Genomic DNA, 144,179 nt, shown 5'->3' on the forward strand with positions numbered 1-144,179 from the left:
ATGATTGTTAAATTACTTTAAAATGGGTTAAAATCTGCAACGTTGGTAGGTAAAAAAAATTAGATTTGGGTGGGGGGGTAAGACATTATTATTTAAGGATGAAATGTTTTAAATTGTTGCAGTTTATAACTGTTGTTTGCTGTCCTGAGCCCTTCTGTGGCAGTAGATGGGATATAAATGAAAAGAATACATACATACATACATACATACATACATATATACATACATACATAATATTAGTTTAACATCATTTCTCCACCTGAAGAAAGGTTTTCGGTTTCTTCAAAACAAGAACTTCTGCAAGAAAAAGCTATAAGAATCGCTCTTTAGCAAACATTATCTTCTTCTAAAGTAAAATTTGATTATATAGATTATAGGATCTTGTGTGCTTGATAGAAACTCCAACTGAAGCATCCTGTAAACCCTTTTTGACAGGTTTCTGCTAGCTTTTTAGTCACACTATTGCCATCCAAGTCAGAAGGTCACAGAAGCTTTTAATCTCAATATATGACAGAGATATATAAAGTCAGATCTACCTTGTACAACGTTTAGGTCTTCCTGGAAGGTATATAGTTAAAAAAAATCACAGTATAACAAAAGGCCTAACATGAAAGGCATTTTTCTAATTACTAGTTCTAGGGTTGCTCCAAAGCGGCAGGGAATGCCCCTTTTTTATTTTGGCAAGATACTCCTTTTAGGTGGCGTATCCCTCATGCAACCATATGAAGGGTTGCACAGATTTTTTTCCTGCCACAAGGAGGTTTCAGCCCCAGTGGGAGCCGTGCTGCATCCTATGACCAGCGCAGCCATTCCGCTCAGGAATGCCCTGAAAAGGTTACTTTGATCATAGAAGCTTTCCAGTTTCATGTGGCATAGGCATCTCATTTGACCGAATGGAGATGATCCGGTCATGAACTGTGTCTATGGTTGTTCTTCTAAAGCAATGGCTTCTACAATTTCTTTTAAAATCTAGCAGTGATTTATGGGATAAAATGCTTTGGTGCTCTGAAAATGAGGAGCATACCAACAAAAAAAGGTCTTTTAAAATGTATTTGACACAATGCTGATGATAACATTTTGCAAAAATCAACACACATGGCAAGTACGCATGCATTGGCTCACTACCATGAATATGGTGAGATGCATGTTTTAAACCTAGCCTTATTTAATATCTATCGCATGCAACACAAGACTGTGCACATAGGATTCCTGGGAGGTCTCCAATCCAAGCACTGATCAGACCCAGACCTGCTTAGTCGCAGGCATGATGGATGCCTCATGTGCCGTATCATGGGCCTAGAAAAGATAGACTGGGATAATGATTTATTTGTTTACTTCATTTATACTGTACATATCTTGCTCAGATTCAGATTACACAATTGAAACAATGCAATAAGAATAGCATAAAACATACAGCCAGCAGTGATCAGTCTGGATTACAAAATTGGCCCTGGCTCTGGCCTGGTGGAATGCTCTTCCTGGTAAAATCAGGGCCCTGCGGGACCTTAAAGAGATCTGCAGGGCCTGCAGGACAGAACTATTCCACCAGGCCTATAATTGAGGGAAGCCGCAGGTGTCATCCATGTTGGCCTCCCTACCCCCTTCTTTTATGTTCTTAATTTTTGTATAGATCTGAAGGGGCTGCCTGCCTTTCTTTTGCCCCAGTGACTGCTATAATAACTATGTGCCATTTATGGGTTTTTATAAATTCTGGATAATTTTATTATCGTTTTAAATGTTTTATTGGTATCCGTTGTGTGATGTACAGATTTTAGTGTTGTTACCTGCCCTGTGCCTCGTTTCTGCTGGGAAGGGCAGGCTAGTTATTGAAAAAAAATAAATAAATCCCCCCCGGTAGAGGAGTGGTGTATCTCCATTCTCCCAGCTTCATCCATGCCTGGTTAGCAGCTAGAGGATGGCAGGGGAGGAGAAGCGGGAGCTACTGCTGCTGTGTGAGCCTCAGCAGCAGCAGTGATGCAAGTGGGTGAGTGAGCAGGGGAGGAATGGGAGCCACCACTGCCCCTGCTGCCATGTGAGCTGTGGAAGAGCAGTAATGCCAATGGGTTGGGCAGGAAGGAGCTGCCACCGCTGCTCCCTCCTTGAGCAGTGGAGGGGTGGCAATGGAGGCAGGCAGATGGGTGGTGGAGCTGAAACCACTGCCGCTGCCACCATGTTAGCTGCGGAGGCAGCGTTGATGCAGACAGACCAGCGAGTGAGCCATATGGGGTGGCAATGCAGGTGGGTAAGAACATAAGAATATAAGAAAGGCCCTGCTGGATCAGGCCAAGGCCCATCAAGTCCAGCAGTCTGTTAACACAGGGGCCAACCAGGTGTCTCTAGGAAGCCCCCAAACAAGACGACTGCAGCAGCACCATAGGGAAGGAAGGAGGCACCACTGCTGTCCTGTCCCCGCCACTGCCATGTGAAGAGGCAGTGATGTTGACTGGTTGTCAAACAAGAGAGTGAGAGTCAGAGAGTGGGCAACCCAATAATCCCCCCCAGCAAGTCTTGTGGGTCCCCGTTTGTAATACATATTATGTAACAGTGCATACAACAAACTAGGCATCAAACTATATTGCAAAAAATAAATAAATAGAAGAATGCAAAAAAAGGTACTATATGCAAGAAACAAAGCAACAAAAAATACCAAAAAGACACAGATAAAATATAACCTTGTTCCTTTTATAAAATGCCTTCCTGAACATTTTACCCATTCTGTGTAACAATAGAAGATATAAATGCTGGAAGACCATGAATAAAAACAATCAGGTGATTCTAAGGTGAAATATGCTGTATACAGAAATGTAATTGCCTACCTGAGAAGCATGTGCATTTGGAATGTGTTTATTACTTATTTAAAAGATTTTTTAAAATAAAACTTTTTACCACATGTAGCCCTCACGATGAAAAAAGCATCAACACATACAGATGTAATTAACAGATGTTTTATGTCCGCCAATGAAGGACGAATGTCGCACAATGTGTAGACCCCCCCACCATTAATTAAACAAACATAAGTCAAGGACCAAACTTCAAAAATCTCTGAAAGGAACTTGCAGGTCCAATTTACAATTTCAACATCCTCTTACTAATCTTGTCTACATATATAATTTACAATTTCTGAATTGTACTTGAAAGTTATATATTGTTCTTAAGAAAAGGTCTGCCCCGAATATGTTTGTATCTTTATCTTGTCAGATGAATGTCCTATGATTTATTAAACCAAGCAAACTCATTTTACATTTAAATTATCCTGCAAGGAGGAGTATTTGGCTCTAGAGATTTAGAAGAAGTAATAGTGGTGCAGAGAACAAACAAAAGCTCTTTGCAGCAAAGGTTTCATTTCAGATGTCACAAAGGGTGGGGTCAATGCCCCTTCTTAGATACATTCAATACACTCTTTCTTCCACAAGCAGAGAAGAAATTAGCATGTTCTCTCAAGCTTATTCGGAAGTGTTCTACATAAGAATATTAGATTATTTATTACAATATTTGACCCTAAGCTTTTGAGGTGGCTTACAAATAAAAGTGCAATTCCATGAGTGCAAAACTAGAATAAGCCAAATAATAACACATGAAAAAAGCAGTGAATGGAGCCACTTCACAGCAGAGGTGTTGTGTGGGGGGAGTGTAGGGTTGCCAGGTCCCTCTTAGCAACCGGCAGAAGGTTTTGGGGGTGGAGCCTGAGGAGGGCAGAGTTTGGGGAGGGGAGGGTTGCCAACCTCTAGGTAATAGCAGAAGATCTCCTGCTATTACAACTGATCTCCAGCCGATAGAGATCAGTTCACCTGGAGAAAATGGATGCTTTGGCCATTGGACTCTATGGCATTTAAGTCCCTCCCCTCCCAAACCCCGCCCTCCTCAGGCTCCGCCCCCAAATCTCTCACCGATACTGAAGAGGGACCTGGCAACCCTAAGGGAGGGACTTCAATGCCATAGAGTCCAATGGCCAAAGCAGCCATTTTCTCCAGGCGAACTGATCTCTATCTGCTGGAGATCAGTTGTAATAGCAGGAGATCTCCAGCTAGAACCTGGAGGTTGGCAGCCCTGGGGGGAGATTAATTTGGATGTAAAAACAGGCTTCTACCTAAAATTTAAAATAATAGCTGCCAGGTTAACAGGTGTAGAGAGAATATTCTCTAATAGGCTTATCAGCACAGAAAAGGCCCTTTGCCTAGTGGTTGCTTACCTGATGATCGGGCACCCAAAGCAGACCCTTTGAAGATGACATTTATTCTCAGTGAGGTTCACATGGGAACAGGCAGTTGTGTGGATCAAGCAGTTTAGGGTTTTAAAAACCATGATCAGCATTTTAAAGAGTGCCTGGAAGCAGACAGGAAACAAGTAAAGGACTTTAAAGGCTATTAAGATATGTCCTAAAGTTATTCCACTCATTGTTATTCAACTAACTAATTGCTAGGAGATGATCTCTTCGTTGCTCTGCTTTCTTCCAGCTGGCAAGAGCAGTGCAAATAGGGTTGCCAACTCTGAGCTGGAAAATTCCTGGAGGTTTGGAATGGTAGCATGTCTTCATCTGCTCTTTCTCTTGAAACAAGACGTAGATTTGCAGGAGTGCCTATTTTCGTTCACTGTATTCTCTCTTTGCATATTTGTAATTAAAGCAGATGTTGCGAAGACAAACTCAGCTAGGACTACTCTGAAACATCTTACCATTTTGGAAAGAGTTCAGAAAGTAGTAATAGGTAGATCTGTGCATTTGGTAAAACCTGGACCAAAATCCCTGAAAAAATGCTATTTCGGCTTTTTCGGGTTTTACCGGATGCAAAAAAGGAGGGAAAACAGCCTAGCCAAATGGGCGATTCACGGATAAGCCAAAAATATATTTGGCTCTTCCGGGTTCAGCTATTTCCCTCCCTTGCAAGGAGAAAGCTCTCCTTGCTTCAGGCAGGCGGGGGAAGCTTCACTTAGACCCACTCTGCCAGGTTTGGCAGGGTGGATCTTAACAAAGAACCTGCCCGCCCACCTTGCCGGGAGTCCCGGCAAGGTGGGTGGGAGGGGAGCTTCATTAAGATCCTCCCTGCCACATCTGGCAGCGTGGATCTTACAAAGCACTCCCCACCCACTTTTCTGGGAGTCCCAGGGAGGCAGGCAGTGGAAGCTTCAGTCAGAAGCTTCCCCCACTAGATCCACGCTGCCTTTTTCAGTATTTTTTGGGTTTGGGTTTATTAATCCGAACTTGTTTGAAAAATCCGGGGTTTCTGTTTTTTTTTTTTTTAAATTCAGGTTCAATAAACCTGAACCTGAAAAATACCAGAAAAAAATCCGTGCACAGCCCTAGTAATAGGTTTATGCATGAGATGCAGCATTGCCAGTGGTTGATTCTGTACAAGTTCTGGGGTTGAGTTGGGTCTTACCACTGGTACAAGAAAATAGATGGCCCTACTACACATGGAGGGAGGGAAGGCAGCAGGGTATCGCCCGATCTCATCAGATTTTGGAAGCTAACTAGGGTTGGTACTTGGAAGGGGACCACCGCAGAAGACTCTGCGGAGGAAGGCAATGGCAAAACACCTTTGCTTCTCACTTGCCCAAAAAGCCCCTTGCAGGGGTCACCATAAGTCAGCTGTGAGATGCCAGCACTTTACATACACTGCACAATGCTTGATCCCTGATAACTAATTTTATGAAGAGCTATGATGGCATAGTAGATTATATAATTGGGTCAATAGTGAAAGTTTGAACTATTAGGTATGATTTTGACAGAAAAAAAACCCAATCCATTCTATACGGTTACTTTGTTTTCTCATGGGGGTGAAAAATAACTTGTTTTCATGCAGGTACAGGTGTTTGTTCGTGGTTTTTTGTTTTTTGGTAAAAACCACTTTAAGATGTAACTTTCATTTATTATCTAGGGTTTCATAGTGCTTGTTCAAGGGAATCTATACAATATTACATCTGGAAAATTAGTGCAGTTTAGGGCTTGACTCAGCTGAAGTCTTTCAAGGATTTAAACTGAATAAAATGAAAAAACTTTACCTAATTTCAGCAATTATGTACTAAACTAAGAAAAGCTATTTCAAGTAACAGTGTTGCACCACTTAATGCACATGGCAGAAATTCTATATATCACGGTACCTTGTTCCCCCTTTCATCAAGGATTTTCCTCTTCTCATGATGTTTTAAAAAGTTGTCTAAGTTTCAGTTTAAAGTCAAAATCAATAGCAACATTCATTCTCCTTTTGACACATCATTAATAAAATATACGTCTTATGACAGATGCCTGATGCTTACAGAAAATAAAGACTACCATAAAAAGCAGAGAGCTACTAAATAGAACCCTGGGGGCTATTTTGTTTTCAAACATTTATGTGCCATTCTCTGCTTCCTCCCACCCACCCCTGTCAACATATGTCAAAGTTATGCCTAGTCTGCAGTTTGCTAAACAGATCATACTGATCAGAGTGACAGCTAAGTCATGTGATGATGCTGGTCTGATCCAGTTTGTACAGCCAGGAATGGGGATTTCCAGAATGACTCATCTCAGGTGAACTGTGATTGGTCATGAATGTGTATATAAGTCTGTATAGTGAATGTAAGTTACCTCTTGCTGAAATATATATGCTGGCGGAGCATGCTGTTGCTCAGAGCTGTGAATGTTAACAGCCAAAGGACTCTGTGTAGATATTGTAAATAAACTGTACATAGCAGAACTGCGTGGTGTGAAGTTGCTACCAGGTAAACTCCTGAAGTCCAGACAAGCTGTGCGTGACACCCCCTTCACTCACAATCTGTGATGCTAAGTGACATAGTTGAGCTTGGGCAACAAAATGTTCCCTTCATCTGTCCTCCCGCCTCTCATTTTTAATTGTGTCTGTGTACTGTATAGACATTTTACAATACATTTTACCAGACATTTGTCCCTGGAGGAATGATGTAGCCAACCAAGGTAACCAAATATAGGAAAGCTGAGTTCACCCCAAGATAGCCTGGTCAGTGATATGGGCTCACATGTTAGTTCAGGAGGACCAACATACACTACTTCAAGCCTTCCCTAACACATGCTCAAAAAACTTAGCACCAAAAACAGTCACCATACCACTTTGTTTTGTTGTTATTCTTAGAAGCTCAATCAGATGTGGATTTACTCTCAGTTAAGTGTCACTAGGTTTGGTGGAGAGAGCCAGCATGTTGTAGTGGTTAAGAGTGGTAGGTGCTAATCTGGAAAACTGGGTCCAATTCCCCACTCCTCCACATGAAGCCTGCTGGGTGACTTTGGACCAATCACAGTTCTCTCAAAACCCTCTCAGCCTCCATGGAGGCAGGCAATGGCAAACCACCTCTGAACGTCTCTTGCCTTGAAAACTCTATTGGGTTTCCGTAAGTCAGCTGTGATTTGACAACACTTTTCACCATCACCAGGTTTGGTGGACTCATAAACAAGTTTACATAGGAATGCAGCCTTGCTCATTTTACACAGTGCTGTGTGGAACTCTGTGTGTCTTTTTAACTGAATAACTGTCTTCAATTTTTTCAGAGGCTAATGATTAGCACAGATATTAGTTAATATTCTTCAGCACATGCCTAAAATGAATGAATATAGTAAGCTTGCTAAGAAGGAGCTATTGGGCATAATGCATCATGCTGCTCCTGTTTGACTCCATGCCACCTTTGGAATCCTCAAACTGAACAACAGAAGATGAACTTTTAGAAAGGAATTAGTCAATAAGCCAGCCTGGTCTGGATACAGGGAACTTACTTAAAGAACATTTAGATAACAAAATGGGTGAACAACAAACGGGCCATATTAGTGATATGAAAGAGTTAACACCTCAATGGAGTATAAGCTGTGAAAACTATGAAGTAGACCTGTGTACAATAAGTAGTGCATATCCTGGTATTAAACTTCCAGGATTTGCAAATGCCAAATCCTTGGCACAAGAAATCTTAGCGATCGGTGACCAGGAAATCATTTTACTAGCATTGCCTACTCAGCAAGAATAGCCGCATTGCCAAATGCAAAACTTGTCTATACCTGATGAATATTCCCCAGAAGATTGTACAAGATTCTGCTTCTTTATTAAATCAGACACAGACAGGGCAATTAAAGAGAAAAGATACATTAATTGAAAGTACTGATTATAACGGAACTTTAATGACAAATGAGGGAGTCCAAGAAGAACCCTCTTTAGAAAGTCTGTCATCCTCTCTAATATAAACCCAATGAGGTATGAAGGGGGAGTATAAAGATAGTATAGGAGGAGCAGATCAAAAAAAGAGGAGTAGAATCCAACAGAAACCCCCTGAATCGGAATACACAAACCCACTGATGCCGTGCATGCACATTAGGGTTGCCAGCTCCTGATCAGGAAGTACCTGGAGATTTTAGGGGTGGAGCCTGAGGAGGGCGAGGTTTGGGGAGAGGAGGGACTTCAGTGGGGTATAATGCCATAGAAAGTAGCCATTTTCTCCAGGTCATTTTCTCTGTCACCTGGAGATCAGTTGTAATAGCAGGAGATCTCCAGCCATCACGTGGAGGTCTTTCTTACCCAATCACGTTGAGGTTGGCAATCCTAATGCACACATGAACACCAATACTCCTTCAACATTCTCTGCCAACAAGTCACCACTCCACTTATGCAAGCAATATGAAAAGGCAGAGGCGATCCAGCAGGCAGAAGCTCCATCCCCTCAGCAGCAAATGCCTGTGTGGGAGGGGATATAGCTCCTCTATACAGCTACTTGCCCCCCTCCCCCTTGTGCCTTTTTTGAAAGGAGGGGCCAAAGCAAATGAATCTGCGGCACTAATGCCATGAATGACCCTTTGCACCACAAGCTCACATTTTAATTGATTCAGCTGCTTTCAACTAAGCTGATAAAATACAACCAGTATAGACCAACTAGCATTAAGCAATTGGCATAAAGCCTTAAATTTAAAGCAAAAGCCCTTACAAAAACAGGTTTTGAGAAATATGGGGGTGGGCCAAGCCTTCTGCACTGCTTTTGGAAGCTCATTTGTCAAGGGGGCAGCAATGATGGAAAACACTCTTGTGTGAACAGTAGCAGAATATAGTACCATCAGTGAAGGTAGGCTGAACCAACTTGGGTATCTAGGTTTTTATTTGTATTTCTAATATTTGCATTTATGCTTTAAAAAAAATCTGGAAAGAGGAGGTTTCAATGTATTGTTGATTTGCTGGACTTCCATGGAATGCAAACCACGGCTGTTGCAATAATCAGTAAACAAACAATGGTGCAATGGGGAAAAGGACAGTTTTATTCATTATACTACCCTACCATGTTTTGCATTTGCTTCTTCAAGGGAATCTGTAAGAATACAAATAAAAAGATGGATAAGTATATGTCACTTAGAAATGATTTAAGAACATGGTAAAAGACAGTGTACACTAAGCATGAATGCATACAGAACCAAACATTATATAGGTGCAATACACAGTTGGAAAAACAATTCTTAAAACAAAATTTGTAAGCAACACTCCAAAACTTTCACAAGTTAGAACAAATTACATAAAAAGGGAACTGACCTGTATAATAGTCTCTAGCAGGCCCTACGGCAACATAATTTCTGGAAGAGAAGTACACCACAATGGTCAATAAACCAGCTGTCTTTTTAAAAGTGTTACAATGTTAGACATTAAAATGAAATTAAAGCGAGGACACTAATTTATTTCCCTGCATAGAAAGGTTTTTGAGGAGAACTTGAAAACATGCTTAATTTTGACTGAATCCTCTTCAGTCTTTTTGAATCATGTGTAGTAGAATTTGAGAGCTGGGTTTATAGTGAAGTGTTCAGATGACCTCTTCACTATTACCACAAAAGGCTCCACAGATGGCGAATAAGCCTTAAAAAAGATTATGCAATGGGGGTTATACAGAGATACCAGTTTAAATTAGCATTATTATAGAGGACAAAATATTTCCTTCCTTGAAAAATATAGTACTAATTTTCTTACATTCGGTGATGAACTGAGGCTCTTCTGCAGAACAGCCACATATGGAGGCAAATAAATTTCCATCTGCTTAAAGGACTGTAATACTTTACAGTGCATATTGTGATTGTGCCCATAAAAAAGGCAAATCTCCCTTTAATTATTCATACAGTCAGTGAACAAAACACTTAGAAAAAGTACTGCCTTTTAAAGATCCTAGAGGAAACAGATTAACGAGATATACTTAATAACTGTCTTCCAAGCTAATTCTCAAGAATATGGCAAGGAAGACAAGGGAACGGTGACTGAATTGGCTAGAATCCATGAGATAATTGGTGTGTGTGTGTGTGTGTGTGTGTGTGTGTGTGTGTGTGTGTGTATATATATATATACACACACACACACACACACACACACACACACAGAGAGAGAGAGAGGGGGGGGAGAGAGAGGGGGCGGAGAGAGAGAGTTGGGGTGATGAAATAGGGATGCAGCTGAAGATGACAGCCTTATACTGAGATAGTGAAGATGTCTGGAGTTGTGGTTGTGTTCCTCTGACAGAGCATGTTATAGAGCCCACTTGAAGGCCTGTAAGGTGGTGGGGATAGTGATGAAGAAGGTTTACTTCTCTGCTACCATTGCAACTGCTGGGTCATATCCAGCAACATTATTTAGGGTGGTTTGGTATCTTATGACTCCAGGGTACAGTTCCAAACAAATAATCAATTAGCTGTGGAAATTTCATTCATTTCTTCACTGATAAAGTATCTTAGTTTGATTTACAGGTAGATCAGGTAGCAGAGGTGCCCAAAATACAACTGAGTCCTCATTTTAGGGATTCCTTCCTCATTTGATTTTCTTAAACGTGTAAAACAGACAACGAAGCAGTTGTCTCCATGCTAAGATGTGTCTCGAAGTCATGATTAAGTAGCACATGCTGAAACCTATAGGATGGAAGTGATGTCAGTTAGGAAGACTAAGATTTTGGATGGAATTGTGCTCACCCCCTTGGATGGTGTCAATTTATCATTAGCAGACTCAGTTAAGTGCTTGGGTGTTCTGTGGGGCCCAGCAATTCTGTTGGAACAACAGGTAAACCATGGACAGTACTTTTTTTCAACTTTTAATGGCTTGATCCAAGGTCTTCAAGAGTAAATTTGGAATAAAATTAGTAATTTTTGAACCAGCTGACTTCATTGCTGGAAAGAAAGACTTGGCATATAAACCTTGTTTGCAATTTGTTGTAGTAATTCTGTCCATACGTAAATACTGCTTTTGTATACATGTCTGAATCTAAAATAGATACATGAATTCATTTCATCCAAAGAAAATGACTTTTTAACCACCTTGGCAACTTCTGTTTTTCTGTTAACATACATTGCATGGAAAAATGGACATTGGTAAAAAACTAATTCTGAAAATGATGTTTGAAAAAAATAGACCTGCAGACTTAAGTCTATGGCATACAAGGAAAATTGCAAAATTCCACAGGTGGTGTTAAGGATAGAGGAAAATGAAAAGGGGGAATGGGGCCATTTCAGTTTTATAATTGAACTCCAACCCATAATATGTGACCTGTAGCTATTCTGTAACTCTCTACTCTGAGATCTTATCAGGCTTCACAAAGTAAGCTGAGTCATCTTTGGTCACTAGCTGAATAGATTTTTTTGTGAAAAACCAAACTCTCCTTTGGAAGAGGTGTCTCGGTACCTGAGTCCTTGACATCATGCAGTGAGAAGACCAAACATAAATGGCTTGCCACCAGAAAGGACTCTCCTATGGAGTCAAAAGTAATTTCTATTGAACAATTGAAACATGGTCTATAAAAAGGACTGATTTACAATATGTTCTCTGGGTAAAGATACTTTTTTTTTCATAGACTGTACTTGTAGTTTTTCACAGATGCATCAAGTTAACTCAGTGGATTAAAAATAATAAAATGGGATGACTGCAGCTGCAAGGGTAAGGACAAGACGACCACCTGTTTGGACGAAGGACTATGTTATGGGTTAAGAAAGGGGAAAATGTGGTATAGGCATGTGTATGTCTCTTTAAGAGAATTGTAAGATAACTGTATATAAAAATATGTAGAATGTGGGAGAGGAGCGCAGCAGTTTGGATGTGTTTTTAGGTTGCTTATCAGACTGAAATAAAGAGACTTGGAACTTAAGTGTGGCGGCGTTATTCAACAGACATAACACTAGCCTTGGTAGGAACACTTCCACTCCCACCCTGGATTTTCAGGTGTTTGCTCAGTGGAGCAGTGGGACAAAAACAAAGGGAGGAAAACAATATCACATGATGTGGTGATGTCATTTTGGGTGTTGCACACTGCTCCCCTTCTCCATGTCCCATACCAAAAAGCTCCCAGGATTGTCAGGCACAGGACTGGCAACCCAAATTCCTTATAGGGTTTCCCCAGACTCTTGTGAGATTCCTTCCTCTCATGAGAGGTTGGTCATCATTTGACTTCCTGTAGTAATTACTTTGGTTGCTTAGGCAACCACCATGATGTCTGTACTCTTGCAAGAGGGAAGAATCTTATAAGACTTCAAGAAACCATATCCAGCATGTGTAGCTTCCTGTGCTGTTTTTAAAAAGGTCTGCAAAGAAAGGGCAAGAGGATTAGATGCTCCAACTTCCAACTGGTGGCGGCAGCAGAATGTGGTTGAGAGGGGAAACTGGCCGATAGGAAGGGTGGAAGACAGCTGCATTACCAAATGTACTACCTAAGGCAACTGTCTCAGGTGGCATAATAGTAGCACCAACCCTGATCACTATTCTAAGTCTTAGCTCTCCATTGTAGAGAATGTGCTGCTCCTATGCGCTGCACTATGGGCATGGTCCCAGCTTACTTAGCATGGGAGGACAGAAGCAGCCATACATTTAGCTACATTAAAATTTTAAAAGACTATGACTTGCCTGGTATGAAAAGCACAATGAGCAAGTCCTGGGGCAGATATCAGGAGCACAACAAGCAGTTATGACTGTTCCTGCACATGAATGCTGCAGTGCACAAGGGATATGGTGGTATGATCTGGTGCAGAAGCTAGCCTCAAATACCCTGTATCCATTAAGGGACAAATCCAAACCTCTGGCTTTTTAGAAGCATCTTTTTAGGCATGCAGAACTTGTTCTGTGACTCACAGAATGTGGCAGGCATCAAGTTTTTTTAAAGCACAATAGGAAATAAAACACTGATCAAATACATTGTAAAATATAATGAATTCTTTTTTTTGGATGGGGGTTGTAGCACAATTAATGCAGTGATTATTTGGCCTGAGACAGGAATGAGGAATGTGTAAGGAAGGAACAACACATAAATGGCAGTTCTCTCAACAGATTCCATAAATTACTCATTACAGATCAATAAATCTCAACAATATTTCCATATTTACTAGGGACATTAAATAACTACTTGCAGACAGAAATGGCCCTGGCAATGCTCACTAAAATGTTTATTGTGCAGATTTCAGAACTTTCCATTTCCCCTTAAGGCACCTGACCTGCAGTAGGGAAGTGCGTGCAGAGGGAGGATAACTCTGTTCTAATAAAGTGACTGTTAAATCTAGGAACATCTCTGCTTTGATGAGCCCTGTGCCGCACTCCATCCATGTGGGGGGATGCATGAGGAAAGTGCCCTTAGCAGTTGAGCAAGGCCAAAGGAAATTAGGGCAGGGTCATTCCATCTGCCTAGGTGAAGAAAAGCTTTGCCCCCAATGGAATAAAACATCTTTGTTTGCCAGGCTTTAGTTGCTGGGTGACACATGTCAAGATCTCTGTGCCTCTGGCCAAATCCTTTAAAAGGTAGTAGCTGGAGTTAGAGAGCTGGGGAAAAGGTCTTATTACATATGTTCTTTAATGGAAGTCAGTGCTTTAAAGCTATTTTATTTAATATCTCAGGGTGGGTTTTTTTGTTATTATAAACCACCTTGAAATCCAGTTATCAGGAAAAAGAAAAGAGCTATATAAATACTTCAGATAGATAGATACATGATAGACAGATAGATAAATGTTATGTATCATCTAGGAAGCAACTACTCCACCATTCTGGGAACATATGGATCTGGGTCATGTGGGAAAGGTGGAAGGGGTTTAATCCTCTGTTATGAGTGTTGCTAGTTATTATTATTAGGGTTGCCAACTTCCAGGTAGCAGCTGGAGATCTCCTGCTATTACAACTGATCTCCAGCCAATAGAGATCAGTTCACCTGGAGAAAATGGCTGCTTTGGCAACTGGACTGTAGGTATGTCCTAAGCAATCCTGAAATCAAGCCTTTTTACCCCATCACTCTAGTATAGGGTTGCCAACCTCCAGGTGCTAGCTGGAGATCTCCTGCTATTACAACTGATCTCCAGCCAATTGAGATCAGTTCACCTGGAGAAAATGGCAGCTTTGGCAATTGGACTCTATGGCATTGAAGTCCCTCCCCTCTCCAAACCCTGCCCTCCTCAGGCTCCACCCAAAAAACCTCCCACGGGAGGGGAAGAGGGACCTGGCCACCCTAATTATTATAAAAGTTGCCTTTAGTAGCTTTTCAGTTCAGCAGAATCTCTGTGTTGTTTTTTTAAAAGACTGATGTATTGCTGCAACAGCTCTCTGATTAGCTGTTCAAACATGCCTCCTTAGGTCTTCCTTCTTTTCTGTGATGGCAGTAATGGAATATACTAAATGCACAGCCTCAGGAGACTCTATCCACTGCAGTGAAGCACCACTGCAGCAGTTTATTGAACTTAACTCTTATTCTAGCAGCATTCTCCTGAGGCACACACACACACACACACACACACACACACACACACAAATCACTATATTTTCCCCCTTCCGTCAACACTTTCCCTAGCAATATCACTACATGTCTTCTGGTGTTGTTACGAAAAAAATTTCTGATGATTTTATGCTATCATCTGGGTTTCAACAGAGGGGAAACACCCCCCCCCCCAGGATGCAGCCTTTATTATACAGTCCATTATGGAGCTACACAGCAGGCTGCTACACCAATACATCATTGGGCATTGTACTATTGCTGTGCTAGAGCAATTATCTGCAGCTGGATTTCGCCACGTGGACAAGATAGTCCGTTTGCAAATGAATGCCACAATGCAATGACAGTGCAGTATCCAACAAAGTGTAGATGTAGCCATTGCCCCAGCCCCTTGTACAATTCAAATAAAGCGCAGGACTTGATCGGTTAGTGCAATCAGTTGCCAGCATATAGGGAAGGCTATGGAGAAGCCATGAAAGGAACTTCCTGCTTTTCCCATGCATGTGTTTGCTTCATGTTGCTGAACCACCCTCTCTCCCTGGTTTCAGCATGGGTCCAGGCAGGAATTTTGGAGTATCCTGTGATCTGCATTTTAAGGGACATGTGCCTGCTACATGTTACAGGAGTAGGGTTGCCAGGCCCCTCTTTGCCACCAGTGGGAAGTTTTTGGGGCAGAGCCTGAGGAGGGCGGATTTTGGAGAGGGGAGGGACTTCAATGCCATAGGGTCCAATTGCCAAAGCGGCCATTTTCTCCAGGTGAACTGATCTCTATCGGCTGGAGATCAGTTGTACTAGCAGGAGCTAGAATCTGAAGGTTGGCAACCCTATACAGGAGTAAAAAGGCTTGATTTCAGGACTGCTTAGGGCATAACTATGTTGGGTAGAATAGAGTTGGTTTAGGATTGTCAGATCCCTACCAGGGATGGGGGATGCCCTGCATTGGGATCCCTTCTTCCAGCATCATTTAGCCAGCTGGCAGGGGGACTTATTAAAAACAAACTAAGGCCTAAGCCTCTGTCGGTGGTGATGTGTCAAGTTCCGACACTCACTGGAAGTGACATCATCATGTTGCTGGGGATGTGGGGATGCTCTGGTATTTGGGCAAAAATGGTAAAAATGGCTTTTGCAATAGAGTTTTTGCCCAAATACCAGAGCATCCTGAACATGAAAAAGGCGAAATGTGAATGAATCACAGTGTAGCCATGTCAGTGAAGGTCAAGTAAAGAACTGAGGGGAACTTTTGACCTAGTGCTGATCCAGCACTATTACCTATGCTTTCAGTTTAAGTCTTCAAAAATCTACATTCCTTGTCTCATAGGGCAAACTAACCTTTAACACATATCATGTTTTCTTAAACATAGCAGTCAGCGATTCTTCTTTTGCTAGTACTATGAGATAGATAAGGTAGTAGTATTCTTAAAAGTATGTTACGAAGGAAGTATATATTGCTTTTGGTTACAGTTTGGTGCAGTATTGAGCTGTCATTGTACAATTGGTGTAAAACCTCTGCAAGATCTTGATGTCAATTTGCCTCTATGTGCTTATGCTTTTGCGTGTAAAGCTGCCAGCCTCTTGAACTTTCATAGGAATAGATGCTCACTTTGGTCATGATCAATGAAAAAAAAGAGAGGAGTTTCTACTTCCGTTGTTAGTAGTGATTTGGACCCTTCTTTGAACCCAGTTAAAACTTGTAATTTCCAGTTTGCACGGGAAGTTACATTGATGTGTCACCAGTGACAGAGGCTCAAGCCTCAGTTTGCTGTTAGTAAGTTCTCCGTCCCCACCCCTGCCAGGGGTGGGTTAGTTCATATAAATAGGGTGATAGGGCATCAAGCAAAAATGATTCTGGCAATGTGCATTATGCACTGCACGTTGCATGGTTTGCAAGGGAATGGCCTTGGGGCTATGTAGCATCAACCAAACCCTTAATTGTCTGTGTGGCATGTTGAGGAAGGCCCTGACCTGGATGGCCCAGGCTAACCTGATATCATCAGATCTCAGAAGCTAAGCAGGGTTAGCCCTTAGATGGGAGCCCTGGTTAGCCCTTAGATGGACAATTGTGCATTCCCATTGCAATGATTCATGGGAGACTGAATTTTCAAGCAGGTGGCCATTGTGTGTGTGAAGTGCCGTCAAGTCACAGCCTTTTGGGGTTTTCATGGCAAAAGACTAACAGAGGTGGTTTGCCAGTGCCTTCCTCTGTACAGCAACCCTGGACTTCCTTGGTGGTCTCCCATCCAAATACTAACCAGGGCTGACCCTGCTTAGCTTCCGAGATCTGACCAGATCAGGCTAGACTGGGCCATCCAGGTCAGAGGCAGCCATTACTGACTGTGAAAAGGTAAGTAATTTTAAAATTCTCCTGGAAGGGGGGATTTTTTGAAATAGTCACCAAATTTGCAGTGGAGCTGTAATGGGCTCCCCTTGCATTAATCCCAAAGTTTGGTAAAATTTGGGACTGGGGGTCCGATTTTATGGGGTCTGGAAGGGGTAGACCCCATTCCCCATAGAAAAACATTGTAAACTTTACCATGCATGGAGGAGGGAGGTGACCCCTTCCAAACCCCATAAAATTGGATCCCCTGACCCAATCTTTGCAAAACTTTGAAGTTTATGCAAGGAGAGTCCCTTGAAGCTACTCTGAAAATTTGGGAACTCTACCTCCAAAAATGGTCCCACAGGAGAAAATAATCCCCATAGATTATAATGGACCTAATTTTTTCGGTAAACCCAGAAATAAAGCCAAAATTTGTATTCCCCTTATTCTGGGTTTACGGGGGGTGGGGGGAATCAGGCCTAATAAACCCAGACCCAAAATTTACCAATATATTTTTTTTTTGGCACAAGTTTAGGTGGGGGAATCAAACCCCGTTCTCTAGATTAGAGTCTGCTACTCTTACCCACCACACTTGCACTTCTCAGCACAGAGCCTGAGAAGTGCTTCATTAAGTTATGAGGAAATTTTAAGCGGAAAGCAAGGACGCCTGAAGCCATCAGGCAGAAGTTCCTGGGAGGAGACAGACATCTTTCCCGTGTCGTGAAATATATCTTTTTTTGCAACATAATTGTTTCTGCTCAGATTTTGCAAGTTTTGCAAACATTATATAACTTCACAAACCTGTCAATTGAGATGACAGTGAAATGAGTATTAATGCCATCTGGAAAAAAAATTGTCTACAATCCAAATTATTTCCAGAAGACTTTAAGATGGTCCCCTAAATAGATTTGCAATTCTGCCAGTACCTTCACTATTCCCTGTTCATCATATTACTTCTTCCCCTAAAATAAAACTCTTTCAACTGCCTTGCTGTCTAGTACAGGAGAAAAAAAAACCCAAACAGGATAGTGGAAGAGATGCCTAGTGCCTTTTTAAAAACTCTCTTTACAGCAGGGTCCTAAATACTTCCTGGAATGCCTTCCCTGCATTCCAGACACGTTATTTTTGGCATCCCCAATAGTTTTTGATATGAAAAGCATCCATTTCTTTATTGGGCTTCTAAAAGTGTGCAATTACAACATGTTTCATAACTTCTAGACAGGTTTTGTCACTGTGCTCTTGAGAATGACTAAAACAGATTTTCACGCAGAGTCTAAATTGCTACATCTGGTGAGCTGACAAGTACAGGTATATATATCCTAATGAAATCACTTTAAGGAATCTGGCAGGGCCAAAAGATGTGACAGTCTATAGCACTACATGTTGTCTGAAAGGCAGATTATTGTTGCTATATGTCATTTTGCTAGGTTAAACAAGTATTTAAAGTTTTTTCTTGGGAAAACTGATGCTTTTTTCCTTTGCACAAACATATGCTACAATTGCAATGGGAATTTCACTCACTTTTTCTTCCTTTGACAGAAAATCCCCCCTGAAAAGTGTGTGTTTTTTAAAATATAATGGCAGGCTTCAGACTTGATTTTTAATTCCTTGTCATAAAGGCAATAGAGACTTCCAATAATTTGATAACAGATCCAGAAGTGGTCTCCATCTGCTAGACTGTCACACAGGATATTATTCTTCAAAAGCTGAGCACCTCTTGAGGGCTAGCAAAGCAATCTTGGGAACCAAAAGGGAAATTCAGACGTCAACTGCTAGATGGCATGAAGTCCTGAGTACATCTCTGCCATAGTTTGGAATACTGGGCAAATTCACCAAGGTAACTGCCAGGGAAAAACTCAGAAAGATTCCCAAGCTGATAAGCATTTGTTTACAACAAAATATGTCATGATCTCAGCAGAGATGCTATGAAATTGACTCTGAAGCTACTGAACTGTCACATAGTATATTTGTTGAGACAGATGTATCAGCCAACTCTTTATTTCCAATTAATAACAGGTATTTGGCCTATTCGGCCTTCGCCTTTCCAAAGGCTTTTCTCTTTGGGAATGTTTTTTGAGGAGCTCCTGTGGGGGCATTTATAGAGCTAGAGTTACCAAATTTTCAGGGTTGCTGCAAGGGACTGTCCTTGAATGAATCCTGAAGTTTGGTAAAGTTTGAGTCAGGGGTCTGATTTTATGGACCCCCGAAGGGGTCACCCTCTTCTCGATAGAAAAACATTGTGAACCCCCTGACCCAAACTTTACCAAACTTCAGGATTTATGCAAGGAGAGTCCCTTGCAGCTACCCCAAAATTTTTTTGGTAACTCTACCTCTAAAAATGCCTCCACAGGAGCTTCAAATAAAACTCCCATAGGCTAAAATGGACCCAATTTTTTTTTTGGGGGGGGGGGACCTAAAAAAAGTTGCAATACCCATTTACCAGTAGGGGTATAAATCAGATCCAAGAAACCTGAACCCAAAATGTATTTTTTTTTTTTTTACACAGCCATAGCAGGCATATGTCACCCAGAACTTACTTTCTATCCATTTGTGAATTTAACACTTTCCCCACCTTGGCACTTTCACACATGCTGAATAATGCACTTTCAATCCACTTTCAATGCACTTTAACAACAGCTTGCAAGTGGATTTTGCCATTTCGCACAGTAAAATCCAGCTGCAAGGTGCACTGAAAGTGGATTGAAAGTGCATTATTTGGCATGTGTGAAAGCACATGGACAGCAGAGTTCTCTCCTTGGATTTTTTGTTTTGTTTTGAATGACAACTCCAAACAGTAATGCATACAAAACAAAGAAAGTGCTGTGAAGTTCCTGAAACCTATTCCAGATCTAACCAGCACGGTGGCATCTAGGACTATTTAATTTTTTAAAAAGTAAGGAGCCTGTCATGGGTCAGCCTGCTGAAGCTTCTGCCAGAGATCAGTCTGCTGAGGCTTCCTCAGGAGTAGAAGAGCTGGAAACTGCTGCCAGTGACAGGGAGGAACCACAGCAGGCAGAGAAGGTGCAGGCAGATGAGTGTGATCCATGCCTGCTATTACCCAGTGCAGAGGACTCACCTGGACCCTGCAGCAGTCCCCCACCACCGCTACAGCAGTGATGCCAAAGGGGTAGAACCCTCCTTCTCCAGCATAGGAGAAGTGCGAGATTGCAAGCTCTAAGGAGAACCATGCCAGCTGACAGCGATGAGGAGGATGAGCTCCCTCAGGCAAGGACTGCTGAACCAGAGGAATCAGCAACAGCTGGGTCCTCTTAGGCTATTTAAACAAACCTTAGCAGCCAGGCTGATATGGGAACAACTTGGGTTTTTACTTCGTATTTCCTGTGAGTTACCTGCTTGGGCTCCTGTGTGTATCTTGGACTTTTGACTGGACTTTGACTATTCTTTGGCACTCTGTTTACCTGCTTCTGACCCTTGGCTTACCTATGAACTTGGACTGGACTGGGACCCCGCTCTTGGATTACCTTTTGTCTATTTGTACCTGGACTCTCTTGATACCTCGGCTTTGAACTCAGACTGCTATTGAGTATGGTCCTCTGGCCCTAGGACCTGACAGAGCCGATGATGCTGTAGTGACAAGTACGCCGTAGGATAAATTTGGACCAGAAATTGTTACTTGGAGTTCCAAATAAAGGCACTTGTTTGGATGTTCCTTAGAATCAATTTACTTGATACGTTTTTGTGATGGGACTGGTAATGCAATTGGGTAGTGGAACGTACTAGACGTTTGGTAGTGAGGTGAAAGCCGCTGGTGCGCACAGCTTTGCTCATCCGTTTCACATATTTTGTGTTGAACTAAATTAAATGAGTCGCTTTTTGGTGCCGTACTAGTCCTCTGAGAAAACAAGTGCAATTTCCAAAGAATGCCCGCTTGATGTATGATATCACCTAATTGACAGTCACACAGTTCTTTGTGACAGGATTGTTTCTCTTCAGTGCTTATATTGATAGAATGTCAAAAGGGGATTCATTCTAGGAGCCTTTCCACCTCCTACCATTTGCTTCATATTTGTCGTATGTCCAAATGACTAAATAAATTGATTTTTAACCTGAAAAATTCCTTGTATCTCCCCCACTCTTTAATGGTATGCTTCATGTATTTCTTTAAGTGCTATTGAAGGACTATCAGTCTCTGCAAACAGTTTTCATCATGTCGAAGATAGTGATACCTTCATCTATTTCTAAATGAAAATATGAGAATCCGTACACAGTTATGGTCCGAGGAAGAAACAAAGATGTTTATAGAAATTTGACAGACTGTTGCAGAAAAAGAACTTGACAAAATTTACAGAATTGTCAATTTCTTTTTTAAATGGATTTCTGATTAAGTGCAAACCCATGGTCATTCTACAGGCATTAAAGAATAAAAGGAAAGGAATAGTAAGTCTGAGACTGATCTGATTTGTTATGTCCTTTTTGGGTATGTTGAATCAGTTCATCAGGTATAAGTAAGATGTAAGTTCCACTGTCTATCCTCCCCCCCCCCCATTGTAAGACAGCTGCAGGTAAAGAACATGTGAGGCCATTCAACAACATGTAACAGTAGTTTATGGCTTACAATCCTTGTTTAAATGACATTAAAAAGCCAATTGCTCTATACCTTTAAATCAACAGTACAATGTTGATTTGCAAGAAGCAAAGGGCAATTAAACAAAATGATGTTACAGGAATAAGGAAATTACTTTAGGGCAGTATTCAAGCTCATGAATATTTACAGAGATTTCTGCTGAGCTCTTATTCTTCATGTGCTGAATCCTATCACTCTGTCCAGCTAAGTGTGAAGCCTTCTACCAGGGCAAGGATCCCTTCTTCTAGAAGAAAAACCTTCTCCACTGGAAGAAGGCTCCACTTAGCTGTGGGCACTTAGCAGAGTGGAGTGGTAGGATCCACCCCCATTTCTGAAAGCAGCTAAAAAACAGGGAGGTGGAATCACACTCTCTTTCTGTAAGTCAGGGGTGGGGAACCTTTTTTCTGCCAAGGGCCATTTGGATATTTATAACATTGTTCACGGGCCATACAAAATTATCAACTTAAAAATTAGCCACCAAGCCCCAAGCACCACACGCTGGAGTTGCTCCTGCTCTGCACGGTCAGGGTCAGATTCTACAGACGGCTCCTGCTACCTCCGCCTGTAGGGATGAAATGAGGACACACTGGCTAAGAACTCCCCCCCATACATTCTGGCCCTGCCCCCTTTAACCCCTCCATTGTCACCACCTTCGTCCCCAGCCCTCTTGTAGTATAGAGGGAATACATTTCTCTACAGCCCAGGTGGAAAAGGGTTAATTCAGTTTCTTGGGCGGTCCTAGTAGCTCCATAGCTAATGACTCTTCTGAAAGGGGGGAAAAGATTCCTTTTCTCAGTAAAACAAACATCTGCCTTGAATAGAGACTACTCCTGTCCATGGGAGGGGGCAGATCACCACTCTTAGATCCTTCTGAGCTACAGACCTGCTAGGACCCACAAAGGGCCAGACCAAATGATTTCACAGGCCTTAAATGGCCCCCGGGCCTGACGTTCCCCACCCCTGCTGTAAGTGGAAGGGCACTTCAGACACACAACAGGAGGCAAAGTGATTTCTACCATTTCCCTCTTTCCACTACAGATCTTGTAGCATTCCATGCCATTCACGTGGGGCCCCTGACTCTCAAGAGCAACTTCTCTGAGATGCATTCCACTTGTGTTCTCTAAACATCCAGAACATCTCAGGAACCCACAAAGAAATGTACCGGAAGGCTCTTCTTCTACATCTTTGTCAATGATGTATTCCACATTCCCCCACTCTTCCCACCTTTTGCTTGCAGCCACTGCAGGGACCTCATTGCCAGTCAGGGATCTAGATCTAGAACCATTCTGAATGAATTTTTCTCTCCCCTCCTCCACCTATAGACGACAGCCAACATTCCTTCAAAGGAAGGCAACAAAGGGTGAGGCTGCAGGCATCCAAGGGTATGTTTTGGACAGAAGTCCACAGGATGTGCTTGATGAGCTAGAAAATTATATCCCACTTCCTTCTTCAAGGAAGGAATAAGCTATCTGAGTATGTAGTAGTGTTATTCCAGGAAAGTGCTGGATGTGCCAGTTGCTGCTGCTGGACTTGAATGAGCTTATCAACTCACTACTCCACCATCATTGGCACTTAACTTCCATGATGAGCCAATCTGGAAGGTTTAGTGGACTATGACATTGCTCAGTGGCTATCCATGATGCGGTTATAGCTGCCAGCTAATAGTAACTCTGCAGCCGGCATTAGTCTTTTGTCTAGGGTGCCTTCTAGTTCTGCTATCAGCAGTAGTGAAATTTGAAATTAGTTAGAGTTTTGGCCATTCGTTTCAGAAATGACTTGATAATCAGGACGTACACTGTAAGTATTCTTTGTGTTGGTCACTTGGATCCAGGAAGCATTACATTAGGGAAAAGTGGTAGTTTTGTGAGGCAGTTTGCTGAGCTTATAAATGCCTTTGGCAGATGTTACTGAGAATTTGTCAGAAGGTAACAACTATTGTGTGGGTATGAAAGCCTGACAATGAAGAAAGCTGAGAGGAAGAAAGTGGGTTCTAGATAAACAGAAAAGTGGGTTCTAGATCAAATCAAGCCAGAACTGTCCTTGGAAGGTAAAATGACTAAACTGAGGCTATTGTACTTTGGTCACATTGTGAGAAGACAAGAGTCACTGGAAAAGACAATAATGCTAAGAAAAGTCGAAAGCAGCAGGAAAAGAAGACCCAGCATGAGATGGGTTGACTCTATAGAGATGGATTGACTCTATAAAGGAAGCCACAGTCCTCAGTTTGCAAGACGTGAACAACAACAGGATGTTTTGGAGGACATTGATTCAAAGGCAGGGTTGCCAGCTCTGGAGATGTTTTGGGTCAGAGCCTGAGCAGGGTGGGGTTTGGAGAGGGGAGGGACTTCAATGCCTTAGAGTCCAATTGCCAAAGCGGTCATTTTCTCCAGGCGAACTGATCTCTATTGGCTGGAGATCAGTTGTAATAGCAGGAGATCTCCAGCTAGTACTTGGAGGCTGGCAGCCCTATACAGGAGTGATGGGGTAAAAAGACTTGATTTCAGGACTGCTTAGGGCAAACCTATGTTGGGTAGAATAGAGTGGGTTTAGGATTGCCAGATCTCCACCAGGGACAAGGGATGCCGTGCTTGGGACCCCTTCTTCCTGCACCATTCAGCCAGCTGGCAGGGGGACTTATTAACAGCAAACTAAAGCCTAGGCCTCTGTTGCTGGTGATGCGTCGACTTCTGACACTCACTGGAAGTGACATCATCTAGAGTACTCACTGGAAGTGACATCATGTAGAGTACTGTGTTCAGTTTTGGGCACCACAATTTAAGAAAGATGTAGAGAAGCTGGAATGTGTCCAGAGGAGGGCAACAAAGATGGTGAGGGGTCCAGCAGTACCTGGAGGTTGGCAACCCTGTTCATAGGGTTACCATGAGTAACTTGGTAAGTAAGTAACTTGATGGCACTCAACACACAACAACAGAGATGTAACTTGGTATCAGAAAGTCTCCATGAATCATAAATACTATAAACTGCTGAACCAAACAGTCCCTACCCGGATTAAAATGTTTTACATAAAGAGCTTAGAAAATTAACATGCAAATGCAGTAGAGATAGAGGGGGGAAGGAGTTGTTGGAAGATTTAGCAACGCATATGTGGCAAAAGATAAAGGCTCTTTTAAAATTCAGACTTTTTCTATTGCCTTAGGTTTCTGTAATGTAAGAGATCTGTGGCTAGATTTCAAGTATATTAAAATGGAAGGAGGGAGGTTCACACTTGGACGGTACAGTCAAAATATTGTGTTGTTATTTTTTTTAAGGCCTTCCCACCAATAAATGCTTTGATTTAAAACACTCAACTCACTTCTCTCAGAACTGGAAGGACCAATAATATTTGCTGTATTTCCATATTTAGAAGCAGAATCCATTGGAAGTAAACAAACAATCCGATAGCAGGCAGCAAATCCTTTTATTCCTGCATCAGATTCATATAGAGCAGGTATTATTCTATCTTCCGAAGGCAGCGTCCCACTTCAGCTATGTTTGTGGTGCTCTTTTCTTTCTCCATCTCAACTCAATCTGCCCAGGGTCTTCTTTTTTCACATGCTCACCTTACAGAGAAGTGGTCTTGTGCTCCACCCCACTACTGAACTGCATTTTCAGGATATTATCCACATATACAGAGAGCTATTAACACGTTAGTCTTTGGGAATTTCAGGCTCTTGGAGACAACTGACAGCCTTTCTCCTAGGTGTTCCCTGCCACCCTCTTGTAGTGACCCAGTTCCCTAAGTTTACTAGAGAGCTGGGGGACCTGAAAGGTATTGGAAGGAGTGTGGGGAAACTCACAATGAGTTTGACAAACTTGCTTTAAAAATTATGTGAGAGGAGAGTGATAGCAGGGAATTGTTTTTCCTCCACTACCATTACAGCAGCCAGATCATGTCCTGAGCAATTGACTCCTATGAGACCGTTACAGAGTGATAGGAGTATGGCCATAAGTAGTGGTGAGGTGGTACCCTTCTTTGGTGATAAAGTCTCTTTCTGATTTGAAGAAGGTGAAGAAGAAGAGTTGGTTTTTATATGCCAACTTTCTTTACCACTTAAGGAAGACTCAAACCGGCTTATAATCATCTTCCCTTCCCCTCCCCACAACAGACACCCTGTGAGGTAGGTGGGGCTGAGAGAGCTATAAGAGAGCTGTGAGTAGCCCAAGGTCACCCAGCCCAGGTCACCCAGCCGGCTTCATGTGTAGGAGTGGGAAACCAACCCTGTTCACCAGATTAGCATCCATCACTCCTTTGGAGGAGTGGGGAATCAAACCCGGTTCTGCAGATTAGAGTCCACCTCTTCAAAGTACTGCTCTTAACCACTACACCATGCTGGGTCTCTATACCATGCTGACTTGGACACCATTCTAGAGGCAAATCAGATAGCAGAAATGTCAGAAGCCCATTCTAGTTAATATTATAGGGACTGGTATCCTTGAACAGTGTTGATAGGAGCACCCTGCGATTTGAGAAGACTGCCACTTAATTTAGACTGCTGTCCTACATCATTAATTAAACTTTATAGAGACAAAGTAAAGGTTCCATTCTTTCAAATGATCAGCTCCTCATTATGGAAAGGTAAGCTTCCAAAAACCTTTAAACCTTAAACGAAGCAACAATTCATCCTCTCCTGACAGAGAGATTGTGACCAAATATTGGCCTGTGATAAATGTACAGTGCTTGGGCAAAACCTTAGAGAGAGCAAATTCACTGTTTCCAGAATGAGTCATCTGCCCTTGACTCATTGGCACTGGGATTAGGATTGAGTTTGCTCTTGTTGCACTGGTAGGTGATCTCTGAATAAAGCTGGAAAAGGGAAAAAAATCGCTTTTGATTTTGTTAGCTCTTTGTGCCATGCTTGAAACTGCAGACCACTCAAAATTTCTAGAACATCATGAGAAGAAAGTTGGGTTGAGAGGAAGGGCATTAAAATGGTTTCAGTCTTTTCTATCTGGTTGGGAACATAGAATCTATCCTGCAGGGTTCCACGATGTTCTATCCTTTCGCCATGTTATCTCATTCATAGGCAGGGCATTTGAATAAGATTGTCCAGAACTTCAGGGCTGGGTGTCGGGTAGAGCAATCCTGAAAGGGAGGGGTGAAAGGAGCCAGTGTGACCCCTGCACTGGCATTAGTGCCACTTGCACTGGCTAATGTGATACTAACGCTGGCACAGGGCCACTTAACACCACTCTTGGGAGCTGTGGGACAGCTCCATGCATGGGCATCAGCGCAGCCACTGTGACAGCATTTCCCCTGCACCAGGGCTCATGCCAAAGGGGGTGTTCCCAGGGGTGGGGGTTGAGTTTAGTCACCCCCTGAGCCCTTTTGCCTGGGAATGTCCCCTTTTGCCAGCATGAACTTGCACTGGCAAAAAGGGTGGTATAGCCCCATGAAACCCATGGAGGAGTTTCACAGGGTTTTTTAAAAAACAAAATTACTTGTATGGCTTGTGATTTATGGCCAGCAAGCCACTTAGGAGGCGGCGCAGATGCGCCTTCCACATAAGCCTCACAACAACCTCCCCCCCTTAGGATTGCACTCATTGGCATGTACATAAAACCCAGCTTTATATTTATTTCAGCAAGCAACCAGAGAAAATGATCTCCATTGTTGGCTGTGGTCAGGTAACGGAGAACAAACTAAAGCGAAATCCAGGCAAGGCAGATGTGATGCTGGTCAATAAAATGGAGACTTTGGCAGGGATTGCCCTACCCACTTTGGATGACAGTTGCAGTATACTACATCTGTAAAAAGCTTATTGGACCCTGCACTTCAATCAGAAAATCAGGCAAATGTAGTGGCTAAGATTACTTTCTCTCCATGCTTACCAACAGAAGAAATGCTTGCTATTTTGTTGGGATGGCTATGACAAGGAAGGACCCAATTCAAAGTTGAGAAACACTGTTAAAACATAAAGCTAGAGTTTGGAACTCTACATTGAGGAGATATTGACTGGGTCTAGAAACTGACTGGATCATGTAGCTCTCTGAAGCTGCCAGAAATCCTTTTGAACCAATGAACCTGGAACCTTCTACATGAAAGGCATTCATGCTACCACTGATCCCCTTTTCTATAACTCTGTTTCACAACAAAACTGTGGGGGTTCAGGTAACAGGTTATCTAAAACCACTGCCTGCACTGCGAATTTAGGTGCAAGGTAATGTAATAATATGGCTTCCCCATATGGGAAGAGGATTTCTGAAAATGTCTCGACTGGAAAGATCTGCAGGTGCTGTACCACTATGTCCATCTTCTTTTGGAAATGATACCGTGACCCTTTCTTGTGCAAAAATTCCCCCATCACGGAAAATGAAATTAAATTCCATTAGTAATGAAATTTATTATACCCACAAAATACATTGAGAGATAGTCTGCCTTTGGACTTTATTATAGATGCTATTTCTGGATTGTTTGTAAAAATCCATGCCTCTCTTCAATTTCTAATCTTTTGTTAGTTCTCAGGAGTTAGTATATCGGGTACAATAAAATCTGGATGGAGAATTCATACTAAGAAGAAATGGTCAACTGCTTCAGAGAAAACCCAAGAGGCTTCTTCAATTTGCATTTCTATGTTAAACCACTCTCCGTTCAACATCTTGGAGCACGTTATCATTAATATCCTCCCTCTGTCTTTTCAAGACTTCTCTGCACCATTCTCTGAAAAACAAGGGTGATTTGAGAGGTGCTTTCCCTCCCCCCCTTTTTTTGGTAATTACAAAGCTTATGGCTGGCATGAAGCCAAAAAGTTTTGATTGGAGGTAAATTCTTAGTAATTTGACTACTGCGCTATTCCCTGTTACCTCTGTGTGTGTCCGCCAGAGGTGTAATTGCTTTTTTCTGAAACATTATATTTAGTTGCTCATTTCAGGCTGCAGGAGGCTGAATATGAAAAATCACTCCCTTTTAGTGCTTTAAGTTTAATAAAAAAAATTTTTTTTCTTTGTTCCAACAATGAGAACTATTGATTAAACTGAGTGGCTAGCAATCTTTTGACTCCATCTAAACTGAGTTAAGATCATTCAAAAGCTGTTTAAGAGATAGAAAATAAAGCGTATAAAAAGAATGGTAAAAGAACCTATTTCCATTCACCGGAGGGAGAAATTTCAAAGTCCAGGTTGAAGCACAGGCATTAACATTGAGCTGCATTGCTTGACTTCTCAGGAACAGGAATTGAGTTCTAAGTTCTGAAGTCAATGGGCCTGAGCGTACTTAACTCTCCAGTGGATTTAGGGCAGTGTTTTCTATTTCATGGTAAACGTTCATGTCAGAGAACCCTACTGTTATTCATTTATTATTCCCCTATGGAGCTGTTTTTAATTTTTGTTTTGTTTTCTTCCATCATGTTCAGATTCCCAGATGGATTTATGACAAAAACTAAAACAATAAAAATACAAAAGATTAAAAATATCAGAAAAGTCAGTGGTATCAGAACAGTCATAGGACATGAACAATAATCACCAGCAACCTCCGAGGTATGTATGCTCACACTTCAGATTCTACCTCACACTTTTAAGGATCCCTCATCAAAAGCCAACAGAATTCTAAAGATCGGGGCAAGGACCTCTAGATGTCCCTTGGCAGGGATTTTAAAGTCATGACACCATCTTCTGCAGTAGTCCTCCATACCACATTTAGGTGTCGGTATAATGATGAAATAAGATAAAATACTATCCACCAGCTTAAATCTTGGTCCCCTTAGTATTGCTATGATCAAGGAGTTGGAATTTCTTCTATACAAGGAATGGTTAAGCAGTCTAAGCCTTTTTAGTTTAGAAAAGATAACTGAAGGGTGCAGACACCAAGGGGGAGACATGGGGAGCAGGAGGAAGGGTCTAGGGCACAGCTGCAATCACCCTGCTAGGATTAAATCAGCAGCCCGGGTGCGGCCCAAAGGTCATTGTCTTGGGCACAGCTGGGTGAATAAGTCAGCTGCAGCCCTGACCAGGGAAGGTATCCCATTGGGCTGATGAGGGTGGCAGAGTGGAGGCGCTCAGAAAACTCCTGGTTCCCAGGGCAATGACAATTACTGGGGCAGGACTTAAGGGCAGCTGTGGAGAGCAGCTGGTGGAACACATGAGAAGCAAGTAGGGTTGCCAGGTCCCACTTCACCACTGGCAAGAGGTTTTTGGGGCAGAGCCTGATGAGGGCGGGGTTTGGGGAGGGCAGGGACATCAGTGCCATAGAGTCCTATTGCCAAAGCGGCCATTTTCTCCAGGTGAACTGATCTCTATTGGCTGGAGATCAATTGCAATAGCAGGAGATTTCCAGATGGTACCTGGAGGTTGGCAACCCTAGAAGCAAGCTTTGAGGGTATGGGGAAGAATAGCGAACAGGCAGACATAGCAAGGAGTGAGGCAACACTCCTGCATGAGAGACTCTGGTGGAATGTTTCCAATAAATGTGAGTTGCAAGTTAACCTTGTGTCTGTGCGTTTGTGAAGGAAGGCTGACCCCATCCCAGTCTCTTGTGCAACCCCACCCTTCCTCTTGCTGGGCAAGGGCAGAAAAGAACCCTGGGACTACTGGGACATGCTAAAGAGTTATACAATTATGTCTGGTGTGGAGAGAGTGGATAGTGAGAATACTCTCTGTCTCTCTGCATTTGTGGGTACCCAGTGAGGCTGAGGGGCAGCAGAGCCGGGACACAAAAGGAAGTACTTCTTCAATCAACAATGTAATTAGCTTTTGAAATTCACTGCCACAATAGATGGTTTTTAGAACTGTATTAGACACATCCATAAAGTCTATCAGTAGCTATTAGCTACAGTGAAACATCTATATTCAGAGATGGAAACTCACTGAAATACTAGTGCTAGAAGGCAGCAACAGGAAGAGGCTCTGGCCAGAGTGCCTTGTCTTCTGTGGGAAACAGGATGCTTGACTAGATGGACCATCACTCTGATCCAATATGGGTGTTCTAATACAAATCTCTCATAATGGTGAGAAGTCCAGAAGTAGAGCTACAGGGTTTAGTTTCCTTTGGATGCAAAAGACCACTGGAGACATATGGTATCTCTGTGATATCTGTCTTACCGTATTTTATATGAATTCAAACAGGACCTGCTGTTCACCAGCACCCTCCTAAAAGTAGGCGGTAGAAACTCTGGTTTTGCATTGGGTTCTGCAAAAGAGGGGATGCGCTCCCACATTCATTATCTTAACTTTCAGCCAACTTACAGCTTCCTCCTCTCACTCTTTAAAAACAGCAACTATTTCTAGCAATATATCTGTTACCTATCCCAGACTCCAGTGGATGCCACATTATCAAAGCTAAAGATTTATTTCAGGCCATTAAAAACCATCTATCTACTTTTTCTAAAGCCTTGGTGACCCATCAGTTTGTCAAACAAAACTACAGGGCAGGTTCCCTTCATGCTTATTAACAAAGCTGAATATGTAATAGTAATATTTTACTGCAATGCTATTTCCCCTCAGCTTCTGCTCAGAAAAAAAAAAAAAACTTCAGTAATGTTTCAGAAGCCAGAATTACATGGACAGGACCAATTGGGTAGGTCCTTCCCATCCAGTGTGTCTATACTCTTTCTCAGGCAGAAAATCCAGAGATTTAGGATATGGTTCCCTTCGTTACTGAGTCCCAAACGATTGTTACTAGAATACTATTTTTTGCTGTGTTCAATTTCACTGAACGAGTTCAAGGGAATGGTGGGGAGGGGACTCGCACATTAGGAGAACATGCTCAGAATACTGAGGGATGTTTTTAAAAAAATCAAAACCTCCCTCTGTGCAAACATAACTTTAAGTACAGTTTTGTTCCAAAATCAGATATTCTGAAGAACATTTTCAAATCTGATTAAAGTGTGCTCCCAATCACAGAGGCCAACAAAGCAACATAAATCTTTTGACCTCGTTCTAATGATACTTAAACTAACCTTATTTGTGGTTGTGGCTGTGGTTGTTAACACCACATCTATTATTTAGATCAATATTAACAGAAACACCCAACTCCTATATTTCCATACCATCAGGCTGCAGTCCTGCCTAATAAAAAGGGGGGATAGGGTGGGGTTCGGAGAAAAATCAAAGCAGAAGAAATGAGCCAGATGTATGGAATGAAGCAGGGAACACAGATGCATCCCCTTTGGCACTCAGAACACATAGGGAGTACAACAAAAAAGCATTTATAGCAGACAGGCATCTTCTCAGTGGATCTGCTTTGGCTTATTTGGTATCTAAGAAGCTTCTGGGCTGGTTAACTTGTCCCTCTATAATTTCTTCCTTTGACCAGAACTTGATAGTGGTGTATAAAGTCAAATCCTTAATTGAGAACCTATAAGCTCCATTCTCAAGGCTGATTACAAGCACAAGAACTACAGTGAAAATACAGGCACACAAAATTCAATATGTGTATGCAGCAGCCCTATACTCCTGTTACAGGGTATGTACAGGTTCAACATATAGAGAGAGGAAACAGGAACTAACATGTTAACTCTGCCTTTTCCTACACATGATTCCCCAAATGTGGGCACAGCATCTATGCACATACTTGCATCCATATAAGAACCATGCCTATATCTGAGTGAAGGTAAACAGGAAGAGAAGTGCCAATATACTTGGTTGTGAGTAGGCTCAGTACACTTATTCCTGTCTCTCCCTCCCCCCAATGATATGCTGCATGTACTGGCCCAGGACTATTATTTTGCTTGCATGGGTTTGTTCCTTCCATTGCATACAAGAGACCATATTGGCTCTACATCAGATGGTCTAAGAGCTCCCCCACAAGTGACAAGTAAATGGTAGTAACTGATGAACAAACGAACCACATTTTCTTTTGTCCTCATTTCTGGAATCTTATTCAACCAGAAACCTGTTTTGGTTCCAGGAGAGTTGAATAATGACTGTCCAGTCTCAAATGTACAATTTTTTGAGCAAGGTGATAGAACAAGTGGTGGCTGGCCAACTTCAGGGATTCTTGAATGAAGTGGATTGTTTGCATCCATCCCAATCTAGTTTCAGGCCTGGTTATGGGACTGAAATGGCCTTAGTCACCCTGGTGGATGACATATGTCAAGAGATGGACAGAGGGAGTATGACCCTGTTAATTCTTCTGGACTTCTTGGTGGCTTTTGATCATGATATCCTTCTGGATTGCCTTTCAAGACTGGGATGCACAGTTCTGCTGTGGTTCTGATTCTACCTTGAGGGTAGGCTTTAGAGTGTGGTGCTGGGGGATGCCTCTGGCCTATGGGGTTTCCCATTCTGTCCCTCATACTTTTCAACATCTATGTAAAGCTGTTGGAAGAGGTCATTTGGAGATTTAGGCAGAGTTGGTATCAATATACAAAACACACTCAGCTCTATCTTCTGGTACCAGAAGATCCCAGGGAGGCTCTGGAAAATGTGAACAGGTGGCAGTTTTGGGATGGATGAGGGCTAACAAGCTGAAACGTAATCCTGACAAAACAGAGGTGCTACTGGTGGGAAAAGACCTGACCTAGGAAATGGGTTATCCCCTGTTCTGGATGGGGTTGCACTCCCCCTAAAGAAGCAGCTTTTCAGCCTTGGGTGCTCTTGGACCTGGGCTTTCTGTTGGATAAAGAGGTGGCAGCAGTGACCAGGAGTGCTTTTCATCAACTTCAGCTGGTGAGCCAGCTGCGCCCCTTCCTGGGCAGAAAAGATCTTGCCACTGTGGTACATGCCTCGGGGACACCTAGATTAGATTACTGCAGTATGTGGGACTGCCCTTGAAGACTGACAAGAAGCTGCCGTTGGTACGGAATGCTACGGCCATATTGTTGACTGAAATAGGTCATAGGGACCATATCACTCCAGTCTTTTTCCATCTACATTGGCTTCCAATTTGCTTCTGGGCTCAATTCAAGGTGCTGATATTAACATTTATAGCCCTGTATGGCCTGAGACCAACATATCTTACAGACTGCCTTCTTCCATGTGAACCTACCCATTCACTCCAGTCATCTTCAGAGGCACTCCTTTGGTTGCTCTCGCCATCTGAGGCTAGATGGGTGCCGACCAGGGTTGCCAGCCTCCAGGTGCTAGCTGGAGATCTCCTGCTATTACAACTCATCTCCAGCCGATAGAGATCAGTTCCCCTGGAGAAAATGGCTGCTTTGGCCATTGGACTCTATGGCATTGAAGTCCCTCCCCCACAAACCCTGCCCTTCTAAGGCTCCACCCTCAAAACCCATCAGTGACAAAGAGGGGCCTGGCAACCCTAGTGCCGACCCAAGAAAGGGCTTTCTTGGTTGTGGCACTAAAACTTAGGAACTCTCTCCTCAGGGAGATATTGTCAGGCTGCTATCTCGGTTTCAGTATTGTTTCTGTGTCTGTACTGTACTGTCTAGCCTCAAGGCCGACCACACATACCAAGGCCTGGGAATGCTGCTCCTGGGAAAGTGTACTCTGTTTATGTGTGCTGATGCTGTGTAATCTCCCGCCATTTACTGCCTTATATTATCGTTCAGCTAGTGAGACTCTCATAGCTGCCATAGTTCCCTGTATGCACTGTATTGCCTTTTTGACCAGTAAAAGCCATCTGCTTGGATTCTATATGACTCTGTGGTGATTTCTGGTTCGAAGGGTCAGGAGCTTACAGATATGCCTGTCTCCCTCTATCAGTGTCTTCTGCCAGTGGATGAAGGCTTTTTTTGTTTCATTTGGCATACCTCCAATAATGGCTGTTGGCCTCCTATCTGGTTCTGGTGTTGTTTATGTACATTTATTGAATTATTTTATAATTTTAAATGTTGTTTTTAATTGGTCAAGTGTTTTAATGTTTTTATGTGCTCCTCCTTGGGGACCCTTATTGGGTAGAAAGGCCACATTAAAACATTTTAAATAAATAAAATAAACAAAAATGAAAGATTTATGAACTTTTCTATGGCAAGGAAGAAATTCTTCTGTTGTGGGGACAGTCAATATGTATTTCCAAATAAGACATAAGTTCCCTTTTCACTTAAGACCCTGGACAGCTAGAAAGAATATGTATGGATTACCCATAATTCCTCTTCATGACTTCACATTATCCTGAGGATAATGTTCTCACATAAGCCAAATTCATGCCCAAGTAATTGGTGAGCAGTAACTAATTCTGTAGATGTATAATAGTTTGGAATTTGTTTCTCTTTGCATCCGATCATTTGCATACATAAACATTAATTGAGAAATTATTAGTATCTATTAATAAAATGGAATGTACTTATTCTACCACCTCTGAGAGTGAACTCATGTTTTTATATGGATGCTTATTGTCTTCATCAGTTTGGCAGAGAAAAGGGGAAGACCAAAGCTTTCCCTTGTAACTCTCATTTGGAGAAAAAGAAAGCAGAACGTAGAATATTACTGTTGATTTCCTGTGTTCAGCTTCAACATGTTTGCACAACACTCTTATTGTTCATTAGCTGCCTCAAATTCCTATTATGGGGGGGGGAACCAATTGAAAGGAAGGTAAGGAAACTATTGTCCTCTCTTGCATGAAATCACCTTTTTATACTTCTTTCAATTACAATAACAAAAACAACCCTGGAAATTTTATAACACTAATTTCAGGTTTTCATTGTGTACTTATGGGAGTATGGTCTTTAATTTCACGAGAGCACGACAAAATTCTCATATTATGTTGTCGGGGGTTCCTGTTCAAGGCCTTCCACCATTAAAATGTTGATTTTTTTAAAGTCTGATTTGGGAAAGTACTATCATTCTCAATTAAGCAGGGGTATTTTTTAAGGCCACTGTGATCTTTTCTATATTTTCTTTAACCAATTCAGTAAGGAAGCTCAGAGGTACAAATTCCTATGAAAGTATAGAATGAAGATAGACAGTAAATTGCAGGGTTTGAAAGTGCAGGCAATAAGCATTTGTGGAAACTTGACAAAGCTAAAATGCAGTGTAGTTTTATTCAATTGTCATGAGGAAGAGAGAGCTACATATTTTAAAGCACATTATGGTTGAGTTTTTAGGAAGGATGAACTTGTAAATAGCTCTATGTGACCACTGAGCCAGCGAATTAACACACACTTTAAAGCCACATGTGTTTTTTTAATGGATAGCATCGTCGTGTTCCTGAATATAAGAGCCTTATTGCAGAGGAACACATAGCAAATCATGACATGGAATAATTCTCTAAGAATTAAGACCCAGCAGCCATTCTCATTGGACACACACTGTCACCTAAAAACAAGATATGTGCACACAATGGAGGCACCATTAAAAATCAATTTGAAAAAAGAACACATATAGAGAATGTATGTGGAATGGTATAGTATAGTTCAATTTCATCAGCTCTCAGAAGTAAACTGGGTTGATATTTGTATGGGAGATCACCAAGGAAGACTTTGCAGAGGAAGGCAATGGCAAACCATCTCTGATTAATCACTTGCCTTGAAAACACTACGGGGTCGCCATAAGTTGCGTGGGACTTGATGCCATTTTACACACAGACAGAGAATGTGTGAAGATTAAATTGTATAGAACTAGGGATTGTCTTAACCTCTATTCTAAGAATCAACATCCATAAACAAAGGACAGAAAAGTAATGCCAAACTCTACAGTAATCCATACAGAATAGGCTGAATTAGCACCTTTACTCCAAAGGACAACAGAACTGTGTTTGAAGTAACACAGTGATGATTAAACATTGCTAAACCAGACATGATCATAGCAAACCATACATTTCCCATATGAGCCCTATGTACATGACCTCCCAATGTGTTGATTGAACGCACGTGGAGAGAGACCCAACATGACTGTTCTGGCCCCATCCCCCACTCTCATGTGATTGCCCAGTTGTCTGCACAGTGCAAATGTATGGATGAAGTGTCTACACAAATATTCCCTCACTGCGACTCTGCTTTCTGAATGCTGCTGATCATGGGGAGGGAGCATGTGCGTAGACACTTCCTCTGTGCCTAGGCATCGTTCTCACAAGCTGGTAATTGCATGAATGTGGGAGTGCTGGGCCAATGCTCTCTTGCTTCCTGTCCCTCCCCATGCACTCTGTCAATGTGCCATGGAGGGGTCTGTAAACTGTATTCATCTACAGACTGACTCTATTGTGTGTCTTTTTAATAAAGGAATCATCCCGTGTTATAGGGTCATTTCACAAGGAAGTAGTTTCCATGCTTCTGTGTGTCTGTCTTACTGTGCTAGGGTACTAGCTGGAGATCTGCTATGACAACTGATCTCTAGGGCTGTTGAAAAATCTTTTTGGTAAAATTCAGATCCAGCAAAATTCGGCCCTTTTTTATTTGGGAAATGCCAAGTCCGAACCCCCCCAATTCGGATTCGTAGAATTCGGCACGCAATTCTGAGTTCGCGAATAAATTCAGCCATTTAAAGCCATTAAAAACACATTTGTGCCTTTCCGTGGCTCCGGGGGGGGGCATGTTTGGAGGTAGAGGTCCCAAACTTTCAGTGTAGCTTGAGGGGACCCTTCTTGCAAGAATCCCCAAGTTTTGTAAAGATTGGGTCAGGGGGTCCCAAGATATGGGGCCCAGAAGGGGTCCCCCCAAAATTGCCCATTGGAATAAAGCCAGAAAGCACAGTTTGGGAAAGCACAGTCCCAAGCAGAGGCAATCAAGCCCACCACCCAGCAGAACAGGTAAACCCACCCCCCTTTGGCTTCCCCCCTCACACACACACACACACACACAGACAGAATCTCCCCACCACCACCACACACATACATACACACAGGAAAAAAGTTATAGACAAAAGCCCCAAAATGGGTCATACTGTGGATGTCTTCTTCTCTTCCATCAGGAGCAGGGACTGGGAGTCAGGACTCAGGAGTAATCCAATACGATTCTAGCAGACTCACACACAGAGACTCTCTCTGGCCATTTATGCATGGGAGGTTTTGTCTTGGATTTGCCGCTCTCTAGATGCACATGAAGGATCGCCTGCTCCCATTCATTCCAATGGGTGGATGGGGGGACCGCATAACTCAGGGGCCCCTGACCCAAACTTCACAAAACTTGGGGGTTCTTGCAAGAAGGGTCCCCTCAAGCTACACTGAAAGTTTGGGATCTCTACCTCCACAAATGCTCTCCCCAGAGCCATGAAAAGCCGCAAATGTGTTTTTAATGGCTTTATTCCAATGGGCAATTTGGGGGGACCCCTTCCAGGCCCCATATCTCGGGACCCCCTGACCCAATCTTTACAAAACTCGGGTTTTCTTGCAAGAAGGGTCCCCTAAAGCTACATTGAAAGTTTGGGACCTCTACCTCCAAAAATGCCCCCCCCCGGAGCCATGGAAAGCTGCGAATGTGTTTTTACTGGCTTTATTCCAATGGGCAATTTTTGGGGGACCCCTTCCGGGCCCCATATCTCAGGACCCCCTGACACAATCTTTACAAAACTTGGGGTTTTTTGCAAGAAGGGTCCCCTCAAGCAACACTGAAAGTTTGGGACCTCTACCTCCAAACATGCCCCCCCCCGGAGCCGTGGAAAGCTGCAAATGTGCACATGCACCCCCCCCCCCACGGGGATCTCTCTCTCACACAAACAGACACTCCCAGTCTCTCTTTCTCTCCCCTGGCCGCGCAGCAACTGGGGTCACGCACTCATCCACGACTGATTGGCCAGAAGAAGACACAGCTTGGCCACCGATTGGCTGCGGGAGAATGCTGCTTTGGGGGCGGCGAACTTGTACGAATTTATCTGGCATCCGCCTGAACTCGCTGAGTTCGGTTTGTCGTTTTCCCACCTTTTTTGACTTCGGTTCTATCCGAAGTAGAAACCACTGAATCAGAGAAAATTCAGCTGTTTTTCTTGTGGGATGGAACCGAATTGACAGCCCTACTGATCTCCAGCTGATAGAGATCAGTTCACCTGGAGAAAATGGCCGCTTTGGCAATTGGACTGTATGGCATTGAAGTCCTTCCTCTCCCCAAGCCCCACCCTCCTCAGGCTCCATCCCAGAAACCTTCCACCAATGATGAAGAGGGACCCTGGCAACCCTACACTGTGCTCTCTCAGAGGTCCACAGAGGCCTGGGCCACTTGCAGGTTTTGCGGCCCCTAGCTAGAATTAAAAATAAATTAAAAATGGCAACTCAATTAACTAATGTTTAAATTTGAGGGCGGGCTTTGAGCTTGAGCCCCAGGCCAATTAGTCCTGTGTGTGTTTCAGAGAGGATGTCAGCCCCATACAGTTCTACATGAGCTGAAGGCACAGGAAGTACAGGAGCGAGACTACAGATACCCTTGGACAGTTTCCCGCTACTTCCTTGGTTGTGATTTTGCTTTCTCCAGCATGATGTTTCCTAAATGTGGCGGCCCCCGAAACTACACTCAATGGCATTCTGGAAATTGCTCATAATGTATGCTGTCCAGTATCTGCTGAAAAATGGCCAACAAAAACTAGGAAAAAATGGACCAAGAAAATGGGAAATAATCCCACTGCTGCTTTGTAGTCTGTTCATTTCTGTGTCTGGTGTGCTTTGATAAGACTCCCATTTTAAAAAGATGATGCTCCCTGGAAATTTTTAAAAGATATATTCAAGGTAAGCATGTTTTATTCTTTCCCATGCCTATGTTTTATTTTGTCCATTCTTTGTTACTAGGAAAAATTTGCATCATAAAACAAAATCAACAGCAAAGATTGTTCTCTTTCTTTTCCCCATCTGTACAAAGAATCCTATGCAGACAAATGAAAGTATTGATACAGCATAATACAACATGCTTGGAGACACAGCTTCTCTTGTCAACAAAATTCTTGAAGGAGATACAATATCATCTGACCCAAATCAGTGAATAACTCTCCTGATGCATTTCAGAAACTAGCTATTAAATTGCAATTATATCTCTTTGGCTTCACTTCTTTTATTTCTTCTTTTTGTAAATGTGCACTGCAAATTAAAGATTTATGTTATTCTGTTTTTTTATTCTACCAGTCAGCCCCAAAGCAAACAAACTTGTCTTGAAATCATTATCCCACAGGTTCCACTGTATGTATTTTGTAATTCAGGGTCCTGATGGATAGTACGTTGCGTTATACCTAGAAATTTCAAAGCTTTCCTATTCAGCTACTGGATAGTATTGCATGAAGTTTGTCTGTGAACTAATTCAAATGCTACAAAGTCTACATGGTAAACATGTGGCCATCACAAGGACTTTGGGTCAGTCATGTGCCTGGAGTTCCATGTTGGGAACTCACTTCCAAGACATATATGGGTCCAGTCTGGCTTAGCATAAAAAGAAAAGAACCCAAAATCATAGAAGGTGCGCCTGTAGCTTTAAGAAGTGAATGCCCTCAGTGACCATTGCTACACAATCACACAGGATTGCCAGCCTTCAAGTCTTGCTTTCTGTCAGTCTAAGGCAGGGTGAGAGTGCAGGGCCCTTTCCAGGAATGTTTTGGTCTTTGAGGGAGAACTCATTGGGGTCAGGACTGGCATCAACCAATAGGTGATTGGCTACCACCCAAGTTGCATAACTCATCCAGGCCTGGCTGCTTGCTACTGTTCAACAGCAGTCACACAATGAAAGCCAGTGTGGTGTAGTGTTAAGATTTCAGAGTAGGATCTGAGAGACAATGGTTTGAATCCCTCCTCTGCTGTGGAAGGTTGCTACATATCCTTGGGCTAGTTACTCTCAGGCTAACCTACCTCAAAGGGGGTTGTTGTGAGGATAAAATGGAGGCGAGCCCAAGCCTTGTGCTGCCGCGTCACTCCCTGGAGCCAGCATAAGTCGCACTGTGCCAGTATCCGTGCCACTTTGTACGGTGCAAGTGGCACAGACGCCAGTGCAGGGGGCACACTTGCTCCTAAGCAGCTCTGGGCGCCCCTTCAGGATTGCATGGTTAGTGCTATATTTTGATAATTCTATTATGACAAATAAACTATAAGAATTTAAAAGAATTCAAGAATACAATCAAGAATTTAAAAATGTAACAACTATTCTCAGTGACAATTGTTGTAAATTGGCATGTGCCTTTTATCCTTCTTTATTCAAATGCTTTTGCAATCCAGGGTCTAGTTTTGGGATAGCAGAATAAGAATGGTAGTTACCAGCCATATACCAACTTCTGTTGTAGTCACTACGGCTGTCTAAGCAGCAGTGGAAGAGCATTTTTTTTAAGGCTGAGGTTATGTGTGCCACTATGTCACTACTGAATTTTCCCAGGATACAGAGTCACTCTTGGAATCTCTGGAAACTCTATGGTAAACCCTTAGAATTTCCAGTGATTCCTAGAGCTACCATACATCAATGGCTTGCCCATTGGAATAAAGCCATTAAAAAGCTACTCTATATCCTGGAAAAATTCAGTAGTGACATAGTGGCACACATAACCTCAGCCTCACTGATGAATTAGTGCACATGATATCATATACACCCATGTTGCCAATCCTGAATGAACACTCAAAAAAAAAATGTGTTTACTGAATTATTTTAAATATTATGTTATTTTAAATATTTTTTAAATGCCATTTCAGGGCTTAAATGTTTTAATGTTTTTATGTTTGCTGCCTTGGGGACCCTATTTGGGTGGAAAGGTGGCATAAAATGTTTTAATAAATATTTTTTTAAAGAAAGAAGGGGGAGGGAAGGAAATGTTGCTCTGCTTAATTTGTTAAGCAAAAAACCCATAACACTCTCTCCTGTAATATCCATGGGGTTGCAGTTGAACCATGACCAGGGCAAATTGGTTTTGAACAGGACAGGAGACAATGCATTTAAAATATATTTGCCTTCATTGATTGCTCTTCTAAGGCACCTATGGGTAGAAGAGGCTCAGCTAACACGAATGTCTTCTAAAGCAGAACATCTCATATTATTTCAGAGTCCATACCAAAGTTTAAAGGACCACATCACACTTTTAGTGATATCACTAAAAGCACAGTGAGGACCAAGTGCCTCCCCAACCATCAGGTTCATTGACTTCTCCCTACAAATCCTATCCCCGACACCCTTTTCTTTCCTCAAAAACGTATTGGTAGTGATAATATGGGCGCACGTGAACTATGTCCAAGAACACTGCTACAGTGGTTTCTTGGGAAACATAGGGTGCCTGGGCTTTTGAGTCTATAAGCAGTTATAAAAGTTAAAGGTCCCCTGTGCAAGCACTGGGTCATTCCTGACCCATGGGGTGACATCACATCCTGATGTTTACTAGGCAGTGCCTTCCCCAGTCATCTTCCCTTTACCCACAGCAAGCTGGGTACTCATTTTACCAACCTCGGAAGGATGGAAGGATGAGTCAACCTTGAGCCAGCTACCTGAAACCATCTTCCATCGGGATCAAACTCAGGTCGCGAGCAGAGCTTGGATTGCAGTACTGCAGTTTACCACTCTGCACCATGGGGCTCCTTATAAACAGATTAGCACACACTAAATAGGGCCTGAATTTCAAAGGGAGAGTGGTTTGTTCATAATGGACCTTGGAATTCTAAACTAGGGACCTTCATTTCTGAAACACTATGATGACATTTAGCACTGTCCCTGTAATAAGATATTACTTAGGAAAATGTGGCTGCACTATATTTCATGTCAGCGAGGACATTCTATCTGAAGGTTGGGCACAAGTTTCCTTCACTCTTGTTTCATTTTTTTTTTAATCACCAAATAGATCAAATGCCACGTTCACAAAAAGATCGGAAGTTAGAGTGAATGGAAACAGCCTGAAGCAAGGCTGGCTGCATGCCTTCTCTGAAATATTCTTATTCATAGGCTATTTCGTTGTGCTGCATTTCCAGATATATATACATTTGCTGATACAAATGTTCCTGATCATAATGACCTTTACTAGCCTTGCTTGGCAGATTCATCTTCCTTCTGTTGCCTCCCTACTTTCCCTGAATATAGAGTATCCTTTATTTAAAATGCTGGGATTTTTTTAATATAAAAATGAATCTTTATCATTTTAATTCTTCCATCAAACAATCCCATTATGGACTATTGAAAAGCCGCTGGCAGATGGTTATTATCTCACTGGGAAGCCATGCCCAACCTGTGGGAGTCTACAGGAAAGGGAAGGGACTCCAGGGAATTGTTTTGGCTCCGTGGTGAGGGATTCTGGCTATGGAACTAGCTGGGGAGGAGAGAAAGCTAGAGTTTCCTTCTAGACATTAGGAAGAATTTTCTAACAGTTAGAGCGGTTCCTTAGTGGAACAGGCTTCCTCGGGAGGTGGTAAGCTCTCCTTCCAAGGAGGTTTTTAAGAAGAGGTTAGATGGCCATCTGTCAGCAATGCTGATTCTGTGACCTTAGGCAGATGATGAGAGGGAGGGCATCTTGGCCATCTTCTGGTCACTAGGGGTGTGGGGGGGGGAGGTAGTTGTGAATTTCCTGCATTGTGCAGGGGGTTGGACTAGATGACCCTGGTGTACCTTCCAACTCTATGATTCTATGATTCTATAGCTTGTAGCTTTAAACTCTGAGGAGAAAGAGTAAAGCAACCTGTATACCAAATCATTAAAACATTGTTCTCTTTTAGCCTGTGGGGAACCAGAAAGTCAGTAAAGCACAGTTGCGCTCACCTGTAAGAATAATTAGTATTATTTTTTATTGCTATTACTGCAACCCTGTGGGTTTGGCTCTCTATTGGAATTTGGGGGGGTAGGTATTTTGTCTCTGAGAAGGAACTGTAGGAGAGTATGGGGGGCAGGGCTGGAGCTACGTTTTTTGAAGGGGGGCAAAAGGACAAAATGGCGCACCCCCATATAATATATTATATTTCTTTATACATACACATCTAATCAACATATATAATATGCATATATAATCAACACATCTTTAAAACAATAGAATAAATTGTGCTGACCTCTATGAATTGCTAATGAATAATTACACGTTTACGTTATCTTGTGAATCGATTATCTATGAATTCCTCCCAGAATTCCTTTTGTAGTTGGGAGCCAAGGGAGTTTGTAGCCAGCCATGTATATTAGATGTTAGGTAGACAGACTTTAATGAACTCAGGGGCATGATGAGAGTCATTCCATGGCAAGAATGCTGGAAGGGGGAGGAGTAAGTGAAGGGTAGTGTTGTGGGTCAGTCAGGACTGTATGGCAGTGAGGACTCATCAGAGGAAGAGGGGCCCTTTGTGGCCAGCCCAGAGCCAACAAAAGACAAAGGACTGGGGCTCAGACAGAGCTGGGCAAGAAAGCATACCCTCCTCCCAGTCCTGAGTCAGCAGACAAGTCACGCCCAGCCCCCAGCCCTGAGCCGGCCCTCCCAGCTCACCTACACCTTTGGAGTGACGTAGGAGGAGACTGCAAACAGAGTTGCAAGAGAGAAGGCACAGCGCTTGCCTCCAGAGCTGAAAACAGCTGTTTGCCAATAGTGGAGAAGAGTTGTTGCAGGATGCTGACTGAGGCCTTTTATGCATGGGTTGAATCTCCCTGGTTGGACCTGGGTTCATTGCACATTAATGTAACCTGATTTGGGGAAAACTGTATGCATTGGCTTGAATGATCAAGGACGGAACTGTGTGCTAATCAAGCCAATTATACAGAAAAGCAGTCTCCCAAGCTCAAATCGTCCCACCCCTTTAAATGCTGCTCTGTAATTGGCTTACTTCGCAGTGCTAACCATGAGAGAAGAATTCCTTCCCTCCAAACCCAGCATAAAAAAGCCTTTTAAGAACAAAACAAAACAAAACAAAAAGGAACAATCTGAAAGAAGGGGGGGGGGGAATCCAAGCTTCATTTTTAAAAAGGCCTTTATTTTGTTCAGAAAGAGCTCCGAGGTAGCAGGAAGCACTTGAATCCCCGCCTCTTTACACACTGCTTCGTGATTGGCTATAAGAGAAGCCAATCTTCTGTGTTTCCCTGTAATGGAGTATGCACACTTTGTGACTCCAGAACGAGCCAGGATAAATGGTTTAATTTGGGCCAGAAGAGGAATGGGAAAAGCTGGGTTCATTTTGTGTTGAAACAGCGTTGAGCTTCAAGGAATGAGATAGCATGCATACTGAAAAAATTGATCCTGGCTGAAACAGGGAATAAAGGAGGTTAAAGCGACCATGCATAAATGACCTAAATCAGTGGGAGCAAAGCATAAAAGGCTCTCGGGGGAATCTGTTGGGTGTGTCTGCAATGAGTTCAGCAAGAGCTTGCCTGACGCCAGTCTGCTGCCTGAAACTGTGACCTTAGTTGGATTAATAGTGTGTGCTGAACCTCTGGTAATTGACCTTGGACTAAAAGACTCTGACTTCTGGAAGCATTCTTGCTCTCTGCTTCCAAGACGCTGCAACCTGACTCCACCAGTAGCCTGCTAATCAGTACAGCTGGGCTCTCCTACAACTAGAGTTCTTGCAAGCTCAAGCGGTCAGTTTTCCAGTGAGATGGAACTGTGGTAGAGAATTCATTATGAACGAGGAAGTTTAAACTCCAATGAAGGAAGCCCACTACCCAAATAAAGAAAATAGAATTAAAGTCTTCATTCTAGAAAAATGACAATGTTTAATTGGTTAGCCAAGGCAAGTGCCTGACACCCAAAAGAATCCACAGCAGTTGCAAAGATTCAAAGCATTGTTTAGGCAATTATAGAAATTCTGAAATCATAGTGACATAGAGACCAGTACATTTACATAAAACCAATAACCATTAATTAAGATAATGTAATTGTATTGATACAGTCTGTTTGACCAGCCAAATGTTATGCATAAAATTAACTGACTTAATAAAACTGCACAATTAATATAAATTACAAAATTAGATACAAGTCTAATGCTATTTAAAATATAAGATTTTAACACAAATTAACATTAATTAAGATAGGCATATCCAGTGTAGTGTGCAGGGCTACGCAAAAAAAAAAAAAAAGTATAGGTATTTTTCGGGTTCATGTTAATCAAACCTGGAAATTTTTAAAAAATCTGGAAACCCTGGATTTTTTAGGGAAATTTTTGGGTTATTAAATTCGAACCAGAAAAATGAATTCCATGCCACCCCGAGTCTCTGGAGCCCAGAGAATAGGGGCCACATAGAATTACTCTAGATCTGTCAGGACAGAGCTTCCTGCCACTATCCCATTTCTCTGCCTATGCATTTGTTCTATCCCGTTGATAGACTACTGCCATTTGTGCTCGAGGCAACATGTTGGGAATCATGGAAAATATGTTTCCTGTGGTTCTTGGTGACTTAACACTGCTGCACCTATACACTTAAATCCTGGCTTGGAATCCTGGTGACTGGGAGAAAAACTTTATCTGGTTAACATCACAGATAACCATAATTCATCTGCAACCATGAGGAGTGAAGGCGGAGAAGCAAGGTGTGCATGTAAGTGCAGCAACAAGCAAGGTCTGTCCACATTTTTAAGTGTATGGTTAAGTATGATGTCGGAATTCAGCCTCGGTGATGGCAATCAACACATATCATTTTGAAAGGAATTTTTTGCTTACTTCAGAAGTACAATCCCAGTGACAGAAAGAAGTGTTGACTTCACTTATATGAGTGGCTTCTTTAAATGCTTCTTATATTTTCTAAGTAATTCACATGTATATCTCAGTAATCAAACTTCCATAACTCAGTGTGGCCTTACTCCCAGACGATATGACTAGTTCTACGTGGGGGAAAAATTGTGATCATAACAACTATTTTTCAGGGAAGGATGAAGTAAGAAAAAAGAGAGATCAAATGAAAGAAGACAGAGGAATAAAGAGACTGATCTGGTAGCTTCAATGTACATTTCAAGCACCCTGGATATATATCACTTATCTCTATTCATACTCCAGAATGTGTACATAACATCACTAAGCCTTTCCCATGTTACTAAACAGAAAAATAGGTTTGGCAGCAGTAAAAAATGTGATTTACTTGGCTCAATGAAAAAATTAAACTTGTGTGCAGTGTTTTTAGTAATGCTAAATGTACAGTGATAGGGTCTTCTTAAACTGGCAGTGACTGACCTAAAAAGCGATTTTGTGATTGTTGGGGCTAACTCAAGAAATATGTGAGCTCAATGTATAGCAGAGGTGAAACAGGCTAATTATGTACTGGGGATTATTATATGTATGTCTATCATACAGTAATATTTGGAAAACTGCACAGTTCTGGTTAATGTTTCTCAAAAAAGATATCATGTAGCTGAAAGAGATACAGAAAAGGGCAATCAAAATCATTAAGGGGTTAGAACATCTTTCCTGTGAGAAAACAGTAATGAGTCTGACGCTTTTCAGTTTAGAGGGGAAAAAGGCAACTGAGGGCTGTTATTATAGAGGCTTATAAAATTACACCTATGCAGGGAAAATGGATACATAAACTTGTAAGACACTGAAAATACTAGCAGTCCAGAGCACCCCATGAAGCTGACAGACTGCAGATTCAGACAATATAATGTACCCCTTTAAACAATCCATATTTAACTTGTAGAACCGGCACAGGGGGAGAGGCTGCAAAGCAGGGGGTCCCCAGCTCCTGGCAGTGGTCTGGGAACCCTAGTATTTCCCCTCCCAGAGCTGGCAACCCTATGTACAACAGAAGCTTATGTTTGCCAACCTCCAGGTACTAGCTGGAGATCGCCTGCTATTACAACTGATCTCCAGCCAATTGAGATCAGTTCTGAAGAAAATGTCTGCTTTGGCCATTGGACTCTGTGGCATTGAAGTCCCTCCCCTCCCCAAACCCTGCCCTCCTCAGGGTCTGCCCCAAAAACCTCCTGCCGGTGACGAAGAGGGCCCTGGCAACCCTACTTCACAAACTAGTTTCTATTTTCTCTATCAAGGCCAGTATGAGTGTAGGTGTGTAGGTTCTTGTTCCAAGTGTGTGTGGTAATAAAGAAGCCTGTTGCTGAAGCTGCCAGCCTCATGTGTGCTAACTAGATAGATAAGCTTAACCCTAACACCAGACCCCAGATAATACTACAGAATCCAACCCCTAAACTTCAAGGAAACTGGGAAAAGGAAACTGAGATGGGGAGGGAAGCTGTTTGGTAGAAGCTCATTTCTCTAGAATAGGCTTTTATTAGTTATGCCTTATTTAACCCAACATAAACCTTTGTATTTTATTCTGGGGTCCAAATAGGGTTGCCAGCCTCCAAGTACTAGCTGGAGATCTCCTGCTATTACATCTGCTATCACATCTGTCGATAGAGATTAGTTCACCTGGAGAAAACGGATGCTTTGGCAATTGGACTCTATGGCACTGAAGTCCCTTCCCTCTTCAAACCCCGCCCTCCTCAGGCTCCGCTCCGAAAACCTCCTGCTGGTAGTGAAGAAGTACCTGGCAACCCTATATCCAAACAATAATTATGCCAGTGAATAATTAAAAATGAATATATTAGCACATTTTACACACACAAAAATGAAGAAATATTTACTCCTATCTTAAAAAACTTGAACAGTGCTCTAAGTATTTGTTTTTAAGACTAACTTATTCTGGTTCTTAATATTCTCAACCGAACATCTGAGAGAAAGGTAGCTGTCTAATGAAAGATCTGTAGCTATCAGTTGCGTTTCTAATCCACTTGAATGTTCACAGTTTCAGTTAAGCACTTGAATTTTAAAAGTCCAAGAGAGCACTAGGGATCAAAGCTATAATACCACCACTAAATCTCATGTTCTTTATTTGTCTTCCAAATAATCAATAAGGAGTATTTCAGTCTTCCATTTTAATTTGTTGTTTCTTTTAAACAACAGTAAAAATTTCAAGGGTTCTCTAAGGGATAGATTTCTGTTTTGGAAATGAGCTTTCAGATTGCTTTGAAAATGTCTGTTTATATGGGGTTTTCAGAAGGAAAATCATTAGCAGGTTATTGCATTCAGTTGCAAATATATTGTATATGGTATAATTGTGAATGGCTCTGAATAATGCAACATGCTTAAAATGTGCGTGTGTGTTTCAGAACTGAGGTTCATTGAATGGATGTTAAAACTGCCAAGACATATCATGAACTGAATTGAGGCAAACTTGCACAACTTCTGTTAAAGCAAAAAATCTTGTTCTGGAAAATGGGATAAAAGAAGCTGAAACTACCCTGCTTTATTTCTTTGTTATATTTGAATCCCTTCATTTCTCCAAAGAACTCATGACTTCGACATACCATAGAAGCATCTCATTCCGCCCCCCCATGATAACTCTGCAAGGTAGATTAAGATGAGAGATAAGGGATTCAGTCCAAAGTAGCTCGAGCAAAATTCAGCAAGAGGAACAGACATTTTCTTTATTTATTATTTTAATTCATATTATTAACATGACATATTAAATGATGCAGAAATTACACAGTAGTACAGAAATTACATACATTAAAGCAACAGACTATGTACTATACACAGTAGTATAGTTCATCATCCCTATCCCTTTACCAAAGCATCTTTCTGAACCATTTTGTTACAGTACAGTCCTAAAGAAGCTCTCCTGAATAATTCAGTTTTCCATAGTTTGTAGAAAGCAAAAAGAGTAGAAGCCTTCTTGACCTCATCAAGCAGGCTATTCTATAAGGTGGGGACCAAAATAGAGAATGCACATGTATGGGCAGTTTTGATTTTTTCCCATTTGCAGGATGGCACCTGCAGGAGTCCATGCTCAGATGAGTGAAGTCATGGTGAGGCAGAGGGGCAGAGTCCGTCCTGCAGATATGAGGGACCAAGGCCATGAAGGGCTTTCTATATGATAGCTAATACCTTGAATATAATCTGGGACCAAGTGGGCAGCCAATGGAGTGACTGCAGAATGGGATGATATGCATGCTTCACCTAGCCCCTTCATAATAGCTGAATTGCGGTGTTGAACTGGCATTTCCAAGTTGTCTTCAAGGGGAGACCTACGTAGGGTGCATTACAGTAGTCGAGTCTTGTTGTTACCATGACATGCATCCAGGTGGCCAGAACAGCCATGTCAAGGTAGGGAGGGGCATCTTGTGGCCTAGACTGAGTTGTAAGAAAACATTAACTTGCTTCTCCAGCAGTGATGCTGATCCAGTGTAACCCCTAGGCCCTTAACTGAGTCAGCAAGGATCAGCTGAACCCCATCGAAAGTGCAAAGCACACTGTCCTTCTCAATCTCTGCTTTCCTAATCAGCATTACCTCTGTCTTGAAAGGGTTTAGTTTCCATTTGTTCATTAATAGCCATTTAACCACAGCAGTCAGGCAGTGATTCAGGACCTCTACTGCATCACCAGGAGATTGGATAAGGAGATACAGAGCTGGGTATCATCAGAATACTAATGACAGCCAACTCCAAAACTACGAATGATATGTCCTAAAGGCTTTACATAGAAATTGAATAGAATGGGGGATAGGACTGTGCCCCATAGAACCCCACTGGACAAGTCCCACAGCAGCAACTCTTTGAGTCCAGTCCATGAGGAATGATTTGATCCAATCCAATTCCCTGATACCTACTTCTGTCTCCAAATGCCCCAACAAGATAGTTCACTGTGTCATAGGTAGCTGGTAAATCTAGTAGGAGCAACAAAGCCTTTGTCTGCATTCAGATGGAGGTTGTCAGCTAAAGCCACCAGGGCTGTATCCATCTCATACCCCAGCTTGAAGCTGTACTGAAGACGGTCTGGTGCAGATGACTTGTCCAGGAAAAACCAGAGTTGGTCCATTACTGCTCTCTCAATCACTTTGGCAAGAAAGGGCAAATTACAGACTAGTGATAATTGGTCACATCATTTTTTTTGCTTTAGGAATGGCTTTTTAAGTAATGGATAGATAATGAACTCTTTGAGTGGCTGAAGGAAGTGTCCCTGAGTTAGTGACTGGGTACAATAGGCACTAAGGGCTCATTTATGTAGTCCTTACATGATTTCAGGAGCTAGGATGGGCAAATGAATGGCCAGTCTCATTCAGTGAGCATTATGGTCAAACAGGGATTTGAATCCAAGCCTCCCTGGGATATAATCCAACACAGTGATGATGACTACAGCACATTGACTCTCAGCTGTAGGCCTCTGCAGCTCCTATGGGATGTTCTTATGAAGTATTTCTGAAGGGGAAAAAAGAACATGGTTTAATAAGAGAAAGAGAAGATGACTAGATTTTGAGGAACTCGGAAATAGTTCTGCTGATGGAACATGGTGAGCTGAATATCACCAAAACCCTCTCGGCAATGCTTAGTACTTCATATAACTGGAGGCTTGAGATGATCAGTTTCCCTTGCAGTGGCAGATGCTACATGGGACATTATTATTTCATGGCCATCTGGTATGTGGGAGGGGTTTTTTTTGGTGTGTTTTTGTACCCTAGGTTTAACATTTTGTGATGTCGATGCATATTGAGTTGGTAATGAAAAAACTTCAAATAATTTTGTACCTTTACCACAAGTTCTCTGCTGCCTGGTATAATTCTTTTATGATAATTCCGGTAAGGATTAAGGAACTGGCAAAATGGAATACATAGCTATAGTTCCGTTTCTTTGCCACAACCACTTTTATTACTAGCAAAACAAATTGTGAGTTTGTTTTCTGTTTTCTTTGTTTTTTTACATTTCTCAGCCATCTGTCTGAAATTCATTTTTTTCTAGCAGATGTACACACACAAACACACACACTAAAAGCTTTCCCTATTGAGATCATCTGATATTGGGTCTTTTCCAGATTTAAGTATTCTGAATGTGACATACTTGTTTGCATTCAATAGCAACAGGAAATAAATAGTAACTTGGAAATAAATAGCAATGTTTTCCATTGTATTAGGACCACTCCATAGTAAGTAAAACAAAGAAATAAACAAGGTATCACTTACTGTTACAGCTGGAAATGCAGTGTCCCCACACTATATTCAGAATAGTGGTCAAAGGAGTCCAGAAATACAGTGCAATTATTGTCTTTACTTGTGTAACCCAAATCTCATTAAACTCAGTGAGCTAAATTCATCACTTTCACACAATTGGTATACATGGCCTGTACAATAACAGAATCTCTGAACTGAGGTGCTTTAGGCAGCTAGAAAAACTTCATTATGGAGCAATGAAATTACATTAGAATAGCGCCTCTCTTCTCAAGCTATATTGCCACTGGGACACCAAAAAGCCAAGGAAACAAACAAGCAGAGACTCTTGGACCATGCCCTTCAATCAGATAGGGCTCAGATTCATACATATTCAACCATCTTGCAATACATCAAACCTTTCCACCCTGCAGACTACCTTGGATTCCTGGAAGTATCCAAATATCGAAGGGCCTTTACTCTTGCACATTTCAATGCCTTACCTTCAGCTCTCCTGGAAGGCAGGTATCTCTGTACTCCCTTTCACCAACAACTGTGCCCGTGCAAAACAGAGAAAGTGGAAACAATAGAACATGTTTTGCTGCAATGTCCCTTCTACAACAACATAAGATCGCAGTAATTCTCCCCATATTGTCATCCTTTCCTGGGAGATCGGAAGAAGATAAAGTTTCCCTTCTCTTAGCAGACTCCTCTCGGGAGATAACCATTCAAGTAGCCAAATTCTGCCTCCGTCTAGTGGGATTCATAAATGGCTAATTGAAAACCTTTCCCCATAGAAGATCTTCTTCAAATCATCCCTCCCAGAATCATCAACTTTTATTATTTTATTTTATTATTTTAACCTAACTTTGATTTTTATTCAGAGCTGATATTGTATCAAAATAAAAATTGATTGATTGATATTAGAATAGTGCAAGGAAGCCACATATGTCATGGTGGATTGACTCTAGTTTCTCTGCATTACTCTGCCTGGTGGTTATAGACCTTTGAACAACATTAGGCATGGCAGGCTAACAGAGGGGTTCTGCACTTGTCTCAGAAATATTGCTCCATCCCACCAGTTAATTTCTTCTGGCTACATTTCTTGCTTTGTGTCAAGAGTGGAAAAGCTGTCTTGGTTGGTGGTTACCCTTTTGGCCTAAAATGAATGCATATATAAATACAGAGGTAATGCTTGGAGAAAGGGTCATCATCTGCCTCCTGGTAGAGTCTGGGAGGAAGGACCAGAAGCAGAGTTTGTAAGATGGCTGCTGGAGTGGTTGTAGATAGGAGCTCTGTATTCAAAGTTGTATAAAATGTAAGATATGCACATGAGTTTCCTTCATAAGAGGCTGGGATCAGTTATTTGGGGAACCTGGAAGATGGTTCCAAACTCCAATCCAGTACTTCCTTTGCTATAGAACGACAGTAAGAAAGGTAAACCCACCTCCTGCAGTAATAATAAAGCGATGATGTGTAAAATTGAATAGAATTTTTTACTGTTTTGGTACTGTGAAAATAAGTCTCTAAATAATAATACTGCCAGCTGGTCACAATACAAAAACATCAGCATCATTTGAAAAAAAATTCAAATGCGACCACTCCATATCAAGAACCATGATACTTCACAATCATAATACAAGAAAGATGATCAAAATATCCAAATATATTATTCCTCTCTGATATTTATTGAAATCAGTCTCTATCCCTCTGAAGATAACTCCACTCTATTCCAAAATTTTCTGTCTTAACTCTAGTGGGAATCTGGTCCACTGACCCATATCAACCTGTATCTACTTCAAGGAAATTAGATGTTTCATATAGCTCATTGGGAGATCCAAGCAAAACTGTTGCATGCACACACAATATTTTTATGTCCATAATAGGTGGAAGCAGCTCTCTGTAGGTATAGTAACCTTTTTGACTTCTTAACTATTTCCCTAAGATCCACAAGACGGTTTTAGATAAAAAAAAACCCTTAAGAAAAAAAAACTTCTAAAAAGACTTGAAAACAGTAAAAGGAAGGAACAATTCTCCCTCACATTGCTGAAAGCTCACACTGGAAGTCTCTGTCCTGTCACTCTGAAAGGCCCATTTCTAAAAGAAAAATAAGTCATGTATACACTTTTGGGGACAATTTTATTTCAGAACTACTCTTCTGTTTCCAGGAGAGAATACAGCAACCTAAAAAAAAAAAAAAAAAAACACTTCAAAATCAAAGCTGAGCTGAAACAGACTTCACACACCTGTTTGTGTTCTGCAAAGTTGGATCTCCCTTTCATTGCCTATCCCAAACAAGGATGTTTCTCCACTCTTCTTACACAGTGCTGCAGCCTACAGAAACATTTTAATGTTACTTTAGCATCTCAAAATGAATACACCAGCCAAATACACCAGAGTTTATTCATTACAATTGGAACTGTGCAAATAACTCCCTTCATTGTGCATGTTTCAAAAAAGCTGCCTGCTGTGTTCACCAAGGTTTGAGCAATCCCACTCTTGCTCCAAGCTTGACATGGCCATGACTTATTTTTCCTTGCCTGTACCATATTTGCGCAAAGTGATTTTCCCATCAATCCCATCCCCCCCCACCATGCAATGCAAAGGTGTTGACACCCTCCAGCCCTCTAGGACTGTGTAGCCATCAGTTGCTGGTTTAGATGCCTCCTCCCATCCTTGGGTTCCTCGGGGTGCTTGCCACTCTAATTAAGTAACCAGTTCTTCGCCTACCCAAATCCCAGGAACCCCAGTTAGGGCCTTACCAACCCCAGGATCATTTATATTTATATAATCCAACTCCACAACAACAAATGTGACACGGGCAAAAAAGGTCAATAATCCCAGCCAGTCATAGAGACTCAAAATTCTTGCTTGGCCCTAAAGCAACCAGCTATTCCCACATTGTTGTCATAGGGAGGGATGCTCCACAGTGCTCCATAGGGAGGGAGCTCCACAGTGGGGAGGGGCTGTGGTTCAATCCCCGGCCTCTCCAGTTAAAAAGACTAAGCAAGTGGGTGATGTTAAAGACCTCTACCTGAGACCCTGGAGAGCCGCTGCTGGTCCGAGTAGAGAATACTGACTTTAATGGATCAAGGGTCTGATTCAGTATAAGGCAGCTTCATGTGCTCATAAACAACAACACACAAGGGGGGGGGGACTTCTATTAGCCTTCTCAACTGCCTGACTGACTGCTCATTTTCAGCACTCCCCTTATCTGGTGACTCCAATTCTCAGAAGGTGATGGAGTACAGAATTGTTCCTGCTACTATTTAGGTAGAGTATGTGCTTGTCTAGACAATGGGGCAATTCTCCCTGTGCTTCTGTACTGGGGTTCAATGGCTCATTGTATAGAACATTCAGGCAAAAGAATAATTTCATTACCTAAGCAATACAGGGATGCTTTCCTAAGGCTGCAGTACAGGGCCAGAAGGTAGGCAAACATCTCTGAGTTACCTAGGCAACTGGGCGATACTCACTGTTTTCCAGCACACTAGGCTGAGAACCACAGAAAGACGAGAATAGCCTAGTTCTTGAGGCAATGCAAGGATGATCTCCTCTCTTCCCCAAGGAGGAGGCATTGTCCTCAGTGCAAGTGGTATGTAGCCAATTCTGCTTGCCTATGCAGCACTCATTACATGACTCTTGATCAGCTAGGAACATGCAGTGAAGGAGAATATAAAATGGTGACAAGCAGCAGCCCCCTTTGCCACAAAACCTACTGACAGCCACAAAAAAGGGAACTGAAAGAACAGCTGAAGGTTTTGATTCCACAAGTGGGGCATTTTTCTCCCAATTTTTTTATGGGTCAGCAACCTCCTGAGAAATTTACCTTACTACATTCTCTGTTATGATAGTGCTTAGGAAACAGGTTACCATTACCCTTACCTTTTGAAACTACAGCTTTATTATAATCATGAAATGAAGCATATGAGTGGAGGAGGTTGTGTTATGCTGGGGAGAAGTGGTCTCTTCCTTCCCTTGGCACAGCTTGCTCCTGGCACTTTTAATACAGGTATTATGACACACTGACAAGTTATGACTGATCCAAGCAGAGCCAGTGTATACAGCCATCCTTATCCTTGCCTCGCTGTATTTATCTTTCTTTATCCGTAACATCAGCACCGAAGGAACACGGTTCATGCTGCTTTTGAATGTCAGCATCAAGCAGGGGAGACTGAAATGCTCTGCCCTTCCTCGCTGCTTCCGCCACTGCACCCTGAGAGATCTCTTCAAACAGCCGACTCTTAGCATCTAAGCCTGGGGATGGAAAGCCACATTCAGCCTGTGCAACTCTCCTCCGTCTCCTGAGCTAAGGGATTGACAAGACTTCCCTTGGAGAGCTGCAGAATCAGGGAAACAGCATGGTACAAGCTACACATGTCTTTCTGCCCACAAGCTGGAACAGCCGCCTGATGAAACTGTGTGAGGTATCTGAAATTCTCCGGCACAGTTTACACATTATCTGAAAGGGATGGTTGCTACTTCCTCCATTGTTCTTGTTGAATGCAGGCCACACAGGTTTTAGTGACCGAAAACGCCGGCCCTACCTGAACCTGTCATCCAAAGTAGATAGATTTATGTCACTGAGATAATTTAGAAAGAACTGCGATAACAGAGAGAAAAGGGGGTTGGGCACGCCTTCTTGGACATGCCTACCCTGGTTCAAAGCTCAGCTCAACAATGCTGCCATGATTTGTTTTCCACAATGTGCCAGGGACTTCGTGGAAGATAGCAAGGCTCACTGAACAGATAGGATAAGAAGAGGGAAGTGTGCAAAGGGAAAACAGATAGGTTCAGGGAGATAATAGTTCTTTTTAAAAACACAATCAAATGGCTATCAGACAAGTTTCCTCTTACTTTGCAGAGGCTTCTGGGCCAATGGAGGCCACCAGGCCAGGGCAAGCAGATAGGGGACATTTGTACTTTACTTCAGGTGTACCTGCTTGGGAAGAAAACTCTAAAATGAGACTGTAAAACGTTTTCTACTTGTCTCTCTGCATAATAGTCTGTGGAGAACACTCTTCAGCTTCCTTACACTCTTTTACCAACTTGGTTTCCTGACAAGATGTACTGGATTAATTCAATTCCAGATGAGAAAAACTACAATCAGCACCTGCCAGAGCTTGACATTGCATGTGTGGTTCAGATTTAGCCTTTCGGTCAAAATGTGCTAAAGCCTAAATGGTTCTGTTTTATTACCAGCAGGGTGAGCAAAGGACAGACTAAAGGTGATCCTTAATTAGCGTTCAGGATAAAAATCTAATAAATAAATAAAATAACTAACTAACTCATAGCCAGGTTTTTAAATTAAGGAAACCACTTAGACTGAACTTTGGATTTATATGAAAAAGTCAATTCAGCACTGATAACATATCAGCTGAGGCCCATTCACTTCAACATGATCTAAGCCATCATATGTCGACAATGCTCTTCTACTCTTTATTTAGGCCAAGAGGTCAACCCCTACACAAAAGAATAAATGGATGCAAACCTGACATTAAAAAAATCACCATACTTGGAAGCCACTGAGGGACATTTTAATCTCCCTGTGCTTTCTGTTGTAGACCTGTAAGCCACAACTATCCAAAAACAGAATGTATAAGTGAACCTCCAATGTGAAACTGTTAGATCAGGATTTATTATGAAGTTTCACACCTCACCCCCAAGGATTTTATTCTCTTGATTAGATCTGATCTAGACCTGACCTTGTACATTGTGCCCTATACTTCTTTTATTTCATAGCCTCTAGATAGTGTTGCCAACCTCCAGATACTAGCTGGAGATCTCCCGCTATTAAAACTGATTTCCAGCCGATAGAGATCTGTTCACATGGAGAAAATGGTTGCTTTGGCAATTGGACTCTATAGAAAATGGACTCTATAGAAAATTGGACTCTATATAGAAAACGGTTGCTTTGGCAATTGGACTCTATAGTCCCTCCCCTCCCCAAACCCTGCCCTCCTCAGGCTCTGCCCCCCCCCAAAAAAAAACTCCCACCGGTGGTGAAGAGGGACCTGGCAACCCTATCTCTAGACCAGGGATGTCAAACATAAGGCCCGTGAGCCAGATCCGGCCCCTTGAGAGCTCTTATCCAGCCTGCAATCCAGCCCAGGCAGCCGCATACACCCCACTCTCAATCTGGGCTGGTGAGGCATGGCCCGGCCCAACCAAGTGACATTTATGTCGTATCCAGCCCTCATAACAATTGAGTTCAACACCCCTGTTCTAGACCCTGCTTAGGGGGGAAAAAGTATGCCAGTGAGGGTTCACTCCTAAGCATCTGAAGAAGTGGCCTAATCCATGTTTATTCAGGAACAAAACTTTAGACTTTAAATATGTCATGGGATCTCTGTTTGTTTTCAATTCAAGTTGCCTCTTGAGCCACTACAGCTCAATTTATTGGTGTTTTCTTTCCTCCCACTCCCAAATTCCCTGAGCATTGCAAAGCCATTTTTCTTTTCAGAAGGTCTCTCAAATGACAGTGGACTTTGTAAAAAGGTATATCTATGGACAAATCTCTAGATTAAAAAGGAAACAAGAGCTAGTGATGCATAGTGGTTAGAGTGGAATGCTAGGACAGTTAGGTTTGACTCCCAGTCCCCAGTCTGCCACAGAAGCTCACTGGGTGGCCTTAGGCCCATCACAATCTCTCAGCCTAGCCTGCCTAACAAAGTTGTTATTATGAGGCTAGAGGGGGATGAGGGAAGAATGATGTGATAAGCCCATTTGAGTCCCCAGAAGGGGAAAAAGTGGGAAATGAATAAGTAAAAACATAAAATAAGAATAAGAAATGCACAGCTGGAATATCAACCACAGGCAGTCAGAGTATCAAAAGAACATTAGTCTAGGTCCAAAAACATGGATAATCTTCCCTGGAGTGTCTAGTTGGCCACTGTTGGGACAAAGTGCTCATTTAGATGGCCCTTTAGTCTGATTCAAGAAATATAATTTTCTTCCATACTTTGAGCCCAAATGAGTGTTCAGTGCTCCAGCCTCAGGTTGCCAGGTCCCACCTCGCAACCAGCGGGAGATTTAGGGAGGCAGGGTTGGGGGCAGCTACCAGCATCATCTACACGACATCACTCACTATTTAAGCAGAAGTGCCTGTGTGAGGCTTCTCCTGCCCCCTCCTGTTCCTCATTCTCCAGGAAGCTGGTTTCGCTCCCCCCCCGTTGCTCAGCTGTTTGGTGGGGGTGCAGGCTTTCTCTTTCGTTCTGCCACCTAAATGGTGCAAGCCTTCTCTGCCTTTCCTCCTGGGGATAGCTGCTTGGGAAACCAGGGATGTCGGGCAGAGCAGCAGAGAAGGCTTGCACCACTGGGGCAACCAGGGAAACCGTGGAGATGAGGCAGAGCTAAAGAGAAAGCCCGCGCCGCCACCAACCAGCTGAGCGACAGTGGGAGGGAAGTGTCTCAGCTGCTCCGCCTGACGTCCCTGGTTTCCCAAGCAGCTTTCCCTGGGAGGAAAGGTAGAGAAGGCTCGCACCATTTGGGGGGCCAGGGAAGCCACAGAGATGCAGCAGAACGAAAGAGAAAGCCTGCACCCCCGTGAAACATCTGAGTGGGGGGGAGGCGAAACCGGCTGCCTGGAGACTGAGGAACAGGAGGGGGCAGGAAAAGCCTCACGCTGGCACTTCTGCTTATACGGTGAGTGATGTCATCACGTAGATGATGCCAGTCACGCCCCCTCTCTTCCCCCGCCTACTTCCACCTGCTGACCAGCTGAGAATTGGCGGGCAACAGCAGCAAGGAGCGGTAGATTGCTCACCATAACTGGGCAGTTGGGAACCCTACTCCAGCCACTTTATAATTTTTTTTTCAGATAAGTCTTTATACATTTCATAAGTTTTTTCTGATTTCGTTCTGAGTTTTATAAACCCTTTTAATGCCTCCTCTCAGTGATTTTTTTCTAAGTGACAAAGCCCAACAGCTTAAGCATTTCTTCAATAGGAATTTGCTCAGTTTCTGTAATAATTTCAATTGCTCTAGCACATACTCGCTACCATATAATTTTTTTAGGGGAATTTAGAAGAAGGAAGTCTAACTACGCACGCAGCAGGGATTTACTTAATGGCAGTATTATATATGCTATTCAATTTTTCAAACCTTGTCTTTTAATTCCTGCAATTGACTTAATCCTTTCCTAAACCAGTGGTTTCAGTAGAGTTCTACTATGACTCTCACAGTGAAATCCTATGCAGAGTAACTACAGTCTAAGCCCATTGAAATCAATGGACATTGACTGGAGTAACTCTGCAAAGGATTGTACTTCAAGGTAACTGATACTGTTACCATTGCAACAATGTTGGTTTTAGCCTGTTACTGGAGTAAGACATGACAAAGCTGCCTTTTCTTGTAGCAAGGAGCAGTTTTGTTTGTTAAAGAGCAATTTATTTAACACTCTAAAGCTCAGAAAAACAACTAGGTTGAAGTGTAATGTGTTTTTTTAATGTAATGATTTATTTGTAAGATTAATAGATTCAAAGGCAGCTGACTTTGCCTGACTTCAGGAGGCTCACCTAAAGTAACCATTCTGACAAAGGGATTTTTGTCTCTTGAAAGCTCAGACCTCGAAAACCTTGTTGGCATCTAAGGTGCTACTGGACTCGAATCTAGCTGTTCTACTGCAGATCAACACGGTTACTCTCTGAAACATTCTTTATATATTTATTTACACTCTTGGAGAGCTCAGCTTGACTGATGCTAATCTATTGATTGGTAAAAAATAGTCTTGATCCAGCCTTGCAAAATACCTCTTTGCTTGGTTGTTATGGTATGCTAATTTGCCAAGGCTACCTGGTACACCCAGCAAGGTGTTCAGGACTGGAGCTAGTGTGCAAGAATGAAACACTGCTGTATAGCCAGAGACAAACAGGGGTCTCCTGGCATCCATCTTGTTTGTGTCAAGGGTACAAAAGCTGACTGGGCAATGTTCAAACATGCTGTTTACCATGTTTTCCCCTGAAAGGAACATTGATGGTGCATGAAAGACAAAGAGACAAAAGACCTTTTAGCATTCCTATAGCTCTTCTGCAGTAGACCAGACACACCTTGTCAAATCCCATCAACTTCATTCAGATGGACACAGTAATCTCATCAAGTAGGCAGCCAAACCCTCATCCTCACCCCATCAGACCCATTCCAGCCCCATCTTCATTCCTAATTCTATAACTCTATGCTCCGGTACTCAGCAACAAGTACCCAGACATTGTTTCTGATCTGCCTTACCTCCTGGTTCTATTCTACTGCACATTCCTAATTCAATCTAGAGCAATCAAGCCTTTGTCACTGGCAATGAGCAGCCATTCCCAAAAATTGCCAGGCACAATTCAACATAGCCTCCAGCTACATTTAGGGGTATAAAATATATCCACATTCACCACAGCAATTTGCCAGCATTTTTCTTGGATCCAAGGTGGGAGCCACGATTTTATGTATATTGTTTTCCTTTCCTTGCAAGCAGTGCAGGTTGTTACTTGTCTCCATGCAGCTGCCTCTATCTGGACCCTCACTCTCTGGAAGGTAAATATAATTTCCCCTGGGCCTTCAAGCTTTGTATCCAACCCCTCAAACCTTTACTTTCTGAGTTCTGTATATCTTGGGAATTTTTGTGTGTATGTGCAAACTAATTTGACTATTTTAATAAAAACCCTTAAAATTCACAAAATGCTTCTTTATTGGGAACCTTTCCCACTCTGCTCATCTGGCATAGGAATTGGTTTAAAGATCCTCATGCCAACCTCTTCCAAAACTTTACCAGTCTCCAGCTAATTTCCCCCAATAAAAGGAGACCCCTCTGCTTGGCATAACATGGTTGCTGTGTAAACTAGGTAAAATGCATTGAGAATACTTCAGTGAAAGGAAGAAAGAAATCAAAGACAGACTCTGGCAAGGCTTCACTTTTTTTTGGTATCCCATTCACTGACAAATAAGAAAACATTATGGTAATACAGCTAAACCTAGCAGGGTTGGATTTTTTTAAGTGACTATATTTATGAGACGCAGAGCAAAAAAATATCTGGTTTGATTGACGGAAACTTTTAGTCAATAACCCTTGAGACCTCATATTTGCCCTACAACAATTTTTCATTACTAGAAAGAACCCAAGCAGGTTTTCTGAGGGCCCTCTTCAAAGTCCCTAAATGCTGTAGCAACATAATCCTGCACCAAGAAGCAGGACTATTAAAAATAGAATCCAGGGTATGGATGGCCACCATCAACTACTGGCTGAAAAGTCATCTCCAACCAACTGGTTTAATCCCCTTGTTCCTTTCATCTTATACTGTTTACTCTTGGGAAGAAAGGATAATTAGCAAATTGTGAATAATAGGATTGAGCCCTGAACACCTATTGGAGTTAGGTCTTAAAAAAAGCGAAATATTTAGTATCTCAATGCCTTACTGATATTGACTTGCAAACTGAAACAGCACTCCTTCCAAGGTTTTATAGGCCCTTAAAGTCATGGACAGGAATTTCTATTGCTCCATACTTGTCCACCATTACTTTCTCAAAGCTTAGGTGGGCCTTTTCCCATCAGCTCTACTAAAAGGAAGGTTCCAAGGGCAGCCCATGGATATGCATTCATGCTCCTGCCCTGATAAGGCTGTTGAATCAATGGAACACATTCTTTTGCACTCCGAAACCCATAGGGATGCCAGAAAGCAATTAATATTACCACTTATACTATACAAGTATAGTATATGACTGTAGGCCTAACCATGTTAATGATTCACTGGTAAAATTTCTGTTGGAAGATAGGAACTCTACTGTTTCCCTCATGGCAGCAAAGTTCTGCCATGCTGTACTCAGGAAGAAGGGAGTTTAATCACTTTATGAGAAATCAAATTAACTGCATATTATTTAAGACTGAACCTCAATTGTAGGGTGCCGATCTTGTAACAAATATCAGAATGTCTAGATTATGTAGTCTTCAAATGTTATTGAATTAATGTAATAATGCCTTGATCCTCTTTTCCCGCTTCTATTTTAATTATGGATGTATGAATTTTGTATGCTGGCCAATGGCTGTAAATAAAAGTATCTACCTATCTAGACATGTATTCATCATCTATTACTAAAGTCTAGGGGGATCAAACACTTTTATATAAAGTTGAAGAAACAGTATAGATAACATGATTACTTGCAAGTGTGCTCTACGGGGCTGCTCTTAAATACAAGTGAGAGACTTCAGTTATTACAAAGTGCTACTGCTTGCTTATGAACAGGCATGAATCATTTGGCTCATATTTTGTTTATTTTGAAAGACTGTATTGCCTTTCTCTCTATTTCTGAGCTAAATTCAAAGTGCTGGTTTAACATATAAAGCCCTTTATGCTTAGGATTCATGTATCCAGAAAGTTTTCTTGGCGGTCTGGTCAATGAGGGAGCTACGGAACTGCCTGGCAACTGGCAGGAGAATTGAGGGAAGCAGCCTGGCATGAGAATTTTAAAAAAATGCAGCCTCGTGTACTTACCAGAAATTCTTACCAGAAGTGACACAGAGTAGTTCTAGGAATTTCCAGAAACTCTATGGTAAAACCATATAGTTTCCAGTAAGAACTTCTGGTAAGAACTTTCAGTAAGTTTAGAAGGTTGATTTTTTAAAAATTCACCTGCCAATTTGCTTCCTTGAAGTGGCAGTGGACAATGGGACCTGAGGACAGGGTATCCTCTGCCCCACCCCCATTGGGAGCATGACAGCCCTATTCCAGAGTATATTTTAAAATTGTATTCATTTAAATATTGATACTCCATTTTTCTTCCCAATGTGGACCCAAAGAGGCCTACATGTTGCTCTCCTCATAGATTTTATCTTCCCAATAACCCTGTGAGTATGTGATTGGCCCAGGATAACCCAGTAAACTTCCATGGCACAGTGGGGATTTGAACTTGGATGTCCGAGATCCTACCCTGACACTCTAAAAACTTCACCTTGCTGGATCTCTTTGTGATTGTTCTGGAACAGGCTTCCATTAGAAGTATGAGATCCCCCATCCTTGTCTTTGCTTATGAAGGGCTTCAAAACACTCCCATTAAGGATAGCTTTTGAGGATATTTGCTTTTAATTCACTTGCTGTTAATGTGTTCTGTTCTTGTTGATTTGATGTTGTTTTATGAGCTATATAACATTTAACTGTAACTTCTTTGGATTTAGTTACTTTAACAAATAAATAGTAAATAAAATAATAACTCAGAGCAAAACAAATTCAGAATGTTGCATCCAGAGAGAATAGGAGGCTGAAGCTGGTTCCCAGTTCCTTATTTGTGAATCCAATGACAAGAATTTAAAAACTCTACACCCCAAAATAGGGTTTGGACCACCACACATTATACTCCCCCACATTTAGGGGACTCTGCCCTAGGCTAGTTCATGGTCCAAAGCTAGGGTTGCCAACCTCCAGGTGGTAGCTGGTGGTCTCCTGCTATTACAACTGAGCTCCAGGTGACACCAATCAGCCCCCCTGGAGAAAATGACCGTTTTGGCAATTGGACTCTATGGCATTGAAGCCCCTCCCCTCTCCAAACCTTGCCCTCCTCAGGCTCCACCCCCAAAATCTCCAGGTATTTCCCAACCCAGAACTGGCAACCCTATCCAAAGCCCAATTCTTCTGCCAGTTTCTCCAAAGTGGAGTGACCCCAAGGGGTCCAGCTTCATCCCAAACCAATCTTCAGACCACCCCACATCACACATTCCCCCCATCCCTGAGAATGACCCCTGTAAGAAGACAGACAGTGGCGTCCAGTTCAAACACTGGTTCTGGCACCACAAGCTTCTATTTGGGTTGCCACCAAGAGGCCTGTATTGCAATGCAAATTTGAATGATGAACTGGAACAGCTACCTGCCCTCTGCACCTCAAAATAAGGATTGGACCACCACACATCATAACCCTCCACATTCAGGGGACTCTGCCCTCCCATGGGACATATGCTGTTTCCTGGTCCAAAGTCCAGTTCATTAGGCAGCTGTTCCAAAGTGGGGTGCCCCCAGGACAAATCCACATACAGACACTGGGGCCCAGCTGTACCCCAAAACAATCTTTGGACCACCCAGCATCAGAATATTTTTACATGCCCCCATCCACTGCCAGGGGCCAGTCTCTAGAATGTAGGGATGGGTGATGTGGGGTGTTCAAAAGATATTTTTGGGGTGCAACCGGGCCCCAGAGTCTGCATGTGGGAGCACCCCACTTTGAAACCGCTGGCACAAGAACTGGGCTTGGAGGGCAGAGTTCCCTGAATGTGTGATGTATGATGGTCCAAGTTTTATTTTGTGCTACAGAGCTTTTAAATTGTCCTCAGGATTCAGGAACTAGAAAATACGAATAAGGGCTGGGGAATTTTAAATTCCAGGTTGAAATCATCCAGTTGGCTGTGCAATCTGTACAATTCCCAAAGGGACAATTCCTATCTTGGTCCAAAGCATTATTACCTTAGCATATGCAAAATTCATACAGATTGACATTTCTTTTACAAGCTTTCTTTTTCATCGATTTGCTCCTGATAGTTAAGAAAAGAAGAAATATGGATTCCATTAAAGAGTTCCTGAAGCAGAATTAATAACAGATGTTCACAAAGAAGCTTACCTTTAAAATGTAAAAATATTCAAATCCTGGTCTACCAACATTATGAAATAAATTTTTAGAGAAGAGTCTCTCCTCATAAGAAATCATTTGGCACATACATTGTTATCATTAAAGGTGCAAATTTCTTCTTATTTTAGTTAAATATATCTACATTTGGACAGAATGGTTTTTCATTTTTGCTTGAAGACAGGTTTGAATTTACCAGCTATTTCAATGCATTGAAAATAATTCAGAATAAGCAGTCATGACAAATGAGCAAGATACTCTTTGTATTTATATTATCATACTATTTGTGTTTTTAAATCAAATATGATTTTTTTTTATATTTTGAGTGTGATTGCATTTATTTGTCTTCTTTTTTAGTAGTTAAATTCTTTCTTGTGCTTCATTCAAAAAAATAAAGCGGCTGTAAAAGAGGGAAATCAAGCATTTATTAAAGTTTGAAGGCTTGCATATAGAAGAAGAGCTGCAGGCATCTGTGTTGTAAAGAAAAGAAAATAGGGAGAGAGAGACTCGAGGGGGCACCCCCCCCCCAGGCAGAACGGGAGAAAGCCCCCTTTGGCTTCCCCCCCGCCCACAGAAACTGCTTCCTCCCCACACACACACAGACCTGCTCCCTCCCCACACACACACAGACTCTGATTCAGTAGAAGGTAGTTTATACTGTTGCCAACCTCTTTTGAGAACCAGTGTGGTGTAGTGGTTAAAGTGTCGGACTAGGATCAGGGAAACCCAGGTTTCAATCCACTCTCTGCCATGGAAACTTTCTTGGTGAGCTTGGGCCAGTCACACACTCTCCGTCACACACCCTGACAAGCATTTGGATGGGAGACCTCCAAGGTATACCAGAGGCATGATGTCGAGGAAGGCAATGGCAAACCACCTCTGAATGTCTCTTGCCTTGAAAACCTCACCAGGGGCACCATAAACCAGTGGTGGCTTGAAAGCAAAAATAAAAGGAGGGGAGAGGGATCATGTCTGCTGATCCAGGCATCCAGCCTCAATGCATTCACCCTCATCTCTTCCCAAAGCCTACACCTGTAGAATCAGGACGTGCTTTGTTGCTGTTCCAGATGGATCTATGAAGTTAGGAGCTGGTGGGCCTAGTAGCCATGATCACTCTCCCCTTTTATTTTGGATTAATACTACTCTGCCATAACCTTTTAGAACATAACCTAAAGATAGGATTGTTCCTACTACCACCACATTGTTCACAAGGAATTTCCATTTGGAATTCTCTACAGACTGTTAAATTAGGAATGGAAACCCTAACACGAATAACTATACAGATGAAGATACAGTGCATAGGGACATTCAGCAAGATGCACTGCTTGTAGCAGCAGTTATTACATGGAGAGCTTACTACTGCATTTGTGTGCAGTATGGATGCATCATGACGGGCTAGTCAAATAGATGAGAGGTGCACCCAGAGTACAAGTTACAGATAGAAATAATCACATGGCCATGCAAGTACACAGACCAACAGACAAGCTTCAGCAACTATCTATGATGGCAGTGTTCATTAAGGTAAGCATGTATGAAATGTCACAAAGAATACTGAAGTTAAAGATGTCATAAACATATTGTAGTATAAAATGCAAAAGAAAAAGAAAAAAAAGAAAAAAAGTAATTCTAAAGAGAGGTGTGAGGGAAAATGGAACTCTATGTGCACTGATCAGAAAAAGTGTGATTGAATAGAGCCAGGGGAATCGGTTCATCCCTCGGTCCAGACAGATTGCAGTTGTAAGTTGACTGCAAAGGGTTACCATGCAAATGAAAGCAGCATGCATCCCCATATATGCAAGCATGTAGAATCTATACAAATTGGAACTGAACACATGGAATGGAGCAGAGGATTCTTTGAAGTTTCTTTTGCTGACAATACATTAATAAATGAAAAGGAAGAACTGTCTTCTTAAATTTACTAACCCATCACGCTCTGTGCATCTGCCTTCTCTTCCGTCTGACTAACTCTTCTGTTCCCAAAAGTGTTGGCTCAGCCAAGTTTGCTCTGCTTTTCAAAGGCCATTTCTTTTTGTGATTAGTAAATCATCAGGCACATATCTGAACCTTCAAATCCTGCTCAGCCAGTTTTCCTTGCTTTTTTAAAAATAGGGTACTTGTTATACAGAAATGATGATTTCTCTTCATGCAAATAAATCAGTAGCCAGTCAATTTCCTGTCCTTTCTGATATCCACTGTGCATATATATTTGAATGACTAACTATTCTCCATTCATGATTTTTCTTTCTTTCTAGGAGTTTGGAGACTTTAACCTTAATTTAACGGTGAAATTGTACTGAGAACTGCCAAAAAATAATGTTAAAACAGGAGGAAGTTCTAATCTGATCCACAATTATTGCACATATTTGCAAAGAAATGTGTTGCAAAGATCATGAAGCTTTACTGCTGTCCCCAAAATAATTCCCTACAAACTGACTTAAATATTTTTGATACCGAAAGGGGAAAATGCAGTGAACGGAGAAAAATGTCTCTAGCCACATTTCACTCTCTATCCACCTGTGCTTCAGGACCTAAACAGACAGATATCTGTGAGTGTAAAATACACAACTTTGATTTGAATAAGGACTGTACGAGTAATGGAAGAGATTATTTCACTACTTGGTTTTGCTAATCAAAACTAGGCTTTATGCAATTATTAGCCACTTAAAGGAAAATATATGCCCTCTAAAAGCTTCTTTTTTCTCTTTAATATGCAAGTAGTAGCATAGTAAGACTAGTTTCGATTAGCAAAAGTGTAGATTCAAAAGTTAAATCCTCTCTTCTCTCCCCATATGATTCCAATCTGAAACATGGCTGTATTTATGCATACTTTACATATGACTAACTAAAGGAGATTTGTGATCCTTATTAAGGCTAAAATGTCCCTGTAGTAACACTATACCACAACAGATGCACCTAGGTACTTCAAGTCTAGACTACTGTAAAATGCTTTAATTGGAGTTGCCCTTAAAGACTATTAGTGTTGCTAGGTCCCTCTTCGCCACCGATGGGAGATTTTGGAGGCAGGGCCTGAGGTGAGTGGGGTTTGGGGACAGCCCATTCTAGGGCTTTTCTGGTTGCAGTCTCAAGGTTCTGGAATGGTCTGTGGGAGCCAAGCCCTATTTCCTTCCAAGTGGTTTTTAGGAGAGTGTGCAGAGGGGTTTATTTTGAAGAACCTTTGCCTAATTTTGAATTTGAATAATGTTTCATATTGTAAGTCATACTTTTTAATAGCCTAGATATTTTAAGTGTTAAGAGCTTTAAGAGTTAACAAATTAAAATATAAATTAAATTCTCTCAATGTGTCTGTCTCTCTGCTTTCTCCTTCTGGGACACAAAATGCTATGAAGATAAACTTCAAAGGATCATGATGGTGGCCTCATTTTCTCTGAGGGGATTTCTGAGCACCATGATAATGCGGAACTATAAGATTAGAAGAAACAGAGTGAAGGCTTCACACAGCTATTGTACATGCATATTTTTTCCTTTAAAATCAAACACTTGAATAAGCCTACAGACCTAGGCAAAACACATTCAATTACTGGTCTGTTGAAAGAACAGATTGGAGCCTTTGAATAGTTGCTGCCAAATTTACTGTTAAGGAGGCAAATTTCTAATTGAAATCTAAGGGTCCCCCCCTTTTCCTTTTTTTTCCCCCTTTTAGCAACAGGCAGCTTTCTGTTATGTTAATTACAAATAATGCCATTGGGGCTGCATATCTACATTTCTGAGCCAAATAAAACTGTGTGAAAAAATATGTTCAATCATTTCTAGAGTGAGGATGCTACAGTGCTGTGGCAGGCTACTGTTTTGTTTGGTTGGAACTATATGAACAGACTGTGTACCTCTCCCTTTTCTGCCAAACAACTGTAATCAGGGCTTTAATGAGCCATGCAGTAGGACAGAATTGGGGAGGGGGGTACATTTAAGGAAGGATCTAGCCAAAGATAATGTTCTTTTAAGCCCCACAGATGTTAATGCAAAAGAACTAACTGATTATATGCTTTTTGCTGTCATGAAAGTCAATTGGACTTTAATATGCTTCACATTGCCTGGAGTGTATCCTTATTTATTTGAATGTTAAGCCCTTTTGATATATTCAATATCAGTGCTCCAACTGCATGTAATGCAATTGTGAAAAAGGAGAGAGACACCTCTATAAGAAAACACAAAGGGTACTGAGTACCAAAGGCCACAAAAAGGAAAGAAAAGGAACACTATGGTCAAAAACACATGGCTGTTTTTCTTCTGAGTCTCCCGTGAATGTAGCGAATCTCTCCAAATGCATGGTCATCTCCCTCCTGTGGCACCAACACACTTCCCTCGCAAAACTTTACCAGGTTTTTCAATCTCAGTGTTGTCCCAACTTAAAGTAATGACTTGCTTTAATAGCAAGTACTTGCTAGTGCGTTTCATCGCACAGGTAGACTCCCCTTCCTTTCTTCTTGTGCCCCATCTTCCTTGGCCCCTCGGCAGGCTCTCCACCTGCCTCTGGGACCCTTCCAAGCTGGGGGACAGCATGGAGGAGCACACTGAGCTAAAGAGGAGTTCTCTGGAATGCCAGAACGCCTCATGTGGTAGGAAGCAGCCCCGCGTCTCACTCTGGTGTCACATCTATCTGCGTCCCCCAGATTGCTCATCCACTGTCCCAATGAGGAAGCATCTCAACAGGCCAGTCACCCCCTCACAGCAGTGCGTCAGTCCATGCCAGGCACTTGCTCCCCCCTTTTGCCTGTGTGTGAGGGCTATTTTTGGGAAGGGCAGAGCCTGCGGCTCCTACTGGCACACCTCATCCCAATGCACTCAATTTATTGAACATGGGATCAAAAAGCGTGTGACAGAACAGGGACAAACAACTGATGACCTAGCTATGCATTAATGGCCCATGTAAAAATGAATTGTTATCTTATACAGTACAAACAATCTCAGTAAAGTGTAACAATTTCTGGATTTGTTTTTACACAGTTAAGTACAATTGTTATTTCATAATGCAAGTACTACACACAATCCTCCCATACAGTCACTTTCTTGTGTAAATAGGACAACATATATACTTTTCACATGCATACAACTTTGGTACACATGAACATGTTACCTCAAAAATCTGGGGCTCCATTCACATGCACCTCTGAGCTGGGTCTTTAAGCATGAGCAAAATGTTTGTAGTGAGAAGACTGTGTGCATTGTACTTATTTGGATTCTTGACTCCTGTCTCTTTGATGTGTCTTATGGAATACTGACTTCTGGCTAAACCTTGACCATGCTTTTTACATGCCTTGTGCACTTGTGGTCTATCTGACCTTCTGGCTATCTGACTTTTAGCTTGATTTTGAACTCTTCCATCCTACCTGATCAATCATCGGAGTCTGGGTCTTATATCTTGTTCCTTTACTGACCAGGGTATCAATATAAAAATACCTTGTTCACAGTGCATTGCTGACCGGAATGCCTGCACCAGGCTTAGGAGGCAACACAGTGGAGCTGCTTCCTAAGGATGTTTCAGCCCGGCCGAAACCTCTGCCCGGCACAAAAGAACTGGTGCAAAAAAATGGTGCAAAAAACATAGGTGGCATATATCGGGGGGGGGGGAGATGCATAGGTGGCATATATCGGGCGGGGGGGGGAGCTGAAAGAACAACACATGCCCCACTGCAAAGCACAGGTAGCATAGTAGCACACCAGAACCCATAGCAATCCTGGAAATACCCACCAATCAGACAATAGCAGTGACCATGTCCCTGTGAGTGACATACAAAGCCAATCATTGCCCACTGATCCGTCACTGCCCTTCAGCAGCACCTCCCCCCAGGGAGAGTCAGCAGAAAAAGAGGAAAGTCTCACTAACAGTACAATCCCAACCCATTAACACAACCTGTCACTGCCCTTCAACACCACCTCCCCTCATGGAGAGTCAACAGATAAAGAGGAAATACTCACCAACCGTACAACATAGTATGGCTGGGGCTCCTAGTTCAATACCTACAGGGGCAGAGGCAAGAGGTAGGCAAAAGCCTCAGAGCTGATGGTTCACCCCCTCAAACTACAAAATGAGGAACAGGACAGCTCAGCCAATGGGGTATCCTGGCTGGGGTTTACACAGTACTGTAGGGACTTTGATTGGGTGTGGGGGAGGGGGTTTGGCCACACAGGAGAGGGAAATGATTAATTATGGCTGTAGTTGGCCTCATACGCTCCGCTGGGTCTTTTGAGTGGGGTCATGCCTGGAGGGCACTTGGCCTTTCGGGTTGTATGGGCGTCTATGGACTATGCTGTGATTTTTGATGGCATAACATTCCTCTTAGACATATGCGGACCTAGTGCCAGTCAGCTTCCTGAGCATTTTCAGACCTCCCCCCCCCCGCACTCTAGAGGACTTTCTGTTAAACAATTTTTATTTAAATCTGTCTTACATCCTGCTCTCCTGGAGGGAGACATTCACATTTCCAGATTTGTCCAGCTTTTACTGGAAGCTCCTTTCCTTACATCCAGTTACACATTTCCCCTTATTTTTACTAGGTTTTCCTAGTAATGTCTATTTCACTAGTGAGCGACACGAACTGGCACTGGCCCATAAAAAGCTAAACACTATTTCTTCCATAACCTGAGGGCAGCTTCTCTTACTGAATTAGGAATTCTCTGCACGGACACAATATATATTACATGAAACACCAACCTTAACATAGCAGCTCCTTTAAAATAGACATATGTTGTTTGTCTTGATAAAACTAAAACTCAGCATTCCCATTTCTAGGAGACTTCATTAAAACCTATCCTTATCTATTTAATTAAAAGCAAGCTTCACTACAGAGAGACAAACAAATTAACATAATATACTTCAGAATCTCATGGGGAAAGAAAAAGTACTTATCTTTCCTACACTAATTGCCACAGTTACGATTTTGTTCAAAACCAATTAATACTTGCAAAAAGTACAGATGTGACAGATGCAAAGAGAAGGATAAATAGAACCAGCACTTCGATATGCAGATGAAGTGTCCTATTTAAAATAAATTGCACTGTTATTCTAATGAAGAGAAAATATTCATTTTACATATTAATCCAATAGTGTGGAATTATTTGCGGAATTCTGTTGATTTAATAATATAGTTAATTACAAATGGGTTTTCTAAAGACATTCCCTCCTAAAGAATTGTTGCAACAATAGGAAGGATTAGTTCCTTGCCTGCATTAATAAGATAAAATTCATGACATACTGTTCATCCACTGGCATGATAAAGGGGCTTAACCTGAATGATTCCTAGCTATTTGTCAATGCCCCTGTCGATTTAGCGGTATGGTAAGACAATATGGAGTTTTGATGACCAATTGCTAGCTTACAGCTCTTACCAAGCAAGGTAGGAACATGACAGCATGCATTGGAGGCCATTATATCATCATCATATATTTGTATCAACGTCCTCTATTGTGAACAGCAGATTCCAGACCAGTAGCATCTTAGAGACCAAGATTTGGGGTATAAATTTTTGAGAGACAAAGCTCCTTCGTCAGATATGTATCTAACAAAGTGAGCTTTGACTCTCAAAAGCTCTTCTACTGAAGACCGGCATGGCTACCCTCTGAATAGGGCTGTTGATTTGGTTCGGCCCAAACTGAAAAACAGCCGAATTTCCCCTGATTCGGTGGTTTTGAGTTTGGGAGGAACCGAACTCAAAAATGGAGGGCAATCGGGGGGGCCAAATTCAGCGAGTTCGGGAGTTCACGAATAAATCCGGCAAATTCGGCCGTCAGTAAGCAGCATAACCGTCAGTAAGCAGCATTCTCCTCCCCCGGCCAATCGGTGGCCAAGCTGGGTCTTCTTCTGGCCAATCAGTCAGGATTGAGTACTGGAGGAATCAGCTGATGTGCGGCCCGGCCGGGGAGAGAGAGAGAGAGAGAGAGGGAAATCTTTGTGTGTGGGGGGGGGTGCTTGTGCACATTCGCTCCTTTCTGTGGCTGCAGGGGGCGTATTTTTTGGGGTACAGACACAAAACTTTCAGCAGAGATTCAGACAAGCCTTCTTAAGAGACCACCCAAGTTTTGTAAACATTGGGTCAGGGGGTCCCGAGATATGGGCTCCCCCCTTTTTTCTTTCCATGGCTGCAGGGGGTGCATTTTTGGGGGTACAGACCCCAAACTTTCAGTGGAGCTTCAGATGAGCCTTCTTAAGATACCCCCCAAGTTTTGTAAACATTGGGTCAGGGGGTCTCGAGATATGGGCTCCACCCCTTTTCCCTCCCCCCTTTTTTCATTTCCATGGCTGCAGGGGGCGCTTTTTTGGGGAGACAGCCCCCAAACTTTCAGCATAACTTCAGACAATCCTTCTTAAGATACCACCCAAGTTTTGTAAATATGGGTTCAGTGGGGGCAGAAATATTGGTTCCCCCTTTTCTCTTTCCGGGGCTGCAGGGGGCTCATTTTTGGGGGTGCTGATCCCAAACTTTGAGCAGAGCTTTAGACAAGCCTTCTTAAGAGACCACCCAAGTTTTGTAAACATTGGGTCAGGGGGTCCCAAGATATGGGCTTTCCCCTTTCCCCTTTCCCCTATTGGGATGAATGGATCAGCTGATCCTGTGCATCTCCAGAGCAAAACGTCCCGTGCCTAATTGGAATCGTCTTGGATTACAAGTCCTCCCCAGGCCCTCCTGATGGAACAGAAGACAGCCACAGTAAGACCCCTTTGGGGACTTTAATCTATAATTTTTCTCCTCTGTGTGTGTGTGTGTGTGGGGAAGCAGAGTCTGTGTGTGTGGGGGGGGAGGGAGCAGTTTCTGTGGGTGGGGGGAAGCCAAAGGGGGCTTTTGCCGGTTCTGCCTGGGGGTGTGTTCCCCCTCGAGTCTCTCTCTCCCTGGTTTGAGGGGGGGTTTCAGTTGTGTGTCTTCAGGTTTTCCCTCATTCATAAGAGCGGTTAGGTCTATTTGGATGCTTGCTCAAAACTGGTTTTCAAATGGTGACTTAAAGAATGCATTTGGAGTCCCATGCAAAAGGGGAAATTCCACCCCTGCTCATTATGCATAGCTAGTTGCCTCTGTCTCTTTCCATGCTTTGCAAACTCCCAGGTGTCAGGTGTTGCTTTGCACAGTTGCAAAGGTGTTGCTTACAAGGTTGTGTTGCTTTTGCAGTCGTGTTGGTTGCAGTTGTGTTGCAATGCTTTGCAAACTTATCAGCTGTTTGTCGGGGCTGGGAGCTTTGTGCGTGGGAGGCAAGCTCTGCTCAGAGATGCACATTAAGGGTGGGGGGACCCCTTTCAGGGCCCATATCTCAGCCCCCCCTGACCCAATCTTTACAAAACTTGGGGGGTCTTTCAAGAAGCGTCCTTTGAAGCTCCGCTCAAAGTTTGGGACCTCTACCCCCAAAAATGCCCCCCCAGAGCCGCGGAAAGGCGCGGTTGTATTTTTAATAGCTTTATTCGGCCGAATTTTTTCCCTGAACTTTGAATTCCCGCCGAATTGCACGTACCCGAAGCGGGGGAGTTCAGACTTCGGCATATCCTGAATCTAAACAGTCCGAATTCAGCCGAATCCAAACTATACCGAATTTTTTTTAATTCAACAGCCCTACCTCTGAATCCTCCTTTATTGTGATATTGGTCGGCCTGAGCAAAGCAGTTCCTCAGGTGACTTCTCTCTGGAATTGTGTGAACCAAGCCAAAAGTTGTATGAGAGAAAATGATGCATCTCTTCCATTTCAATTGGCAAATCCCTCTTCTTATAGAACTGGGACAACACTCTAGAGGACTTTCTGTGCGCACAGAGACCTGGTTTCTGGAGCTTCATAAGAATAACATATTCTTTGGAGAAATGCATTTTTCTTTGGTGGTTTGAACTGAGGAAAACCTTCACCTGGAGTTTTTAAAGATTTTTCTCTCTTAGCAGAGAACAGGGGGGAAAGTCCATTCGATTGCTTTCCAGCCTCACCTCAGCCACCCTTTTAGAAAAACTAATAGCTAGAGACAATGGGATGGTCCAGTCTCTCTCTCCCCACCACCCCGCAGCTAGACTGGTGATACAGGGAACAGAGTTTTAGAGGAATTAAGTGCTAGAAAGACTCCTAGAGTGCTAGAAAGTCTCCTAGAGACTTCAGGAAAAGCTTTCTTGACCTGACCTGGTCAGTGAGAGGAGAAAGAGAGATGATAAAAATCCTTGGAGCATGGAAGAAACTGAAGTCTGGAGGAGGCAGCTATTCCCATATTCTGACATGAACAACTGGAAGAGGCTTCAAGGTATTGGAAATCCTGTAGAACATCTGTAATTGTCTAAGCTAAGGAGCCTGCCTTATATTTAACATCTGCTTGGAAATCTATAGAGGGAATAAGACTCTTAACCCGTGCGGATGAGCAATCTACTTCCCAAGAGCTGCCTTCGTCATGACTTTGGCTGGCTCCGATATCACCCCCCCCCGAAAACCTACTGTCAAACTGAAGGTCACCCCGAGTAGAAGCTTTGTTTCTGCACAGCATGCCATCTCTTGGAATTAGATTTTTGATGACTATAATAAAGGACTGTTCACAGGATGTCATTTGGCACCAAAAGAAATGTTTTCCATGGCTTATTTTTCTTGCATTTAGGCCATTTTCCTCAGTTTGGAAACTAATTTGCATGGACATCATACTATGTGCCCCAGATATGAAGGGAGCCCCCAGACTTTGAGGTGCAAGCCTGCCAATTGGCTCTTTCCGCCAGTTCTTATCAGTTCTGAACTTCTGAACCTGCTTGGCTCGTAAATGCTAGTAGGATGGGGGTGATCGCTTTGCGAGCCCATAAAATTGGACCCCCTGTCCCAAGTTCACCAAACTTTAGTGACCATCTAAGGTGAGAATCCCTTGCAGCCACACTGCAAATTTGGTGACTCTACCTCCAAAAACGCTCCCCCAGGAGCTTTGAAAAAAAAATCCCCACAGACTACAATGGACCTGAATTTTCGGCAAACCTGGAAATAAAGCCAAAATACTGCTTTACCAGTATGGTTATTCGGCTTATTCCAGGTTTACTGGAAAAAATTGGGCCCAATAAACCCAAACCTGAAATTTACCAAATTTTTTTGCGCAACCCTATTCTTAATCCTACTTATTCAGTAGCATTGCCCCAAGGTAAAGAGTCACACCTGCTGCAGAATGACAAAAAAGACTTGCTAGTTCACTGTAGTAAGATTAGATTGACAGCACACAAAGTAAAAGTTCTGAACAGACTGATTTAAATTGTCTGCTGCACTTTTCATGGTCAGCTCAAGGAACCATAGTTTAAGTTAATTCTGTTAACTGTGACATCTGAATGGCAGCCATGGTGAGCTTTATGTGAGAAGTACAAGCAACAATGTTGATGTGGTCTTGTCCTTTGCCACATCATGAATTCTTTTGGAGGAGGAACATGGCTCTAACTGAAAGCAACAGAAGGTCCTGTGCAGCTATTTTTTGTTTAGGTTTGCCCAAGGGAGCCAGGTGCAACAACCAATCCCAGCACACCATTGTTGCAACACATGCTCAGAAACAAAAAAAATGGGCCAATGGGGGGAGCATCTGCAACATCCCAAACGTCACACTCCACCCCAGAACATATTGTTCTTTCTTTGAAAAGTGCAGACAGGAAAAAAGGATTAGGTAGCCATATGCAGTAATGAAAGAAGCAAAATGCAGACAGAAATGTTGAAAACGCAGCCAAATCTCACAGATCGACCATGGAGATAATATGCAGTAAGTGAATGGTGCCGTAATGGCCATAGTTTCAATCCATGTGGAAAAAAAGATCTGGGATATGAAATTCCTGAAGAAAAGTAGAAATATATTTTTACACGTGGTTAAACTTTTTCAATTGCCCTTGGATTTAGAGAAAAATGGATAAAAATGTTATATCAATGGCACTTGTCTAACTAAAATCTACAGAGATGCACATGATGTATGTTGGTACTATACATTGCCTAACACTGAATACTTACATATGTGTTGCAGAGCAAAAATCTATTGGTCCCCTGTCATAGATTACTTGAATAAGGTTTTGTTATAGGCTTTCCTTTTTCAGATAAAGTAATTTTACTAAGCTACGCTGCTATGTATCCTAAAGACAAGCAAAATTTAATTTCACATATACTAACAGCTGCTAGATTAGTATTTGCATGCTGCTGGAAATCAGATTCAAGCCCCACAATTGATGAATGGATTCTGAAATGTAAGGAAACCTTTCTCCTAATCAATCTGACAAATTTAAAGAGAGGACCTAATGTATCACAACAGCAAAAAACATTGGCAATTGTTTCTTGTACAAACTTTATAATGCATAACTTTATAGTGAAAATGGTATGTTTAAGCTCTAATAAACTTTTTTCCTAAAAATAATAATAATAACTGACTGATATCTTGTATTTCAGAAGTAGTTATCACTTTTCCTTTATTTCCAAGGCCTAATATTGCAAAAATCACCAATGTTCAAAGAAGCCATCATACTTTGATAGAACCAACATTTCTGTTGATGAGTCTGGTCACTATATTTATCACTTGCATTCACTTGTTAGAAATAAATATGAAGATCTAGCTCCCATTGTTAATCATGCATGTTTTTTTCCGCTTTTAAATTTTACTCATGGGAAAAAGGAATTGTCATTTGTGTCAAAAAGCACCAAAACCTTGGTAACACGATTCACTTGAAGACAGATGGTAATGAAATTGCCTTTCTTTTACAAGATGATTTAAAATACAATAGTAGTACATGCAGGTCGTCACAGAAATCAATATGCCTCTTTACACAGTTTTTCATTAGACTGTATTAATGATACACAATGCTCAAGGTCAGCAGTTGTGGGTTTACGATTTATTTGATGAGACAGGTGGATATTAAATGATTACAAAACTGAAATCATTGTGAGAGAAAAATGCATGCAATAGTAAGTTTAAAAGGACTGTCACGGTCATTTTAAATGTTACATATATTTCCTGGCTACAAAGTCTTTTCATGTAGGAATAAACCTAAATCCCATCTTTGACTAGCCACAGTGCATATAATCTGTTCCAATTCATTTGTTTCTGTCCCTGTTTTACTGTGTACACATCTGCAGGGAAATTATTGCAAGTACAGCTGCCCCCAGCATGGACCCATAGTGAACTGCATATGCAACCAGCAACAGACTTGATGGTCTACATATGGGTTTCATGTAGGGTTGCCAAGCTCCAGGTAGCAGCTGGAGATCTCCGGCTATTACAACTGATCTCCAGCCGATAGAGATCAGTTCACTTGGAGAAAATGGCCGCTTTGGCAATTGGGCTCTATGGCATTGAAGTCCCTCCCTTCCCCAAACCCTGCCCTCCTCAAGCTCCACCCCAAAAACCTACTGCTGGTGGCAAAGAGGGACCTGGCAACCCTAGATTCATGCCTTTCCTTCTCAGAAGTATTTTTGTGTACCAAAAAAAAAAAAAAAGTAACTTGGAATTTGGAGCATATTTTTATGTGGAATATTTTGATAGCTTTCGCATTTTTTACAGCATTTCTATTTCCATCTTTGAAATCAATATGTTCATCACACTTTGATTGAAGGACATTTTCCACAGTTAAATAGGTGTAGGCTATATGGATCTGTGCCAGTGTCTCAAGATTAGGACAGTTTTACTTATAGAACACATCATTTTCCCCAGGGCAAATTCACATAGCCACAAAGCAGCTTTTTCTACACAGTTTTAATCTCTTGAACAGGATGGTATGCGATGGAAGGTGGTTTATGTACCGGCAGAGCACACATTCTCTCTCCAACAATTCCTTCCTACAAGAAATGCTGTCACATTTCTGGAAACGGCTATTAAATTAATCACTAGTGCATATAGTACATTTCTCCAGAGAATACCCTACAGGTAGTGGTTCAAATGCTTTTGATTGTGCGAGTTGATTCTAGTTCCATTGGAGTCTAAAGAAATGCTCAGAAGATAAAAACTGCTGTGAATCTTGAAGAAGAAGAAGAAGAAGAAGAATTTTGTATTGTTTGTGGGATCATATATAAACATACAAAATTGCCTTACACATTAGTCCTGTTCACATGTTACAGCTAATACACATACATCTGTTTGTAAGAAAGAGCCAACACATGTTTACTTTACAAATGCAACCAGGGACCAGTACCTGGATAAATGGCGGGGTTTAAATTACACATTCTGTTGTGCATGAGTTGAATGTAACATCAGAATTATTCAATACCCATATCAAAACATTCAAGTGTACACTATACACAAATTGTACATGCATTCATGGTAGGGTTAACTGCTCTGGGTTGGGAAATACCTGGAGATTTTGGGGGTGGAGCCCGGAGAGGGCAGAGTTTGGGGAGGGACCTCAGCATGGCAAAATGCCATAGAATCCACCCTCCAAAGCAGCCAACCATTTTCTCCAGGGGAACTGATCTCTGTAGTCGAGATCAGTAGTAAAAGTGGGAGATCTCCAGCCCAAACCTGGAGGTTAACAACCCTAGTAACTTGTTAAGCAGGGTTAATATGTCAGACCTTTGTTTCATTTATCCTAATGTAATCTATTCCGTCTGGTAATGACTGCTCAAGGTTTCAGGCAGAAAACAGCCTTTCCCAGCATCTGCTGAGATCCTTGAACTGCATATTACAGGGACAGAATCTGGGACATACAATACATACATACAAAGCATGAACTCCATCAATCATGGGTTCTCATTTATGTTATTTTTCTCCCATCTTATACTGTATATAACAAGTTCTGAAAACACACTGTTTGCTACATTAATAGATTAATAATCATATTTATCAGTGTTCCTCCTCCCTTCCGCTACTCTCTGCCAAGTCATCCAAATATTTGGCCACTGTTACATCAGTGCTTTAGTCATTTTATGCCTACTCAAGTTCCAGTAGAGTCACGGCATTTTAATCCAATATGTTGGTCTCATGCCATATCTCTCTTGTGTCACTGAATTTCCATCTCATGGAAAGTTGTGGCCCTTTCAGAAAAACTTTGGTGGGCAAACCGCTGTTCAAACAGATGAATTATCTCACTTTTTCTGAAGGCAAACATTTTCTCTCTAGGCCTTTCAGTTAAAAGACTTGCAGCTTAACCCTAAACTTCAGGTGTTGGTGTATTGCCAGAACAGCTACAAAGACACAATCCAAACGGATGTCGGCTAATTGAAAAGTTCTCATAATAGAAACCAATGGGGATTTTTTTGCAAAGCTCCTGTGAGAGCATTTTTGGGGGTAGAGGTCCCAAAATTTCAGGGTAGCTTTCAGGGACTCTCCTTGCATGAACCCCAAGTTTGGTGAAGATTGGGTCAGTACGGAGCTATGGGCTCTGGAGAGGTCGCCCCATCCCTCTCCATTGACAAGCATTAGCCAACTTGCGAAGAAACCGAGAATCTGACTGACTCTTACCTTCCAATGCATGTCTATGGAGGCAGTAGGGGGCAAACTCTTCCAGACTCCATAACTTCATACCCCCAATCCAATCTTCACCAAACTTGGGGGTTCTTGCAAGGAGAGTCCCTGCAAGCTACCCTGGAAGTTTGGGGGCTCTACCCAAAAAAAGCCCCCCAGGGCCAATTTTTTTTAGGAAATCTGAAAATAAACCGAATTCCCATATTTACCGGAATGGGAATTCAGCTTATTTCAGGTTTCCTGGAAAAAATTGGGCCCAATAAACCCGAACCCAAATTTTACCGGATTTTTTTTTCCGCACAGCCCTAAAAAGATCACCCTAGAGTGTAAATCACGCTTAGTCCCTGAGGAGTTACTAAATTGTCTTGTAAGATCTTGGTGACTGCAGACGTGGGATTAAATGTATTAAATGTATTTTTGAATGGGAAGAGAAATACGCTGTAAGGTTTTTTTTAGTGCTCAAAGAAGATACAGAGAACAATCGCTGAAATGCATTGGGTTTTGAGTAAATAAGCTGTCAAAGTCTTCCGCTTCCGCTTATATTCACGCTGATATAAAGCATTTTAAAACAAATGGAAACCACTGCACTTCTCAGGCATGCTCTTTGCATCAGACCCAAATATAGAAATGGCTTGGCTAAACTCAAGGACAGAGGATAAAAGAAAGCTGTGTTAGCAGATGAGTGCAACCTTCTTTTTCAGGAAACTGAGTGTGTATGTGTGGGGGGTGACTTTTGTGCAATGCACATAGGATTGACGTAGTTTTAAGGCCTGGCTTTAACAAAATTAATTTGTTCCTAAAAGCATTAAAAATGGCTCACTGCTTTCTATCTGCATTATCTGTTCCATTCAGATAATGTATTTGTATGAATGTATACCTGTTTTTCTCCCTGGTTTCACTATGCAGAGGAAGGAAATGGCCAACCACCTCTGTTAGGTCTTTTATGCATGGGAATTTTACCTTGGGTTCGATGCTCTCTTGACCCACACTTTTATGATCCAAACTCTCAAAGTCCTATACTGTTTGCCCCAAAGAAAGTCCTGGAGAAGTTTTTGTACTGCAGAATCACCAGCAAAAATTCAGAGTGTCTGAGTCCCTTCCTCTTGAAAATTCTGCTTTGTAATTGGTTGTGGGGTTTATTGTTAGAAAAATGTCCCCCCCCCCAATGAGTGGGAACTCTGAATTGCCTCCACCAAAGGGAAACAACAACAACAGTGCTGCAGCCTGGAGCTCAGCTGCCCGTCCCCTGCGATTTCCTGGGAGCAAGCCCCATTGAATAACATGGGGCTTACTAACAAGTAGACCACATTTTCCTGATTCTGGCTAAAACAGCATCTGGAAAATGCGGGCAAAATGCGCAGGGAGAGCAAGGCAACCTCTGACGGGTGGAAAAGGCATGCATAATCAAAAGGAAGCCCTGAAGCAGTCAGTGGGGGAAACTGTGGGGAAACTTCTCTGCATAAAAGGCCTTTAAATCTGTGGCAAACAGCATCGGGAAAACCCGAGAAAAGTGTGGGGTGAGAGCAAAGTGAACTCTGAGCGATGAAAAAATCATGCATAACTCTAAGGAAGAACCAAGTCAGTCTGGGGGTGAACATGAGTCAGTACCAATGCATAAATGACCTTAGTCTCTTGCCTTGAAAACCCCATAAGGGGTTGCCATAAGTCAGCTGCAACTCGACAGCACTTTACACACACACACACACATCTTTTTTATAGATTTCCGAAGTATACAATTATATTTCAACCACATGTTTAAAGCCAACAACTTCAATAAGCATGAAATTAGTCACAGTTAATGGTGCTTCTGTTCTCCCCTGTGCTTAGGGTGGCCAACCTCCAGGTGGTGGCTGGAGATCTCCTGCTATTACAACTGATCTCCAGGTGACAGAGATCAGTTCACCTGGAAAAAATGGCTGCTTTGGCAATTGGACTCTATGGCATTAAAGTCCCTCCCCTCTCCAAACCCTGCCCTCCTCAGGCTCCACCTCCAAAATCTCCAGGTATTTCCCAATCTGGAGCTAGCAACCCTACCTGTGCTTACAGAGAGGGTTCCAGAGATATTGTGTAACATGGGCAACCTCTATCCTCATACATGAAAGGTGGTTTGCAACATTCAATCACTGTTTTTCAGTAATCCATTCAGTGTCAAATTTAACCATGGTTAAGAAATAGGAACCAGGAAAGGATAATGCACATAAAGAGGTGGGACTATGCAGATAGGCTCTGAAACTGACTAGTTCCAGGTTTAGGAGGACAAGATCCCCTGTGGTGCCTTCTGTAAGCCTACTATGGCCATCACCACTTCCTCCTCCTCATGTTTCCCTTCCTCATTTACAGGCAGAACACAGGCCAAAAGTGGCTGCTGTTACTTGAGGCCATATTGTTGTTCATTAACCTAGCAAACAATCTGTCTCATGCCTTTCCAGAGAAGGGGAGCTTGCAAGCAAAACTGTGGTTCTTTCTTCTAACTGGGTACCTAAGGTTGGGTGGAGAAGGAAAAATAATATATTAGAAAAAATATTTTTATTTTAAAGCGCTTAAATCAGGTGAAAAACATTAACCTTTTAAACCTGATTTAAATGCCTTAAAATAAAAATAAAATTATTATGTAATTTTACCTTCTCCACCCAACCTTGGGTACCCAGCTTTCGGTTTTTAAAGGTTGGGTTTCTTCCCCCCTTTCTTGTTCAGTGATCCTTTCCCTAGCTGCCATCATTGCTTGCTCATGGGAGCTCAGAGGGGGGACCAATACCACAGGGAACCAAATCTGCCATCACCACTCATTGCAAAAGCGCACGCAGCTGTTATGCCATGTCAAATTAGGAATTGGTATTGACCTACCTAAAGATCTCAGGCCTTGGTGATCTCCCAGCTGTTCTAACCCATGATGCCAGAAATTGCAGGAATGTCCTGTAGCCCAAATAAACAGGGTTGCCAACCTCCAGGTACTGCAGAAGGGCAGCACTTAGGCTCAGAAATACAAGTCAAAATACCAAAGATGAAGCTAAGCTATCACTCTAATGAAACCACAAGGAAATATAAACAAATAGGAAATATAAACAAATGCAATAACGAACACACAGCAGAACAGTAGTGCAAAAACTCTGTATGAACAAAAGCTTATAGGAAATGTTATACAACAATAAGAATGGGAACGGTACTCATTCAAAGCACCGTGCAGTCAAGCTGCAAGTGGAGAGTCTTATTGAATCAACCTCCAGGTACTAGCTGGAGATCTCCTGCTATTACAACTGATCTCCAGCCAATAGAGATCAGTTCTTCTGGAGAAAATGGTCGCTTTGGCAATTGGACTCTATGTCATTAAAGTCCCTCCCCTCCCCAAACCCCACCCTCCTCAGGCTCAGCTCCAAAAATCTCCCGCCGGTGGTGAAGAGGGACCTGGCAACCCTACAAATAAAAGAGCTACAATCTGACATACAGTTGAAGGGAGGCAAAATTTGACCTTCATCTGACACAGGAATTATGAGAGTAAGAGGTCAGGTTTAGTAATCTACATATATGGTATCCCTAAGTGAGCCCTTTACTTTTAACTATATAATGGCTACCATGCACTCATATAGAGGGGGAAATAAAGAACTGCTCCTAGGGATGGTTGTACGATATGCAATCTTCCTTAAGTCCCTGTGAGAAAGGTGAACCATAAACAATGTAAATAAATACAGAAATAATACCTTGGAGACAAAGGCTTTTTCAAATATGAAGTATTTGCACAACACACTATGTGCAATACATTTCACATAGAGCAGTGATGGCGAACCTTTTAGAGACCAAGTGCCCAAACTGCAACCCAAAACCCACTTATTTATTGCAAAGTGCCAACATGGCAATTTAACCTGAATACTGAGGTTTTAGTTTAGAAAAAACAACTCATACATTAACATCTTTTGTCTTAAAAGAAGAACACAATAACAGAGCTGTGGCAAGGAGTTCCACAGGTTAATTGCATGCTGGGTAAGCGGGTGTTCCTCTTTTAGTAGAGGATTTCACTGAAAGGTGGGAGGCGCTGCAAAGCCCGCGCTGTGGCCCGGGTGCTCTGCTTCCCTCCAAGTATGCCACGCTGTGAGCTATGCTCCCCTCCAACCTAGCTCCTCTCCAACCCCACCACGGGAATCACCTTCGCCACAGACTCAACAGGCTGCCGACTGCGCTGCACCCTCACGCCGCATGTGAGCCGCCCGGCATGTGAGCTGCCCTGCCGCATGTGACAGGGGAGGGAAGAAGCGCTCCCATTGGGCTGCTGGGCAGAGGGGCGGGTGATGTGAGAAATGCCCTCAGGCACGCATGGAGAGGGGGAGGGGAGCAGCCCGGCCTCGCATCCCTCTGGCTTGCTAGTAACGAACACAGGCGAACTCTATGCTTGGGCAACGGCGTGCGTGCCCACAGAGAGGGCTCTGAGTGCCCCCTCTGGCACGCGTGCCATAGGTTCGCCACCACTGACATAGAGCAATCTTTGCAATACAGAGCCTTAATTTAAATTAGGGAATTAAAACATGGGTGTTCAATCATACATATCTCATAATTACTTTTAGCTATATTTGCAATCATTTAGAGTGACTTCTATGATTTCTGTAATATATCTCTTCATCTCTGATTTTTTCGTATAGATTATAGTCAGCCAAAAAAATGTGGCCATAAAAAGGCAAACATTCAGTTAGAGTTATAAATCTTGGTTGTGATTAAACTAGCTTGGTCTGAAATTACCATTTAATTGCTATGTAATGCTTAGTTGTACATCATATCTGCATGGTATATTCACAGGCTAGTAAGTTGGACCTTTTTGTTCCCCATACCCCATACTGGCAAATCAATGTGTCCTGAAAAGTAATAAAATGTGAAATCAGTTTGCACAGCCTTTTGTGAAGCAAAGATTGCCATAACTATAACACTCTTGACCGTACTGCAAGAGTGGGGAGAGAGGGTGGAGGGAGTTCCTGGACCTGCGGACAGGCAGTTTTTGAGCTAGAACCTAAAAGAGAAAGTGGGGAGGGGGAGAAGGCTCCCTAAATTGGGATCAGCACTGCACAAAACTATTCCTTCTAATTTCACCCATCCACTGCAGTGGCCAAACAGCAGGCAAAGCAACAGGGGGAAGAGAGACCATAGGAAATCCTGTGCTATTATCACCCCCTTCCCCCAGAGCAGCAACTCCCTCCCGGACCTGCGAGAGCAGCCACACTCTCTTCTAATCGGGCCACTTTGCCCTACCGGCTGTGAAGAGACTGGAGGGAAGGGGAGGATCGATCGGCATCGGCGAAGTGGGCTGGTGTGTGTGTCTGTGGGGGGAGATGGCTCCCCTGAGCCTTAAAAGAAGGAGGGATGGGATCTCTCTCCCCCCCACCCAGGTCAGGATGAGGAGGTGTGTGTCTTGTCTCCCTCACCCTTTTCCAGCCCCCCCCCATTAATACATAAACAACACACAAATCAACAGGGAGGGTTATTCAAACTCTAACGTTATTTCTTTACTTAATTTTGTTACATCGTTAGTTTTAATGGATTACATAAAAAAGTTAAGTGCTGAGAAATGGCTGATGGAAGGAGAGGCAGGGGAGGGAAGAAGAGGAGAAATGGGAGTGAGATGGGTGGAGAAACGAATGCCGTCTCAATCCTGTCTGCACCTCAGGGGAAGTTGTCTTGGAAATGGAGTAAAGAAATGTATCATTGTATAAGCGTTTGTTGATAACATGGATACTAAATGCTTGCAAAATGTTTTCTCTACCAGAGGAAGGGATAATAGTGTGGTCATGAGGAAATGAAATGTTTCATTGAATGTTGTAAAAACTTGGTGCAGAAACGACCAATGTTTACAGACATTAACTGTTAGAAGTAAAATCTCTTGTATTTTGGAAAGTAACTTCTCATGACCTTTCCTTATGGTTTCTTCAGATTTTGTCTAGCATCTTATTCCTGGCCTTGTATATAAAACTTAATGAAAAAGCTCCTGAATTGCAGTTACTCAGACCAATTAATGTCATCATCACTTGTTTGATAAACTTCTTGGAAATCAATGATAATATTACCTGTAATCAATTGATAAGTATATAATTTATATAAATCCCATTTAACCAAAGAATTAAGATTGAATTATTGCAAACTATCTAGATCGCTTACCGCTGATGCCAAAGTTGAAATATCAGGTGATAGTTTTTTTCTTTTAGCTATCCCAGATCTACAAGAGACAGTTTATAATCCAGTTTTCCTTATTATACACTCCTTTTCTTAAATGCTTATTCAACCATAGGAAAGTCTTCAAAAGCATCTTAACATATTAGTGCTCTGTGGCTGTTTCTGAAGGGTCTTGACTTCCACCTATTCATTTTGCAATCCATGCTAAGCACGGGGTATCATGAATTTTATATTGGGAGTGCCTAAACTGGCCTTGTTGTGTGTTTTATTTTTAATTTTGTGCTACTGACAATTCTAGTTTTTTTGCAGTTCTATATAAACTTATTGATCATGGATTAGTTTTTATCTGGGATAATAACTGGTAAATTGGAAATTGCATAATAGATTTTTGGTATCAGTAGGATTTTACAGCATTAACCCAACCCATAATAGTTAAAATAAAATATTTAAAGTAAAGTAAATAGGTTTAAAGTTGTTATCAATAATATTTTCATTATTCTTGCTCAACAATTGCCAAGTAAGATTCTCCTTAACCAGCTTTAACAGTACTTCAGTCTTCTCAGTGTTTAGTATGTATCCTGCTACCCTACCATAGTTGTTTATATGAATTCCTAAGTTATCTATTGATTCCTAAGAGTCAGTTAAAAAAATAACAATATCATCAGCAAATAGATCATGATGGGTAGCCATGTTAGTCTGTCAATAGCAGTAGAAAAGAGCAAGAGTCCAGTAGCACCTTAAACAAAATTTCTGGCAGAAGAAGTGAGCTGTGGCTCATGAAAGCTCATACCCTATCAACGAATAGATTGAACTTATAGTGATGGGCACCAATCTTAATACTCTTTATAGTAGGTGATTCTCTGATTAATATAGCTAGTGTAGCCAGTCACAGTCAGTTAACTAATTATGCAATTAATTGTAAACATATTGTATGAACCAGTTCAGCCCATACAAAATCATATATGGGCAAAATCTATATTCCAAAATGAAACAAAACAGGGGATTTAATGTTCAAATGGAACTACTCATACAAGTTACACTGTCAAGCCAGAGAAGTACTTCTTGAGAATGAAATCAAGAGCTTAAGAAGAAGTGGTCAAGGAAATCTTATTAAGTATAGTTCACTTACAAGGAATTTATTTCCTTGTCCATAGAATGTCTTCATCTATGCCTTTGATCAATAAATTAAATTCCACTGCTACATGATGTTCTTATGGTCTGGAGAGTTAATATAAAATCATTTTTTCATTCCAATAGTTATTAACATGATTCAAGGTATTTTATAGGACTTTCTAATTCTAGAGAACAAAGTTTTAAAGTCCATTTACTCCAGGTCTTTCTAAACAAAGGATGTTCTTTGTACAGTTTTTTTTTAAGGTATTCCTAACTATCAGCATGGTGCAACGTTTAGACTAGAATTTTATACTAGACTCTATTGTTTGATTTTATAACCCACACAACTGCTAGGAAGCTGAATGGGTGACCTGGGCCTGGTGGTCTCTAACTCTTAGAATTGTTGGGAGGATAAAATGAGTAAGCTGTGATGATAAAATGGTGGCGTCAGTGTATGTTGCCATAAGATCTTTGGAGGAAGAGTAGCATAATAAATCTAAGAAATATTATCATTGCTGTCATACTTAGGGTTGCCAGCCTCCAGGTGGGACCTGGAGATTTTCCAGTATTACAACTGATCTCCAGACTACAGAGATCAGTTCTCCTGGAGAAAATGGGTATTTCCCAACCCAGAGCTGGCAACCCAGGATTCTAATTCTTGAGTATGCGCTTGAGGTTTTAGGGAATGCCTGATCATAATGTGACTTGAATGACCCATTCAGAAGTAAGGGACTACATTAAGAGTTGGTGAAAATAGCCCTCTCTTTCTTCCATGAAGAAAAAGAAGACTTGGTTTTTATATCCTGCTTTTCTCTACCTTTAAGGAGTCTCAAAGTGGCTTGCAATCATCTTCCCTTCCCCTCCACACAACAGATACCTGGTGAGGTAGGTGGGGCTGAGAGAGTTCTGAGACAACTGTGACTAGCCGAAGGTCCCCCAGCAGGTTTGATGTGAAGGAGCAGGGAATTAAACTCAGTTCTCCAGATTAGAGTCTGCTGCTCTTAACCACTTTGCCACGCTGGCAGAAAGGAAAGTTGAGATCCAACCTGATTGTAAATAAGTTTATTTGAAAATAAGCTCAACTGATTTCATGAAGACATTTCATATTAAGTATGGTTTGGATTGTAGATTTACCTCATTGGAGGTAAATTGCACATAAACTAATGGTTCAGGTAAGGCTACCTGATGAATTAATTGCTGAGGAGATAAATAAATGAAACAGCCAGATTCCTTATGATTCTCTTTTCTTGTCAATATTACTATCCCCCAGCTGTCTTGCCCGACTCTCCTTGGACAGGTTTAAACCATTACATTTATCTTCTTCCATCTCTGGATCACAAACAAGTGATGGTAGAGGAAAAATCAAACATTGAACCACCTCCACTATTTAGGGAGTCACTATCAGGTTATTTTAATCTTCTCCCATCTTTGAACCACAAAATAATGCGGAAGGAAAAAGGAAAAGAAATATTGAACCATGCTATCTTCTACTGGGGGAATCACTATCTGGCCAGCTATAATTATTTGTTCTTCACTATACAATGATGCACACTTTATTTTAAACCATCTAGCCATGAATTCAGACTCCTCCGAAATATTTGATGGCTAATAAAAATACAAATAATGACAGTCATATTTTATGTTTCAATAGCTCACTGCACTCTCCCTGGTATCCTATTTGCACTCCTTGATTTCTAGCTCTGAGCAAGATGAAATAAATATATCCCTAAATTTCCCACAGGGAGACCTTCTAGGAGCTGTAATAGATAACTTCAAAGCTGTCTGGAAAAAAAGAAAGCAATGAGCGCATTTGGGGTTGCTACCATTTTCTCCTCATAATTTTCAATGATGGAAGCAGAGCCGTATGATCTATCTTAATTTGGTTCCCCCCCACTAGTAGACATCAAATGTAGTTCTGAGTTTTGAAATGGCATACTAATTGTGACCGAAGTGCATATTGTCACGAAGGGCTACGCTTTTTGTAGACCAAAGCATAACAAAGCCATCAGGGTTATAAGCATGTGATATTTACTAGTAACAACAGAAATGTAAATAAATGCCCAATTTTTCAATAACATTCTTTACTTCCAAAATGCAGTCTCAACATATGCAGAATCCCATTCAGTGGGTTGCCAATCTCCAGGTAGGGCTTGGACATTTCCCAGAATCACAACTGATTGTACTTCCAAACTGGATGCATTGAAGAGGAGACTCTATGGCAGTATACCCAGCTGAGATAATTTGGTAATAGGAGAGGGGCCATGGCTCACTAGTAGAGTGTCTACTTGGCATGGAGAAGGTCCCAGATTCAATCCCCGGCATCTCCAGTTAAATGGACTAGGCAGGTAGGTGATGTGAAAGACCTCTGCCTGAGACCCTGGAGAGCTGCTGCCAGTCTGAGTAGACAAAACTGACTTTTATGGACCAAAGGTCTGATTCAGCATAAGGCAGCTTCATGTGTTTATGTGGGATCCCTCCCCTCCCCAAACCCTGCTCTCCCCAGACTCCACCCTCAAATCCCCAGGAATTTTCCAACCCACCATTGACAACCTTATACCCATTAATGCTAGGAAGGAAGGAAGGAAGGAAGGAAGGAAGGAAGGAAGGAAGGAAGGAAGGAAGGAAGGAAGGAAGGAAGGAAGGAAGGAAAAGGGACATATTCGTAAGTTCCTACTGAAAGCAGGATGGTGTAATAACGGGCAAACATGCTTTTTCAATTGCAATTAAACAGAGGTACTATTTTTTCACATAATTCCTCATTATGCTGGAGTTTTAGTTGTTGTAAGGCACTGGGCCCCCTCCTTTTCCAATCAAAGTCCAGCTGTTGGTTTGCATGCTCTAGTATTAGCATAACTGTTTTAAAATGGTATTATGCATTTATTCTACCTTTCCCTAATTTATTGATGTTGAGTATGGTTTATCTGATGAATACCCTTAGGAAAACGTTCTCAGTTAATTAGATAACTCATTTAAATATTGGGGGTAGGACATATGCAAATAAAATATTTCCTAGAGATCGTTTTATTGCTTTGTTAGAAATCTCTTGGGTCCAAGGGTAGAAAGCTTCCAGTGCACCTATTCAATAAAGTTACCCATACAATTTGAAATGCTTATGATTTTTGAACATAGGCTCAAGGTTTTCCAATAACTTATTTTGCTGCTTTGATTTCTTGTCATGCATACGTAAAACATATCTTGTAACTTATTCTCAGTTTGTTTCCTTTTCTGCTACATGCTTGTTTCCCTGTCTGTGTCTAACAGCTCATTCCTGAGCCTAAAGGATGAAAGTCCTTAGGAGGCCAGGAAGGGGCTATGCCGGCGTTCAGCCCCCTGCGCCGGCACCCATACCACTTATACCGCCCAGGTTGGGACGGATGCTGGTGAGGGGACCCGGATGCCATCCGCTTGGTGCTGCCATGGCAGTGCCACTCAGGGACACCGGCAGCGCCTCGCACCGGTGCACTTCTGCACCCTGTCCTCCTGGGGGTGTTCCCAGGATGTTTCCAGGGCATGGCTGCGCAGGGCCAGGGTAGGAACAGCCCTTAGGTGGCCTCCTAAGGCCTTTTGGCTTGGGAATGCCCCCTTTCCCTTTTCTCGAGATGGCATATCCCTGTGCAACCTGATGGAGTGGTTGCACGAGTTTTCCAGGTAAGGGCAAGGTTTCAGCCTCAGTGTGTGTGTGTGTGTGTGTGTGTGTGTGTGTGTGTGTGTGTGTGTGTGTGTGTGTCGGGGGGGAACCTCCTTTGGAAGCAATGCGGCTGCGCTGCCTCCAGTCACCGGTGCAGCCCTTCCCCTCAGGCATGGGATGTAAGGGCTGTTTTTAAAACTGAGGCCTTTCACTGCCTTTTAAAATGCCTCCCACATCGCATTCTCTGTGCCTTCATTTCCCCCCTTATTCTTATAATTTTATTTCCCTAAAGGTAATTTTGATACCATCCTGTCATATTTAAAAGAAGAATGCGTATTGGTGGTTATTCAGGATAAATGCATATTTGAGTATTTGCTTCTGATTTGGCAAGGCACGTTGTTGAAGGGAATCTCCTACCTTGTCTCAAAATCTGGATTTTGTTTAATCATCTAACATGTGCAGAGAACTTGTACATGTTTAGATGTCATGAAAATCATACTCAAGTATTTTCTCTCTCTCTCAAGAGCTTTTCTGGGTTATGTGGTGCACAGGCAAAGATGCGTAAGATTAAATGTGCTTTCTGTAAGCTTCTATGTGGAAAATGTTGCATTAATATTGTTCTCTTTTACTATAATTGTGCACTCAGCCTTTAATTTTTTTGCCCTATGCATATAGGGTTGCCAACCTCCAGGTTGCCAATCTCCCACTATTACAACTGATCTCCAGCTAGTAGAGATCAGTTCACCTGGAGAAAATGGCCGCTTTGGACATTGGACTCTATGGCATTGAAGTCCCTCCCCTCCCCAAACCCTGCCCTCCTCAGGCTCCACCCCAAAAATCTCCAGGTATTTCTCAACCCAGAGCTGGCAACCCTATATGCATGCAAGGGCCTGTCAAGTGAAAGCAGGTTTCTTGCCTTAACCCACCTATTAATGATCTTGACTCAATGACACAACTAAATGGCAATCTTTATTAATGGTTTCTACCAAGTACTAATCTTTCTATTACTTTACATCCTAATAGGTTGGATTTCATTCTTTTGCAATGCAATGGAGTTAACTGGCAATATGGGTTTTTATGCTGCCTGCCCCTTGTCAATATAGTCCTCTATATTTCCCCCCTCCCCATGCTACTCCAGAGGGTCAGCAGACATTTAGGAGATGGGGCACAGTGGGCTGTAGCAAAAGGATGAATCAGTAGAAATCCTCCCCCGTCCCACATGAACTTTTGTTCGGTTTGTAGAGCTTGCTGCATTTGCCCAAGAATATGGAGGAGAGGTTTCTGCTGATTCATCCTTTTGCTGCAGCCCCTCACAACATCATGTGCTGCTCCTACGGGGTCGGTCCCCAATGTTCTGGGGCTGCAATGAGAATGGGAAGGGGGAGAATAGGGTTGCCAAACTCCTGGTACTAGCTGGAGATCTCCAGCTATTACAACTGAACTCCAGCTGATAGAGATCAGTTCACCTGGAGAAAATGGCTTCTTTGGTAATTGGACTCTATGGCACTGAAGTCCCACCCCTCCCCAAACCCCGCCCTCCTCCGGCTCCATCCCAAAATCCTCCCACCAGTGGTGAAGAGGGACCTGACAACCCTAGGGGGAAACCCTTCTGTAGACTCAGCCCACTTACAAAATGACAGGCTCCAACCCATTATTTTGTCTGAGCCTGTCAGCTTTTACAGCACGGCTCAGCTTTATTATCAAAGAACTCGGGTTGAGAATCTTGTGTAGGAAAATGGGAGAACATGTAGAAAGGACTGTGTACATTTAGGATAGATGAAAAGACAGCATGCCCTCCCTTCTGTTTCATTGCTTCTTTAAGTGAATCTTAGTGCATTTGTTTGTTTCTAAATTATGAGAATGCCTAGGGAACTGCAACAGAAGAGTAACCTTTTATCTTTGGTAGGTGACAACATAGGTCAACAAGCCTGCATGGCTCAGCATCAAGGCAACAGAAGGTACTGACAGCTGGCTTTCAATTGAGGAAATCCCATATGTCTGGAGAGGTTAGCATAGTGTCATTCATAGACATAACCATTCAACATCCAAAATCTGGAGGGTTACAGTAAAGCCCAGTTCCTAATTTCTTTCCTGCATGATGAATGAACACTGTAAAAATCCTCTCTCTCCTATTGCATCATTAAAATCAGCTCATCTTTATCGCCCCTCTCCACCTCTAATGCCCTTTAGGAGACAGAATTTATAAAGATGAAAACAGAAGGAGGTTCAAAGATGTCGTCAAGATCATCACTAATATTTCTCCTCTTCACTGCTCACTTGGTGTGATTCTAAAATGAAATCTTAGCGGAAGAGGATTTGAATGAAAAGAAAGGATTGAATGGTAAAGAACCTGTGTTGCTTCATCCTGTTGTTTTTATTTACAGTATCTTCACTTCTGATGATGGTCTGTCTTTCAGATTAAACTACTTATAGGAAACACCATGAATCATAAAAATGGAAAAATATATGTTTGATTGATGACCAAAAATTACGTATTTTAAATGATTATGGGTTAGGAGGTACAAGCCATCAGTTTTCTATTCCAAAAGTGGCAATGTTTTAGATAATATTGTCAAAGCTCAGGAGACTGTGAAACAACAAATACTCCTGTTGTGATCATTAGGGTTGCCAGCCTCCAGGTACTAGCTGGATATCTCCTGCTATTACAACTGATCTCCAGCCGATAGAGATCAGTTCACCTGGAGAAAATGACCACTTTGACAATTGAAGTCCCTCCCCTCCCCAAACCCCACCCTCCTCAGGCTCCATCCCAAAAACCTCTTGCTGGTGGCAAAGAGGGACCTGGCAACCCTCGTGATAATGGAGTGGTTATTACAGTTGAAAAGTAAGCATGTCACAGTCTCTGACATCTTACAGCACAAGAACTATGATATTGTGTTGTACATATGCAGAATTATTCACTATAAAACTAAAACTACACATACAAACAACAAACTAAAACTACACAAACTAAACTGCAAACTATATAGCTGAAGTTTTAGTTACTTTTAAGAAGGAAAGAAAGCCTTGAAATATTAAACCAGAGGCTTATGTTTCTGAAATATACTGGCAAATATTTCAGGGTCAGAGCTGCCTGACTTGCTGAGCTTTTCCTATTTTTTTCCTGACCTTCCCCAGCCATTTCAATGGAGAAGAGCAGAAACCCTGGTAGCCCTTTTCATATTTTTTCAGCTAAAGAACAACATGTTCTGTCTTCCTGCCTTTCCAATGGCATCAAGAATAGAGAGGGTCTCCACCTTCGACACTTCAAGGCTATTCAATGCTGACATAATGCAATATAAGCAATAATTGTGTTTATAATTTAAACATGTAAACATTATACTATTGATTCATAAATGAATGTAATGAAAGCGTATTATGCTGGAGATGAGAATGATGTTAAAATTGAGTATATAAAGTTATCACAAAGCTCAAAACTGATTGTTTATAATTTAGTAAAATAGACTAAAGGAAAGGAAGTCCATATTTGGTAATGGAAAGGAGGACTACTAAGCAGTACAAATTTTCTCAAGATCAGCATTATTGAGGGGTTTGAAACAGTATAAATGCAGGCACAGAAAGGCTAGATTTTCAGACCTCTCTCAGAGGGTCTCGAAGATGGTGTTGGTATGTATGGCTCTAAAATATTTTATTCTAGATATTGTGCATTAGATACTTTGAACTAAATCAGACTTATTTGACGGTTATATTTTAAGAGTTGGATTTTAAAACTGAATTGTATGTAAGACTTGCTTGCTTTACTGCATACATTGTAACTGAATACATTGTTACTGCATACATTATAACTGTATGTAAAGACTTTGTAACTTGCATTTACACACATTTACTAGAAGTACATCAATAAAAAGACTTGCTTTTTAAAAGTAGGTAAAGTTGTTGAGTCCTGCTTAGTAGGTGACCATCTGAATAAGTTAACATATCAGTTCTCAGGAAGAGGTCCATTCTAAGAGTATAGTCACTCAAAGGCACGACCCGCTTCAAGCATATTAAAGATATTACTCTGTAATCAGTTTCTTTTTAAGTATGTAATACCTCCTTTACTTGGTGTAGTTTTTAGACAATACAACATTATTTTAAAACCTCACAAATACTTCCTTTGTGATTGATACATGCATAAGAAAAATGATCTGCTTATGCAGACTTAAAACACCATGATGCAATGTGACAGCAAGCAACATGCATATGTACAGACACGTTGGGGTCTTTGTTACATGTAAAAATATATAATTTTGAATTAATTGAACCTTAACATTGATTTGTTGCATTAAAATTGACTTGTTGAATTGATAGCTAGATTTTCAGTGTTTGGATTAAAACAAATTCTAGTTTAAATCTACAGTTTTAAAGAGTCATAGCTAGACACCACTGTTGAAATACAAGGCCGATCTTCATCAGTGAGTTGTATCATTAGCCCTCAAGTAAGCTTCTGGTGAAGTACATGTGCAAACTTCTCTAGAGTACTCAAAATGGATAAGGCTGTGTTTGTCTAGATTCCATATCTAATAGTCTATGGCAGCAGTGAAAATCATTCTTCTTTATTTTGAAAGCCCTTCACTGGTTTGACACAAAATCATGAAATCCTGACTCCACTACAGTGTGAAATGTTTTATCCAAATCAACAGACATTTTATCATGTACTTTAACATAGCCAAAACTTCACATAAAATAGGTAGGCTTATTTTGGCGGTTCTAAGGTGATTAATAGAGTGGAATAATTTATAGGATAGTGCAGTATGAGCAGGCACATGTGTCCTGAATGAAATCTCACCTGGCACATAAAAGACTCTTTGAATTGAAGAATCCTACTTAAGTAGGTGTAAATGAACTGGAAAGGGCCCATTGATCATATGGGAAATAATCCCCCACTCTGCCCTTAAACCCACATACTTTTGGACCAATAATATTCTTGTACGCTGGCCAATGGCTGTAAATAAAAGTATCTAATAATATTCTTGTTGGATGTTTGTTTGACTTTCCTTGAAAAGTTCTAAGAAAACAGATCACACAAATTTGATTTACATTGCTAAACTAATACCAAGCTGGGAATGCTGCCACTGGAAAAAAAAGTATTATAGTGGCTTGTTTTGATGTCTAGTAGTAAAAATTTGGTATAGAACACTCTGGAGAGTCCAGAGATGGTATGATTTGCCAGGTACAAATTGAATCTCAATGAGCTTATGTGGATCAATGATATCATAAGTAATGTAAATTATATGAATTCAGCCTAAATGACCAGTTGTTCTGATCCACAGACCCATAAGTGAATAAGAGCATCTGTGCGGTCTTTGTGCTATAGTCAGCCATTCAGCCATCTCTGGACCTAGGCCAGTGTGACAAACCCGGGTTTAGAATTTAAATCATCGGTGGCCAAAATAAGTAAAATATATACATTTCTACAGGGTCCTTCATTTTCTCATTCTTCTGCGACCTCCCACTAAATAACCAGCAGGTATCCAGATCTATGCTGACTGATCAAGTGATAGCTTAATAGGGTTGCCAACCTCCTGGTACTAGCTGGAGATCTTCTGCTATTGCAACTGATCTCCAGCTGATAGAGATGAGTTCAACTGGAGAAAATGGCTGCTTTGGCTATTAGACTCTATGGCATTGAAGTCCCTCCCCTCCCCAAACTCCTCAGGCTCTGCCTCAAAAATCACAAGGTATTTCCCAACCTGGAGCTGGCAACCCTATAGCTCAACCACGCCAACTCAACTAGCACATGTGTTCGCCTCGCAAATCATCCAAGCTATTGTTTCCTTTCATATTTTGGAGGGTGTCCTGTATAGTAAACACCGTTCTCAGCGAAACACAGTCTGTACACTAGGCCTCCTGAAACTGAAGTCAGTATCGGTCCGCAAAATGAAAAGTGTTTAATGAGCAATTACATTATTAAAAACAACAAGGTTGCTCCCAGGACTTTAAAACAAACTTCTCTAATTACTACCATTTAAACGTGAAGCATTAATACCCAAAAAACCTATTATAAATAAAAGCTTTTAAACAGGAAAAGAATTAAACTCTTGAATTCCATTAGTGACATCTGATATTAGAACACATTAAGACAGCTCAACAACATACTGGTTTGCTTACTTAGTGAAATCCATTTATGCTAATTGTATTAATTTCAACAGCTGCTCTGCCAAAGCAACCCTAGCCTGAAATCTTGTCTTCTAGACACAAGATTCTGATTTCTCCTTGGAAAACAATCGCTGATCCATTGGGGACTTCATGCACAGCTCACATGTCCTTCTTACTGCAGTGGACTTAGTATAATTGATGGAGACAAATTAATGCAAACCTCCCTGCAATCATGTAAGTGAAGAGGTGGAGGAAAGAGGATGTGTTTGTGTTCAACAAGGAAGATGGGTTTAGTGTCATTTTCCTTACCAGAATCAAAGCACATAGATTTAATAACTGAGAAACGGCAATAGTCCAATTAAGCTCTGAGTTTTTTGTGCAGAGGTGAGGGGGTCTGCAGGAGTATATCGTATACCTTGCAGCTGTGGACAAGTTTACATCGGGACCACAAAACGCAGCATACAAACAAGGATACAAGAACATGAAAGATACTGCAGACTTGGCCAAACTGAGAAATCAGCAGTGGCTGAACATGGACTGACACAAACAGGACACAGGGTCTTATTCCAAGACACTGAAAGACTGGACAATTCTACCAACTATTTTGTCAGATTGCACAGAGATGCCATTGAAAGTCATAAACATCAGCACAACTTTAACAGAAAAGAAGAGAGTTTAAGAATGAATAAGGCTTGGCTTCCTGTCCTGAAAACTTCCAGACTAACAAAGACTACAGTCAACAATAGCCATGCAGATTAGATTTGGATTTCACACATTAACAGATCACTTCAGGATACAATGGTTCCATATTAACATACCACACCCTCATTAGCACATTATCTTGATACTTACAGGACAATGATTAGCACATTACCTTTGATACTTTTTGAAGGACAATGATTCAGCTCAACCCAACCCCTTTCTGACTATATATTACTCTTCCTACACACTTGACACTGAGAGACACTGTCCTTCAGTGTTACTCCTCTGAAGATGCCTGCCACAGCTGCTGGCGAAACATCAGGAAAGAAAATACCAAGACCACGGTTACAAACCCCGGGTAACCTACAAGAACCAATGAACTCTGACCGTGAAAGCCTTCGACAATATTTCTACCCCCAAGATCTCTAAGTATTTCCCAACCCGCAGCTGCCAACCCTATTAAAGATGCCTAAGTAACAAGGAGGAAAGGAGTGTTAGTGGCTCCAAGCAGAGGCAGCAAGAAGGATAGGTGATGGGTTGGCAGGAGGAAGATGTGGCTGTGGCCAGGGGGAGAATGTCAGGCAGCACCCCTTGTTGAGCTGCCACTGGGCAGAAGCCCCTCCTACTACCTTGTAACATATCAGACCTTTTGATCTGTAGAAGCTGTGGAGGCTAGACATGGAAAGAAACTGGGTCGAAGTCAGTCACTTATTTAGAAGGACCAACATTATTACGTTATAAAACCAACATAACAATGTACACTAGTAGTAAACATTGCTAGCAATCGCAAACCAAATTTGAACTTAACTAAGAATTATCACTGTATTTAATATTAAACTGGCTGCCCCACACACACACACACTTGGGTAACAAAAATAGCAAAATGGAGCCATCCACAGACAAAATACAGGTCTCTATCTACTCAGGGGACTTTCTGGTATGCAGAAAAAAATGACTTTGGATAGTAAGCAAAAGAAGACAGGACGTTTCATCAAACCATGGCCTACTGAGGATTAAATATGTTATGAAAAGGATGGAATATTGAGAGCAGCTGACTGACTGTTATAGGAAAAACAGGGAGAGGGAGGGAGAAAGCTGAAAACCCAAGTCACCCACAGACGAGATTGTACAAGGATTCTTCAGATATATAGAAAAAAAATATGACTGCAAATTAACAAAAAGACCCCTTCCTCAATTAAAACAGCCTGATGACAACTGAATGTGGTTCAGGAGCACACCTGAGCAACAATTAAAGGGGTAGGGTTGCCAGGTCCTTCTTGGAAACCGGCAGGAGGTTTTAGGGGCAGAGCCTGAGGAGGGTGGGGTTTGGCGAGAGGAGAGACTTCAATGCCATAGAGTCCAATTGCCAAAGCAGCCACTTTATCCAGTTGAATTGATCTCTATTGGCTGGAGATCAGTTGTAATAGCAGGATATCTCCAGCTAGTACCTGGAGGTGGGCAACTCTATAAAGGGGGCATGGGGGAGATGAGATTAGCCTGCTCCAATCTCTGATAGCTCATAGCCAGCATAATTTACAGGTGGACAAAACCTACCAGAGACTTGTGTACAAGACCAAGGAAGACATGTCTTTACTCCAAGAAGTTGAAGGCATCCTTCTACAGTCAGTGCCAGAGTGAGAGGGCCTAGGCCAGGAGTTCCTAACCTTTTTGAGTCTATGGGCACCTTGGGAATTTTGATATAGGGTGGTAGGCGCAATGACACAGTGGCTACTGTGGGAGGCAGAAAGGCCAACACACATGAAACTCAAATGCAGGAGATAAGAAGAGTAATTTTAAAATGCACTGGGAAAGATAAGAGAGAGAATAAAATAAACACTATGGTGGCAGCTTGTGTATTTTAATGTGTACATCCAATCCGATCCTCGATAGTAAATCAGAAGCCCTGCTGGGCAGCAGGCCCACCTGGCCACACCCTCTTTCTAAAAACACTTGGTGGGCAGCAGAAAAGGGGTCGGTGGGCGCCATGACACCCACAGGCACCGTATTGGGGACCCTTGGCCTAGGCAGAGCTCCATACTCTTCTTCTAGGATGGATCTACCTTGAGTATCTTTAATAGAGTTGCCAACCTCCAGATGGTGCCTGAAGATCTCCCTCTATTACAACTGAGCTCTAGGCAATAGAGATCAGTTCCCCTGGAGAAAATGGCCACTTTGGCAATTGGATTCTATGGCATTGAAATCCCTCCCCTCTCCAAACCCCACCCTCCTCAGGCTCCACCCCCCCAAAAAAAATTCTTCAGGTATTTCCCAACCCGGAGCTTGCAACCCTAATCTTTAAACCATACCTGGGTATCTGATAATCCCGTTTTCTTCGGTAGTTGTTCCAGTACCATGTGAGACTGCGACTGGCTGTATCCTTCGAGGTCAAAGAATTACAGTACATGTAGGAAAACAGGGATCAGAAATAATGGACAGCTGTTTTATATGATGTGTTGATGGATTTTCATTTAGAAAATATTTCTATGAAGGGGGGGTTGTCTGTTTGAAACTATGGTACCTAATTGGTTCTGTCCAGATAGCATCCAGGGGTGCTGTATAATTTGTTCCAAAAATCATTTTGTCTTTAACTATATGGACAGTTAAAGAATCTCAAGAGATACAGGCATTTTCATGGATATCTGAGACTGCCAGAGACTGGCTGGAAATCATTACACTATCATTAGCTGCTTGCTTTTTGTTGTGCTTAGTGGTAATTGTGCTTAATGCTTTGATTATTTCAATTATAGAGTGTACACAGTAGAGAATTTGTTTTTGTACATGCTTAGCTTACTTTATTACCTGACAACTGGTTTATTAAAGAGCTTGGATTTGTGATGCATGTGACTAAGGGAGAGAATGCTTTAACCCTTTCACATTTTCAGACCTTGACACCTGAACAGTTTAATTCGTATTTGTTTGTGTTTTTTTCACTCCACTCAAAAATTAAAACTTCCTATTTTTTTTAGCATTTCAATAGCTTTTCAAATGTTCATTTCTCCTTTTTATTTCCTTTCTCCTTTCCTTTGATTTTGATCTTCTATTACATTTCCTTCAGACATTCCATTGATCAGAAATGCATTTGCTTCCAATGGCAAAACTAGACATTTGGCAAAAGACCCAACCTGAGCATTCAACAGAAGTCATGGATCCCAGTGGAGAAGTGGTGAGAATGTGCTTGACCCTTTCCCTACTCATCAATTTTCTGGCACTCTCTTCTCACAGCTGCTTTTCTCCTTCATCTGACAAACTCGTGTTCAGAAGATTGTTGATGAGAAGTACCTGAGAAGGAGTGCATTAAGTGGGGAAAGTGGCGTTGATGTGCTCCTTCTGCATAAAGAAATCAGTATTTGCTTAAATGTCCTTATATAGATCAAACATAGATCAAAACCATTTAAGCTTTCATGTTAACCAGAATGGTTTACCAGACTAGATGTCCAGTGCAAGCAAGCTAGGAGCCAAGCATGGTGGAGGGCGTCTGCTCTGTAACTTTTACGAAATGTGTTGCAGAATTACAGTGCAATCCTAAACAGAGTTACATCCTTCTGAGTCCATTGGCTTCAATTAACTTAGAAGGGTGTAACTCGTTTAGGACTGTACTGCCAATTAGATTAGGTGGTATAGTATCACTGATTTTAGATTGTACCAAAGCCTTCTGGGTTGAAGAAGGGAAGACTGCTTATCCATTTTAAGAATTAAAAAAAACGAGTAGTTGATGAAATGCCTCTCCAGCACAAAATGGAACACATGTGTCCCTTCAAAAACAGAGAGCAGAGGAAAACATGCCATTTCTTATGGTAACCAAACTGGAGATGAATTTGGTTGGTGTAATAAACAAAAAGACAATGGCATTCGAGTTGCATAATATTAACCAGTGATTAGGGGTAAGAATCCCCCCCCATAAGCAAACTCCCATTCCAGATCATTTTTTTTCCCCAGTTGAAGAATCTTTCTTTTTCACTGCTGAAGAACTCCAGAGATCAGTCACTTAGTTATAGAACTAGTTATACTAAAAATATTCAGGAACAGCGGGTATTTTGGTCAGATTTTGACTTGTTAATTTCTAAGCGCAGCTGCCTTAAAACCTTACGGCATCACCTGTAACCTTGTGAGAAGCGACGTCAACATTACCATGGTAAAGCCAACAATAACTTGACCTCCACAACTACTCCTAACTCTGAAGGAGAGGAGAGATGTAAAACACTGGATTTAACCATGTGATCAGAAGCTACTGGTGGAAGCCTCAGCACATGGTTACAGGTGTCATTAAGATTTAAAGCATCTTCCCATATGACTTCTAACTGAGTGCAAGTAGGTGAGAAAAGTAACACACTGTTTGATAAAAGGACATGTTTCAAGGGCAGCATATCAATTCAGCCTCTATTCTCACTTCCACTAGTATAAAATAAAGGATTTCCATTTTGGCGTGCTTTTAGCTGAAATAGCTTATTCACAAGCCTTCACTTTTGCAATAACATTGTGAACAACAGAAGGCCCAGCTACAGGGTTTGCCTATGAAATTCACACTGGTTCTGAATTTATGTATGCATGCCTCTGTATTTTACCAAGACAAAGAGGACTTGTTAGCTATATAAAAGCTAGCTTTTGCATTTAAAATCCCCCATCTTTTTGGTTAACTGCTTAGGTCTTCTATTAATCAATGACAAGTACACATATTGTATAAAACACATGAAATTTTATTAATAGATCAGCAACAAACAAAAAATGTACTCCTTTGTTGCTCATTTATTTTGTTATTTATAACTTGTTATGGAAAGAGATAAAAGGACATAATGTATGAAATGTAACAAAATTCATTTAACTAGGGTTGCCAACCTCCAGGTAGTTGGACCCAATAAACAGCACGTGGGCTCAAAATCTAAACTCAATATTCAAAATACAAAGAAGTAATAGTTACAAAAAAAATTAATGCATGACAACCAACTGCCAATGGAAAAACAATTGTATTAAATAGGCATTAAAGGCATGCCAACTTCAAATGTAAGCATTAAATGTAAGCATTAAAGGCATGCCAACTTGTTAGCCAAAATGCTCGGTTAAGAATATTTATATGGGGAAATTAGCAAATCAATAACCGGCAAGGGGCATAACTAGGTAGTGGCTGGAGATCTCCCGCTATTACAAGTGATCTCCAGGCAACAGAGATCAGTTCACCTGGAGAAAATGGCCGCTTTAGAAGGTGGACTCTAAGGCATTATACCTCTCCCCTCACCAAACGCTTCCCTCCTCAGGCTCTGCCCCCAAAATCTCCAGGTATTTCCCAACCCAGAACTGGCAACCCTACATTTACCATATATACAGTCTATAAAAATATAATTGGCCTGAACCAGTCAAGTATAAAAGTATGCCACAGGGTTTAATGAAGACTCATTTTCTCTGGTTCCAGTGCTGAATTGGGGGGCTGTGGCAAGAGTGAAAGAGGCCACCAAATTACTGACTTCAACAATTTATGTACAAATCAGGAAGAACTTTAGAGGCTTCAACTCAGGGTAGGATTACCAACCTTCAGGTGGTAGCTGGAGATCTCCTGGAATTACAACAGATCTCCAAGTGATAGAGATCAGCTCACCTGGAGAAAATGGCTGCTTTGGAAGGTTGACTCCATGGCATTATACCCCATTGAAGTCCCTTCCCTCCCTAAACCCTGCCCTCCTCCGGCTCCACACACACACACCCCAAAAAAATCTCCAGGTGTTTCCCAACTGGGAACTGACAACCCTAGCTCAGGGCTACCAGTTGGACTAAATCTTCTCACCTGTTCTTCAGAGTCATCAAGAACCAGTTATGCCCTCCCTGATTTCTCACTGTCCTTGTTTATGCCCAGGCTAGCCTGATCTCGTCAGATCTCAGAAGCTAAGCAGGGTCAGCCCTGGTTAGTATTTGGATGGGAGACCACCAAGGAATACCAGGGTTGCTATGCAGAGGAAGGCACTGGCAAAACCACCTCTGTTAGTCTCTTGCCATGAAAACCCCAAAAGGGGTCGCCACAAGTCGGCTGGGACTTGAAGGCACTTTACACACAGAGAAGAAGGCAAGTTGCTTCTTCTCTTATTGCTGGACACCTCAGGTAAGTTTCATTCTACTTGTGTTTACATTCAGATAGACTAGTTGATCCACAGAAATACTGGGGAGCGTTTGAAATAAGTTTGCCCCAGCACCCCCCAGATGACACAAGACAACAAAATGTGAGTTCAACTAGTTTTTATTCATGTGGAACCTAGGGATACATTTCTTGCCATGTTGGTTTCTGGTTTAAATACTTGTTCTACTAGTCTACTGTTGAGATGGATGTCCTATAGGAAACAAACCCGTTTGCCTTGGCAGCAAAGAAAATAAGGTTCAACATAGCTGCTAAGAGAGTCGATCCTGTGAGCTGATTTTAAATGGTTGCTAGCTCTTACTGGTTTGCTGGGATGTCGTTGCAATTTTTAGGTAACATTGTTTTGCATTTTGCTAATTTAGAATATTTTTCTTTCATATTAGGTATATTTATAGCTATTAGAGGTAATTGTTGACATGTTTGTAATTACCTCTGGCTACATGCAAATAAAATGCATTCATTTATTTAAATAATTGTTTAAATTAATTAAAGAGCTGATCTACGCCACAGCTTATCTAATAAGCTCACAATGTTTAGGGTGGGCTGTGCTAGGCATCGTCCAGGTATGCCTTATATGTTAGCCAAAATGCTCAATCAAGTCTCTCTCTGCCTTCACCTCCTCCCTTCTCCCCTCCACTTTGGTAATTTTCCCTAGTACATGTGGAATATGCTTTCCTCTTCATAGCATTTTAAGAAGTGAGCTCTGACTCATAGAAGCTCATTCTGGAATAAATGTTGTTAGTCTTCAAGGTTTCAGTTTTGTTTTACATCCATATAGCCTAGGCATGTTCAAAGTGTTTCTGGCCTGAAGATATAGTTGTAGAAAGGTCATATCAAACTACAGTGGACTCTTCTGCTTTGTACACCAAAGTTTTTAACTTTATTTCAAACCCTACCAGTTTTCTGCTTCATCTCAAACTAGAGCAAAGTCTTCTGCTTCTGAGCAAATAGAAGGTTTCTACTGAATGTATTTGGTCTTTGGGGAAAAAAAGAAAACATCACCCGATGAATGGAAAACAAAGGAACTAGAGCATGCCTCTGAAGCATTCCTACAGTATAGGCTTTTTTGATATTTTGAAATACAACAATTATGTCCTTTGTTTCTCTTTAACAATTCAATTTTAGTTGAGAGGGATCACAATCATTCCCCCCCCCCTTGTATGATTGATTTATGTGGATTTGTTTTAACCAATCTAAAATTGAGGTCTGGTTGAACTTTAAAGACAAACAACATTTATTCCATCAGGAGCTTTCGTAAGCCAGAGCAAACATCCCCCAAAGCATTATTTTGCTACAATAGACTACCTCTCTGGATTTACCAAATTGAACAGGTTAGATTTGAGTCCAGTAGCACCTTGGAGATCAACAAGATTTTCAGGGTATCTGACAAAAGGAGCTATGACTAAAAAGCTCATATCCCCTCAAATCAGGTTTGTAGTTAAGGTCCTGCTGGACTCAAACCTAGCTGTTCTACTGCAGACCAACACAACTACCCACTGAAATACATCTAAAATGGTGTGTCTTTTGTGGGGGAGTAGGGGGAGCTCTGTGGCTCAGAGTGGTAAACTGCAGTATTGTAGTCCAAAGCTTTGCTCATGACCTGAGTTTGATCCCAACAGAAGTTGGTTTCAGGTAGCCGGCTCAAGGTTGACTCCTGCCTTCCATCCTTCCGAGGTCAGTAAAAGGAGTATCCAGCTTGCTTGGGGGTAAAGGGAAGATGGCTGGGGAAGGCACTGGCAAACCACCCCGTAAACAAAGTCTGTCTAGAAAATGTTGGGATGTGACATCACCCCATGGGTCAAGAATGACCCGGTGCTTGCACAGGGGACCTTTACCTTTTAGGGCCAATCGTGTTGGATTGAAAAGGAAAACTTCATCAAAAACCACAGCTCCACATTTCCTTCTCCTCTCCACTCCCTAGTAATTTGTATTGAAAAAGAATATGTAGCATGACATAATTTGACTTCAAATTTATCTGGCCCATTCTTCTTCGCTGGGGGTCTTTGTCAGAAGTTATTAATGTGACCTAAATAGTTTAATTATAACCAGGGTAGGGATAGAGGTGGGCTTGAAAATTCAGATGGGGATTTTTGTGTGTGTGTTGCTCATGTAAACTATACTTCATTTCTAAAAAGAAATGAGGTACATTTGTCACAGTTTAATTGGTGTTATCAGTAAATACTGCCAAGGATAGACATTTCAACTAGACAATCTGTTTGGTTTTCTTGAATGGTCTGTGATTGCTTCATAAATAAAGGACTCCACAGTAAATAAATCAGGCAACATGTAACGGGAGATTTAACAACTTGGCTCAAAACAATGGTGTTAATAAGATTTGAGAGGTAACGGTGGGTAAGCAGTTGGCAAAAATGACTCATCTAATCAGGGTGACAATTGGATATCTGGTGAATAGGAAGGGGAAAAGGTTTTTTTGTAAGGACAGCAGAGAAGAAGCTGCGTATGGAACTATGTAAGTGGGAAACAGGATGAAAAGACACAGAAGGAAATGAAAAGTGATCTGAAAAAATTGCAGTGCATGTAAAGGTTATGCATGTCATCTAGCAATAAATATGCCCATGATGGTGAAAAGGGCAAAGCCAATGAATACAGTAATGCAAAAAGCAATCTAAGCAAGTAGGAAATGTGTAGCATTTGGTACTGGGTGACTGGAGAATTTTATTTTTTTGATGAGCAAAATGTGAATACTAACAGATACAACAGCAAATGAAGTTCCAATTGCATGGACACATAAGCATTTTAAAAGAGACCAGAAGATTTAATTTAGTGACACTGATAATCTAAGCAATGTGCATTCATTATTGCTCACTTGGGAGGCCAGTGTGATGTCTGAAAGAAGACATAATGTTCTACCCTAGGGAAAGAAATGTCAATAGAATTCAGAATCCATTCAGAACAAATGTGGGATTTGTGCTTCAGGTCTTTTATGCATGGCTGTTTCACTTGCCATCCAACAACTTCGGATCTTTGGATTATGCATGCTGTTTCTGATCATCAGGAAACTTGCAAACCCTGAAAAGCCGGACTTGCAAACCCTGAAAAGCCGGATAAATAGCTGGCTTTTTCGGGAATGGCTTTCTGGGGCTCCTGTGTGAGCATTTTTGCAGGTAGAGCTCCCAAATTTTCAGCATGGTTCCAAAAGCTTCTACTTGCAAGAACTCCCAATGTATCTCTATGGAGGAGCCGGGTGAACTTTCCCACGGTTTAAAGCCTGGCTCCTCCATAGAGATACATAGCAAAATTCCCACTAAAGAATCTGAATACAACCACTTCACTATTTCTTTTCTATGGAGGATGATGGGGGTGACCCCTTCCAGACCCCATAACTCCAGACCTTCTGACCCAATCTTCAGCAAACTTGGGGGTTCTTGCAAGAAGAGTCCCTTGGAGCCAATTTTTTTTTTTTCCAGCGGTATGGGAATTCAGCTTATTTCAGGTTTCCCGGGGGGGGGGGGGGGAAACGGGTCCAATAAACCCGAATCCAAAATTTACTGGAATTTGTTTTTTGCACAGCCCTAGAAATTATTAAAACTGAAAGAGAACATGGAATCCTGATGAAAGGCAATAATATATGAGTTGGCTGTTAATACATTTAGATCAGCAAACAGACCTTTTTATTAGCCATTAAATAAGCAGTTTCTTGAAAGATTGGTCTAAAACAGCTATGGTAAGCATGTGACCCTGGTTTATCACTGACAGGGCATATGGAAAGAAGCAGTCTCTGTGATTATTGGGCATAAGCCATTTAGGGTATTAGAAGTCAAACCATCTTTTATACTGCTTTTGACAGGGCAAAATCAAAAATAATTCAAAGGGCACATAAAATAATGAATGAAGATGAAGCAACACTTTTCTTGGAAGGTTCTTTGGTTGCCAGCCTCCAGGGGTGCCTGGAGATCCCCCAGAATTACAACTGCTCCAGAATACAGAGATCAGTTCACTTGGGTAAAATGGCAGCTTTGGAGGGTGGACTGCATGTCAATATATTCCATTAAGGTCCCTTCCCTCCCCACACCCTGCCCTTCCCAAGATCTGCCCCCAAATCTCCAGGAATTTCCCAACCTGGATGGCAGTCTAGAATGGCTTTCACAATAGTCATTACCCCAGATGCAGCTGTGTATGGCTTTGAGCAGTTTGACTCATTGTGTGATTGCTGGGGAATAATTAGGTTGTTTGAGATTATCTCAAGAACCATTATCAGGTCTCCGCTGGAGCAGAATGAATTAGAAAGCAAATTCCCACTTTAAGAATGATGAACACACTATGCCACCAGTTGAAAGGCTCTGTTGATTCCAAAGATGGCATCTTCAACAAAGTCTTATTGTTGGGCTCAGTTAAAGAGAGAGATTATATACAGGAGAACATCATCTCTCAAGTATTCTGGATGCTAAATGTGGTGCCATCTGTGAAGGCAATGAATACTGGATGGAAGAATGATTAAATACCCCATATACCCATTTGAGTTCTTAAAAGAAGGGGGGTACAAATATATCAAGCAGGAATATATAGCCTTACACTGACTGTGGTAATTTACTGTCAGCACATTCTTTAGCTGTCTGAATTTCAAAGGCTGCATTATGTTATAATGTCAACAATTTAATTCTAATTACAGCACCTTTTTTTAACCCAAACACAGGAATTTGTTTCATTTGCATTTATTTTTATTTTTATTTATTTATTTATTGAACTTCCCAGTCTCTCTAATTAACCAGTAAAACGCTTGATTTTCCTTTATTAAATGCACTGAAAAGTCAACTGCCCTGGGAGTAAAACACACATTTGTAATTAGAATCATATGCCAGCGTTTCCATTTTAGCAGATTTTTGAAGACCATTGGAAAATGTTAGCCAGATAATTGTAGCACCTGTTTAATTTGTTTTAGAATTGGCCATGTGCTTTTAATTATATCAGGGGTGGGGAACTTTTTTCCTGCCAAGGGCCATTTGCACATTTATGACATCATTCAGGGGCCATACCAAGTGTAGATCTCCCGGTGGGGGGGGGAGAGACTACAGTTGCCAGGTCTCCAGCCACCACCTGGATGTTGGCAACCCCAGGGGAGGCCTAAATGCATATATTGTATAAACTCAATCTACTGAAAATGGGGAAAGATATTTCCAAGTGCAGGATAACTGAATAATTTCTTAAACGTACCGTATATACCCGTGTATAAGCCGACCCGCGTATAAGCCGAGGTGTCTAATTTCTCCCCAAAAATGGGGAAAAATTAGGCACCCGCGTATAAGCCGAGGGTCGGCTTATAACCCCTACCCCCCCGCAGACTTACCTTCTGGGCTCCTGGCGGTGGGAAGCGGCGGATCCGGCGGGGATGGCCTTCCTGCAGCTGCAGGAGCCCCCCCCCCAGGCCGCTCCTGGTGGCGGGAAGTGGTGCGGCCCGGCGGGGGCAGCGGAGCGCCCTCCCCGCGGCCACAGAGGGCCTCTAGAGGCCTCTCCCGGCCGGGAGAAGGCGGCGGGGGCGGCCGAGCGCCCTCCCCGCGGCCGCAGAGGGCCTCTAGAGGCCTCTCCCGGCCGGGAGAAGGCGGCGGGGGCGGCCGAGCGCCCTCCCCGCGGCCGCAGGGAGGCTTTGAAGGCCCCTCCCGGCCGGGAGAAGGCGGCGGGGGCGGCCGAGCGCCCTCCCCGCGGCCGCAGGGAGGCTCTGGAAGCCTCTCCCGGCCGGAAGAAGGCGGCGGGGGCAGCCGAGCGCCCTCCCCGCAGCCGCAGAGGGCCTCTAGAGGCCTCTCCCGGCCGGGAGAAGGCGGCAGGGGCGGCCGAGTGCCCTCCCCGCGGCCGCAGAGGGCCTCTAGAGGCCTCTCCCGGCCGGGAGAAGGCGGCGGGGGCGGCCGAGCGCCCTCCCCGCGGCCGCAGGGAGGCTTTGAAGGCCCCTCCCGGCCGGGAGAAGGCGGCGGGGGCGGCCGAGCGCCCTCCCCGCGGCCGCAGGGAGGCTCTGGAAGCCTCTCCCGGCCGGGAGAAGGCGGCGGGGGTGGCCGAACGCCCTCCCCGCGGCCGCAGAGGGCCTCTAGAGGCCTCTCCCGGCCGGGAGAAGGCGGCGGGGGCGGCCGAGCGCCCTCCCCGCGGCCGCAGGGAGGCTTTGAAGGCCCCTCCAGGCCGGGAGAAGGCGGCGGGGGCGGCCGAGCGCCCTCCCCGCGGCCGCAGGGAGGCTCTGGAAGCCTCTCCCGGCAGAGAAAAGATGGCGGCGGTAAGTTCCCCCTTCCCTCCTCCCTCCCCCCTCCCCCCTCTACCATATTGACCCGCGTATAAGCCGAGGCCGGCTTTTTCAGCCCTTTTTTTGGGCTGAAAAACTCGGCTTATACGCGAGTATATACGGTAATCTTAATTTTATAAACAAATATCAACGTTGATTGTTTCAAGGAAAGTTCAAAGCATCTCTTCTCCAAAGCAAATAGACAACCCTGGCTTTTCTCCTCTTCACTGGAAGAAGAGGTGCGCCAGTAGAATCCAGGAGGTATCACCTTTGTGCCTGAAGGGAGCACCCATTTGGAAAGAATTGTCTCCATCATAGGAGGATGCTTGGCTTGGAACCTCCTAACATATTGTGGAATCTCCCACTACCTGTCCTAAAAATTTAAAAAGTGTCCTCAGGTTTATCACATTTGACGACCCCAGACTCATGATTTTGCAATGAAAAAGGGTCTTTAAAAATATTTTTTTTCTTTTTCCTCCTTTTCCCTCCTTCTTCCTTCTCTTTCCTCACTGCCCCCTTTTCCCGGGAGTCCCGGGAAGGGGGGCGGTGGTGGTTTAAACTGCTCTGCGCTGCCTGGGCAGGCAGCGCAGAGCAGTTTAACCTCCGCAACCCCCCCCCCCGAGCGCTTCCCCACCCAACAGCTGAGCCTCGGGACCGGGAAACGCGCGGGGGAGGTTAAACTGCTCTGCGCTGCCTGGGCAGGCAGTGCAGAGCAGTTTAAAGACCCACCGCCCCCTTTCCTGGGAGTCCTGGGAAGGGGGGCGGTGGTGGTTTAAACTGCTCTGTGCTGCCTGGGCAGGCAGCACAGAGCAGTTTAACCCACACACACACACACCACGCTTCCCGCCCAACAGCTGAGCCTCGGACCGGGAAGGGCGCGGGGGAGGTTAAACTGCTCTGCACTGCCTGCAGTTTAAAGACCCACTGCCCCCCTTCCCGGGAGGTTAAACTGCTCTGCGCTCGCCCCCAGCTGGCTGGCGGCGTCCCAGCCGGCTCCTGGGGCTTTTTTTGTAAGTCAAATAAAATGCTCATTAAGATTTACTAACATGATTGTTCAATGATTAAGGTCAAAAATCAGATAAAAAAAGAAATAGAAGCACAAAATTTGATAACACATGAAGCTGCCTTATGCTGAATCAAAACCCTTGGTCCATCAAAGTCAGTACTGCCCACTCAGACTGGCAGCAGCTCTCCAGGGTCTCAGACAGTGGTCTTTCACATCACTTACTTGCCTAGTCCCTTTAACTGGAGATGCCGGGGATTGAACCTGGGACCTTCTTCATGCCAAACAGATGCTCTACCACTGAGCCACAGCTACCCTAATAGATGTTTTACCATTGTCCATGTTATAATTATTTCAAGAATCCTCACTTTGTGTTTCCCTTTCAGCTTTATATTGGATTTGGGGGAAAATATGTTCAGGCACAAATTCAGCAGGTACAGCTTTCCCAAACACTTGCTTTGTACACTCCTGATGAATTTCAGCCATAAAAAGTGCAGTTCTCCCCATTATAGCAAGAAGTGTGGTGAATACTCAGGAAGAAAATCAATAGGTTCAGCTTTTTAGGCAGGCAGTGCAGAGCAGTTTAACCTCCACACCCCGCACACCCCGAGCTTCCCGGTTCCGAGGCTCAGCTGTTCGTTCACAGTTAATGAATTTAAGCTCGACACATTCATAGTTCCCCATCCCTAACATCAAAGGTAGTGAATGTCTCGACAAAAATTGAACCAGTGAACTGTTCAAAATCAATAGCTATATGCAGACCAAATTAATGTGTGTCTGACTCATTCAGAGGTTCCTGTAAACATATTGCACAAATAAGTGGTGAGGAGATTGGTGGCAGAAAATGTGGTCAAGTCACAGCTGATTTATGGTGACCTTGTAGCGTTTTCAAGACAGAAGACAAACAAAGGTGGTTTGCCATTTCCTGCCTCCATGTAGCAACCCTGGACTTTCTTGGAGGTCTCTCATCCACGGCCGACCCTGCTTAGATTCTGAGATCTGATAAGATTATGCTAGTCTGGGTCATCCAGATCAGGGCGTGAGGAAAGTTACTTGGGCAAAATCACAGTTATGCTCCATTCCCCTACACTTATGTTCATAACAGATCTCCACAAGGCAAGAGGCGTGTGCATAGAAAACACCGAATTCCAGAACACAGTACTGTAACGTGTGAACATAACCTCTGTTTGCAATTTGGCATTGAGGATTTCTTATATGAGAGCTACAATCACTGATAATTTAATCCCAGTTGGTCGAAGGGGTGTTTCTAGAAGAAATGCCAGGCACTGGCTGGGGGAAGGCTTTTCCATGTGAGTCCCTGGGGTGCCCATTCAGATCCAGTTACAATGAGGTAATTAATTGTAGTCCTACTTCCTCTGCTTTTTGTTCACTGCTGGCTTGATGCTTGTACTGGTCTAATACAAATTAGCCCAAGGTCACCCAGCAGGCTTCATGTGGAGGAGTGGGGAATCAAACCCGGTTCTCCAGAGTCCACCACTCTTAACCACTACTCCACGCTGGTTCTCCTAGCCATATATCCAATTATCAATGTTGCCAAATCTGTGAATACTTAAATCCAGAGACTGGAGCCATGAATAGTCAAGACAGAACTTTCTACACACCTTTGGTTTCTGTCAGTAAAAGGAGGGGGAGGGGGCAGGGCCCTTTCCAGGGCTTTTGATCTTTGAGGGAGGACTCATTTGGGCCAGACCTGGCAGCAACCACCAGGCAACTTGCTACCATATGACTTGCATGACTCCCCCCAGGCCTGTCTGCTTGCTACTGTTCAACAGCAGGAACCCCAAGAAAGCCAATGTGGTGTAGTGGTTATACCAGACTAAGATCTGGAAGACCCAGGTTTGAATCACCACTCTGCCATGGAAGGTCATTGGGTTACCTCAGGCCAGCTTTACCTACCTCACAGGATTGTTGTGAAGATAAAATGGAAAAAAAGGCAAATGATGTATGCTACTTGGGGTCTCTTTTGTAGAGAAAGGCAGGGTAGAAATGAAGTAAATAAATAATAAATACAATTGAAGATGAGGGCCAGATACAAGGTAGGTTTGTTGGTGAGTGGGAAGGAGAGAAGGAAGTGGACAAAAATGAGGATATGGGGCTACCAAGAGGAGGGAAGGAGGAAGTAGTTTGGGGAAGGGGATACAGGGGAAATGAGATGCATTTTGCATTTTACCCAAATACAAAGGGTAAAGAGGAAATAATGGGGGGAGGAGAAATTAGATATTCTCTCCTGTAAGTCATTGTAGATCCTCCATTCCCCTCCTTATCCCCACTTCCCTTCACTTCCTTCTCCTTTTCCTTCTCTTTCCTTCTGGTGCCGTTTTCCTTTCCCCTGGAGTGACTGAGTTGCTGCATGCCTGATTGGCCTCTCTGTTTACCATCTTTTGCCCACCACCACCATGTTAGGAGTGTAGTTAGGGTGCCATTTTATTGTATTAGTTAGACTAGGACTGAGGTTTTAATTATGTGTTTTAATTGTATATATATATAAATATGGTTTATTGTTGTAAGCCGCCCTAAGCCCAGCTTACCAGGAAAGGGCAGGGTATAAATCGAATAAAATATTCTTTCTGCCTACCTGCTTCCTGAGGTGTCAGATGTCTATAACTGTCCTTTCTGTAAGAGTATTTTAATGTCTGTTAAAGGGGATACTTGGCAGGGATGATCCCATAGAATTTCATCCTGAATAGATCAGAAAAATTTTACAGCCAAAATTTTGCTTCCCATGGAAAAAGTAAAAACAGATTTTTTTTTAAAATAACAACAAATATGTATTTTAATGGCAATGATGAAAAGAATAATTTAAAGACAAAAATGAAACATAACAAATTCTACACACCCATAATCATCAGGTTTGGTAAGAGATAATCTATATTTGTTTTGTTTTTATGTCTTACTTATTTATTCAGACACAGCATTCCAAGTGATTATACATGTAGGGTCCACCTCTAGTTCTATAGTCATAGGAGTCATTGAAATGAAACATTATAATATGGCTCCCAAGTTGGCTGCTTATTGTTGATGAATGGAGGGAATGCTGCATGGTATAGCCTGATCTTGTCAGATCCTGGAAGCTAAGCAGTACTTGGAAGGGAGACCACCAAGAAACACTTTGCAGAGGAAGGCAGTGGCAAACCATCTCTGCTTCTCACTTGACTTGAAAGCCCCTTGCTGGGGACACCATAAGTCAGCTGTGTCTTGACAGCACTTTTCACCAATACAGTGGTGGTGGTGGTGATGATGATGTATACAGCACCATTAATATGAATTGCATATAGCATTACATGGGGGAAAATAGATAGGTCCTTGCCCCCAGGGAACATTTTAACCAATGCAATGCAAATCCCCTCTCCCATGGGAGGGAAAGACAAGTGTAGTTAGGAATGAACCCACAGCAAATTTCAAGGTAAAAGGGCACAGCATGTGGATACAATGAATCCTACTCAACACTGCGAGGTACGTAGCTTTGAAGCTCCTTCTCTTCTGAAGTGCTGATGCAAAGCTTCTGTCCCTGAGACACAGGTATGAAAAGTAATTTGTAACATTGATATTTATGTCAGCTTGAGACACAGCTGCTGCCTCAGCTTTGAGGCCGAAACAGCAGACTTAACAGTTCTGGTTCAGCTTACAGAATCAACAGCCTATATCAATGCTTTCTGCTTGAGTCCACGTCAGCGTTCGATTGTAAATAGCTCACACTGTTTCTAAATCTGCATGCACAGTAGTTAAATTTTAATACCTTTCAAAGCAGGTGTAATTGGCCAAATAACTCCCTGTACACCAGCATCTTCTTTTCTAAGGGCTGGATAATGTGTAGCAGTTACAAATGGAACATGAGGGGAGAGTAGCACAAGTATTTGAGATAATTTCTACTCCTTTCTCCCTTCCTGTTTCCTGGAGTGATATACACCAACAGCTTTCTTCAACAACAAAAGAATAAATTTATTGTCTTTTTCTTAGAAGAACTTATAAAGAATGGATGAGTGGACACATAAAGGGGTGAACCAATGTATTAACTATTTACAACTAAGGGGACCCGAAGCTCTGCTTCAGAAGAGTTATAGTATCACACACTCGAGGGTGCAGAAATGACAGGCTGTTGTGTTGGAGAGAAAGAGATGGATGGATTTTACTTTGATTGGCTCACTAAACCCAGGAATCTCAGACTCTTGAAATAGTTTTAGCTTGTCTCTCAGGATTTTCCCATTTAAACATTTTTGTTAGGTTGAAGGACCAGAGGAACAGGAAAGATGGTAACTTGTGTTCTCCCAATCTCCCTCTCATTCCCTCTCCCTTACTCGGTTCCAAGATTCCTCCACATTTTTTCTGCACTCAAATGCCCAAAGATTTCTGTTTCTGAGAACCACAACTTAACAGCCTCATGGCTCACAAAAGGGTCTGTCATTTGCAATGTAAATGACATGTATATATTTCTCTTTTCTGCCATACATGCTGGCCAAATGGTGTGACAAAACTAAGATTTGTGGGAACAAAGACAGAAAGCACCAACATCTCATTTCACAAGGCAAAGTTAACGGTAGTGACCTGTCGCTCGTGCTTTTCTTGCATCAGACAAATGTATTTTAGCCAAAGTACCTGCTGGAGCCTTGTGGTGCAGAGGGGTAAGCTGCAGTACTGCAGTTCAAGCTTTGCTCACAACCTAAGTTCAATCCCGACAGAAGTTTGTTTCAAGTAGCTGGCTCAGGGTTGACTCAGCCTTCCATCCTTCCGAGGTTGGTAAAATGAGTACCCAGCTTGCTGGGGGTAAAGGGAAGATGACTGGGGAAGGCAAACCACCCCATAAACAAAGTCTGCCTAATAAACGTCAGGATGTGACATCACCCCATGGGTCAGGAATGACCTGGTGCTTGCACAGGGTACCTTTACCTTTACCTGCTATTAGGACTGATTGGTTACACTCCAAATACTTGTAAAACATTAAAGTATTGTTTAATGTATGTTTTTGGAGAATGAGTGGGAAGAAAAGATGTATCTTCAGATCTTGAGTTGTTTGTACATTTGAAAATATGCTGCTTATCATATCTTATTTGAGCACATTTTTAGCTCACTCTTTCTCCAAGGAGTTACCAACCTCGGAAGGATGGAAGGCTGAGTCAACCTTGAGCCAGCTACCTGAAACCAACTTCTGTCGGGGTTGAACTCAGGTCGTGAACAGAGCTTGGACTGCAGTACTGCAGCTTACCACTCTGCACCACAAGTTCAACATCTTTCCTCCATTTTATTACAACAACCCTGTGAGATAGTAGGTTAAGCTGAGAGAGAGAGAGTGAATGGCCCAAGGTCTCCTAGCAAGTTTCATGACAGTGTGGGGAGTTGAACCTGGGAGATCCTCATCTGATACCATAACCATTCTGTCCCTCACACCATGCTGACTCTATGCTCTCTACTTGTAAAATATAGATAACTGAGGATGGGCCAACGTTGTTTTTTTAAAAGAATCCACTGGAAGCAAAGACATTCACAAGAAAGTCTGTTTCAGAATTTCTTCTGGAATTCGACAGTGTGGATCTTTAACCACCAGTTCCATGCCGATAGCCTTCAAGGCATGGATCAAGCCATCTCTTGCCCCACAACTACCAAATGACTTCAGGAATTCCTCTGGAGGGGGCAGGGTCAGTTTGATTTATACCTAGGCCCACATGCATGACTGCTTGTAGGGGTCAGGGAAGTCCCTGGAGAAATCTGCATATGGCAGTGGGGGAAAGAGGATAGGAATCTAAGCAAAACAGACATGAACGCTGAATTCCAATCTAATATTGGGCAGATGTAGCTGAGCACTCAAGTCATCTGGAATCTAATTCCCCACCTCAATTTTGACACCATAAATAGAGAAAGTGTATCTTATTCTAACTGGAGTATGAAATATGACAAATGGGACTAATGAGAATGGGAGCCATGTAGTTTCCTGCTATAGATTTTCTTTGACCTATATCTGAACAGCACAGTTAAATCTTTCCCTTTGATTGAAAGAGGTGATGGCATATTGTGCACCACAATGTGCTTAGAGTCAGACCCTTTCCTTCCATGGAAACAGTCACCTTTTCATTTTTAAAAAAACATTGATTCCCAGGGAATTTCCAGAATGAAGACTGAGTACAACGTAGGCCCTTTGATTGCCTTAAAAGAACTGTATAGATTTATGATAGTCTTTTACACAAAGGACAGTAATCTTGGACCAATTCAGAGACAGACGGTCTTCATAGATTACCTTTCAAGTATCAGCAGCCATATCTGAAACTGGTATTGATGCTTTTCTCTTTGAAGCGTATTCCCTCCGGTACACTCAACACAAGCTACCATTGTGTTGGGCTTAGGAATGAACATTGCATTTCTTTGGCAAGCCGCTCAGCAGCAGACATTGCAAATTCTGCCTTTTAGATAAGATTTGCTCTTAAGCATCTAAGTACTTGCAGATGCCTTTGTATAGTACCAGGGTGACATCTGGAAATGCTCCCACATCACTATGACTATGGCTGATTTCGAGGCTCTAATTGAAGCAATCCTTCCTATTTCATAGAATCATAGAGTTGGAAGGGACCACCAGAGTCATCAAGTCCAACCCCCTGCACAATGGAAGAATTTTCATTCTTCTATTTCTGAAAACAACGTTTAATAGAGATTCTAAGCTTAACTCTTTGCAAAAGTTAAGGACTATGCCTTAGCACCAAAACAAGTATTTTAGCATGCTTAGCCTTTTCATTGTAGGGTCAAAAAGCTGCAGCACAACTTCCTATGCACTCAGTTTTGACCCTTGTATAATCATCTGGAAGCCCAGAAAGAAGAGCAGCCAGCCCTTTGGCAACCAGCAGAAACATAGATTGGGGAGGAGATAGATACAAGGCTACAATGTTACTTCTTGGTGAGTACCTAGAAGGGACTTCTGGGTTCTCACCTGGAAGTAGGTGGGGCCTGGAGTTCTCATGGAATTAAATTTGATCTCTATACTACAGAGGAAATGGCAGCTTTGTAGGGAAGTCTTTATCCCCACTGAACTCCCTCCCCAAACCTTCAGGAATTTCTCAAGCCAGAGTTGGCCTCTCTGAATAGTGCACCATTGTTCCCCTTCCCTTTTTGCTCCTGCTGCTCATTTCTGTTCCAAGCAGGAAGAGAAATAGGGCTGTTGATTCGGTTCCATTCAAACTGCAAAACAGCCGAATTTCCCCCAATTAGGCGGTTTCTAGTTCGGATAGAACCGAAGTAAAAAAAAGGCAGGAAAACGACGAGCCAAACTCGGCGAGTTTGGGTGGATGGTGGATAAATTCATACAAATTCGGTGACCCCGAATCAGCATTCTCCTGCAGCCAATAGGTGGCCAAGCTGGGTCTTCTTCTGGCCAGTCAGTTGTGGATGAGTGCGTGAGCCTGACCGCTGCACAGCCCGGGGAAAGAGAGAGTGTCTGTGTGTGTGAGAGAGAGATCCCCGTGGGGGGGGGGGTGCATGATCCTGGGTTGCTGTGCGGCCCGGGGGGGGGGGAGAGGCCATTTATGCATGGGAGGTTTTGCTTTGGATTTGCCACTCTCTAGATGCACATTTTCCCTATCCAAATTCTCAAAACTCAACAATAAGCTACCATGCAGAGTTTTGAGAACCTGGATGGGGAAAATGTGCGTCTAGAGAGCGGCAAATCCAAGGCAAAACCTCCCGTGCATAAATGGCCAGAGAGCCTGTGTGTGTGAGTCTGTATTCCTTCCATTGCTGCTGCTCCTGTGCTGATCGTGAGAGATCCTGAGCTGAGATGACCTGCTGCTTGCTGGAATCAGATTGGATTACTCCTGCTGAAAAGGGGGGAGGCGATATTTCTGCCCCCACTGAACCCATCTTTACAAAACTTGGGTAGTATCTTAAGACTAATTGACTGAAGCTATGCTAAAGGTTTGGGGGCTATATCCCCAAAAAAGCACCCCCTGCAGCCACATAAATGGAAAAAGGGGGGAGGGAAAAGGGGGAGAGCCCATATCTCGAGACCCCCTGACCCAATGTTTACAAAACTTGGGGGGTATCTTAAGAACACTGGTCTGAAACTCCTCTCAAAGTTTAGGATCTGTACCCCCAAAAATGCGCCCCCTGCAGCCATGGAAAGAAAAAGGGGGGAGCCCATATCTCGGGACCCCCTGACCCAATGTTCACAAAACTTGGGGGTATCTTAAGAACACTGGTCTGAAACTCCAGTGAAAGTTTTGTGTCTGTACCCCCAAAAATACGCCCCCTGCAGCCACAGAAAGGAGCGAATGTGCACAAGCACCCCCCCCCACACACACACGAGGATTTCGCTCTCTCTCTCTCTCTCCCTGGCTGGGCCGCACATCAGCTGATTCCTCCAGTACTCAATCCTGACTGATTGGCCAGAAGAAGACCCAGCTTGCCCACCGATTGGCCAGGGGAGGAGAATGCTGCTTACTGACGGTTATGCTGCTTACTGACGGCCGAATTTGCCGAATTTATTCACGAACTCGCTGAATTCGGCCCCCCCGGTTGCCTGCCAGTTTTGAGTTCGGTTCCTCCCAAACTAAAAACCACCGAATCAGGGGAAATTCGGATGATTTTCAGTTCGAGCCGAACCGAATTGACAGCCCTATTCTATTCAAGATGTCATTTTATTTATTAATTAAAAACTAGCTTTAAATATCAGAGATGAGGAAAGCTTATTCTTTCTTGTTCTGTGGCCATTAGTAATCTGTAAAGGCATGATTTTCTTGGTATAGTCATTCTTTTAGCTTCAGATATTAAGGGTGAACATGATGACTGAATACTGGGAAGTATACATATTTTTCCTAGGTAACCTGAGATAACAGGAGGAAAGTTGGTATGGTACTAGGGTTGCCAGGTCCTTCTTCACCACCGGGAGGATATTTTTATGGCGGAGCCTGAAAAGGGTGGGGTTTGGGGAGGGGAGGGACTTCAATGCCATAGAGTTCAATTGCCAAAGCAGCCATTTTTCTCCAGGTGATCTGATCTCTATCGGCTGGAGATCAGTTGAATTAGCACGAGATCTCCTGCTACTACCTGGCAGTTGGCAACCCTATATTGTACAGCCCAATCTCATCAGATCTCAGAAGCTGAGAAGGTCAGTACTTGGAAGGGAGACCACCAAGGAAGACTCTGCAGAGGAAGGCAATAGTAAGCCACCTCTGCTTCTCACTTGCCTTAAAAGCCCCTTGCTGGGTTGCCATAAGTTGGTTCTAACTTGATAGCACTTTACACGCACACACACAACCTGAATTACAAGACATCAGGCACCTTGGGTGGAAAGGAACCTGACATTTCCTTGTTTTTATGACTTCTTGAATACTACTGTAGCAGAGTAAAAGTCAAGGGGCCAAGAAGAGACAGAAAGAGGTCAAGGTTTTCTACTCAACTTCCTCCCTCTCATGGCCTCCGGTGCCCTGGGAGAGCAAAACCTCCCTCTATCCATGCAAATCATTCCATCTCTGTTGCCTCTCTCATACCAATAGCTGATGCAGACATCACTGCTGCTGGAGTTTACTGAGAAGGAGGTAGTTTTGAAGAGGATGAGAAGAGAAAGCTAAGTGATTGGGAGAGAAGGCCCACAACTTATTGGAGAATGCTGTGGAAAAATGTTTTTAGTAAGAGTTTTCAAATGTCACTTGTTAATTGCTGGGCCCCTTCCAAATTGAGCCTATCATTAGTTTTAACAGCTGAAAAACAATGCTTTTAAGAACAAATATAAAGCAAAGAGAAGATATGGCAAAGAAGAAGAGGAGGAAGAGTAATAGTTGGTTTTTATATGCCGATTTTCTCTACTTTTTAAGGAGAATCAAACCATCTTACAATCTCTTTTCTTTCCTCTCCCCACAATAGACACCTTGTGAGGTAGGTGGGGCTGAGAGAGCTCAAAGAGAACTGTGACTAGCCCAAGGTCACCCAGCTGGCTTCATGTGTAGGAGTGGGAAAACCAACCCGGTTCACCAGATTGGAGTCTGCTGTTCATGTGGATGAGTGGGGGATCGAGCCTGGTTCTCCAGATTAGAGTCCACCACTCTTAACGGCTACACCATGCTGGCTCTCATAGAATATGGCCTTTATTATTTCGGGGGAGAAATGCTTATTTCAAAGCTAAATGAGCTGAAATAACTGTATAGCTATAAAAACAGAGTTGCATACCACAAGACCAGCTCTTACAAACTGGGCAGTAAACTTACTAGTTCTAAACATCAGCACTTCCTGTGGCCAGTACCAATTGTGTTGCAGCTCTGTAAAATGCAAGTGGAAGATATTTTAGAAGCCCTAGGGTGTGCTTCTCAGAACCCCCATTATCAAGCAAGAATATGCTCAGTTGCAGGCCTGAGGCAGACATTTGGACTGAGTCAATCCCTTCTGTCATCAGCTGATAAATCTTTGGACAATTACTGTGGTCAGGTACCCTGGAGAGTATTATCTACAGAAACTGCCCTTTGAAAAGGCCAAGAGAATTGGCTAAAGCAAACAGTAGCTAACAGCAGAAAGAAAATGTTGTCAGGGAGAGCTTGCCAGCTGAGATTTAAGTAAGGAGTCATAATCCGAAGGTTCAGGAATACATGGCTGTCCACAGGCAGCAAGTTTATATAAAGCTTCCATCCAATCAGAAATCAAGGATGAAAGGTAGTCTGGAGCTGGTGAAATTCAAGTAGCATACCATTGAAGACAGGAAATGTGTTAGTACATTTGGCCTCTTGCAGTTGTTCCTGGATTTATCTTTATAAGAGAGCCAAAGGACACATTTTTTAATTTTTTATTTCTCTGGATTGTATGACTTCAAATAACTTAGCCCATGGAGAGAAGCGAAGTTGATGATCAAATGTAGGCTATGTTGCACAGGCCAAAGAGAACCTGCAGTAAGAATTAAGCAGAATCTGCGGCCATCTTTTTCTTTTTGCTAGGCAGGGACCATTCAGAGCAGTAATTTTTGATGAGACAATAATCCTGGCTTTTCTGTGTTAATTTAACACCTGCAGTGGGAATTAAAATCTCCAGTTTCAATAAAGCCTTAAATAGAATTAAAACTGTTGATAAAGTCTAGGCTAGCAGTTTTATACTATATTCTCTTTTTGAAGTCTTGTTGAAGCAGGGCCACTTTCAAGTCATCAGCAAAGCATTTGGGGAGACTGAAATGTTCTCTGCAAGTTTTGGAATGTTACCATGTTTCATGTTGCACCTGTGTCTTTTTATTCTCTTGTATAGAAATTGATGTTTGTCCTGCATAAATAGCATAAAGGTGTTGATAGGATGAACTATATGATCCCACTGGAGTATAAGCATATGATTAACCCCTAATGATATATCTCAGGGGTCCCCAAACTTTGTAAGCCTAAGGGCAGCTTTGGAATTCTGAAACAAGATGGTTGGCACAACCATTAAATTGCTGCTGCAGGAGGCACAGCCAGATACACAGAGGAAGAATAAGAAGAGTTGGTTTTTATATGCCGACTTTCTTTACCACTTAAGGTAGAATCAAACTGGCTTAGAATCACCTTCCCTTCCCCTCCCCACAACAGGCACCCTGTGAGGTAGGTGATGCTGAGAGAGTGTGACTAGCGTGTAGGAGTGGGGAAACAAATCCAGTTCACCAGATTAGTGCCTGCCGCTCATGTGGAGGAGTGGGGTTCTTTAGATCAGAGCCCACTGCTCCAAACCACCGCTTTTAACCACTACACCACGGTGGCCCAAATGCAGAGGAGAAGAAGAGTTGGATTTTATATGCCAACTTTCTCTACCACTTAAGGAAGACTCAAACTGGCTTACAATCATCTCTTCCCCTCCCCACAACAGACACCCTGTGAAGTAGGTGGGGCTAAGAGAGCTGAGAGAGAGAAGGGGGGTAATTTAAAAAAATACATTAGGAAAGAGTACCCAGAGAGAATAAAACTGATGTTGTGGTGGCAGCTGCTGTTGAAACAATGTTATTTTAATTTGCAAGAGCTCCACCTGGTCCCGCCCACTTTCTAAAAACACTTGGTGGGCTCCTGGGAAGGTGCCAGTGGGCACAATGGTACCCACTGGCACAATGTTGGGGACACCTGGTATATCTGATATTATTAGATCCTATAATAATGTTGCTTGGAATTATCTGCCAACTAGGATTACTGCTTCTTGTATTAGACGAAGTGGGCTTTATTCCATGAAAACTCACGCTATTAAAAAAAACTGTCAGTCTGTAAAGAGCTACACGACACTCTGTTTTGCTTTGCTTAGTTTTCGCAACACACTGATACTTCTGGAATTTTCCACACAAAGTTTCGTGTAATGTAAAATACTGCAGCTGAGCTACTTACAAGTACTATGGCATTATGAGCACATTACAATTAGACCAGTACTGAAGTAGCCTCACTGACTAGTGGTTGGATTCTGGGTTCCATTCCATGTGCTGGTTTACATTTAAATCACATCACGGCCATGGGTCCACATATTTAGAAACAACCTTTCCTAGTATCAGTCCTACCAGTACCTTTTATCTCTTCCTTTTTTGCCATCAAGTAACAACTGACTCATGGCTACCCTGTAGAGTTTTCAAGGCAAGAGACATTCAAGGGTAGTTTGCCATGGCCTGCCTCTGCGTCACACCCCTGGTACTTCCAAATACTAGCCAGGGCCGACCCTGCCTAGCTTCTGATATCTGATGAGATCAAGCTAACCTGGGGCTGTCCATGTCAGGGCTATCTGCCCTTCAGCTAGGATGGCGGGTTCATTCTTTGCAATTAGTAGAAAATTATCTAGGTCCACTCACTCCTCTGCTTTGTAGCAATCTGCCAGAGGGTATGTGAGAAGACCCTCACGACTGGCATTGAGGAGAACCTGTAGTGCTACTTTCTTTCAAAGGGCCTTTCCAGAATGTTGATGTTGCCTTAAGCAGTTTACTGATAGGGATGGGATGTCAAGATTGTATATCCCAAGGGGAAACTCTAGTGTATATTGTTCATGGCAGGGTTATTAAATGATTTTTGTGTATGTGTTTTTTTTATTGATTACACAAACTGCCATTAGCAGAAATTGGAGAGGCAGGGTATAATTTCTTTAAATAAAACAAATATATAATTGTGTAACAAATTCCTTTCTTACGTTTAACTTGAACATTCATGTCTTCTGGATGATTTCTTTTTGGCAGCTGGAGGAACAAGGAGTGTACGCTGAAAGATCCAGATTAAGCATTGCCACCAAACCACAGCCAAATCACCATCTTGGTATGCAGCAGTGACTCACCCAGCATGAAAATATTCTCAAGGAAACCTTATGTTGAAATGATCTGGAATTGGTTTCAATAATATATCTTCCATTTTTCCTTCAGTCTTTACAAGTGCAATCCTAAGCAGAGTTACACCTGTTGAAGCCCACTGACTTCAATGGACTTCGAAGGGTGTAACTCTGGTAAGGATAGCACTGTCAGTAACTTAACCAGAGCTATAATTTCCATTTAATAATCATTAGAAACATTTTCAGGGTTTCAAACTACTTAATTAAAGTTTTACTATATTAGTGTTCAGTGAATCACTACAAATGAGTAAGGCCATAACAGCATGCTCTAGAACCATTGCTAGATTTTATAGGATATTAAGAGTGGCTATATAAAGGGCATTTAACCCTTCTCAAATGAGAGAAAATGATAGGCAGTGATTCATTAATAAATGCTTCAAATTGTTAAGAGAACAAGACTTTCTATTTATTTTCTCTAAATGATTTTCTTGTCTTCTTCACTGAATCTATTTTAGAACTCCTATTTTATTCCCCTTTTGCTGTAAACCAGAACAAGTTAGTTTCTCTGACAGTGCAATCCTAAATGCAATCACATCCTTCTAAGCTCACTGATTTAGAAGGGCTTAAAAGGATGCAATTATGTTTAGGATGGCACTGTAAATCGCCTTGAAATCAATGGAACACTGATCAATGGGATCTGAGTACAATTAGTTTTCTTCGAATTGGGGCCTTAGGATACAACTAAAAAGAAGTCTACATCCTGACTCATAATCATGTTTTCTCTGAAATAAATTGCATTTGGTTCAGTAGATTTTACTTCTAAGTATGCTTAGGACTGTAAGTTTCACCTGATAAATGATCCTAAGATTGTGTACCATGTGCATGTTGAAAGGAATGGAGGTTATGCACAACGTTGGGGTATAAGTGCACAGTACCACCACAACCATAATATTTGAATAGTGTTCTATGCATACAATTCAGAGCCCTACTTCAAGAGGCACCTCATCTATAAAAGAGCAACAGCAGCACTACAATGGTCATGCATATATTTGTATTCTCATGCAAAAGATTAGGAAGTCATGCAGAGACAAAGCTCCCTTCTATTGTAGGTTTTGTGTGAATTACCAGAAAAATCTAGAATACTGGTTTCACCCTGAATTTCTTTTGGTCCCACAACAAGCAATGTCTAGTTTTAAAACCATTCTTTTCTTGAGACTTTGATGGAAAGGGGGGGAAATGAAATGGTCCCACTTGAAGTTCCTTTTAGAACTTTGCCATAAGAATGAGTTATTGTGCAATCTAAAACTCTAGTTTACCCTGTGAATTATAGGGCCATAGTGGCTGCACTGCTAAAATGTTCTTATGTTTTGCTGGGTAAACAAAAACCACAAGGAAAAAGCAATTAAAGAGGGACAAGCTTAGAATTTAAGGGGAAAGTAATTAAAGTAGTAGAAGAAGTAGACGGACACATCCTGAAGGTGTGAGACTCAAGTGCACACAAAGCACACTTAAATGGGTACAAGGGATGTGTACTACAACGGTCATGCATATATTAAAAAGTTTTTAGTTTTAATCAGTTTTTTTCATTATGGTGAAATTTCAGGGGTTTCTGTTTTAGAAAATGCTTTGGGGACAATTTTTGGTTGTAAAATTTTGGCCAGGAAAATCATGCACTTAAAAATATCTAAAACAAAATGTTGATACTATCCCTCCATTCCTGGGGTAGCAGGACTGGGGAGAGAGGGAGAGGAAGCACACCCTGGCCCCCAGCTGTTCCAGCATACATTGTCCCTTTATATTTTGAGTGTGTAAAGTGCCGTCAAAGTGCCGTCAAGAAGCAACTTGCCTTCTTCTGTGTGTGTAAAGTGCCTTCAAGTCGCAGCCGACTTGTGGCGACCCCTTTTGGGGTTTTCACGGCAAGAGACTCACAGAGGTGGTTTGCCAGTGCCTTCCTCTGCACAGCAACCCTGGCATTCCTTGGTGGTCTCCCATCCAAATACTAACCAGGGCTGACCCTGCTTAGCTTCTGAGATCTGACGAGATCAGGCTAGCCTGGGCCATCCAGGTCAGGGCCCTTTACATTTTAAAGGGTCATTATTTTCAATGGGAAGACCTGGGAGAGCTCTAATGATGGATGACATACCTAGGCTTTGGAGTCTGGAGGCCAGGTAAACAACCATTATTTTCAATGGTAGATTTACCAAGTCTCCAGATTTCGTCTACTGCCCATTATTCTTAATAGCTACGGTGGCAATCAGCCTGGCTGTGGGCTTACCCCTCCACCATAGGCAGCAGGAGCACATTAAGTATCACTAGCTACAGGACTGTGGCAGTTACATCTTTTCTCTGTGCAAGATGCACAATACAAGTTATGTTATTCTGATAAGGATGGCAATTGGATATGTTTATCTTTATTTATTAAGTAGTTTAGGTCAGTATACATAGGGCTCACAAGTGGAGAGATAGTGGCGTGGCTAAGGCCACCCAGCACACTTTAGTGATGAATAGAAATTTCAATTCAGGTCTCTCTCATTTGGACTCAGAACTCAGTCTGCACAATGGTTCGATACAATCCCATGGATACTTCTAGAGAAAACCATACATTGTATTTTTGATTTTTCTAAAGCTATAACAAAGCAAAGTATTTAATATTTAATTAGAAAATCCACCTTTTCTCTCCTATGAGCCTCCATGTGGAAGGTCCCTAAGGTCTGCTGCTAAAAAACAACAACAACCAGTTAAATAACTACTGTAACTTACTGATTTTGCACTTTGAATTTGTTTCTAGTAATGAACCCTGGCCTGACACAGAGTTTTGAAGATTCCCATGAGATGCTGTCTGAGGTAGACATTTTGTCAAGTAAAGAGGAGAATGTGGTCTCTTAAATTTTCTCTGTTCACCAGAATGTACAGCACAAGAAATGCTATCAAATCAGGAGATAATTTTTTTTTTAATGAGACAAATTACTCTTAGCTAAGGAAATAATCTTAGTTTTAAACTAATGAGAAAGCTAATTGAAACCATTTATCTCCCCAGCAGGTTTATTAGCATAGCGCTGTTTTTATTTATGACAACATATCTACATGTACACATTTATGAAATGTTCTGATCTTCATTTGTGTTACTTAAATAAACACAGTAAAAGGTTTTAAATTGCATTGATGGTTAAGCAAATTTAAAGTGAGGCTCTTTCAACCCTCTTAAGTTTCCAGATCTAAGAAAGTTTCCAGTTCTAAGAAAGCATTATCTCATCTTAACTGCTGAGTGGGTATATTTCTTTCTCTTTTTCAAGCTGGCTCCTATATTTGTTCATTTGATGGGGGAAAATATAATTAATTGTTTGATATAAATTGATGTATCTTGAACCAAAAATGGCATACAGCCATTAGTATGCCCCATGTTCAGGGGTCACAGTACATCTAATGATAACATTAAGGTAAAGTTGCCAATAACTTGGAGAATAAATGCCTTGCACCTCTAACAGAGCTTTAATGTATAGAAATGAGCTGTTGAACTTTTCATGGCCCAGAGATAAATAACATCACCTGGTAAATAACATCCCATTAAGCCTCCACATGAGCTGTGGACTCTAATCTGGAGAACAAGGTTTGATTCCCCACTCCTACACATGAAGCCTGCTAGGTGACCTTGGGCTAGTCACAGTTCTCTCAGAACTCTCTCAGCCCCACCTACCTCACAAGGTGTCTTTTGTGGGGAGAGGAAGGGAGGGCAATTGTAAACCAGTTTGCGACTCCTTAAAGGTAGAGAAAATCAGGGTATAAAAACCAACACTACCACCACCTCCTCCTCCTCCTCCTTCTTCGAGTTGTTTTAAAATCACAAAAATGGGCTGCTGTATGTCAATCTGAGACACTGGTTGTGTGAACATTGTCTTTTACAATAACTCATACTGGAGGTAGCATAACAGCAAGGATATTGAGTTATGAATACGGTGCTCTTCTAACTGATGCATAACATTTGGAATAAATACCCCTAATAATTACTGAACAGTTTGATTAGGTATGCAATTATCTACTAATAGCAATTAACTACTCAAGTGTTATAATTAAGGTTGTCAGCTACAGCTTGGGAAATTCCTGGAGTTTTGGGCAGGACAGAGTTTGGGGAGGATGAGCTTACCAGTGATGTGCTGCTTAAAGTGTGCCCTCTGAAACTACTATTCCTTCCAAGACAACTAATTTGGAAATCAGCTGTAGTAAAAGGAAAATTCCAGGCCTCATCTGGAAGTTGGCAATCCTACTTATAACTACTACAACAAATGATCATGAATATAAAGCCACAATGCAACCCAGATACAGGACAGATACTTTACAATCTCCTTATGCTTCGAGAGACAAGATAAAAGTGGTTCCTGTAATGAATGAATACCCCCTTGATCATAAGCTATAAGAAAGGGCAATTTTGTGAGATGTTAACTGACGAAAACTCCATTCCCTAGCTGGGTAGGTCATGTAAGCCTCAAAAAGTTGGGCAGGTGTCATGTAGTCTGCGAAGTACTTCCATGGGGCTGCATCCATATTTAATTAACCACCTCGGGGAAATTTTCTCTCAGTCTGACACATATGCAGCACAGTGACTGGAAGGTCCTGCTAGGGGTGGGGGATTCTCTTCCACCAGCTCCTGTCTCCTGCTGCCACAGCTGCAGCCAGCAGGACAAAAAGAATGTTAAAAAAATAGCTGTCAGGTGATAGCATGATGACACTTTTGGAAAAGACAGTCTTCTCTAGAATTTCTGGTGATTCCTAGAGGGGTAGGGTTGTCAACCACCAGGTACTAGCTGGAGATCTCTTTCTATTACAACTGACTTCCAGCCAATAGAGATCAGTTCACCTGGAGAAAATGGCTGCTTTGGAAATTGGACTCTGTGGCACTGAAGTCCCTCCCCTCCCCAAACCCCACCCTCCTCAGGCTGTGCCCGGTATTTTCCAACCCAGAGCTGGCAACCCTATAGAGAAGTGTGATGTCACTTCTGGGCTTTTCCCAGAAATGACATCATACTGCGGATGATGGTGCCCCCATGTCATTGCCCCACCTGGTCTCTTGCTGGTTGCCAATCCATGCCTGGCAACTCTAGTTGGCCCTAGTTGGCCCTCTATGTCTGAAACCTCCTTTTAGTTCTGCATATAGCACCCAAAAGGCTATGTGGTCCAGAGAAACATCTAATTGATTTTGACCTTTCTGAAGGAAGCATTTGAATACAGACCGAACATTTCCACTTAGTTAGAAACAGCCTTTCCTTCCCTACTGGACCCCTAAAATCAGAGCTTGGAGACGTTTGTTAGTTTTCAACCACAAGACCTGGAATGTTTGGCCCACATTACATGGAAGGCATGAAGAAAACCCTTAACTAGAAACTGTACTTATATTTTTGTTTTCTAAATTCTGTGTTTCTCTTTCCCAGTTGCTCCCATTCATCTATCTCTGTGTGTACTTTGAATAAACATTCAAAAATTGGATCCTAGCCCTCGGAGATTTATTTTAGGCTAGTCTTTCCAGACAACCTGCTGCTTAGATCACACTGTTAAATGTATGGGAAAGGTTGAAGAGGGGGAGGCAGTTCCATTGCTGGAGACAAGGAATTTGCCTGGTTCCCTCTTCTGAGAACAGAATGAACTTCTTTCTCTTTCTTTCTCACACACAGTGGCCTTTGTTCTGTGTCAGTCAATCACAGCTCCCCTCCCCCCCAATGCTAACAGTTCCAACCAAGAACAGAGGATCCAAAGGGACTAGAAATCATGCATAAGGCCTCATTAAATGCTTCCTAACCATTCCCACTGCTCAATCCCTCTTTAGTGCTCTAATTCACCTCCCCTCTCACTGGCTGGAGATGTACTCACCTCAGCAGGTGAAATGACAACAAGAACAGGGACAAAACAAATCAGAGAACCCATGACTATTTTGTGTCCTCCTGTGTATCAATGTATGTGGAACTGAGTTATTTATGGAAGTAGGTAAGGGGAATAACTCAGGGACACAGGTGAAGACAGAGGGTGAAGAAGTAACTCAACAAAGAACCAAAACAAAACAAAAACCTCTCTCTCACGCACACACACCCAGAGTTCAGGGGAGCCAGAGAGTTCGGGAGTTACAAACATTATCCATGTTTGACTCACAGCTCATTACGAACCCCATTGAAACATTGGTGGGACCAGTTTAGCAGCAGACCCCAGCAGGAACAACTAAAGCAAAAAGGACTTTTGCTTCTAGTACTGATGGACTTTACTTCAATCAATGTAGCTTAGACATGGAAGCACTGGAGAGAGGAGGACTTGGGACTGTATCTGGAGCTTGCCTTGGAGAGCCAAAAGAAAAGTGAAAAGTAAAGCTGTTATATTACCTCAGAGGAAAGAGGAGATGAAAGAATCTTGGCCTTGACAGTGGTTGTACCCTGGAGCAACTACTCAAGTCACTAGACGAATACTGTATATCCAAACTGAATGGAAGTGTGTAATGCTTTAATGTCTTTATGAGGCAGTGTGGTATGATGAAGAGGGGCGGGGTGCTTATGTAGCTGCATTAAAGACACTAGCAGCAACCTGTAATGTTGAGGTGATCATATACTCTCTCATCAAAGAGAAAACTGACTGTGGGAGAAGAGATCAGAGGTAGTTGTTGTGAGAAGCAGATTTAACACTGTATCGTTACATGGAAATTGGCAGGGAAGCAGAAATGTCTAAAGACAGGATCAGAATATTAACTGGCTCACCAGAGACAAAAGTGCATATCGTACAACTGTGGTTAGGACTGAATCATAAATAGGAAAAGCTGCCCAGGAATGGGTCACTGAGAATACAATGCTTATATGGAAACAAATACCATGAAAAGATAAAAGACCAATGCCCACATCTGGACAGCAATGCTAAGAGTGCGGCAAACCAAACCATTTCCAATGTCAATGCAGGAGCAAGAGGAAGCCTCAAAGACTGGCAATGAGAACAGTGAAGGAAGCCAGTGATGACTCAGAAGGTTATAAGGATGTCATAATACATGGCAAGAGAAGCCGTATAACATAATGGTGGTGATTGAGCCATTGCCAAACAGCAGATCTCAGACAGTTATTAAGAAGCTTAAGAGTCATTTTACCCACTATGGACTAGCTGTTACTAGTTACTCAGATAATGTGCCTCAATTTGTATCACAAGAATTCAGAGACCTCCACACTCAGTAATAATTTGCTCACCAGACATCCTCCTCAGCTTAACTCCAGAGCAATGGTAATGTTGAATCAGCAGTCAAAATGGCTAAGTTAGGGTTGCCAACCTCCAGGTAATAGCTGGAGATCTCCTGCTTTTACAACTGATCTCCAGCCAATAGAGATCAGTTCACCTGGAGAAAATGGCCACTTTGGCCATTGGACTCTATGGCATTGAAGTCCCTCCCCTCCCCAAACCCTGCCCTAATCAGGCTCCACCCCAAAAACCTCCCGCCTGTGATGAAGAGGGACCTGGCAACCCTAGGCTAAGTGAATTTTGGACAAAGCAAGGAAAGCAGGGACTGATCCATATTTAGCCATCCTTGACCACTGGAACACACCTTCACAAGTTTTGGATGGGAGTCCAGCTCAAGACCTGATAGGTTGAAGGACAGGCTTTGCTGCCTATGTGAAGGCAATTTTCTACAAACAGATGGCCGCAAGAGCCAATCTGAATTTGCAGTCTGCTAATGCGTTAGCAGGTCTGAATACAGCCAACAGACTGACAAAATAAGAAGTGGAGGGAGACTGAAGTCGAATGACAAGTGACCACAATTTGAAACGATTACCCTAAAGGCCAAACTTTGGGGAGAAATAGAAGCCATTTCAGAGCAGCATTTAAACTATAGCTCACTCTGGATCAATAGGCCAGAAAGGAGAGACAACTCAAGGATGAACAAAGGGCCACTCCAGCCTAAATGCAAAGTAGCCCAGATCTCCCAGATGCTACCGACCAAGGGAATGATAGACTGACCAATACAATTCAACCTTTTCAAAACACTACAGACACTCACTATGGGTGGTGGTGGATGACCTTGCCTGTACCACAACAAATTAAATCTTGGGTGGGTCAAACTGTTGGAAACTTCTTGCCTCTTTAAAATCTGTATATAGTTTTATTAACGTTATAAAAGGAAAGATGTATCAATGTATGTGGAACTTGGTGAGTTAGGAAAGTAGACTGGGGGAATAACCAAAGGACACAGGAATATAAAGATTAAGGTAACAGCTACAAATTTCCTGACAAGGAAAGCAGTAGCCCTTAGCCCGGCACCTTTGAACCTAAATATCACAGGCTGAAGAAGCATCATTTGCGAAAAACGTTTTTTAAAAAATTCCGGAAGACGTTTCCCATCATCTATCTCTTCCAATGAATCAAGACTCCACTTGATCTCTTGAAAAATAAGCATCAAGATACATACAAGTTCTAACGGACTTTAAATAAGACCTTACAACTTCTAGAAGTCATTTAGACTCAATTGAAGAACATTATGTTTCATGTTTATTTGTGTTTAGGTTGTTTATAAGTTTTTGTTTGCACTTCACTGTTGTCTTCACTGTAATGTAATACACATTTGATATTTTTGCTTATAGAGTCGAGTACTGTTTCCTTTCCAATTTACTACTGTACAGTACAGGTGAACTTTTGTATTAGACTACTATAATTTTTACTAAGCTAATCAATAATTATAAGGGAAAGAGCTTCCTCCTTGGAGTGTGTTACAATTACCAAACACATTTGTTACCAGCCTCATGTCTCTATGGAAACAATCCAGTATCGATAATAAAATAGAATGCTTGTATGCCTTTGTTCTTTAGCCTCAGAGAAAAACTACTTTGAAATACACAGAATAAGACATTTCTTGCATTATTAATGAGCTTTCTCCAAAATACAGTCCTTATATAGCAAGCATTTGGCAATGTATTGTCTCCAACATGAATCATGACTATATAGTTCAAAACAGAACTTAAAACACCATTTAACATATAAATACATACAAGCATACAGTGAAAAGAACTGAAAACATAATCAGCTAGTTCAGTCTATGTAAATTAGCATTTGATGTTGTGCTAAGAGAATAGGGAGTAGGGTTCTTTTAGGAGCTCAGGTGTTTTTTAATCAAAGTGATTTAAAATGTATTTAGAAGCACTAAATGCTGTCAGTTTAGGTAATGGGCCAGATAAGACACCATTCAGAATTACAAGTACTAACTGGATTTTCCCATTGAGAGTAACCTTAAGTGATGGCATTCACGCTTTCAATAAGGCCACTTACATAAAGCTTTGAAGGTGAAAGATACTAATCTAATTCTGTGTGTTAAGTTTGGCTTCTGATACAATTCTTCTCTAGCACATACTGCTTAAAATGAGCACACAATCAGAAAAGAATTACCTAAGGAGGCAAAGTGATTTATATCTTATAAAGGGGAACAGAAAACTTCATTCATAAACTCAGCATTCTCTGTTTGTAATCTTATAGACAAAGTTTGAGGGTGTGTGGCTTGATGTCAAAGGATGTGCTCCCAGGTTGAACTCGCTGTCTCTAAGGGAAACAGCTCCGGGATCAAGTGCTGGTAAGGACCTTTTTCTGCCTGCTACCCTAGAAAGGTGCTGCAGGTCGGAGTTGACAGTAGTGACTTAGACGGACCTGTCTTCTGATTTGATATAAGATACTCTATAAGTTCTTAGGAACTTCTTTGGAAGAGAAATCCTACACTCAAATCAAGCTCAAATCCTACACTACAAATCAAGCTCAGAAATAAAGACTCGGAATTATCATTGATTCCCTCCCCCCACCCCACAAAAAGATCTCTGTCTATGCAAATGGAATGATGGAAAGATGTGCAATCTACTGTGCATTCCTGAGGGGGCCCCTGAATCCCTTTAGGAAGAGGTGTGACCTCGCCGCCAGGGTAAGTGCGTCTAATCACGGAACAAGATGCACTTACGCTGGTGGCAAGGGCAGTTCCATCGGCGCCCGAGTGCTGCGGAGCTGCGCCTTGCCCCTCCATCAGCGAAGTGTCCCCGTGGCACAGGCCATGGCAGAGACTTGCAGTGCCGGCATGGGGGGGCCTTCTCAGGGAGTTCCTGGGGCAGGCTGGGGGGAGGAGCCACCAGTAGGCAGCTTCCTCTCCCCTTTCACCCCATTACGCTGGCGTCTAGAACAGCAGACACAGCCTCACTGTTCTCTATGGGGCGAAAGGCCCCGTTTAACAAAAAAAGCCATGAAAAGCCTTTTTTTGGTTGTTTTTCGGCGTACGGCAAATGGCTTTAGGAGGCGGCTCGCCTGCGCCTTCTCCCCACTGTTCCCGTATGCCGAATCTCGGGAATGCATGGCTAATGTGATGGAAAGGTGGAACAGGATGAAATTTCCATGCAGGGTGCTGCCATCTATGAAAATCTGTATGCATACATGATACCAATGATTTGCTGCTCACATGTTAAAGGGGAGGGGGGAAATGTATAAAAGGACAGTGTTTCAAAAGTCATATGTGCTTGGGCACAGGGATTTCCTGTACTTTAATAGGTTTATTGGGAATGGAAGAGACTGCTGTTTGAACAGCCCCCCCCCCAAAAAAAAAACCTGTTTGAACTGTTTATTTTAAACTGTTTACTCCCTCCCGATACAGATACACACATTTCTGAGAACTGCTAAATAGAAAAGTACCCTTTAAGATGAACAGGTAAGCAAAGAACAATCACTACCTCCGAAGCACATATTTCCCAGCAGGTTTTGCTTTTCTTTCATCCGTCTTCCGAGCAAGTTCTTGCCTTAGGAGTGTCATACTTAATTCCCTTGACCTCCTAATCCTCCATTATGTTGCAATTTCTGTGAATGCTCCCTTCTACATAAAACACAGATTTATTTCCCCAACTCACGCTCGAGCAAGTGCAGATTTATTTCACCAATTCACGTTCCAGCAAGCCACTCAGTCACTAGTTTACCTCCGCACAATGCCTCACTCAGCAGGGAAGCATCAGCTCAATTTCCACTTCCAAGCAAACACAAAAGCAGCAACAGAAGACCGCTGTTCAGCTGCTTAACACTCATTTTGATTTGGAAGAACCCGCCAGATGGGAGCAACTGGAGCTTGCTTTACAGCAGCTTGGAGGCATCATAACTGAGACCCCAAGTGCCTGGGTTTGGCCCAATTTGTGCCATAGCCAATCTAGCAGGATTTGTGTGTCTCTCATTCACAATGCAAGCTATAATCCCTTTAGCATTCCAAGCAAGTAATTATCTTGCTCAAGAGTAAGAGCTGTGAGCATTGCAGTCTGAATTAAATGTGCTAATTTCTCTGTTTTGCTACATAGTATGTATATGTGTCCTCATTGTAATTATATGTTACTATTAAAAGATCTGACTTGGGGACGATAGGGATGCCAATTTACATTTAGTGGTCCTTTAGTTTATACATATGTGCATTAAAAGGATTAGGAAATAAGGAAAGCAGACCTTTCTCTATATTTATCATGATGCTTGATTTTCAAGAGAAAAGTGGAACACTTCCTTGAAAAATAAATTATCATTTTTCTGTTTCTCTTACATATTTTCATCCCACCCTTCCCTTGATGAGCTCAGTGAGGCACACACGGTTCTGCCTTTCTTTATCTCATCCTAATAACAAACTTTTGAGGTAGATTGGGATGAGAGAGGGTGGCTGGTTAAGGTGAACTTCAGGTATTAGTTGGGATTTAAACTCATAGGGTCTTGGTCCTCATTTGACACTTTAACCACTACGCTATGCTACCTTACATTTCAGTGGCATCTTAAAGACAAGCAAAATTTCTGGCAGGGTATGATAGGGTTGCCAGGTCCCTCTTTGCCATTAGTGGGGTTTTTTTGGGTGGAGCCTAAGGAGGACATGGTTTGGGGAGGGGAAAGACTTCAATGCCATAGAGTCCAATTACCAAAGCGGCCGTTTTCTCCAGGTGAACTGATCTCTATTGGCTGGAGATCAGTTGTAATAGCAGGAGATCTCCAGCTAATACCTGGAAGTTAGCAATCCTAGGGCATGAGCTTTTGTGAGTCACAGCTAGGGTTGCCAACCTCCAGGTACTAGCTGGAGATCTCCCACTATTACAACTGATCTTCAGGCAATAGAAATCAGTTCACCTGGAGAAAATGGCCACTCCCCTCTCCAAACCCTGACCAAAAATCTCCAGGTATTTCCCAACCGGGAGCTGGCAACCCTAGTCACAAATTACTTCTTCAGATTCTGACGAATTCTCCTTAACTTGTCAGATGACATGACTTTAAGGAAGCGCTAATGCTGCTATTTCAGCATTTTATAAACTAAACAGACTGGACTTTGCACATCAATTTAAATATTTTTCATTGTCCCTGAGAAACTGAAGGCTAAATTCCTTTTTCCTTGAGACATGAAAGTGCTGCAGAACATACCATAGTCAATGAGGCAAAAAAGTGCTATTGGAATCTACTGCTGTATCCTTCAGCAAATCTCACAAGACTTTATACACGAACTGATGTGACAACAGACATCATTTACATATAGCCTAGGTGACTGGAGAGGTGTATGAGATTTTTACTACAATATATACCTAGAATATATAACTTTCAGGAAGATCATCTCTTGGTAATGGATTCAGCATATTGGCAATGCAATTCTGCACGCACGGAGTTACACCTGTAAGCAGAGTTACATCCATTGAATTCAATGGATTTAGAAGGGTGTAACTCTGCTTATAGCTGGACTGTTATTGGAAAATCCAACGCCCCCTCCCCCGATAGTCATGTTACAATAATCTTATCAACTCATAACATTCCTGTGGCATAGATAGTTACTTATCTTTATTTGCCAGATACACAGAACAACCAACTAGCAGGAACAAATTCCAGTAGAGTAATGCTGTGCTAATCTTACAGCCAGTCTACAGCTACGTGACAGCCATATTAGTTTTTTTTTTGCCTGTGCACATATAATAGTATTTGATTTGATTTCTAACCCCCCTCCCCTGCTACAGCAGGGCTTGGGGTGGCTAAGAACACATAAAAAACATAATTAAAATCCCATAAATATATAAATGCATAAAAGTGACATCAAATTAGAACATTACTGTAACAATATAGCCCCCCCCCCAAAAAAAACCCTCTGAGTTGGCACATAATTATCCCTCTTTTAGATCACCTAGATATAACATTGTTCAGTGATTGAGGGAGAGGAAACCTAGTCCATGCTGGAGCTGGGCTGGTACTAACAATGCTGAGGGAAGTTGGCATATTTGGTGGTTCCCGGTAGCTTTTATGGGAGACCAGAAGCAATACCCAAGAAGGAACGTAGGTAGGTGGAATGGGTGGCCAGCTAATGTCATAACCCTTTGCTGCCCTCAACTGTATGCCTGATGGAATGTCTCAATGTTACAGATTGAGAGTCCCACCAGGCTGGGGTCACAGCAGAGAAGGCTCTGGCCCTGGATACTCATTGGGCCAGGGATTACTAGTTTATTATTGTCTGTGGAACATAAAGTTCTCCGGGGGGGTGGGGGATAGTGGGAATAATATGAAGTGCTCATGTGATTTGTGAATTGTGATTTGTCAGTGTGTCGTGTGGTGAAGATGCTTGTCTTTCCTTCATACTCAGAGAGAGAGGTGACAAAACACTAGTGCACAGGCAGCAAACTCAACCTCAGAAGAATTTTTTTTTTTGCTTTATATTACTAATTGGATTCACTTTTCTATATGAAGCAGATGGCAAGGAAATTTAGAAATAAACTATGAATACAGCTAATTCTCAACATGGCTACATCTGTGGATACTTAAATGCATCAATTGGGGCCATAGAAAGACAAAACAGTAGCCCCAGATTTGCAGGAAAAAATGGAAATCTAAAAAAGGGGGGTTAACCCCCATATCATAGAAGAAGCTCCTGTATTTTTAAGAAATGAAAGCCCTCAGTGACCTTAGCTACTTAATTCACTTATACTGCACCTTTCTCCCCAATGGTGACCCAAAGTGGTTTATATCATTCTCCTCTCCTCCATTTTTATTCTCACAACAGCCCTATGAGGTCAGTTGGGCTGGAACATTGCAGAGTAGACATTTGAAGCTGGATCTTCCAAATCCTAGTCTGACACTCTTTTTTTTTAGTCTGACACTCTTAACCACTACACTATATTTACTCTATGATTGGCAACTGTACTCCAAAGGCTCAGGTAAAAATGTTTCTTTTCCTAGGACATACTGTTCAGAGAGCCCCGTGGCACTGAGTGGTAAGCTGCAGTACTGCAGTCCAAGCTCTGCTCACGACTGCAGTACTGCAGTCCAAGCTCTGCTCGTTGATCCCAACGAAAGTTGGTTTCAGGTAGCCTGCTCAAAGTTGACTCAGCCTTCCATCCTTCCAAGGTTGGTAAAATGAGTACCCAGCTTGCTGGGGGTAAAGGGAAGATGACTGGGGAAGGCACTGGCAAACCACCCCGTAAGCAAAGTCTGCCTAGTTAACGTTGGGATGTGACATCACTAGGGCTGTTGAAATTTTTTGGGGGTAAAATTTGGATTTGGCAAAATTTGGCCCGTTTTAATTCGGGAAATGCCGAAGTCCGAACTCCCCCAATTCGGATCCATGGAATTCGGCGCCAAGTTCCAAGCTCGGGGAAAAATTCAACCGAATAAAGCCATTAAAAATGCATTTGCGCCTTTCCGTGGCTCCAGGGGGGCATTTTTGGGGGCAGAGGTCCCAAACTTTCAGGGTAGCTTGAGGGGACCCTTCTTGCAAGAACCCCAAGTTTGGTGAAGATTGGGTCAGGGGGTCCAGGGTTATGGGGTCTGGAAGGGGTGCCCCCATCCGCCCATTGGAATGAATGAGAGCAGGCAATCCTTAATGTGCATCTAGAGAGCAGCAAATCCAAGGCAAAACCTCCCATTGGGGGGTAGAGGTCACAAACGTTCAGGGTAGCTTGAGGGGACCCTTCTTGCAAGAATCCTCAAGTTTTGTGAAGATTGGATCTGAGGGTCCCAAGATATGGGGCCTGGAAGGGGTCGCCCCACCCATATGCTCGGCCAGGGGTCTGGCTGCCTCGGCAGTTGGGCCGTACCATTACCCCAGCCCGGGGGAATAAAGCCATTAAAAGGGATGTACTAAAAGGAATGACAAGTCAGCCAATTGGAAACAATGGGAGAGGCTGCCCAGCCCATTGAAGATAATGGGAGAGGGGAATGTCGGTTGACTTGCATTGACTCCATTGAAAATACATTACAGGGGATGCACTAAAACGAATGCCAGGCTAGCCCATTAGAAACAACAGAAGCAGCTGCACAGCCCATTGGAAACAATAGCAGCCAGCCAAAAAGAGACTCACTGACCCACAGTTAACTCCAGACGAAGTTGGCAACTGATGAAAACAGGAGAAAGCACAGTCCCACACAGAGCAATCAAACCCACCCCACTTTGGCTCCCCACCACCACACACACAGTAGAAGCCAGTCCGTGGCTTCTAAGAGCCGATGTAACTACGCCAAAAGTGCATCCAACAACGCTCAAAGCATAAGTAAACAGCGTAACTAGCCTGGGATGCAGTAAAACGAATGCCAAGCTAGCCCATTAGAAACAACAGAAGCGGCTGCACAGCCCATTGGAAACAATAGCAGCCAGCCGAGAGAGACTCACTGACCCACAGTTAACTCCAGACAAAGTTGGCAACCGATGAAAACAGGAGAAAGCACAGTCCCACACAGAGGCAATCAAACCCACCCCACTTTGGCTTCCCCCCTCACACACACACACACACACACACTCACACACACACACACACAGAGAGAGAGAGAATTTGCTTCCCCTCCCATCACACAGGAAAAAAGTTATAGATAAAAGCCCCAAAATGGGTCAAACCGTGGATGTCTTCTGTCCCAGCAGAAGCAGGGCAGCAGCAGCTGCTCAGGATCTCTCACGACTCTCTGGCCATTTATGCACAGGAGGTTTTGCCTTGGATTTGCCGCTCTGTAGAGATGCACATTCAGGATCGCCTGATCTCATTCATCCCAATGGGCAGTTGGGGGGGGGACCCCATATCTCGGGACCCACTGACCCAATCTTTACAAAACGTGGGGGTTCTTGCAAGAAGGGTCCCCTCAAGTTACCCTGAAAGTTTGGGACCTCAACCCCCCAAAATGCCCCCCTGGAGCCCTGGAATGCCACCAATGTGCCTTAAGTGGCAATTTGTTTGGGGGGCACCCCTTCTGGGCCCCATATCTCGGGACCCACTGACCCAATCTTTACAAAACTTGGGGGTTCTTGAGAGAAGGGTCCCTTCAAGCTACCCTGAAGGTTTGGGACCTCTACCCCCCAAAATGCTCCCCGGAGCCATGGAATGCTGCCAATGTGTTTTAAGTGGCTTTATTCCTGTGGACGATTTATTGTGGGGGGCGACCCCTTCCGGGCCCCATATCTCGGGACCCCATTACCCAATCTTTACAAAACCTGGGTGTTCTTGAGATAAGGGTCCCCTCAAACTACCCTGAACGTTTGGAACCTCTACCCCCAAAAAATGCCCCCCCCGGAGCCGCGGAATGCCTCCAATGTGCTTTAAGTGGCTTTATTCCTGTGGGCGATTTTGGGGGGGGGAGACGCCTTCCGGGCCCCATATCTTGGGACCCCCTGACCCAATTTTTACAAAACTTGGGTGTTCTTGAGAGAAGGGTCCCCTCAAGCTACCCCCCAAAAATGCCCCCCGGAGCCATGGAATGCCGCCAATGGGCACACGCACCCCCCCCGGGATCTCTCTCACAAACAGACACTCTCTCTTTCTCTCCCTGGGCCGCGCAGCAGCTGGGCTCATACACTCAACCGCGACTGATTGGCCAGAAGAAGACTCAGCTTGGCCACCAATTGGCCGCGGGATAATGCTGCTAGTTTCTTACTAATTGACGGTTATGCTGCTGTTTTGGAGACCCCGAATTTGCTGAATGTATTCGGTGATCGGCCTGAACTCGCCAAATTCGGCACGTTGTTTTCCCGCCTTTTTTGAGTTCGGTACCATCTGAACTGAAAACTGCCGAATCGGGGGAAATTCGGCTGTTTATTCAGTTCGGACGAACCGAATCGAATCGACAGCCCTAGACGTCACCCCATGGGTGGGAAATGACTCGGTGCTTGCACAGGGGACCTTTACCTTTACTTTTTACTGTTCAGAAGCCTTTAACTAGAGATGCCATGGCTGCCTGAATGGATGCTTGATGTCTATGTTCTTTTTATGACAATTTGTGATTGTACTGTTTGTTTTAAATAGGCTGTGATCCACCCCCACCCCACACGGTGCACATCCATTTGAGCATTTTCGGAAAAGTAGTTTAAGGACAGAATGAATGGATGAATAAATAAACACATCTGCCATGTCAAGTGTAAACCAGCCCTGAGGGGAACTCAGACCTGAACCTGTTGGAGTTCAGTCATGCTGAAGAACTATTCTCAATTTATTTAGCATCAAATGCTGTTTTCAAACAACCACGTTTCTTTTCAGGCCTCTAGCTGTCACATTCTAAAACTCTGTTTCTCCAACTATTGATATCTGTGGCACAGAACTGGATATACTTTGTATTCTTTTTAAAAAGAGATATATGTTAGCAATTGGTTCTTAAAACTTTGTCCTAGTATCTACAGGACTAGCTAGTTTGTCTTTTCCTCTTCCTCAGGGAAGGAGCTGGATTTTCTGGACATTAGTGATGTTTTGGGGCTGTCCTGTGCCTATTTGCTTTAGTAGTTGCTGTGCCAGGAAATACTAGTGTCCCTCAGGATAATTTCATGCCCGCATATTGACAGATATAGGGGAAATCGGTACTGCATATGGGCCTCCTCACAGAGTAGTATGTGCATATGTGGCTCAGGTTTCTTTTAAGTTAGAATTTTACTCCCTCACATGGCACATGATATGACAATCACTGCTCTAATCGCTTCTATTTCTACTTATTTCCCACTGCAATTATGTCAGTATTCTTGCACACTTCTCTACAAAATTGTATCCCAGAGTCAAATGAAATTATGTGCGGAAGAACCATGTGGCTGAATGCAGCCAGCTTTTTCACTCATTCTGGTGGAAGTAGCACTGAGCTTTTAACCATCTGTGCTTATGTAATATGAATTATATACATTTCCCTGTCTTAAACTGCAAATTACCCAGTTTGAAGAGGAAGGGACTTGTTCTTTATGTATTACAGTCTGGTTTCAGACCTGAATGTAGCCTTACTAGCTCTGGTAGACAATCTCTGCCCTCAAATGGATAAGGGAATGTATCCTTACTTATACTTCAGATCCATCAGTGGCTTTTGACTGTTGAAACTGATACTGTGGAGCAGTTGAAGGTTACTGTAGGTGTCAAGAGGATAGCTTTCCAGTGGTTTAATTCTTTCCTGTCTCATGGGAATGTGTCAGTACCTTTATGAAACTGACCTTGTGAAGTTCGTCAATAATTTGTGTAATCCCTTGTGCTCTTTTAATAGTTTTATCAAGCAGCTGAGTGAGATCATCCTTACCTTTGGGGTTGGCTGTCATAAGTATGCTGGTGGCAGACAGCTCTGCATTTCTTTATGTCAATTTCCAGAAGCCTTTGGAGAAAGGTGGGCTATAAATAGTTTAAAACATAAATGAACAGCTTCAGCGTCCAGATCTGCCCACTCCCTGGTGAAGCACATTGCAATTTTAGTGAGGATTTACATCAGAGAACCATTGGACTGGGGAAAACATGCCTTCCCTGGTACCACTTTCTTGATCTTCAGAATGGTGGAATTGGTCATTCGTTTGTTTAAAAACATGGGAGATCGCTGTCATGGATTTGCCACGTATCACTTGGTGTTGAACACTTGGGGTCTACTTGGTATGATAAATGTTTAAAAAGCCCAGTTGCAAAATAATAAGGCAAATGGCCAGTTTGTACAGATGAATGACAGGCTAAGGGTACTCAACACCACTGATTTCTCCCTCTCATGTCTCTAAAATGTGTTTACACCCTGGATGGTTCCAGGATAAACACACAGGTAGAACTGCATGAAAAGGAAAAGTAGCTTGGCGAGAATGGAGTGGAAAAGTGGTAGACGATAGGTTAGTATCCCCTCTCTCCTGCCACTTCTCCACTTCAAATTGCTCCCTTCCTGTAGTGCTGTGGAGTGAAAGAGTAGATCATCTGACTTTATTACATATCTTGGCATGCCATATTTAGTTAGATCCTCACATTATAATCCCTAATTATAACTATCATTACAATAGGCAAAGGATGACCTTTTGAAGACTATTTCTCAGATTTAGCAACTCATCTACCAATAATTTCATAGCAACACATTTGAAGATAATTGCCTTGGGAACATTTTGGATACTGCTTCTATTAGTAGATTAGTAAAATTAAAAGTTGATCTAACAAAGATCAAATTGGCTGAGAGATAATAAGATTAATGGAATGAGCAGCTGAGGCACATTCTTATCACTGATTCTGAGAATGAAGCAGGGTATGTTTGAAGAGGCAGAGGAGGGCAAGAGGAGGTGTTAAAAGTAAAGGAAACTTTTTAATAAGCCACCATGGCCACGAGTTAATGATTTTTCCAGCTTTAAACTCTCTTTTTTTAGTTTTAAAATCTTTTAAAGTATTGTTCAAAGAGAGGTGAAGTATGGTGTGAAATATCTGAGGAAAAAGCAAAGAAAAAATGAACTTATTTCCTAAAAGCATTTTTTTAAAAGACTAATGCCTTGTTTTGTACTTCATTGTCCATAACTAGACTTGTTTGATATAATTCTATTGTAGGAAACTACATATACAGCACCATACAAAAATCAGAAGTGGAAAACATAATATAACACTGAAGAATTCCCAATGGATTGGTTGGTTCCTCTTCA

This window comes from Euleptes europaea, chromosome 6, assembly GCF_029931775.1.
Source record: "Euleptes europaea isolate rEulEur1 chromosome 6, rEulEur1.hap1, whole genome shotgun sequence".
Classification (NCBI taxonomy): domain Eukaryota; kingdom Metazoa; phylum Chordata; class Lepidosauria; order Squamata; family Sphaerodactylidae; genus Euleptes; species Euleptes europaea.